The sequence below is a fragment of the Phodopus roborovskii genome, unplaced genomic scaffold (assembly GCF_943737965.1).
Source record: "Phodopus roborovskii unplaced genomic scaffold, PHOROB, whole genome shotgun sequence".
NCBI classification, from domain to species: Eukaryota; Metazoa; Chordata; class Mammalia; order Rodentia; family Cricetidae; genus Phodopus; species Phodopus roborovskii.
The window spans coordinates 1,529,362-1,639,657 of NW_026126448.1; the positions used below are offsets into that span (position 1 = coordinate 1,529,362).

Sequence of the window (110,296 nt, forward strand, 5' to 3'; positions counted from 1 at the left end):
GAACAGCCCTGTTTGAAGTGACTAAGAAGATAGGCAGGCTGGAGAGTGGTGGCATTCACCTTTAATCCCAGTTCTGGGGAGGCAGAGGCAGGCGGATCTTTGAGTTTGAGGCCAGTCTGGTCTATAAAGTGAGTTCCAGGGCAGCTAGGGCTGTTATACAGAGAAACCCTGTCTCAAAAAAACAAAAAGACAAAAACAAAAAAAAAAAAACAACAAAAACAAACAAACAAGCCAGGTAGGTGGTGTGTGCTTGAGGCACGAAAGCAGGGCAGCTGTGAGTTCTAAGCTCGCTCTGGTTACACAAGATAAAATGAGGCAAAAACAAACAAGTAAAAAAAAAAAAAAAAAAAAAAAAAAAACAAGACATACAGTTTCTGCATGTATGCCTGCAAGCTAGAAGAGGGCATCAGATCACATTATGGATGGTTGTAAACCACTGAGTCATCTCTCTAGCCCTTGTTTTGATTTTTTTTTTTTTTTTTTTTTTTTTTTTTTTTTTTTTTTTGACTCAGGGTCTCACTATACAGCCCTGGCTTTCCTGGAACTATGTAGACAAGGCTAATAACCTTGAACTCACAGAGATCCACCTGCTTCTGCCTCCCAAGCACTAGATTAAAGGTGTGAACCACCAAGCATGCCTGGTTGGTTGTTTTAAACATGGATCTTTGATTCTTTAGAAACAATACAGAAGCAAACTCCCAAGGCAGTTTCCACTCATCCTCATGGTGGGTGAACTCTCCTGCCCAAGCTAACAAGCAGCAACAATCAGGGTCAATCCTCAGTTAAGATCAGTAGTTACTGTGTCCACCCCCATTACTTCTTGATATATGGGTAATTAAAAAAAAACACTTAATATCCATCTCTCTTTTTCTGATAGTAAGAATTGAACTCAGGGCCACTCGTTCTAGTACTGAACTGAGTTACACTCTCAACCCAAAAGATGAAAAAAAAAAAAAATCTGAGTATAAAGACCATAGCAAAACTTGATGCACAAACAGCAGATGTTTTGATTTGCTATACTTTGCTTTATTCCATTACAATCTTACAAAGTCTAATTCCATTTCCTTTCTGGGAGGGATGCTGGGAACTAGACCTGGGACCTTGTGGATGTACTTCCTTCAGCAGATCCAAATGTTGCTATTGCTGACCCAATGGCTTGCATCTGAGTACACCAATAAGTTAAACAAGGTCATTCAAGCTTAACCTAAACTGTGCCTGAAAGCACACCCCTAAGCCAATGACTCTGGAGGTACCAAGTACTTACATTATGTCTCCAATTACAAAGGGAAGACGTGATGGGTGGTGGCAGTACACATCTCTAACTTCAGGACTTGAGAGGCGGATCTTTGTGAGTTCAAGGCCAGCCTGGTCTATGAAGTGAGTTCCAGGGCAGGCTCCAAAGCTACACAGAGAAACCCTGTCTTGAAAAAAAAAAAAAAAAAAAAAAAAAAAAAAAAAAAAACAACAACAACAACAAAAGGGGAGGCCTGTAGAGACTAGCTGGACATACCACACATGTATTTACTCTGTTTCAGCTATCTAATGATGGCTTTCAGAAGCATCCCAGTGCCAAACACAATAGCACATGCCTGGAATCTTATTACTTACTCAGAATTGTAACTGTGTGGGATCAAAGCAGACTACAGCCTTGGGTCCACACTAAGTGAGATTCTATTTAAAAAATGAGAACACACCACCCACCAACAAACAAAATCCAAACAGAGGCAATAACACCTTGATACATTTGGGATGTGATCAATTTTGGGTTTTTTTTTTTTTTTTATTTGTTTGATTTTTTAGTTTTGCAATGTAGCCCTAATTGGCCTGGAAAATATAAACTGAAATGTTTTTGAATCTTTATGTATCAGATTATTCTGAAAACTTCTGTATTTTTTGACCATTTCTTGTTCTGCTTCTTGAGATAGGGTTCTGAATTTGCTGGTGATAATGGGAATACAAGTATGTACCACCACACCTGGCTTTATTTTACTAAAGATTTGTAAAAGCAGAAAGTTTAGTAGGAGTCTATAGAAACATGCACCTTGTCCTGACATTTGAAGCTGAAGTTCTCAAGTAGGCTTTCCCTGAAGTAGACTAGGTAGACCTGGCTGGTCAACACCACCAACTTGCAAGCTACTTCAGACTATTCATTGTCAAAATTTTAATTTTAGACATTAAAATTTCATCAAAATGCAAAAACTCCCTTGAAAGAATTTTCTTTTCTCTGAAATATGCTTAACTATGAAAAGTGAAACTTTTTGTGGGGGAGGCTGTTGAGACAAGCCAGCCTCAAACTTTCAACAATCCTGTCTCTCTACTGGTAGTTCATAGGTTTAGCAACCATTTCAGGTGAAAATGTATCTTATAGCTCTAAAACTCCCTTGAACCAATGAAGAATTAAACCACTTAAAAAAAAAAATCAAACCATTGTTTTATATGGCTTTTTGATAATTGTTTCCTTTCAGTTTGATTCAGCACTCATTCCTACAAAGGAAGCCCAAAACATTAAGGTCTGAAGACTGTGACAGTACTGTGTGGGAGTCAGACATGTTAAAAGCATACTAATAAATCAATCAGCTTTTTGGTATTTTTTATAGACAGGGACTCTCGTATAGCCCAGGCTGGCTTAGAACTAACAGTCCTTTTATCTTCATTTTCCACATACTAACTAGGATTACAAGTGTGTGCCCCATACCCAACTTAAACAAGCTCTTTTCTAAACTGAAATATTTCTGACTTATTAAAAAATAACAATTTAAAACTCTACTGAAAACATTTTAGATGAGTATGAACAAAATGTGGTCAGAAGAGATTTCAGATTAAACCTATTCACAAAAGGAGATTTAACTGTACTTGTTTGAGCTGGGTCTTGCTGTCTAACCCATGTTAGCCTTGAATGCCACCTGCTCATTAGTTTTGGATTAAGGACAAGTGAAACCAAGCCCCCCCCTTAAAATAAAAATTTTGTTCTGTTTTGTGAGAAAGGGTCTTCTTGTACTGCTCAAGCTGGTTTGCAACTCTGTGGCCCAAGCTCACCTCCAACTTGTAATTCCTTCTGTATCACCCTTGTGATTGATTACTAGATTATAGGTCTGAACTATTCCCAGCCTAAAATGAAAATTTAAATGGAAATTAAGTTTGTTGGTAACTTGGTATCTCCCAGGTTCATGGGACAACAAATGATTCTTCATTATGTCAATGATCTTAAAGGAAAGGCAACTGAGCCAGGCATTGGTGGCACACGCCTTTAATCCCAGCAGTTGGGAGGCAGAGGCAGGTGGATCTCTGTGAGTTCCAGGCCAGCCTGGTCTACAGAGCGAGTTCTAGGACAGGCTCCAAACAATACAGAGAAATGCTGGGGGGGGGGGGGTGCGCAACTGTCTTTTAAAGAAGTCCATCAAGAACATCTCCATTTACCTGCTCAGCTACACATTTAACCATTTCGTACCAGCTTATTCTTCTCTTGCATGACTGGGGGTGAGATGTGGACATCTTTTTCTAACATGAACACAAAATAAAGATACACTAAATGTCACTCTCATGGCACCGCCTCAGTCTCCATATTTTATCAGGAGAAAAAAAAAGTAACATTTTTGTGTATGTTACTGACTATTGAATGAATACATGCTAAGAACATACTCTACCACTGAGTTACACCCAACTCAAGGTTAACTTTCATAGCAAATTTTCTATTGTTAGTTGTATTTTAACTACACAAATTAACTCTGTAAATAGTCTGTACTCCACTGAAAAAGAATGACTTTGGGAAAGAAGGGGTAAAAATAGCCAGTTTAACCAACAACATTTAAAAAGCTGCACTCTTTTACATTATGACAGTGTCTCAGAGACACTTTGACACAGAATGCTGGGGTGTTACACTGAGGTAACTGGGGGAATATTTATGGAGTAACCTGAAGACAGTTCGTGCTTCCAGCCTTCAGCATGGAGAACAGCTCCTGCTCCCGGTCTTAGTAGAGGGGCACAAGGAGAATTGTCCTTTTCTCAGAGCTATACCACATAAGCAATGTTAATCCCTGTTCACCTCTGTTCTTCTTTCATAGCTTTTCTTTCTTTTGTATTTCTTTGACTGCCATCCAGGCGCCAAACAGCAAAGAGACACAACAGATTTCCACTCATACAAAGAAGAGCATCTTGTGAAGGATACACAGAGAATGAAGGCATTTTTACATAAGCAGTATGAAACTCGCAACTGAAGCAGTGCTGACATCACATGGCAGTCCTGCTCACACTGCAAATTATCTGGAAGGGACTCTAGAGAAGTCTGGTGTAAGGGTTCGTGCAATTTATCATAAAACTGTAGAATCTCAAGCACAGGTTAAGTTCAAACACTGAAAGATTTCTTAAAAGACAATAATGAAGGAAGACCTTTCTTGCCTCATAAGTTAAAAAAAAAAAAAAAAATCACAAGACAGACTGTTCACATGGGCAGTACTGTACATTACCAATCCCAAATTATCACAAGACTCTCATCACACTCACACTCACTCACACACACCCCAACACCAGAGCACACTACTCCAACCACAAAAAAGTTTCCTGTTGTTCAGTATCCAACTACCTATGGCTATCAGTTTAGTCGGGCCTGGGGCTGCTTTTTACAGGGAGGGGGCCTCCCATGGCGCACAATGTGTCTTTCTAAACTGTCCAGAATGGCTATAGCAATCTGCTGGACGTAGGGGTCTGTCTGCTCGTGCTCTTTGATGTTGTACAAATGCTGCAGTCCTCCTTCTTCAATCAGCATGCTGCAATACCTTGAAGCTGAAAGAAAATAAGAGAACATTTCTCTTAAGGTGTTTATACGTTTTGAAGTTATTCCACAAACAACAAATTCTTCAGAGCTTAAAACAAAACAAAATGCATCAAAGGCCAGGCATGGCAGAACATGAAACAAATCTACATAGTAAAGACCCTGCCTAAAAATTCAAAAACAAAAAGCCCCTCACAAATCAGGGATCCTCTATCAATCTCTACTTTATTCCCTAGAATTTAGGAATCTTAAAACAAAAAAATATTCTTATTTTATGTGTATGGGTGTTTTGTCTACATGTAAGTCATGTCCCACATGCATGCCAGGGCCCAGAGAAGGCCAGAAAAAAGGTATCAAATCCCCTGAAACTAGAGTTACAGATAATTGAGTCACTATGTGGGTGCTGGGAATCTCAAACTCAGGTTCTCTGGAAAAGCAACTAGAGCTCTTAATTGCTGAGCTGGTATGATGGCACACACCTTTAGCTCCATCACTACAACAGACGCAGGAAGATCTACATGAGTTCAAGGCCAGCCTGGCATACACAGCGAGTTCCAGGACAACCAGGGCTACACAGAGAAACCGTGCTTGTCTTAAAAAACTAAAAAATGGCTTTCTGGAGGCTGAGGAGATGATTCAATAGTTAAGAGCACTTACATGGTGGCTCACAACTGTCTATAACTCCAGTTCCAGGGAATCTGATAGCAAGTAAGTGGTGTATGGACATACATGCAGGCAAAATACCCATACCCATAAAATAAAATTTAAGTAATAACTAAAAAAAAAAAGGCTTTGTGGAACTGGGTTATGTCAGTGGGCTTTTTTTAAAAAATGACTTATTTATTAATTAATTATTAACATAGCATTCTGCCTCCACATATGCCTGTACACCAGAAGAGGGCACCAGATCTCATTATAGATGGCTACAAGACACCATGTGATTTCTGGGAGTTGAATTTAGGACCTCTGAAAGAGCAGCCAGTGCTCTTAACCTATGAGTCGTCTCTCCAGCCCTAGCAGTGGCTTTTTTAATCCCAGCAATTGGGAAGTAAGTGAACCTCTGAGTCGGAGGCCAGTCTACATAGCAAGTTCTAGGCTAGAAAAGCCAGAATTACATAGTGAGACCCTGTCTCAAATAAACAAGCTCAGGGTTGAAGAGAAGGCTCAGTTCTAACAGGCACTTGTTATTCTTATAGAGGGCCCAGGCTTAGCTCCTAGCACCCACATGGTGGCTTACAACCATCCCTAACTCCAGTTCTAGGAGATATGATGCCCTCTCAGGTCTTGACAGGCACCAAGCAAGTGGATCTCTAAGCTGGGAGAGACCCAGTCTGATCTATACATTTCTAGAACTGCTTGGAAACACAGAGAAACTCTGCCTCAAAAAAACAAAACAAACAAACAAACAAAAAAAAAAAAAACAACTCTTAACAAAACCCCCATTTCCTCCAGGGTTGAGGTTACATTTAGTGAAGCGTTTTGTCTAGCATGTTCTAGGCATGGTGGTGCATAACCATCTCACCACTCAAAGTTGAGGGCTGCTGAGAGTCTACGACCAGTCTGAGCTACACAGTGAGTTCTATGCCAGCCAACAACCCTTTACCCCTGCCCTACCAAATGACTTTCTGTAAAGGAGATTTCACTTGAACCACGGTTCTAATTTTGGTACATACGATTCTTGCTGCAGACATGTTGCATGGCCCAAACTGCCCACAGCTGGACTCCCGGTGTTGTAAAACAGCCAAGTAGAGGGAAAAATGGATTAAAGGACCTAAAGATTCAAAATACAAGAATCAAAGTCACATTTTATACAGAGCATAATTTCTAAGCAGCGAGTCTTAATCTTTAAGAAAATACATGCCATTTCTAGACTGATCTAAAAGAACAATACCTGTTCTTTGTCATGGCTATTTCAGAAAGTACTGCACTGAGACACCACGGTGTACATAAAGGATTTAACATACTGTACATTAAGGTGTGAATCTTTCAAAAGCTTTTTATTCTTTTTTTTTCCATTGTTGGTCTTCCCCCTTAGATATCTATCTGAAAAAGTATGCTTTATAATTTAAAATTAGTTACAAGACAGCTGCGGTGGCTCACACCTTTTTGGGAGGCAGTTAGATGGATCTCTGTGAGTTTGAGGCCAGCCTGATTTCAACATTGAGTTCCAGAATAGCCAGGGTAATATAGAGAGGCCTGACTTTAAAAAAAAAAGGGGAGGGGGTGGTTGTAGGGGATCACCAAGGAGATAGAACAACTATAAATATATACTCAGAAAAGAAGCTACTACAGAAAACAACATAGCCTGAGTTACATAAGACCATGTTGTGTCAAAAAAATTTTTGAAAGATCTTAAAGAATAACCTAATGGTGTTTCAAACCCAAAAGCAGTGCATGACAAGAAACAATAAATAGGGATGGAAGTTATGAACATGGAGACTAAAAATAATGTGTAGAATCAAATAAGGAGTTGCTTCTTAGAAAAAATAAAATTGACAGTACACTTAGCCAAACTAACCAGAAGAAAGAAAAGACCTAAATTAATACAATTAGAGATTTTAAAGGTGTTAGAACAGACTACAATGAAGTTCAGAGAATTATTAGAGAACATTTAAATAAAATTATATTCCAGAAAATTGGAAAAATGGATAAAATTCTAAATGACCTACCAAAATTAAATGAAAAGGACATATACAACTTAAAACAGATCTGTAACAAGCAAAATGATTGAAAGTCTAGAGGGTTGAAGGAAGCCAGGATTGATGGTGAACCTTTAATACTCAAGAGGCAGGCAGATGTCAGTGAGCTAAAGGTCTGCACAGTGACTTCTGGGTCAGCCAGGGCTATGTGGTGAGGCTTGTCTCAAAAAATAAACACAGAAACCAACCAAACAAAACAAACAAAGCCAAAAGTGAATTAAATTCTTACAAAGAAAATTTAAGAACACATTTAGAAGTTTATGTATCATGACCAAGCTGGTTTTCATTCCAGAGATTCAGGATAGCTCAACATATGCACATCAATAAATATTATACAGCACATAAACAGACTTGAGGACAGAAATAACGAACATCTCAATCACTAAAGGCCTTTTACAAAGTTCAGCTTTCATGATAAAAATCTGAGGAAATAAGCCTGATAAAACAGGCCTACATAGGCTCATACTATACACCAAAGACACAGATGGATGGTTGGATGGATGGATGGGTGGGTGGGTGGGTGGATGGATAGATGGACGAATGGATAGATCATTTCCTTATTCAAAACCAGAACTGGGATAAGAGTGTCCACTTTCTCCACTGTTACTTAATTGAGGACTTGTGTTTTAGCTAGAGAAAAGAAATAAGACAAAAGGATGAAATAAATGAGGCATAAATGGGAAAGGAGAGTGTCAAATTATTATTATTATTATTTTGTTTGTTTTTCAAGACAAGGTTTCTCTGTATAATAAACATCCTTGGCTATCCTGGAACTTGCTCTGAAGACCAGGCTGGCCTCAAACTCATAGAGATCTTGGGAGTCAGTTCTCTCCTTCCACTGTGGTAGAGAGGATCTATCTCAGATTGTCAGGTAAGCTCTTACCCATTGAATCATCTCGCCTCTTGAGTACTAGCATTATAGAGATGAACCACCACATTGGGCCTTAAGATACATACTTTAAAGACCTTGATTTGTGAAGTAGGAAATGGAGACAGTCAATGATATCTTGCAGAACACCATAAAGAAGGTACAGAATTTGCTTTTTTGTTTGTATTGGTCTAAACAAAATGGGTTTAAAAACTGTTGAAGAGGGGCCGGAGAGATGGCCCCACAGTTAAGAGCACTGGCTGATCTTCCAGAGGACCCAGGCTAGATTCCCACATACCGGCTCACAACACCTGCCAACTCAAAACTTCAGAGGACAGATCCAATGGCCTCTAAGGGCACTGCATGCACATGGTACACAGACATATAATCAGACAAAGCAACCACTATACATAGAAAAAATTAAAACAAAATCTGAAAAACAAGACAACATGTATGAAGAAGCCAATAAAAATAAGTCATAATAAATTTATGCAGCAATGGGAATATTTCAGACAATAAGTTGCCTATCTTCCCACCTAATTAGTCATAGGCAGATTTAGCCTTCCAGAATGCCATTTTTGTTGTTTTGTTTCATTGGCTGCCCTCAAGCTTGCTGTGTAGCCTAGGACAACCTTCAACTTCACATCTTCCCATCTCCACTGCCCTGACATTAGCACTACTTCAGACTCAGACTGCCATACTTGGTTTATGTAGTGATAGGGATCACAAACCCAGGGTTTTATGAATGACCGACAGCACTTTGCCAAGCATATAACCCCAGGCTTCTTTGTCATCTTTAAACAGAGAACAAATTCCAGAAATACCTTCAATCAATATGGATAAAGGAAGGAATGTTGAGTGAACAGTAGAAAACAAATCAAAATACTTCTTAAAACCAAACTCCCTTGAGGCAGGTCTTGTCCTATAGCCCAGGTTGACCAGGAACTTGGCAATCCTGCCTCAGCCTCTTCAGTGCTAGGATCATACATTCCCATGCACACCATGAGCAGCTACTTTACTCAAAACCAGTACTATATGAGAGATACTTCAAGTAAAGATTACCAAAAAAATAACCAGATTACTTCATAATCATGCTAATTACCTGTATGCTACCATCTCACACTCTGGAGTAGGCCATTTCAAAATAGCTGAATGCTAGAAGACACAAGACACAGGATATGTTACAGTATTGATTTTTAACAATATTACCTTATAATGAAGCTTTCATACTATTACAAATATAAACATATCATTCCAGAAAATACCAAATGACCCTACCAAATCATCAAGAAGAGAATTCCTCTGGCTACGGCTCAAGGTCCATGCCTGTTCACCTCTGGATATTAAGTGGGCGATAATCCCAGCTGCAAAGTAACTGACTTCTACTTCCACACTGTGCAGGAGACTGCTGATATGGTCTATGAAATCCTTCCACATTAATTCAGAGTGTAGCTCTTGTACTTCAGCTATATTGTTCTGGAAGAAAAGGAAGGTATAAAAGTCTTATGCAAAGGAAACAGCTAAGAGAACTGTTTCAGACACTAGACAAGCACTAATGGTGATCAACAAAAGTATACAAGAAGGCATTTTGCAGAATGCAATAAAGGAAAGGGGAATTGTGGCAGTTAGTAGTAAATATCCCCCTAGTCTTGAATACATGAATACTTGGTCCCAAACTGATGATGCTGTTGGGAGGTTTAGGAAGAGTGGCCTTGTTGTATTAGTTTGTCAATGGGGGTGTACTTTAAGGTTTCAAAGCCTTGTACCATTCCCAGTGTGCCCCTTCTCATCATGCTTGGAATTCAAGATGTGAGCTGTCAGTTTCTATTCCTGCTGCCATCCTGACACTGGCTGCCATCATGGATTCTTTCTTTAAAAAACTTTTTTGACTATGAGTTCAAGGCTGGCCTAGGATACAGAGCTAGCTTCCAGTACAGCCCCAAGCTACACTGAGAAACCCTGTTTTGAAAAACAAACAAAACAAAACTTTTTTTTTTTTTTTTTTTTTTGAGGTTTTAAGCCAGGAGAAGGCATCATATCCCCTAGGGCTAAACTTTTGGATGTTTGTGATTTTCCACGTGGGTCTCCACCCAGGACTTGACCTCTGGTCTTCTGGAAAAGCAACCAATACATTTTTTTTTTCATTGTTTTTTTCAAGACAGGATCTCACTATGTAACCCTGTCTGTCCTAAAACTTGCTCTGCAGAACAGGCTGTCCTAGAACTCACAGTGATCTACCTGCCTCTGTCTCCCCAGTGCTGGGAGTAAAGGTGTACAACCCCCTACACACACACACACAATTCTTTTTTGTTTTTCAAGACAGGGTTTTTCTCTGCATAACTCTGGCTGTGCTGCAACTCTCTCTATAGACCAGGCTGGCCTCAAACACAAAAGAGATCCACCTGCCTCTTCCTCTTGAGTATTGATGTTAAAGAATTGTATCACTACACTAGGCTTGTTTTGTTTTTTTAATTTAAAAATTATATTTATCTATTTTCTATTGTCACTATATATACAAAAACAATACAACACCATCTTTCTATATTTTTGTTTGTTTGTTTATTTTTAAGGCAGAGTCTCACTACTATGTAGGAACTTACAGAGATTCACCTGCACTACCACACCCAACTTCCTTCCTTTCTTCTTTTTGAAACAAGGTATATAATGTAACCCTGGCTATGCAGAAGATGCTTTGAACTTCTGATTCTGCTGTCCTCACCCTTTATCTCCCAAGTGTGAGATTACAGGTGTATGTAATCTCATTTTTACACTTTATACTCATGTTTATATTTTCTTTTTGGGGGGGTTGGTTTCGAGACAGGGTTTCTCTGTGGTTTTGAAAGCTGTTCTGGAACCAGCTCTTGTAGACCAGGCTGGTCTCCTACTCAGAGATCCACCTGCCTCTACCTCCCGAGTGCTGGAATCAAAGGCGTGCACCCAGCTATATTTTCTTTAAATATCCAAAGTTATATGATGCAGAGGATGGAAACCAATTCTCATGCATGCTAGGCAAGTACTCTAACAATGAACCTATATCCCCATTTATTTTATTTACCTATTTATTTTGTGTGTGTACATATCTCACATGTAGAAGTCAGAGGACAATTTGCAGATGAATTTTCTTTCATCATATGGTTTCTAGGATCAAGCTCCTATCATCAGGCTCTGCATCAAGTATCCTTACCAACTGAGCAGCCTTGAGGACTTAAGTGGCAACTTCTAATGTGCACATTCAAACAGAAAAATAATTATGCCTTGGAATTAATCAGAAACAGTGTATAACTTACCAAAAGTCCTAGAACTTTTTGTTGAATGGATGACTCAGTTGGGAAAGACTGTATAAAAAAACAGAACAATAACTATCTAAAGAAACAAATATAATAAATAAATGCTTAAAGAAATCAACCACATCCAAACTGTTAAGTAAATTTCCATTCTAACCTCTAGAACTCTCATGAAGAGTTCCAACCCTTGATTTTCGATGAAGTGTCTGCATGTTGTTGGGGATTCATCTGTGAGGTTCCAAAGTGCACTCAAAGTAAATTTCAATGTAGTGTCCACTGAATTTTGATTAGTCTTCTGCTTCACTATTTGAAGAAGTTGCTAAGGAAGAAAAAAAGAATGAAGTTTTCATTATTGAATTGTTATCATAATTTAAGATTTGCCAATAAGCACATTTGCCAATAAGCTTAAAGCATCCCTATAAAGGATTTTAAAAAAATGTAAACTATATGTATTTATTTATTTAGTGTGTTGGGGGGGGGGCATCCATGCCATAGTATGTGTGTAGAGGTCTGAGAACAACTCATAGGAGTTGTGTTTTTTTCCTCCCTGTGAGTCCTGGGGATTGAACTCATGTTCATGGTTGGCAGGAAGCATCTTACTTACTGTGACACCTTGCTAGCCCTAGTTTATTTTTGTATTGTTTCTTAAGACACTCTTGCTATGCAACCCAGGGCCAGTCATCTTGACAAAAGCTATAGTCACTTTGGAAGAAAGACTCTCAAATGAAAAAATACCTCTATAAAATTGTAGGCAATTCTGTAGCCTATTTTCTTGATTAGTGATTGCTGTGGAAGGGCTCAGCCCATTGTGGTGTCCTTTCTGAATAGGTAGTCCTAGAGATGTATAAGAAAGCAGACTGAGCAAGCATTCTTCATGGCTTCTACATCAGTCTCTGCCTTTCCTAGATGATGAACTCTAAGCTGTAAGATGAAATAAACTCTTTCTTCTACAAGTCGATTTTGGTCATGGTATTGTATCACAGCACCAGAAACTTTATGACTATAGCCAAAGCTAGCTTTTAAGTCAAGATCATCCTGCCTCAGCCAACAATTCCTTACTCTGAGCCTTCATTTTTCCTTCTCAACTTTCATTTCTGTTTACAGAAAAATAGTATACAGTAAGGAACAGAAAACTGGATCATAAGAGTACTTGTTTATGTTCTCTCTCCTCTCTCTGTTCCTGTCTGAACATGTAGCCTCAAACTCACTATATACCAAGGATGACTTTGAACTTCTGTTCTCCAGCTTCTACCCCGCAAGTGCCACAATTGCATGCACATACTAAAACACAGGGTTTATATGGTACTGAGAATGCGAGCGTTCTCTTCACTCATGGAGCTATACATCCCTAGACCTCTGCTTGCTTGCTTGCTTTCCTTCCTTCTTTCATGTGTGTATATCTTCTTCTTTTTTTTAACTTTATTTTGATTTTGTGTCGTGTGTGTGTGTGTGTGTGTGTGTGTGTGTGTGTGTGTGTGTGTGTGTGTGTGTGTGGTGTGCCGATGAAATGTATGAAACACTGAGCTTCTGTGGTCAGAAGAGAACTTGCAGGAGTTGATTCTCTTCTCTCACCATTAGGTCCCAGGGATTGAACTCAAATCATCAGACTTGGTGGTGGTTGCCTTTACTGCTGAACCATTTCACTCACCTTGAACCAACTATCTTAATTAGTCATAGCATACCATTATAACAAAACCTGGGAAGAGGGGGTGAAGGAGACAAGACTAGTATTTATTAACTTAGAGTAAATAATACCTATAATACCTACAGTATCATTTTCCAAGGGGGTAAACTGAATATAAGAAATATTAAATAACTTGGTCATAATCAATTTGATAAAAGAATTAGAAGGCCACTGGGTGGTGGTGATGCACACCAATGATCCCAGCACTCGGGAGGCAGAGGCAGGTAGATTTCTGTGACTTCAAGGCCAGCCTGGTCTACAGATAAAGAGTTCCAGAACAGGTTCCAGTGCCACACAGAGAAACCCTGGCCCCCCATACCCAAAAATAAATAAATAATAAAAAAGCAAGAATTAGAGATCCTAATTCTAACAAATTTCAAGTTTTCTTTAAGGAAAAGAGGAACGGGCTGGACATGGTAGCTCACACCTGTAACACGGGAGACTGTGGCAGGAGGACTGTCACAATATCAAGTCCTTCCTGGGCTACACATACAATGATAAGGGAATTGAAGTTTACTCTGGGTATTAAGATGACAATAGCTTTGACATGTCTTCTTCTTTTTTTTTTTTTTTTTTTTTTTTGTTTTGTTTTGTTTTTGTTTTTCGAGACAGGGTTTCTCTGTGGCTTTCAAGGCTGTCCTGGAACTAGCTCTTATAGACCAGGCTGTTCTCCAACTCACAGAGATCCACCTGCCTCTGCCTCCCAAGTGCTGGGATTAAAGGTGTGCACCACCAATGCCCGGCATGAAACTATTGAATAAATTCATTTAGAAAAAGTGAATTAATTTAAAAAAAAAATAGAGAAAGGCTGGGACAGGGATGGCCTGTACTAGGAAGATGACTTAGCATTGTGAAGCCCTGATTTAGATCCCCAGGAACACATACACCTACACCCATACATATTCACGGAAGATATATCACACTACTTTTCAGGAAAAGAAAAGAGTAACTAACATCAAGGGCTGGAGAGAAGGCTCAGAAATTAAGAGCACTGATTAATTTTCAAGAGGACCTGGTTTAATTACCAGCACCCACATGGCAGCTCACAACTGTTTGTAACTCCAGTCCCATGAGATCCAATTCACTCTTCTGGACTCCATGAGCACAGGTCACCTCTACAAGGTGCATAGACATATATCGAAGCAAAGTACCCATACTCATAAAGTAAATACATTTTTAAAAATTAAAAGCAAAACCAAACAAACAAAAAACCAAAACACTATGCAGTATCCTAAAAAGAGGGAAAGTAAACTTACCCGGACAATGAAGAGCTCAGCACCAAGCTGTGCAGTTTGTTCTGTAGAAAGCTGGAAGCAGATATAAGATAAAGTAAATGTTCAAGTACTAATAGGTGTGAATTTACTGTAATTCACCATAACAGCCTCCAAAGCCAGACTGAAATAGCTCATTAGCCTCCAATTCTGCAATATTCAACACAATTAAATAAGCAGGGTAGCAAAGAGGTGTACTAACTTTTCTGGCACACAAACAGGAGTGACAGTTATAACTGTAATGAGAAAAAACTGCCTTTAGGAAATCATTCAGCAAAAATCAGGTACCTTGGCAGCCAGGATGGAAATGATAGCAACTGCCATTCTCTGCATGTTTTGATCTTCGTGATTACAAAGCCACTGCATGACAAGCTTGGCTGCTTCAAACCTGAAAACACAAGAGAGTTTCCTCAATCTTGGGAGATCCAGACACGATTTCAGGGAGCCAGGTGAAGGCTGATCCTACCTACAATTTAGTGTGTGGAAAGGGAAGGGAAGCTTTCTCTTAATGAACAGGAATAACAAATTATCATTAGTATTTTCAAAATGTTGCCTTTTTGGTTTCCTTCCCATGCTGGCAACTGGACTCATGGCCTTGTCTAGGCAAAAGCTCTACCATAGAGATATATCCCCAAACCTTTACCTTATTTTATTTATTTATAGTGTCTATTATTTTTATTTTCCCTACTGGTAGTATGTGTATGTTTATCTATGATGTGCATGAGTGTGCAGGCATGCTATGATATATATGTGGCCATCAGAGGACAAATTTTGAGAATCAGTTCTCTCCTTTCACTGTGGGTTCTAGAGTTGGAACTCAGGTGGTCAGGCTTTTATGAAAAGTGCTTTTTACCAGCTAAGCCATCTTGCCAGCCCTTAATTATGTCTTTATGAGATAGGATCTCATGTAGCTCAGGCTGTCCTCAAACTCTCTATGAAGCCAAGGATAACCTTGAACCACTGATCTTCCTGCCTCCACCTTCCATGTGCTGGGATCACTGGCATGTGCCACCATACCTGGCTCTTTGTTTTTATTTTGAGACATTCTCAGTAATTTGCCAGGCAAGCTTTGAACTTCTAATTCTCCTACTGGAATTATGATAGCAATGGCAGAGAAAAAGGAGCAAGGGGCTGAGCAGAAAGCTCGCTGGTAAAGTGCTTGCTGCACAAATATGAGGACCTGAGTTGAATCCCCAGCGACCATGTAAAAGAGCTAGGCATGGCAACGCATACCTGTAATCTTAACTCTGGGGAGGCAGAGACAGGAGGATCCCTGGGACTTGATGGCCAGCCCGTCTAGCCCACTCCGTGAACTCCAGGTTCAGTGAGAGACCCTGTCTCAAAAAAATAAGGTAAGGAGCAATTGAGGAAGACACCCAATGTCAACCTCTGGTTTTCACACTGATGCCTGTGCACATTATACACACACATACCAACAACACACACCCACAAAAATATACACAAAGACACAATAGTATAAAAACATAGTCAAAAGTGGCATTTTATCTTCTACAATGAAAACACTTCAGCATTTCAACATCATGGCTTTATGCATATTCCCTGTTAAAAACTTTTAAAAATTATTTCTATGTGAGTGTGTGAACACATGCATGTTCTCACACAGCATGCATATGGAGGTTAGAGAACAACCTGAGGGAGTCAAGTTGTCCCTCCTTCTACCAATGTGGGTCTTGGGGATTGAATTCATGTTGTCAAGCTATTACTTGCCTGTTAAATGGAACATCTTGAAGAATCCGGTCACTGCAGAGTGAGAGCAGGCAATTCTTCTGTAACTAAAGGATAAAAAGGAGAGAGAGAGAAAAGAACAAAACAAAACTAAAAAGAACATCTTCTCTTATCTTTTAGCCAAAGACAGTCTTTTAAAGAATATTTTTAAAATTATGTTTAGATGTGTGTGAGGAGAGTGTAAGCATGCTGAGTGCTGGAGACTGAACCCAGGGATCATGAGTGCAAGGCAAACACTCCAACTAAGCTCCAGCTAATTATACAACCAGCTCCAGTTACTGTTTTCAAATCCTGAAAGACACAAAATTTTTGTTCTTGGTTTGAGACAGATCTCTCAATTATGTGACTCTGGCTGTCTAGGAACTTGCTATGTAAACTAGACTGGCCTGGAATTACCAAAGATCAACCTGTGTCTGCCTCCCAAATGCTAAGATTAAAGGCTTGTACCACCACACCTGGTCATAAGTATGTATGTTCTTTAAACTAATTCTTTATAAATGCTATCAAGAATAAATTATTTCAGGAAAACTTTATAGTTTTAAGCAAGGGAATTCAATTCAGTTTTCTATCGGTATATTAAATTATGTTCTTTGAAAACCATTTAACTTTAAAAACATTTATTTTTATTTTGTGAGTGTTTTGCCTGTGTATATTTGTGCCCAGCATGGATGCCTAATGTCTGCAGAGGTTGCGAGTCTCCATGTTGATACTGGTATTAATATTCAGGCCTGTCCTTGGGGCTCGGACAGGATACGCCCTCAGCTGCAGCCACTGAAGAGCACTGCCTGTGCACAACAATCATTTCATTTCCTTTTAAAAGGACCCTGCCCACCTCCCACCCTTCTCCCTCTTTCTTTCTCTCCCTCTGTCTGTTCATCTCTCTCTCCCTCTCTCCTGCTGCTCTTGTCTCTGGGGACTAGTCTCTCTACTTTCCTTTCCCCTTTATAATCCCTTCCCTAATAAAAATAAAAAAATAAAAAAAAAAAACAACCAACCAACCAAACAAACAAACAAAAAACCCTCTGCTTGATTGAACCTTGTTTCATGGAGTCTTTCTCTTGCCTGCTGCTTTTCTTAAATTACAACAACTGGGAACCAAACCTGGGTCCTCTCTAAGAGCATGTCTTGGCCACTAAGTCAATTCTCTTATATGCAGCCCAGGCTAGCCTCTGACTTACTATGTAGCTAAGGATGACTTTGAACTTTTAGTCTTCCTGCTTTTACCTCTGAAGTGCTGGGATTACAGGCAAACAAATGTAAGCCCTACTCCCTGGGAAGGAACTCTGGGCTTTGTATATTCAAGGCAAGCATTCTCTCAACTGAGCTATATTCTTAGGCTCTGGTATTTACACCTCTTAGGATGCTTTCCTAGATTTCAACGGTCCTAACTGCCTCTCTTAAGCTCCCAGCAGTACAGTACTACTTAGCTGAACTGTCTGGGAGAATAAAAAGTAGACTTCAGAGCTTTTAGTGTAAGGCAATATTTCAAAGAGCAGGTTATATTAGAGCCATTATCTTGAAAAATGGTTAGGAAAAGCAGTGGAACTATTATGAAAATAGGTAGGCCACTCTAAGGGCAAGCAGCAGCTTGTGAACAGAGTGCAGGAAGGACAAGCATTAAAGATTGGGAACATGGCACTGGCATGGATTTTCCCAGTTAAGCAGACCAAATATGAAAATCCAAAATCTGAAATAAGCAACTAAGGCCAGATGGTGGTAGTGCATGTCTTTATCCCAGAACTCAGGAGGCAGAGGCAGGTGGATGTCTGTGAATTCAAGGCCAGCCTGATCTACAAAGCTAGTCCCAGGACAGCTAGAACTACACGGAGAAACCCTATCTCAAAAAGAAAAGGAAAGAAAAGAACAGAACAGAAAAGCTCTCTGAGCATTCATTGTAAAGGTATCAAAGGCCTCGGATTTTCAATTTTGACATTAGGGCTCTTAGGCTGACTTTTTTCTTAGTGCTTGCTATGCTGTGCTACATTGTAAGTTTTTCTGCCTCAATTACAGACCTCATCATAGGGAATAAAGAGATACTAAACTCAACTGAACTAATGGCTTAAGTTGATAACAGAGAAGCGTCACCGCATCCATCTGATCAATGGCTTATTCCCTCTGCAAAATATCATAAGCAAACAGAGAAGATGACAATTGTTACATTCTTTAAGTTTTGACCAGCTGGAATTTTGAATTTTATGGCTCTAGCCTCAAATATGCAAGTATTCAAGAACTTTCAATACTGCCATTCACCAAATTTGGCTATCACTGGCCTAGTCCTACACTGTCCTTCCTACATTCTGGTTACAAGAACTTGCCCTTATTGGAATGGCTTATACATTCCCATTTAGGTCCCATTGCTTTTCTTATCCATTTTCAAGATGTGGCTCCATCACCTGCTCTTTGAAGTCTTCCTGCCCCTTATCCATACACTATGTACCTGACAGCACTACTCATTTCCCTCACGTTCCTATGACATTTAGTTCAAACAGCTGAAGAAAATGTTCATAATAGCATCCAGTAGCTGCAATTTTTCCTTCTGTGAGGGGTTTCTTTATTTTGAAAGGTGTCTTACTAGGTTGAGCAGGATGGCCTGTAACTCCTGGGCTCAAGAGATCCTGTAACACAAAAAATAAAAGACCCAGAGACTGATATTGGGGTTCAAGCTGATGATCAGAAAAGGAAGACAGATAGCCACTATCTCTTGCCTCTAGCTCAGGCTGAAAGGCAATCCTGGCTCCACCAACCTCAGACTAAAATCCCAGACTGCTATGCTCTCTTCAAAGAGGCTGGATAATCATGAGACTCAATGTCTTTCTATCCTCAGTGTGGCCTGAGAACGAATGCCAGCTCTGAGACCCTGTTCCTGTCTTAAATAACTTTCACGAGTCCTGGGATCCCAAGTGTTGAGATCATCTTTGTGTGAGCTGTTTCTCTTTAGGACTGGATCAATTTCATGTAGCTCCAACTAACAGAGATCTTTGTACCACTTAATCCTAAATCCTAGGATTAAAGGTGTGTGCCTGTCTTCTATAGCTTGTGGCTGACTCTGCTCTCTGAATCCTCAGGCAAGCTTTAATAAATCATAAATAATATATCACCACAAGATCCTCCTTCCTCAATCTTTCCAGTAGCTGAGTCTATAGGTACACAGGAGCATGTCTATCTAAATATTATGTCTTCTTTTTTTCAGATTATTTTTTGTTTGTTTATTTATTCTTTTTCAAGTCAAGGTTTCTCAGTAGCTTTGGAGCCTGTCCTGGTACTCTGTAGACCAGGCTGGCCTCAAACTCACCAGAGATCCACCTATCTCTGCCTCCTGAGTGCTGAGATTAATGGCATCCGCCACCACCGCCCAGCTAAATGTATTTATATACTATCTATGTGTGTGTACACGTGGACCATGTATATGCAATGCCTGCAGACACTGGAAAAGGACATCAGATTCCCTCTGAAGCTGGAGTTACAGGTGATTGTTGGCTGCTCTGTGGGTGTTGGGAATTCATCTAGGTCCTCTGAAAGAGCAGCAAGTGCTCTGAACCACTGAGCCATCTTCCCAGCGCCATAAACTAAGTAACATTTAAATGTTCTATTTATTTATCTGTGGTATGTGTGGTTTTGATGTGCATGAGCATGTGGGGACCAGAGGTCTACACTGGTAATCTTCCACTATTATTCTTCACCTTATCTTTGAGACAAAGTCTCTTTCTGTGATGGTTAATCTTAATTTAAGGATGGGCCTCTGAGCATCTCTGAGGGGTTATCTTGATTAGATTAATTGAGGTGAGAAGACTCACCCACTGTGGATGGCACTATTCCCTAAACTAGGACCCTGGACTGGACAAAACCACCACCATTTGACTACTGATGCAATGTCTCCAGCCAATCCTCCTGCTCCTGTTGCTGTAGTATTCCCACAACAATGGACTGAAACTATTTTTTAGCACTCTGTTGTATGACTAACCCCAGATTAATTAATTAATTAATTAATTAATTAATTAATATATATATATATATTTGGTACTTCTGATTTTTGTCATTTTACATCGTATTTATACAGATTCTTTTTTTAACTATATGACAGGTTTATTAAGATACAATTCACATAGTATACAATTCATGTTACTGTGGTTTTTTTAGTCAGTTATACTCCTATCACCACAGTTTTAGTACAATTCCTTTTCTTTTCTTTTTTTCTTTTTTTTTTTTTTTTTTTCTTTTTTTTTTTTGTAAGACAAGTGTCCTGTTCCTCTTGCTCCCATATACTGAGTTCTGAATTACAGCAAGGCACCACCATACCCAGTTTTGTTTAGTTCTTGGGATTAAGCCCAGGGATCTGTGTATGCTAGGCAAACATCCTACAAACTAAGCCACATCTCTCCCTTAGTTTTTGGCATATTTTCCTATCTCTAAAAGAAATCCAGCTGAGGATGCAGCTTAGTGACAGAGTATTTGACTAATATTGGCAAGGCCCTGGGTTTGACTCTTAGCACTGAAAAAACAAAACAAAACAAAACAAAACAAAAAAAAAAAAAACAAAAACCCATATCTATTATCTATTACAATCATTTTCCATTTTCCCACCCTTACTTCTTAATCTTTTATTATGAATTTTTTTTCTCAGTTTTCCTTTGCTAATTACACCAATAGGGTCTTGGTTCTGTTTTGTTTTCTCTATGTAGCCCTGGCTGCTCTGGAACTTGCTGTGTAGACCAGGCTATCCTCAGACTTAGGGAGATCACCAACTTCTGTCTCCCAAATGGTAGGATTAATGCACCATCATGCCTGGAACACCAATAAATTTTAATTCTGGGCATGGTGATGCACGCCTAATCTCAGGACTTTGGCAATGGATTTAGGGGGGATCAGGAGTTCAAGAACAGCTTGGGCTACAAAAGCTCCTGCTTTGAAAGAACAAAACAACAAACAAGAAGGCTTGGTTTATTAAATTGAACTGTAAGGAAATAGGAGAAGAAGAATCTAAGAATACTGGAATGGGAATTCACAGGTGCTCACCTGCTGGTGATTAGGAAAATGTTCCATGGCCTTGAGCAGCAAATGGGTCACATCAGCGAGGAGCCGGACAGGCATGCCTAAAGCAAGGTCCTGCTTAGTTAAGTTAAACACACAGGCACTTGCAGCCAGTTGTACAGGCAAATTCATAGGATGGTTTCTCATCCCAGTAACCACAAGCTGAAACAAAACAAAACATTTAGTCCTCTTAATTCACCTCGTAAATACAAATCCTCTTCATATAATAAGGTTACACTATTGTTATAGAATAACTTCAAAGACATGTTTGTATGCAAAGCACCTAAGCCGTTATTATTCTCAATTCCAAAATTTCCCTTCCTTGACAGCGATGCCAGTTAGAATGCAATAAAATCCATCCATCCTCTCTCTGGACTAGATAACTATTCTTCACTTGTCTTCTTTCCCTTCTACAGTTCTCCCCATTCTTCAATTCAGCTGAAAACTTAGATTTGTTTAAAATGTATTATGTACATATGTGTGTATGTGCCTACAGAAACCAGAAGAGGGTGCCAGATCCCTCAGAACTGAAGTTACAGACCATTATTAGCTGCTGTGTGTGGGACATAAAACCCAGAGTTTCTCTGAACAGCAGCAAATGCTCTCAATTAACCACTGAGGCCTCTCTCCAGCCCTGGAAAACCAATCTTTCAATCACACTAAGAAAACTGAAGTAACTTGAAAAGAACTTCAGATTCTGACTAACCCATGTATTCTCATTACCAGAATAACAAAATATAAATGTCACCTTGCCAAACTACAAGTGATCTTTAGCAATCCTCTAAATCCCCTCCATAGCTATGCCAGATCTTTTCCTTGTTTCAGGAAAGGATTACTTCTATATCATTTTTAAAATCCTAGATTGGGAAGATGAGCATATTTTAAAAGCTATTCATTTATAAATAATGAGAAAGGGCACTGTACTTGCCTATAATTCCAGTATTGGGAGGCTGAGGCAGGAAGATTGAAGATATGAGGCCAAACTGGGTGACACAGCAAGATCCTGTCTGAAAAACAAAACTCTACTTATGTAAGTGGGCTTAGTCTTTAATCTCTAAATAAATTAATGAATATGTCAAATCAGGGCTAGAGATCTAGTCCTTTGTGCTCAGTTTTATAGAAACTAAAACTGGAGCTGGGCAACAGTGGTGCACACCTTTAATCCAAGCACTCAGGAAGCCGAGGAAGGCAGATTACTGAGTTTGAAGGTAGCCTGATCTACACAATGAGTTCCAGAACAGCCATGGCTACACAGAGAAACCCTACCTGGGAGCATGGGGGAGATGGTTGGTACAAAACTGGAAGGGGAAAAAAGACCAAGTACCAGCATCTACTGGTTTACATGAGTGACAGGCATTAGGGACAATAATAAAATGTTATAATTCCTACCCAAGCCCATTCAAAAATTTAAGATACCTAGGGTATCAAATCAATTATAGCTCTGCCACTGACTTATTGTTCCTTAATCCCACAGGCCCTCAGTTTCACAATCTATAAAATGGTAGATAAAATCCACCTCTTCAGATTGTACCCACTAAATGAAATATGAAATAAAGTCTTACATTCCTTAAATTTCAAAACTGATTGTGCATAAGAATAATCTGGGGCTAAAATATAGATTCTTGAGGCCCATGTAGCCTTATCAAATCTAAATTTCTTGTGTTCCTACTGCTGGTTATTATTTATGTCTGTGCTAGAGGTCAAACACAAGTTCTCTATCACTAAGCTATACGTTGGATGTAGCAAATATGCTCTTCTAACTACCCTCCATCTCTTTCTTGAGACAAGGTCTCAATTACATAGCCCTGGCCAGCCTAGAACTTGCTCTACAGACCAACTGGCAATGAATCAGAGATCTGCTCACATCTGCCTCAAAAGTGCCAGAGTTATGGCACACACACACACACACACACCTGACTTTAAATCTGTATTAAGACAAGGTATCCTTATTTTTCTTTTTAGTCTTTAAATTTATTTTACTTTCATTTATGTTTAGCCTGTGTGCATGAATGTGCACCACATGCATGCCTGTTGGATTACCTAGAACTAGAGTGATGAATGGCTGTAAGCCACCATATGGGTGCTAGGAATCAAACCTGGGTCTGAGCAACAAGTACTTTTAAGTGCTGAGCCATCTCCCCAGCCCCAAAGCTCTCATGAAGCCTAGGTTGTTCTCAAACCTGCTATGTAGCTCACTTAGGATTGAACTTAAAACCCTTCTACCTCAGCCTCTTGAATGCTAGAGGCTTAATACAACCATATCCAACTGAATATACACATGCCCATGCATGCCTCTGTGTGTGTGAATACTGAGGAATAAGCATTAGGGCCATGCATTTTAGGCAAATGCTCTACCAGTGAGCTATATCCCCCATTCCTTACTTTGTACATCTTTATTTTGAAACAAAGTCTTGCTATGCAGGTCAAATATGAACTTGTAGCCTTCCTGCATCTGCCTCCAGAGCAGCTGGGAATTACAGGCCAAATGTGTGTGTGTGTGTGTGTGTGTGTGTGTGTGTGTGTGTGTGTGTGTCTGTCTGTCTGATTGTCTGTCTGTCTGTCTGTCTATCTTAGGACAGAATCTCTAATCCCAGCATTTAGGAGGCAAAGGACAACCTAGTCTACAAAAGATGGGGATGTAGCTTAGTTGGATGGGGATGTAGCTTAGTTGTGGAACACTTGTCTAATATATGAAAAGCCTTGGATTTAATCCCAGTACAACAGAAAAATGAAAAAGAAATCTTCCTCATCTTTCAAAAACATCTTAATTGGTTAACACCATGGGTCTGTTACAAAAGTACAGGATATTTATAAACAGGATGGAAAAATACTTGGGTATGCATATCCATGTACCTGGAAGTCAGAGGAAGACTTTTAGCAGTCAGTTCTCTCCTTCTACCACGTGGGTTCTGGGGACTGAACTCACATCCTCAGGCTTGGCAGCAAGCTCCTTTAAGTGCTGGGCCATCTCACTGCTCCCCCCAACACTCCTTTTTTTGTGTCATACTAAGGGCCCTATATCCAGGACCACACATGTATGAGACAAGACTCTTAACAGTGGGTTACATACCCATATCTACATTAATAGAACCTTTTGTTTGTTTGAGACAAGGTCTCACTATGTAGACCAGATTGGCCTCAAATTTGAAAAGATCCATCAGCTTCTGCCTCCTGAGTGTTGGGATTAAAGGTATGTGTCACTGTACCTAGTTTAATGAACATTTTTTTTCCTTAGATAGGGTCTCACATAGCAGAGGTTTTCCTCCAACTCACTATGTTCAAGGATGCCCTTGAACTTGATTCTCCTTGTCCCTGTCTCCCAAGTACTAGGACTACAGGCATGTCCCACCATGCCCAGTTTATACAGTGTTAAGATGTTAAAACTTTGGTCGCATGCATCTTAGACAAGACTCTACCAACTGAGCGACATCCCTAGGCCCTACCTTATGGAAATCTTAGTTTGTTTGTTTGTTTTTCAAGACAGGGTTTCTCTGTATTGCTTTGGAGCCTGTTCTGGAACTACCTCTTGTAGACCAGGCTGGACTAGAACTAACAAAGATCCACTTCTCTGCCTCCCAAGTTCTGATATTAAAGGTGTGCGCCACCAACACCTGGCTGGAATCTTTGTTTGGGAGATGACTGTTGTATGTGTGTGAGTGGTATTACACTCATATTTGTGTAGAAACATGGAGACCAGAGAAGGACATTTTGTCATGCTGTGTAACATTCCACCTTGTTAGTTTGAGATAGGGTTTCTGGTGGCCAGCAAGCTCTTTTAATTCTGTTGCCTCCATCTGCCCCTAGCACAGGGGTTACAAGCCTACAAAGCCACACTGGCTTTTTAAAACATGCTATGCTAGGATTTGAACTTGGTTCTTCATGCTTGCCCACTAAATATTCTTTCCCAATGAGCTTTCTAGCCCTACCTTACAGAATCCCAATATTGTATTTCAAAAATGCTTCTGAGTGGGAAATAATACAAGGCTGATATACAATGACGTATACTGAGTCTATTCCTATACTTCCATTTTCATGCAATAAAACGTCACAGGGTTATTGGTCTGAAGTAACTAAACAGCACTGGAAAGCATTTATATTACTTAAAGAAACTACTATAAACTTCAGGAATGATATGGAATTAACTTATTTATATAATAACTGAAACTGGGATCATCGATCCCATTAAAAATAAAAAAGAAATAAAATACAAGTCAAAAATAAATACAAAAACCTACTAGAAAATTTTTATCACCAGTTTCTTGTTCTTACCTTTAAGATTTCTGGCTTTGTTTTTTCCATCACATGAGTCAGGCTAAAAAGATGAAACAAGGCTTCCCGAACAAAAAATGCTCTTTCACTGTACCGCCTTAGTGCTTCTGCAATTTGAGTTTCATTGGCTTCTCCAGACACCTTCGAACAGCCAGAAGATGAAGTGCTTAGAATTCTTTTCACCCTCTACCTTTCTCCATCTTAACATCAGCTGTAAAGATGGCATTCAGCATAACTAAGGTTTGAACACATGGGAACGATGACTTTCTAAGCCCCCACAGCCATCATCTCTAGAGATACATACTAGACTAAGAACCCTGTGATATTTTCTACACAGCACCTAGAATAAATCTCAAGACTTTCCATACTTCATCAAGCCTTGCTGTCTTACTGAGGCTTTTAAGCTGCCTCTTAGGGTAAAGTCTTTCCCTTAAGTCATAATGCTGTCAGGATCACTGGCCTTTCTCCATGATCTTTCAAAAAGCTAAGCTCTAGCTCAAAAGGTCATCAGATACAATGTCCACTCTAAAATTTTCTCTTTGCTTAACTAATGTGCACTTACCTTTCCTAAAGTCAATCCCATCTTTAGAAAAAGCCTTCCTGACACACCAATCTAAGTCAGGTTTTCCCCAAATTTCTTTTTCTTAGTTATCATACTCCTCCCACTTTACTGACCCATTTACCACTACGTGTTTATCAACAGTGACTAGCATAATGCATGACTCAGAAGGAACTTATTATGTATTCATCAAATAAACCTGTTGATTTCCCCAGACTGATCAAGCTTCATAAGAAGAATTACTCAAAACTGATTCTAACTTAACTTACACAGGTTAATATACTTAGGTTAATCTGTGGTTCAGGGAGTACTGTGAAACCAAACACAGTTAATAAGAAGTGACACTATAAAGTAATCAAACTAGCAAGGGAAAAAATGATTGCCAGACATGGTGGTGCATGCTTTTGATCCTGGCAAACTTGGGAGGCAGAGGCAGGTGGATCTCTGTGAGGAGTTCTAGGCTAGCCTGATCTACAAAGCAAGTTCCAGGACAGACTCCACCCTATCTTAAAAAACAAAAAACAAACAAACAAAAAAGATTAAGTTACAGGGCTAGTGAGATGGCTCAGTGGTGCAGGTGCTTGCAATGCAAGCCTGGTGACCTGAGCTGGATCCCTGAAACCCAAGCACACACACATGTATCATGCATGTACAGACACATATAATGACTATTACATCATACTGATCTCCAATGAATAATGAGATCTAGGTACTGTACAATCCCAGTGAATTAATAATCTGATACTGAACATGTTACAGGAAGACTAACATGCACAGCCCAGTCAAAGAGTACAAGGGTCTTACCAAAGAGATCAAACCTTAATTTAACTAAACTCCAAACCCAGCTAGTAATTTTCAGAAAATATAGGAATGGTGGTTCAAAACTGAATCACAATTTAGGAGGTTGAGGCAGGAGAATTATTAAGTTCAAGGCCAGCCTGAAATACAAGGTAAGTACCGGGTCAGTCAGCATGAGATACAGAAAGACCCTATCCCAACTCCTAATCCTACAAAAAAGATAGAAAGAAACATGGACCATGAACATGTGTAGCCAAATTTCTAAATTCTACTCTGAAGAAAACTCTAAAAGTAAAAAAAACTGTTTTTTGTTTCCAGTAAACCAGTTTCGTTTTTGACAGTCTCACTATGTACTACCCTTGGCTGGCCAAGAACTCTGTGTAGACAGGCTGGCTGTGAACACAGTTATCCACGTGTCTCTGCCTTCCGAGTGTTGGGATTAAAGGCATGCACCACCAAGCTGGACCAGTAGACACATTTAAAGGAAAAGAAAGGAAGAAAGGGCCTATGAGATAATGGGTAAAGGCGCCTGCCATCAAGCATGAAAACCTGAATTTAGTTCCTGGGACCCACACAGAAGAACCTCCTGCTAGTTGTCCTATGACCACCACACATATACTATGACACATATACATAAATGTAATTGTTTTTGGGAGGGGGGTTGATTTTGTTTTATTTTTTGAGACAGGGTTTCTCTGTGGTTTTGGAGGCTGTCCTAGAACCAGCTCTTGTAGACTAGACTGGTCTTGAACTCACAGAGATTCCCCCTGCTTCTGCCTCCAGAGTGTGGAGATTAAAGGCGTGGGCCATCACTGCCTGGCTAAAATGTAATCATTTTTTAACTTTAAAAAAAGAGAGGAAGGAAGAAAAGAGAGGGTTGCTGGATGTGGTATATGCCTTTAATCCTACTAATTAAGTGACAGAGGCAGAAGAATATCTTGAGTTCAAGGTCAACCTGATCTACACAGTGATACCTTGACTCAAAAACAATAAAAGGAGTGCAGGAAAATGACCATAAGATTACATGCCTTTAAGTCCAGAATGTGGGAGGTAAGTGGATCTCTGTGAGTCTAAGACCAGGCATGGTACATAGTGAAATCCTGTCTCAACCTGGGTTTGACTCCCAGCACCATACATACAGTTTAAAAATCTAAAAATTAAAAATGAAAAGGAAGAGGAGGAGGAACCTATAAACTACAAGATGCTGTGAAGACACTCCAGGGATGGAATGCTGCCTCAGCGGTTAAAAGAGCATATTGTGCTGGGTGTGGTGGCACACACCTTTGATTACAGCACTCAGGAGGCAAAGGCAGGCCTCTGTGAGTTCAAGGACAGCCTGGTCTACAAAATGAGTTCCAGGACAGCTAGGACTGTTACACAGAGAAACAATGATGTTCTAATGACCCTTTGTTTTGAGTCAGGTCCTTGCCACATAGCCTAGGCTGGCCTCAAACCCTCCTGTCTCAGTCTCTTATGCTACCTATGATTCATACACATGAAACAGCATGCCTCACTTAGTTTTAAGACTATTTTAAAATTTACTTATGTTTATGATTTTGTCTGCATGTATGTCTGTTTACTACATGTGTCTCTAATGCCTGTGAATGCTTGATGACACCAGATCCTCTGGGACTAGTTACAGATGATTGTGGGTGTGCTGGGGGTTGAACCAAGGCCAGGTCCTCTGGAAGTACAGCCAGTGCTTTTAAATGCTGAGTCATCTATCTCTCCAGCCCAAATATTTTAAAACATTAGTATTGTATCATTACTATTAATATTATTGGAGACAGGGCCTCACTAAATAGTCCCAGTTGGCCTGGAATTCTGTATGTATACCAGGCTGGCCTCAAATTCAGAAATCTGTCTGCCTCTGCATCCAGAGTAAGATTAGAGGTAAACACTCTACCAAATCAACTCCATCCCCAGACCCCACTAGACTTTTTGAGACAGGATCTTTCCTTGCAGCCCTTGATGCCTGGAACACATAGAAATCCACCTTCCTCTGCCTCCATGAGTGTTTGGATTAAAAGCTTTCACTACACTTGGCCCCACTGGACTTTCATTTGGTACTATTATCCTAATACAAGCCTTTCTACTATACAATGATTTCCCATGCCTTGTTTCATATATTAGACATTTATCCTAATGAAGTGTTGTGGAACTAAAAAGTTGACCAGTCAAATAAAATACATTTTTAAGAGCTAACCTTCAAGTGTCCTTTGCCTGTGAGGAATTCAGAATAACCAGCATCTGTGGCCAGCAAACCCACGAACTGCATGCTGGGTCGCTGCTGTATAAAGGCTTCAACAGCTTTATCTGTCACATGTTTTCTCCCTGAAACATCCAGGGAGACAAGACTGGGCAAGATGTCCTTTTGCTCTAGTAACCGTAGGGCTATGTCTGATGTAAACTGTTTATCATCTGAGATATCAAGATGGTTTAGATGTTTCAGTTCCCGAACAACATCCAGGATCTGGGTAGTAGTCATTTTTAAACATTTCAAATGGTGCATGGTGAGAGACTTCAGTCGGTCTTTGCAGGCCAGCAGAGCAGTGATATCTGTGATTGAGGTGTTAGAAATATCCAGGCTCTCCAGTCTAGGCAATGAAGCAACTTCAGCCAGATCTTCATTGTAAAAGAGCACATTAGTGATGCTCAGAGCTCGAAGACCAGAAAGCCGGCTGAAACACCGCTCATAAGGATCCTCGAGGGACAGAGTTAATGAATTTAGTACCAAGCACTGAAGATTTTGCTGGATCCACTTATTACTGCCAAGGCCACTTATGATATCTGTGATAGTGATGTCAGCATTCACACCTGTGGCATCAAGTTCTACTAACTTATGGTGGCAGAAGGCTTTCCGGAAAGCAACAGCAGAAATCTTTGCTTTGCGAATGCAAGCTCGCTTTAGGCGCATCTGGTTACCCCTGAATATCCCCACAGTTGCATCATTCAGCAAACCTAGGGAAAAATAAACAGTATTTTAACTTCAACAACAACAACAAAAAAAAAAAAAACCCAAAAACCACAATTTAACTTCAAAAACCAAAACATTTGTTTCTCTTCACCCTAGGAGGCACACAGGCACTTGTACTTTCCAGCACTTTCTTACAATTAGATAGGACCACAAGCTAGATATAGTCAAGGAGCTGCAGGCTTAAGCACCTGAGAGTCAACTGTGAGTCCCCACACTCTCTTCTCCTTCTGTGACAAAGGAGAAGGCTTCAAGTTCTGGAGATGTAGTGTTATGGGGGCTGGGTCTCTATCAATCTGGATACTAAAGTGACCAAGGGAGAGAATTTTCAATGGACTCTGCAGAGTTTACATATGAGTGAGGTTTAAATTTTACACTACTATATTCTTATCAATATATTTCTTACATTTATAAAAATAAACACAATATATTTAGTAGACATAATGGCTAGAATTCATTATTAAACCTTTTGCCAGAGCTGGGTATGATGGCACACACCTTTAATCACAGCACTCAGGAGGTAGGGGCAGGCAGATCTCTGTGACTTTGAGGCTAGCCTTATCTACACAGTCAGCACTACACAGAGAGACCTTGTCTCAAAACAAACAAAAAAGCCCACTAGCCAGATTTGAAACCTTTTTATTTTGGGTTATTTATTTATTTATTTATTTATTTATTTATTTATAGACAGGTTTCTCTGTTTAACAGCCCTGTCTGTCCTAGAACTTGTTTTGTAGACCAGGCTCGCCTCAAACTCAAAGAGATCTACCTGTCTCTACCTCCCCAGCGCTGGGATTAATGGCGTTCTCCACCACTGCTGGGCCCTACATTTATTTATTTACTTATCTATTCCTTATTTATTTCTTATCTATTGCGTGTATGTACCACCATACCCTGCTCGGCTCAGTTTTTAGATTTTTAAAAATTGCATTTATTTATTCATGTGTATGCAAATGTCTGCTCATGGCATGTAATGAGTGTGGAGGTTAGAGGACAACTTTGTGGAGTTAGTTCTTTATTTTCACAAGAATCCCTAGAACAGAACTCAGATCTAAGACTTGGTGGTAATGCTATCCAGTAAGCCATAATACCAGCTTCTGGTATATTTTTGTTGTGGTAGAATATTATTTTAAGGTGTGTGACTTTTGTTTATGCTGGATTTGTTTATCTCTGTGAAGCTGTGTTGCGGTGCCTGTCTAAAATACCTGATGGTCTAATAAAGAGTTGACTGGCCAATATAGAGGCAGGAGCAAGGACAGGCAGGGCTGGCTGGCAGGCAGAAAAGTATAGAGGAGCAACGAGAAGAAGAGGGAGCAACAGGAGAACAAGGAGAACATCAGGGGCCAGCCACCCACAGAGTAAGAAGAAAGAAAAGGTATACAGGAAGAGAGAAAGATAAAAGCCCAGAGGGAAAAGGTAGAGGGGTTAATTAACTAAGAAAAGCTGAAGCCAGGTGTTGGTGCATGCCTTTTAACCCCAGGTAGATCTCTGTGAGTTCGAGGCCAGCCTGGTCTACAGAGATAGTTCCAGGACAGGCTCTAAAGCAATACAGAGAAAGCCTGTCTCGAAAAAACAAAAGAAAGAAAGAAAAAAGAAAAGAGGAAAGAAAGAAAGAAAGAAAGAAAGAAAGAAAGAAAGAAAGAAAGAAGAAAAGCTGGCTAGAAACAAGCCAAGCTAACACTGGGCATACATAACTAAGAGTAGGCCTCCATGTGTGATTACTTGGGAGCTGGATCGTAGGGGCCCCAAAAAAGTACAAGAATAAAACATAGCACAATATTTTGTTGTTGTTTTTGAAACAAAGTCTTACCCTGTGTCTCTGAATAGCCTCAAACTTGTAGCCAGTGCTTGAAACCTTATTGAAAAGACACACACTTGTGATCCCAGCACTGGAGAGACTGAGGCAAGAAGATCATTGTGGGTTCACTACTTAGTTAAACCTTTAAGCACACACACCACAAAACTTAAAAGTAAAAAAGGGTTGGGTTTTTTTGCCTTAAGAAAGAGGGAAAAAACACACAAGCAAACCAAGAAATTATAGGCCAAATGCAAAGTAGAAGTCTCCTAGAAATGACCAATCATGCTAGGCAATGGTACATGCCTTTAATTCCAGCATGAAGGTGGGGGGGGGGGGGTCTCGGAGTTTGAGGCCAGCCTGATCTATAGAACTACTTCTAGGACAGCCAGAGCTACAGAGAAACCCTGCCTTGGGAAAAAAAAATACAAAAACAAAACAAAAAGACACCTTGGAGCCATATCTCAAAAATATTACATACCAGCTGGGTGCTAGTGGTGCGTGCCTTTAATCCCAACACTCAGGAGACAGAGGCAGGTGGATTTTGTAAATTAGAGGCCAGCCTAGTCTACAAGAGCTAGCTCCAGGATAGCTAGGGCTATACAGAGAAACTCTGTCACAAAAAATAAATAAAATAAAAATAAAAAAATACATACCAAACAATACCTACTAAGAAAGAAGTGCCATACCTATAATATGTACTCTAAGAACAGTCTGTGGCTGCAAGCATTTGGGGCAAGATAAATACTATGAGATTAAAAGAACTTTCATGGTCACATCAGCTAGTCCATACTAATGATGCTGCTGTTCAAGCTGCCACACAGCCATTATCAAATCAGAACTAAGGCATTTTTCTCTGAGAGCTGTTGCTAAGTGATGAAACACTTATCCATCATGTTCAACGCTTAATCATTGTTAGACATTTAAAAATCTTCATGACAGTTGTCACACTGAACAAAAACTGAGTCAATCAAGCACAGGGACCAAGTCTGGACACCTAGAGTTGCAATAATACAACCCTTTCTCAACAATGCATCTTGCAACCCACTGGCAACCTGGGAATCCTACACACATCTGCACTGGGCTGCACATAAGCCTGCTTTAACAATGAAAACAAGTTACTCTTCTTAGCAATCCCCTTAATAACCAGCTCCACCTTCCACTAAACTCATAAAGTAAAGGCCCAAACAGTAACCAAGGCCCTTCAGTACTCTCCCAATCAGGTGGTCCTCTGTCTCTCTTGGTAGTGACTTTCGTTTTGCTATAATGAATCTTACTTTTTGTGTGTATATCTTTTCCAAGTTATGTGGACAAGCTACCACAAACTAGAAAAAAAAAAATACACTAAGGCAAGAGATTAAGAGCACTTGCTCTTGCAGAGGACCTGAGTTCAATACCCAGGACACACATGGTGGTTCACAACTATCTCTAAGGCCAGTTTCTAGGAAGCCCACATTCTCCTCTGGCCTCTGAAGGTTACAGGCACACAAGTTATGTACAGTAACAGCAAAGCTGGGGGATGGGGGAACAGTAGCAGCGCTTGCCTTTAACCCCAGCACTTGGGAGGCAGAGGCAGGCAAATCTCTGAGTTCAAGATTAGCCTGGTCTACAGAGTAAGTTCCAGAACAGCCAGGCCTATATAGAGAAATCCTGTCTCCAAAACCCCAAAAACAAATTTAAAAATCCCAGCAACAGAAAAGAAATAAAGCACACTTTTTTTTTTTTTTTTTTTTTTTTTTGAGATAGGTTTTCATGTAGTGCAGACTGAACTCAAACTCACTCTGTAGGTAAGGATGACCTTGAATTCCTGATTCTCTTGCCCCAGCCTCCCAAAGGCTGGTATTACAGGCATGTGCCAACACACCTAGCTTTTGTTTATGTATTTATTCTGGAGTGTATGTGCACCACACACTGTCACATGGGGAGTACAGAAGACAACTGGTGCCAGTCTCACCATGCTGCTCTGTAGAGCTGAATTCAACTTTGGTTGGCAGCAGGTCCCTTTACCCACTAAGCTATCTCATGGGCCATCACACATGGCTTTTTTTGTTTTGTTTTTGAGACAGAGTTTCTCTGTGTGGCTTTGTAGACCAGGCTGTCCACAAACTCACAGAGATCAGCCTGTCTCTGCCTCCCAAGTGCTGGAAACTAAAGGTGTGTGCCACCACTGCCCAGCTCACACGTAGTTTTTTAAAACAAACTTTTAACGCCAGGCATTGGTGGCGCAAGCCTTTAGTCCCAGCATTAGGAAGGCAGAGGCAGATGGACTCTCTGAGTTTGAGGCCAGCCTGGTCTACAGAGCTAGTTCCAGGACAGGCTCCAAAGCAATATCGAGAAACCCTGTCTCTTACTTTAAATATATATATACTACTTATTCTAGTTCCTGTGTTGCAACTTAGGCAATCCAGTGAAAGCAAATATAGACATTTCCTTTTCTAAATTATACCCAATAATTTAATTATAGCTCCATTTCCCTTGTTCTTTGGAAAGCATAATCTGCATTCACACCTAACAACATTTTTCTTTCTTTTTTTTTTTTTTACAGTTAATATGGGTAGGGGTGGGAAAGTATGGGCTAAGGCCAGAAGAGGTTTTCAAGTGCCCTCTTCTACTATTCTTAAATCTTCTTTCTATGAGACTGGGTCTCTTATTGAACCTGGACCTAATGATTCATTCCTCCTTTCCTTTCCTTTCCTTTTTTTCCCCTCCCTTTCTTTCCAGTCAGGCAACAGTGATCTTTTTGTCTTTATCCTTTACCAATCTTGAGTTCAAGGCCAGCCTGGTCTATAGAGTAAGTTCCAGGACAGCCAAGACTACACAGAGAAACCCTGTCTTGAAAAACAAAAACAAAAACAAAAAAACAAAAAACAAAAAACAAACAAACAAAAAAAAAAAACAGAAAAGAGTCAAAAGCAGAAACCAGTTTTTTCTCTAATAGTATGATTCTCCCACTGTCAAGAGAAGATGTAAGGTACTTCTATACCTGCTGACTTCTATGTAGAAATACTGTAGTTTGAGAAGTTCCTTGTGACCTAAGAATCCCTTGTTAGGTCTTGGAGAGATGGCTTGGTGATTAAGAGCATTTGCTATTCCCATAGAGGGCCAGTGTTCAGATTCCAGTGTCCACATAATGGTTCACAACCAAGGCTAACTCCAATTCCAAGGGGTCTGACACTATCTTCTGATCTCCACTGGCACCAGAAATGAATGTACATGGTACATATACATACATGCAGGCAAAACACTCATCCACATAAAATAAATAAACTTAAATTATATATATGTGTGCGTGTGTTTTAAGTTGCTTCTTAAATCAAAAAAGAAAAATAATGGTTTGCCTAGATTGGAAAGGGGAAAAAGAAATCATTAAATCTGAGGCAAAAACAGGTAAAAATAACTGAATTCCTTTTCCTAGAATCTGGTTCATCTGACTTTTTCTACTATTTCTAAGAAAATAATTAAATGAGCCATGGTAGTAATTTAAAATCCAATGCCAATTAAGAACACACAATTTGTCTCTTCCATTTTTCATCATTTACCATGAAATGCCATGGTCTGAAGCAGTCGATCAGCTACCTCCTGTGGAAATACGCCAGGTTCCTGCAGACACAGTGTTCCATCTTGTCTTGCTGAACAGAACTTCTCAAGGTTAGTGGTCAGGAAACTCAAGCAGATGTCAAGTAAGGAATAGGGAGATGCTTCCTCCTTGGAACACAGGAAGGAACATAAAAGGAACACACACAAAAATAAACAAATTAGTTTCTAAAAAAAGCAGAGAATAAAACACTTATTTACTCATTCAATAAGTATTTACTACCTATGCGACAGACAATGAATACTGTGACAGCAATAGATACCATGTAAGGCAGTGGGATACAATCTCTAACGTGCATTTCAGAAGCAAGAGAACACAAGTCCTGAACCCAATCTCCACACAGTCCCTTAAGTACTACAAGGGGGAATACACTGGGTATGTGTAAACACACAGCAGGTTCTAACCAGTCAGAGGCAGACAGGAGAGGCCTCAAGGAAGAGCAGATCAGTCTTCTTAAGTCATCACTGTGATACCCTAATCAGGTCTTTATAGGCTCTCACACTAAAGACAGCATTCTTTTTTCTTTTGAGACAGGGTCTCCCTGTGTACCCACCTCTGGCTGGATTGGAACTCATTATGTAGACCAGGATGGCCTGGAAATCACAGAGGTCCACCTGCTTCTTCTACCTCTGGAGTACTAAGGCTAAAGATGAGCACAGCCACAAAGACAACATTCTTTAACTGTTGACTTTCATATCTGAATCCTTCTGTGTTGGCTAGTCTTATATCCACTTGACAAACAAATCATAGTTATCTGAATGGACAGAACCTCAATAAAAGTGGGAAAGATTTATTTTAGCTCACAGTTCCAGATTTCAGTACATTTACACATATACATGTCTACATGGGTACATCATAGAAGGTCAATCAAGATGTCAGGAACTTAAAACAACTGCTCACATTACAACTACAATCAACAGCAGAGATGAGTCATACACATTTGGTGCTCAATTACTCTTCTTCATCCTTACACAGCTTAGGACACAAAGCCAGACAACTGTGCCACCCACTTTTAGGCTGAGTGTTCCCATATCTATGAAGGCAAGACAGTCCCCCAAAGACAAGCCCACAGGCCAACCTGAAATGACAATCTGTCATTGAAATTCTTGCCTGGTGATTTTAGATTGTGTCAAGCTGACAAATAAATTAACACATCTTCCTGTTCCATCAAATAAGGTCTGTTTGTTTGTTTTTTCTAGACAGAGTTTCAATTTTTGTAGACTAGGCTGGTCTTGAACTCATATAGATTTGCCTGCGTCTATACCTGTGTAGGCAGGTATATGGGTATATGGGTAAATGGGAGCACATGCAAAGTGCACACACAGAGGTCAGGACATCTGTCTTAGTCACTGTCTTACTGCTGTGAAGAGATGACCAAAGCAACTCTTCTAAAAGAAAGCATTTAATTGGGTCTTGCTTACAGTTTCAGAGGTTTAGTTCATTATCATCATTATGGTAAGAAGTATGGCGGCACACAGGAAGACATGGTGCTGGAGAAGGAGCTGAGAATTCTATACCCTGATACATAGGCAGACACACACACACAGTGCCTGGCATGGGCTTTTGAAACCTCAAATGACACACTTCCTCCAATGACCCTTCTAATTCTTCTAAGAGTTGGTTCTCTCTTTCTACACATGGGTCCCAAGGACTGAACACAGATCAGGCTTTGTTCCTTTATACGCTAAGCTATTTTGACAGTCTTTGTTTTGTTTGAGATAAGGTTTCACTCTGAAGTTCAAGTTGTCCTTAATTCATAACATCTGCCTCAGCCTCCAAGAAATAACAATCCTGATGTTGAGGTACCCTGCCTGGCTTAATTTTGTTATTATTGTTTGTAGTGCTGGGGATCAAACCCAGGGCTTTTTTATGCTAAGTAAACTATCACTAAGCTACAGCAGCTGTTTATTTTCTAAAGATTGGGTAAGAAATCAGGTAACTTAAAAACAACTTTACCATAGAAATTATTGATTTATTATTTTTATTTTAGTGACTGGGGTGGGGGTGGGGGGGTGGGGAGTGCTTAAAACTGACCTAGAGGCCAGTGAGCCTGAGTTTGATCTCTGGAAAGCATGTGGTAGAGAGCTGACCCCTGACACATTGCTCTGTGACCTCCACAATCCCACTGCATGCAGCACTCCTCATTCCTTCCAACTAAAGAAATAAACGGAAAACATCATTTAAAAATTATTTATTATTACAATTTGTTTTTGTTTTTTTGAAACACGGTTTCTCTGTTTAACAGCTCTGGCTGTTCTAGAACCAGCTTTGTAGACCAGGCTGGCCTCTAACCTACAGAGGTCTGCCTCCCTCTACCTCCCAAGTACTAGGAATAAAGGCGTGCACCACCATACCTAGTTTATAATCTTGATAATTTCATTTTTTTTAAATCTGTATTTGTGTTTTGTCTACATGTATGTATATGCATGACATGTATACCTTATGTCCACTGAGGTCAGAAGAGGGCGCTGGATCCCCTAGAAGTTATGGGCCATCATGTGGGTACTAGGAACTGATCCTGGGTCCTATGTAGCAGCAGTCAGTGCTCTTAACCACTGAGCCATTTCTCAGCCCCATCTTTCATTTTAAGGATTTATTTTTATTGATACGTATGTATCTATGTGAACATGTCCCATATCCGTGGATGCCTGAGGAAGCCAGAAGGTATTAGAGCTGAAATGAAATTAAAGGTGATTGTCAGCTGCCTGATGTGAGTACTGGGGATGGAACTCAGATCATCTAGAAGAACAGCAAACACTCTTATCTCCTCTGAGCCATCTCTCCAGCCTACATTTAACTTAAAAAAAAAAAAAAAAAAAGACTAGCCTGGAACTCTATGCAGCTCAAGTTGGTGTCAAACTTTCAATCTTCCTGCTTCAGCTTCCTAAGCCCTAGGATTATAGGTGCATATCATTACACTTGGCTGTGAAATTCCTTTTGTATTAACACTGTAGGACTGAGTAATATCTTGGACTTGTGACTCTAGTTGTCTGGATTAAAATGACATTTACAAAACTATGAAAAACGTATTAGGTAAAGGACTTAGTCTTCCTGTACTTCAGTCCATGATCTAAAAAAAAATGCAGATAACAGTACTTACCTTATGGGACTGTTGTCAGAAATAACTATACTCTAAATGCAGAACTCTGGAAGTAGTGCCCAGCATGCACTAACTGCTGAGTCAGTGCTTATTATAGAATGTAAGTTCTACCAGGGGAAAAAAATGTTTTGTTCACTGATAGTCACAAGCCTAAAATAAAACCAACTACATCATAGCAACAAACATGCATTAAAAGTGAGTCGTGAAGCACAAATTTACTGTTGGGTGTACTTTACTCCTAGAGAATGAGACGACATACCCAGAGATATTAAGTCACAAGGTTAGAACTGAAATTAAAGAATGGAACTAAAAGGCAGACAAGCATCACCAAAGCACACACATTCCCATTTTGACTTCCTACCACCATACTTCATGAGAGAGCACCTCTTGACTTATGGATTTTTGTTTCTTTTGCAGTGCCAAGATTGTACAAGTATAGTGTCACTGAGCTACAGCCCCCCCCCACCATTATTTTTCTACCAATAATTCCACCAGGTCAGACTTCTAGAAATAAGCCACCTGATACCAAATATAATCAAATCCTCCACTCTACCCTTTCTGACATCTTACAAATGAGGAAGTCAATAAAGTATTCTCAAGGACACAGGTGATAACATCCTCAGAACACAGATATTAGGGCTCTGCAATTAACAGCACTGGCTGCTCTTCCAAGGGATCTGGGTTTGATTCCCAGCATCCACATGGCAGCTCACACATTTTTTTTTTTCCTTAAGGTTTATTTATTGTGTTTACAATGCTCTGCTTACATGTCTGCTTCAACACCAGAAGAGGGCACCAGACCCGATTACAGATGGCTGTAAGCCACCATGTGGTTGCTGGGAATTGAACTCAGGACCTTTGGAAGAGTAACCAGTGCTCTTAACCTCTGAGCCATCTCTCCAGCCCTAGCTCACACATTTGTAACTACAGTTCTGGGAATCCAACACCCTCACACAGACATGCATACAGGCCAAACACCAACCCACAATTTTAAAAATACAGATATTATGAAGTGCTGGACATACAGGTTTGTATTTGTGTTTTGTGCTGGGGCTCATACACAAGATCTTTTGCTTGTTTGTTTGTTTTTGAGATACAGTCTCATACCCCCAGGCTGGAGGTGAATTTAAAGAGGCCCCCTGCCTCTCTGCGTGCTAGGATTAAAAGTGTGTGACTTCTTAACTGGCTCAAACCCAGAGTCTTGTCTCATCCATGCTTCTCAAATGCTCTACTGCTAAGCTATATCCTCAGCTGTTTTCTAAAAGAAATTACTAATTACTCTTTGGAAACTCCTAGATTATGACTTAAAAACAGATAAAGCAATTTTTCTGCACGCACCACTTCAAAACCTAGCCAATATGGCAAGTCGCTAAGTGCTAAAGGGCAAGGAGGTAGAGTTCTACCTAAAAAGATCAAGGTCTCAAATGGTAATCAATTCCCTCCCTGCTTCCTTCTTAGGTCATGTAATAAAGCTATTCTAAGAAACAAAAATTTAGGCCAGTAATCACTGAGCATTTATGGATCATACTGAGTGGTAACACAGAGATGCCTAAGTATTATTTCCTTCTTAGCCACAAACTGGAGTTCTGAAGTACAATATAGTTCACAGACACAGGTTTAATAATGTAAGAGCAGTCATGGTTCATAGTTTCCTGGCTTTGCTACTTACTAGCTATGTGGTCCAAGGAAAAGCAATTAAAGTCTCAGTTACCTTATCTGAAAAACTGAAGCTAGACTTCTATCTTATAAGATAGGAGTATGGAACAGAAGGGATTTATGTAAAAACCAGCTCTAAAATATTAAAGTAAGCTATGCATGATAGCACACACCTGTAATCCTAGCAATGACAAGGTCAGACAGAAGGACTGGGCAACACAGCAGGTTTAAAGCCATCTAAAGCTACATAGTGAGTGTAATTCTATAAAAAAAAAAAAAACCCAAAGGCTGTCTGTGTAGCACCATGGTAGGGCATATCCCTAGCATACAGTAGGCCCTGGATTCAATTCCAAGCACCGAAAATAAAATGCTGCAGTATTTGAGCTGAAGCTAGAGCTCAGTGGTAAAGCATTTGCCTAACATGCACAAACCCTGGGTTTGATCCCCAGCACTGCAAAAATCCAGCCAACTAACCTAGACCATTAAGTTATTAGTAAATACGAACCCCAGTGAAATAAGAATCTTTGATATGAAAAGTTGGTTAATACATTTTTAAAGATTTACTGATTATGTATATAGTGCTCTGCCTGCCTGCATGCCTGCAGGCAAGAAAAGGACACCAGATCTTATTATGGATGGTTGTGAGCCACCCTGTGGTTGCTGGGAATTGAACTCAGGACTTTTGGAAGAGTAGCCACTGCTCTTAACCACTGAGCCATCTCTCCATCCCCCCAGTTAATACATTCTTCGAAGCTAAGAAATTTTGAAAATTTAAAATTTTTACAGTAATTACCTTTAATTTGCTAAAATCTTACTACCCTTTCTTTAAGAAACAGGAGAGCCAGGTTTAGTAGTACATACCTATAATCTCAGCATTTGGAAGGTAGAGACAGAATGAGCAGTTCAAGGCCAGCATGGGCTACATGAGACTCTAACTCATAAACCAATTAAAAAAAAAAAAAAAAAGCAAAACACTGGTGGGGGGCTTCCTGGCTGTCCTGGAATTTACTCAGTAGACCAGGCTGGCCTCAAACTCACAGAGATCCCCTGCCTCTGCCTCCTGAGTGATGGGATTAAAGGCATGCGCCACCACCCTTTATTCATTAAGCTAAAAAGTTATTTAAAAGCAACCCAAAATGTAATAAACTTAGGAAATGCTAATGGTCTAATATGTGACTTTTGCAAGGAAGTTGTTTAATGAATAAAGGATTTTAATAAATTTATCTTTCATTGTTATTTTGTGGTCCTAGAGAATCTAACCCTGTGCCTTGTACATGCTGGGCATCACGTGCTCTAAGACTGAACTACACTTCAAACCCATTGGGTTTTAGGGGGTGTTTTTTGTTTTGTTTTGTTTTTGAGATGGGGCTCCCTATGTAGTTCAGGCTGGTCTCAAACTCAAGATCCTCTTGTATCTCCCCTATCTTGGGATTACAGGTGTATGTAATAGGGATTACAGGTGTATGTATTGTTTTTAATAATCTCAACAATCCCTAATGGCAGTTTACATGAAACTGAGAATCAGTAAGCAAAATTCCAACACTATCATCAATATGCCCTTCTCTGAACTCCACAGTGAGGTCACTACAGGAAATGCACTTCAAAGTGGCATGCCAGATCCTTGCAGTTTGTCTCCTTACACTTCTTCCTCCAATTTAAACCACACTACACTACTGGCCTGGTGGTATAGTTCAGTGAGTAAAGGCATTTGCTGAAAATGTACAACCTCAGTTCAATCCCCAGGTCCCAATGGTGGAAAGGACTGCAGTAAGTTGTTATTTGATCTCAAATGCACACTCTAAACACTAATAACTAAATAACATAATAATGATTTTAAAATAAATAATTTCAAGGAAATTGCTACTATTACAACATGTTGAGAATAAGAGTTTATACACCTACTAACTGTACTGAACAAAAACTGTCCCCATTTCAGAACATGTTTCATAATTCATTTAAGATGGGCCATCCTCCATCTCAAATATGACACTACCTCACATAAAGTCTTTCCACCTGGGTACAGTGGCCTGTACCTCTAGTCCTAGCACTTGGGAGGGTGAGGCAGAGGATCACCTGAATCTACTAGTTCAAGTCCAACCTGGACAATATAGCAAGAGCCCATATCAAAAAAGTAGCAAACCACAAGCTTTTTACGATACTAAGGATTTTTGGGTTTTTTGTTTTGTTTTGTTTTGGTTTGGTTTTAGTTTTCCAAAACAGGGTTTCTCTGTAGCTTTGGAGGCTGTACTTGCTCAGCAGACCAGGCTAGCCTCAAAATCAGAGATCCACCTGCCTCTGCCTCCCGAGTGCTGGGGTTAAAGGCATGTGCCACCACCCGGCTGATACTAAGGGTTTTTAATATGACTCAAAGTCTCTCACTCTGATCACAGGTTTGTTTTGTCTAATCTACCACACCTCCAATGCTAAAGTCACAGGTTCCAGAACACACCCTGCCTAGCCTTCATGCTACCTTTAGTGACTAATAATCAGCAATAACAGAATTATAAAAATATAGCAATTGAGATATATCCTATGAAAGAGCTGCATAACAGGAATGGATGTGACTAGGGATTTCTGTGGTTGTTTTGTCTGTTGTCTTCTGTGTAGGCAGGACAAGCAGGGTTTCCCTAAATTTCTTAGACTGAAGTTCAGTGCACATGTGCTGCCTTCTAACTCTACTAGCCTGTCCACAACAGAACTCTTATAATTTAATTCCTCAAGTCTCCACTTCAAAAAAGGATCCTTGCCAAAGCTACACTGCCTGTCATATTCCATAATGCCACCATGTCTTCCTTAGCACATTTTAAGAATGCCAAAACCTTTCACATTCACAAAGATATAAAATCCACACCAGTTTCACAATCTGTGATAGTCCCAATGCAAACAGAGTCAAATGGCAGAAACTCTATTAGAAATGAAAGGTCAGGGCTGTATCTTAGGTCTGAAGTATCAGCATTACAAGAGTTCTTATAAGAAACACAACTCTCAGGCTCAACTCCAAACTTAATGAATCAAACTCTGGAGGTTAGGAAGCCCAGCAAATCCTTTCTGATTCACAGTAAACTGACATCCTCTGCCTTAAATATCTCAAGTATCAAAAATTACCGTAACACAATCAGGCACCTTTAATCCCAGCACTCGGGGAGGCAGAGGCAAATGGATCTCTCTGAGTTCCAGGCCAGCCTGGTTTAGAGCTAGTTCCAGGACAGCCAGGGCTGTTACACAGAGAAACCCTGTCACAAAAAAAAAAAAAAAAAAAAAAAAAAAAAAAAGTACCATAACAAACATTTGAAAAATATGTACTACAAAGCTTTATAATAATCATTCATTTACTAAATATATATTAAATGTACTGTGTAAGAAAAACAAAATAACTAGCACCTACTAGTAATTTCCAGCTCACCCAGGCCAGTATTTTTCCTCTTTACCCCTCCCATACACTCTTACTGTGCATACATATTTTAACAAGCAAGAACAACACAAGTTAGCTGAATATGAAGTTTAAAACACAATAATGCCCAATTATCTGCTGAATGGGTTTCCCCCATATTCATATGCCTATTTTAGCCTAAAGAGTGATTAGATGAGCTAGGGAAAATCCTCTGAATGAGACAGTGCCCTTATATAAAAGCCCCCAGGGAGCAGCCTTGCTTATCCACCACAAACAGATAAAGGAGAAACATGTATCTATGAACCAGGGCAAAAGCTCCCACTAGACACTGGGCATGGTGGTGCATGCCAGCACTCAGTAAGCTGTGATAGAAAGACACCCTCCAGCCAGCCAGTACTATATGTAGCAAGACTGTCTGGAAAAAGATGCCAGAGGGTGGTGGCATATGTCTTATCCTAGCACTTGGAGGTAGGCGGCTCTCTAAGTTCGAGGCTAGCTTTATCTACAGAGCTACTTCCAGGACAGCTATGGCTACACAGCTTTGTCTTGAAAAAATAAAATAAATTTAAAAAGTTAAAAAGGTGATTGGGGGAGGGGAGCTACAACTCAGGATATAGCTCAGATGGCAGAGTCCTTACCTGGCTGGCATGCACAAAGGTCTGGGTTCAAGACACAGCTCAACCTAAACCACATATTGTGGTACACACAATCTCAGCACTAGGGAGGCTGAGGCAGGTGGATCAGGAATTCAAGATCATCCTCTACATAGCGAATTTTAAACCAGCCTCACTGAGGCTGTAGAGGAATAGTAAAAGAAGGGGCTGGGGAGATGACAGTCATGTAAATGTTTTCCTTGAAAGCATGAGGCCCAGAATTCAGATCCACAGCACCCACATAAAAGCTGTGAATGGCAATGTATGCCTATAACCCTGGTGCTCACTGGCCTACCAGCCCAGCTAAATACACAAACTTCATGTTCAATAAGGGATCCTGTCTCAAAAAATTAAATAAATAAAGGGATTTGGGAGATAGCTCACAGTTAAGATCACTTGTTGCTCTTTCAAAGAACCAGGGTTCAATTCATGCTTACAACCATGTATAATTCCACTTCCAGGGGATCTGACACTCTCTTCTGACCTCCACAAGCATCAGGCACAGAAGTAGCACATGGAACACACGAGCAAAACACTCATTCACATTAAAAATCTAAAAGAAATTTTAATTAAAAAAAAACCACTCTGGCCTCCACACACATACACATGCATACATGCAAATACATGTACTTGAGCACTTACACACACATGTACATGCACTATATACATGTTAACACACAGAGAGAAAAGAAAAAGAAAGGGCCTTGCAGACAATGAACCTGTTGGTGCCTGCCCCTGGATATCCTGTGCTCTAAAACCCTTAAAAATTTGTTATTTGTAAGTTTGCCAGTTAATGATATTTTGTGATAGCAACCTAAATGGACTAAGACAGTACCTCTCTCACCTCATTTCCTCCTACATATCCTATTTCTTCCATCTTTCCAGGCAGTAAATAACTAATCTTTCACTACAAATCTTTTTCCTTTTTCTTTTCTTTTTTTCAGAGACATTCACCACCACACCTAGCTTTCATAACACATCCTAAATTTCATTCACCCTTCTACTCATATTTATAATGAAACTTTCTTCTTCTTTCCCAAATATTGCATATAAATTCTATTCCTCTTTTAGGCCTAGCTCAAATGACTCTTTTGATTATCAGTGGGAAGGCCCACATTTCCAAATGTCTAGCAATCTAGTATCTTCTCCAGCAAGATGGCTCTTTAGTTTGTCACTATACTAATCCCACTCTTTTCCTTTTTTTGCACCAAAAGCAAGATGTTTTGTTCAGCTCACCCTGAACAGTCTGCTAGGTGCCTCAAATTTCAGTGTCTACCTGATCTGGGCACTGGAAATAAAGGAATTAAGTAAGGCACAGTTGTTTCCAGAATCTACATTCCATGAGAAGGAACAGATTAGCACACAATGACAGTAATAAAAGTGAAGGAGGGAGTCACCAGAGAATGGGAATATCTGAATAGCAGAGTCAAATGAGTTAGTCAGTGTTTGTATGTTTAAATGACCAGACCATAATCACTTTCCTAAAAATCAGATGGAGGAAAACAGAAACTAGGAAACTATGATTAGCCTGAATTCTTCTGACTAAAATGTATTATTCCTTTGACTAAAATGTAGAACAAATTTAGCTTATTGTATATGATGGAATGATGTTTTCAATATATAAACTGCAAAATACAGGTAACTCAGCTCACTTAAAAAATGGCCTATAGTCACAGCCATTTTGAAGCACAAGGAAATTTTGCAAAGAAAGGGTTCCTCCAAGAAAGGGCAGAAAGGGCGAAACAAATGCACCCTTTAGAATGAAGGAATTCAGGAACCTGTCACAATATAACTGCCAAGCTTATTTTCAGACCTCAAATGCCCTTGGTCTCCGCCTCCCAACAAAAACAAATCATTTGTTCTGAGCAATAACTGCAAAGCTTGCAAATTAAAAAAAAAAAAAGGCTTTTAATTTTCCATGAAAACACACTCAAAAAATTTCAAAACCTTTTTAGATATTTCTGTCAAAAGGCCAGATGATCACCTAAGGCCACAATATGTACTATGTGTAACACACTATTACTCAGGTTTTCAACTGACACTAGATAGTAAAGCTTCCAGACTATTCTTCCATACCTCCAATCTCATCTCCCCGCTTCCGCCCTCCAAAACAGAAAAAGGAAAGGCAGGCTACGAATCTGTTCGTGCCCGCCCAACAGCTCCCGGGAAGCAATCACCTTCAAATTGTTCCTGCTTAGCCCCCTGAAGCCTGAAGAAGGAAATAGGGACAGATGTGCAAGCTGGCGACAAGGACATCCGACTAGGGGTAGAGGAAATGCGGATGGTCGAGGACCAAGGGGAAGAGGGGGCGGCGGAGATAAAATGGTGAAGAGGGAAAGGGGGGGGCGAGGAGGGAAAGTAAGCAAAATGCGGGAAAGAAAAACAGGGAAGGAAAGGGGAGGCTAACGATCACAGAGGAGAAAGGGACAATGGTTGAGGAGAAAAGGGAAGGGTTAAGGACGGGGGCTGAGGGGTGAAGAACGCGAAGGAGGCTGTCATTGGGGAGGGGACACAAAAGGGTGTCACCGGAGAGGGAGATTAAAGGATGCCCCCTAAAAGGATTCGCTCCTGCTGGATGGGTACCGCCGGGTTCAGAGGAGGAGGAGGCCGAGGGTGCGGGAAGAAGGGTGAGGACGCTAGGCTGCCCGGGGGTTGGGGTGGGGGACAGGCAGGCCGCCCTAGCTCACCATAGCTGCGTGGGCCTGGTCCTCCGGCATGCAGCCTCGGTCCTGAGAGTGGCGGCGGGCCGAGCCCGAGCCCGCCCCTAAGATCTGCCGGCGCGGGGGCTCCAGGAGGCTCGGGTCCGGCAGCGGCTCCGGGCAGGGCCCAGGCCTCGGCCTCGCTCTCCTGAACTACAGCACCACAGCCGCAGCCGCAGCCGCAGCCTGACCGAAACACAGACTCCGCCTCGCTCGCCGTGCCCGCCGCGCCCCGCCCCGCCCCCACGAGGTCCCGGCCCTCTCCCGTGCCCACTGCGCCCTGCCCCCTAGAAGTCCCGCCCCTCTCCCCCGCCCCCGCCGTGCCTGCCGCGCCCCGCCCCACAAGGTCCCGCCCTCTCGCTCCGCCCCCTGAGACTCCGCCCTGTCCTAGCGTAGACTCTCCCTTCTTATAGCGAGATTCCTTAAAGGCGCCAACCCCTCTCGAGCATGTCTAGCCTTTCTGACTGGGAGAGAGTTAAACCTTACCACCTCCGGGAGACAGCAGTGTTTGCCCGTCACTCACCCTCATTTTTTAAAAAGTTTATTTAATGTGTATTGATGTGAGGGTGTCAGATCCCCTGGAACTGGAGTCACAGACAGTTGTGAGCTGCCTTGTAGATGCTGGGAATTGTACCAGGGTCCTCTGAAAGAGCAACCAGTGCTCTTAACCTCTGAACATCTCACCCTAATTTTTTAAATTTAATTTCTGATTCCCAGTCATTAATTATGTTGTCATCACTCTTGATGATTTCAGCATTATGTTACATGATTTTGTTTTGTTTTGTTTTGTTTTTTGAGATAGGATCTCTCTATAGATCCTGGCTGTCCAGAAACTCATTATGCAAACCAGTCTGGCCTGGAACTCACCTCTGCCTCCTGAATGCTGGGATTAAAAGCATACACCACCACACCCCAGCTCAATTATTTAAAAATTTTTATATTTATTTACTTTGTATGTATTTGATCGTGTATGGGGTGTGAGTACCTGTGGAGGTCAGAAGACTTGCAGTTCAGCCAGACGGTTCTCCTCAGAAATTAAACTCAGATGATCATTCGTGGAGGCAAGGGCCATTTAACCTCTACATCATCTGACTAGTCCTAAGCAATTTATTATTTTTACATTTTATTTTATGAGTATGGATGTTTTACCTGCATGTATGTCCCATGTACCACTTGTGTGTTTGCTGCCCATGAGGTCAGGAAAGGGAACCAGATTCCCTGGAACTAGAGTTACATAGCAGTGAGCTGCCATGTGGGAGCAGGGAATTGGACCAGTGTTCTCTGGAAGAGCAGCCAGTGCTCTTAGTTGCTGAACTCTCTCCAGCTGAAGATGTTTGATTTTTGCAGTGCTCTGGCCTTTCTGGCTCCCCTCCTCTAAGATCGCCCTTGCTCCTGCCTCCCATTGCCACATGTCTTACTGCCAGTAATTGTGACCTTTTGAAATGTCCATTTATTTATTTATTTATTTATTTATTGTGATGCTGAGGATGAGCCTGGGGCCTCTAATATACTAGGCAAGTGCTCTGCCTGACACTGAGCCACATCCACTGGCCTCGCAATCTCAATTTTGACTATCTACCTTACCCTTCTTAATCTCCTGTCTTTTTAGCTCACTCTCTGATGCTCCAACTTTCAACTCATTCAAGACCAAAAGGCCACTGGTCCACTTCCTTTAATTATTTCCTAGAACTATTTTCAGCATCTCATTTCAAAAATCCACTTAGAGTCTGTTGCCCATGATGAGAATCATTCCCAGTATTCACTGTCTTCATCCCTCTCTCTTTCCTTATCCAAAAAGCTCCAGGGGCTGGAAGATGACTCAGCACTGGCTGCTCTTCCAGGGAACCCAGGTTCAATTCCCAGCACCCACATGGCAGCTCACTACTGTGATTCCAGTTCCAGAGGATCTAACATCCTCACATCAACACACATTAAATAATTTTTTCAAAACATGAGGTGAGTGATGGGCAAGCATGCAAAACAATAAATGTAAAATAAAAATAAATAAAATTAAAAACAAAGATACTAAGCATAAATTCTCTGTGTGTGCGTGCGTGCGTGCAGACCACTCTCAGTCTTACCCACTTTCAAGTACATAGTTCAGGTAGCATTAAGTGCTGCTGTAACCATCACCAACCTTGCAGGCTCCAGACCTGCCACTTGCTTGCTTGCTTTCACTTTATGGCACTGGGAATTAACCCCAGGGCTTTGCGCACACTGTGCAAGTGCTCTCCTCTTGGGCAATATCCTCAGCTGCTCAGAACTCTTCTGCTCTTGCAAAACTGAATGTCCATGCCCATTAAATAGTAACTCCCCATTGTCTCTCACCACCCTTTGGCAGGCACTGGGCTACTTTTTTGTTGGTTGTTGCAGTACTGAATATTAACTTGATGGCCTCACACATGCTATGCAAACTCTCTACCACTGAGCCACACCCCAAAGGTAACTGAGTCTTAGTTTTTAATCTCTGTGATTTTGCTTCCTCTAGGTCAGGGGTGTGTATGTGTTTGTGTCCAGAGATTGAACCTATGACCTCCAGCATGTCAGGCATGCTAGGCAAGTGCTCTACCACTGAGCTATATGTCCACCCAGATGATGATGATGGCCTATTGCCTGAGAATTTATAATTAACAATAAGTCTCTGGGATTATTTGGGAGCTAGCTGGTGGGGCAGAAAATTCTGCCTACAAGACTTTGATCCCAACACTCAGGAGACAGGAGGCAGAAGCAGATGAATCTCTGATTTCAAGGCCAGCCTGGTCTACAAAGCAAGTACCAGGATACTCAGGTCTACACAGAAATGCCTATCTCAAAAAAAAAAAAAAAAAGTTGGGGTATGGTGAGAGGGTGGTAGCTCAGGCTTAGCATGAAGATCAGGAGTTCAAGGTCATTCTCGGGTACAAGTCAAGTTCAAGGTTAGCCTGCTACTTGAGACCATGTCAAAAAAGAAATAAACGAAGAAAAAGAAAGTTAGTGTAGTCTGCTCCAACCCTGGGGAATCAGAACAACAAAAGTGGTTTGGGGAGGCTAGAACTGTCAAGGATAGAGGGAGAAGTTTGGTCCAGGTATAACATTTTTTTTTTTATTCCATTAAGGTAATTAGTCCTACAAAAGTTAGTATTCCCTCAACCTCCCTATTCTCTTTGTGCTGATTAGCCAATCTCCTCAGAGTATGAAATCAAACTCACACTAATGGGATAAGACACCATTAGATTTAGAGATAAAAACAAATGCCAACTCTGGGTTCTGGTCACATCCTTTCTTACAAAAGAAATTGCCTTGCTTGTGACAGCTCCCTACTCTTAGTAGGCCCCAAGAATTTAGCACAACTGAGTCCATGGTGGAAATACCATTCAGGCTCTAAAACACAGCATGTAGAGAGCCTCACCTGCCAAAACTAAAAAAAGGCCTAATCTCCCAAAGCCAACAATTCTGGAAAGGTCCCCTAAATGTATTAGCCTTGATTTTTGGTTTCTGTAGTCCCACTTCTGGCTAATTCTTCTTGTGAACTAAAGTATGTCAACCCATTACATAGTATTTGTGCTTAAAAGCTCACCCTAAGAAAGGCTAGGGTATACACTGGGAGTCCCCATCAGCTAATTAAGACCTTCTATTGGTTTAAACCCAAGTCTGAGCAGTCTCCTCTGGTAGATACCCCATAACATTTGTGGAGGTCATATCAAGATCCCAGAGACCAAATCTTGAGACAGGAGTCTCAAAGCCCCTTGGAGTGCAGGTGATATGGAGACTCCTAGGGTGTGTGCAACCTGAGATGTTCCAGGTCCCTAGGGCTCCCCTTTGATCAGTCCTTACCTAACACTGAAGTGGGGTCTGACACCTCTACCCCAAAAGGAAACAAATTAGGTAGTCACCTGGTCTGTCTGTCACCTTCAGAGATGAGTCTAGTTAAGACATCTTCTGTTTGAACACATAGGAGAGGTAGGACATAGCTGCTATTCTAGTGTCCAGGGTCCATATGAGACATCACTGGATTTCTCTGTCTGTTCAGGTGTATGACTGTGTGATGGCCACCCCTAGTTGGTTTTTTTTTTTTTTTTTTAACCATTTCTCTCTCTCTCTCTCTCTCTCTCTCTCTCTCTCTCTCTCTCTCTCTCCCTCTGCCTCTCTCTCTTTTTATCTCTCTGTCTCTCTCTCTCTCTCTCTCTCTGTGTGTGTGTGTGTGTGTCTTTCTATGTGTTACTGTCAATTTTGTTTTCCTATATTGACCATTGGCTTTCTCTGGTATGAGACCCTCCCCTGTCCTATCTTAACACCTGGGGACCCGAATCCTTTCCAGGATAGGCTCCAAAGCAATACAGAGAAGTCCTGTCTCGAAAAACAAAACAAAACTCCTCAGGCTGGGCAGAGGGATCAGGATCAGACGACACAGCATAGACAGACCAGATTTTCCCTTCTGTCCAACACTGACCAAGGAGACTTTCAACAACGTTCACTGGATCTTTTGGACAAACTGAAAGCCTTTGTCACCTTCTCTGACTTTCAGTTAGACTTACAGATACCCAGCAAAATTTTGGTGTCTCACCCTCTGTGGGAAGAAACCAACCCCCGGGACTGGCCCAACACCAAGTTCCTATAATTGTTCAACTAACCAGTTTAGCTACCTCTGCCCAATTTAACAATACCCAATGACTCTGGAAACAAAAGGGAAAATTGCAGCCCATATTGTCTGGTTCCCTGCCAGTCACCCTGGAATATGCCTCTCCTGCCTGTGAAGAAACCTGGGACCTGTAATACTCATGAGTCTGATTCTTCTAGAGAAACAGATATACACTGTCTTGGACCTGAACTATGGATTTTCAGCCTCCCAATCTCAGACTTGAGTTAACCCATCTTTGCTTTTAAATGGACAAACCCAGAGAGAGATCACAGCAGACAACATACCTGGACCAGGTTGCCCCAGGATTTAAAAACATTAAATGCAAACTCCTTGCCCTTCTGTCAGAGGTTTCCTGGGAAAAGAGTCGCTGAGAAACTGCTGCAAGAATTACAGATCTTGAACTACAAAATGTCAGATAAGAAAGCCCACCTTTGTAGAAGGTGACCTATATTGGCTACCAGCTGAGGGGAAGCAAACGGAGTCTGTCTCTGAGCAGGATTGCTGTCATTCTTCAGATCCCAGCTCCAAAATCTAAGAGACAGATTCAAGAGTTCTTTGGTGCAGCTGGATATTGCTGCCTCTGGACACCAGAGTTTGCAGAAATAGCAAGGCCTCTATACACCAGCACAAAGGGGGCACTAAGCCTTGACTCTGGACTGAAACTAAACAGAAGACATTGGAGATTTTAAAAACAGCTCTGAGTTCAGCCCCAGCCTAGGACTTCCAGATGTCTCAAAACCTTTTCATCTGTTTGTCCATGAAACAAAAGGCAAAAGGGATTTTAACCCAAAGTTTGGGGCTATGGAAATGCCCTGTGACATACTTGTCCAAACACTTGGACCCTGTAGCTATAGGATGGCCCACTTGTCCAAGGGCTGTGGTGGCTACTGCTAGTTTAAGGAAGGAAAGCAAAACAAGCTAACTCTGGGTCAAGTTCTTACACTCACAGCACCCCACAACACTGTCGAGGCCCTTCTCTGAAGAGCCTCAGAACGTTGGCTGTCTAATGATTGTGTGACCCAGGACCAGGCCCTACACCTGGCCCACCAAATAGTCCTGTTTAAGAAACCCACTGCCATTAATTCAGCTACCCTCTTGCCTAGTGATGTGGGTGCTCATCCATGACAGGCAGATGAGCGATGAAAGCAGGTATGTTGGAGCTGCAGTAGTTACTTTAACCAAAATGATTTGAGCCCAAGCCAGGTACCTCATCTCAGAGAACAGAACTGATTGATCTGACCCAGGCTTCTAGATGCAGAAAAGGAAAGTCCACCATATACATGGACCATCAGTTAATTATTCTTTTTCCTACCAGGTATGTCCATGATATGATCTGTAGGGGGAAGGGGGCTTTCTCATAACTGGAAAAAGAGGACATTAAAAAAATCTTGGCCCTCCTAGAGGCTATTTGTCTCCTTGTACAAATTGCTGTCTTCCATTGCTGGGCTGCTGACCTGGATACCCGATGACAAACAGCCCTAAGATCAGTGGGGCCTATTGATATTCTGATGACATAACAGGACCTGGTGCTGCCTGACACTCCATGACAAAGAGATAATAAACAGCTCAAACACCATGGGGAAGATCATTCTCCTGGAACTAACTTTCACCAGCCTACTCATCTGGGATCCACAAAACTTTCTGAGTTGCTTAGACCAAGGTATATTACATCTAGATTGCACAGACTAGCATGGGATGTCTTAGCCAGACGCCATGTTTGTGTGCAAGTAAATATAAAACAGAAACCTAACACCCTGGTGAACTCTGGAAAAACTGACTTCACCAAGGTCCTGTCTGCTTTGGGAAGATAAAAGTGCACGCCAGTTTTTATAGATACCTTTTCCAGATGGGTAGAAGCATTCCCCACCCAGACTGAAACTGCTCAAATAATAGTTAAAAAGTTCGTCCAGGAATTTGTTCCCTGATTTGACCTGCCCCTAGCAATGGGGTCTGGCAAAGGCCTGGCTTTATGGCCCAAACCTCTCAATTAGTAGCTAAATCTTTAGACATAGATTAAAAGCTTCATTGTACATACAGACCTCAGCATTCTGGGCAGCCGGGAAGAATAAACAGGTCATTAAAAGAAACTCTAACAAACCCTCCTTAGAGTCCAGCAAAGGGTGAAAAGACCCCCTTCCTTTGCTTTGCTTTGGCCTTCTGCACCCCATATAAGGAGGGATTTGCCCTCCCCTTGAGATCAGGTTTGGAAGACCTCCCCCACTGCTTCCCAGGCTCAGAGACCAGCGGTTGGCAAAATTCTCTAGCCATTCCTTTTTCCAGGCCCTCCTACTCTCCATAAAGGTTATTTGTTAAACTATCTCAGAGACCCAGATGACCTCTGGGTCCACTACCAGTTTCCTTCACCTTGTTCAAGTCCAGTGATACCATCTGGGCCGAGTGAATGGCAAAAGGGTGATGGGAAATGTCCTCCTGTATATGTTTCTCTTATTGGTTGATGAATAAAACACTGATTGGCCAGTAGCCAGGCAGGAAGACAGGTGTGGCTACCAGATGAGGAGGATGCTGGGGAGAGAGAAAGAAGTGCCTTGAGAGGATACCATATATTGTGGTTTAATAAGGATCAGGATAAACAAATAGGCCGAATAGATGTTTATTCAGGGAGAAATAACTTACAACCTAGACAGATGAACACCAGCAAGTTCCACCGGATGCTCTCCTCTCCGCATCCCGTCAGCAAGAGCCTTGCCTCTTCTCAGACCTAGTTCCACCGGTCACTTCCACCCCTGGCTCCAGCCCCCAATGGGCGTGGTCAGTGCCACAGAAGGAGACAAAGTGAATATCCCACTACAACCATGTAGCTCCCAAAGGAGTAACAGGTCCAGGCATTCTCCAGTAAGCCAAGACCACATGGAAATATTTAGATAAACAGAAATGGGTTAATAATTAAGACACAGCTAGCCAATAAGAAGCCCTAGCCACAGGCCAACAGTTTTATAGTTAATATAGTGTCTGTGTGTTTATTTGGGGCTACAGCAGCTGTGGGACTTGGCAGGAAAGAAAACTCCAGTTACAAAAGGGGTGCTGGAACTAACCTGGAAAGGACCCTGCAAGGTAATTCTCTCCACTCTTACTGCACTGAAGATAGCTGGTATTACACCATGGATCCATCACACCCAGGTCAAAAAGCAGAAGCCATAGATGCTGCTACCAAATGGACTGTCTCTGGACTATGAACCAATGAAATTAAGGTTTCATTGGGCCCTGGGCCCTTACACTCCCTGCCCCCCCACCTCCTCCTGAGTTTTGTGTTTGCACTATGGGTATAAATACAAGGTCATGCATGGTCAAACACCCACTGTCCTCTGACCTGGCCTGGAAACTGAGGAAGACAGATACAGGGAGAGTATTAGTTAGTATGACTGCAGAGGAGCAACCCATATTCCATCTTGACCTTTTCTTACTGATGCCCACGTTAAGTGTCTGGTTGTATGAAGAAAAGGAAAGATAGGGGAACTTATCTTTTAAGACAGGAATGCAAACCAGGCATGGTGGCATACACATTTAATCCTAGCCCTTGGGAGGCAGGGACAAGCAGATCTCTGTGAATTCAAGGCCAACCTGGTCTACAAAGTGAGTTCCAGGACAGTCCAGGCTATTGCAGAGAAACCCTGTCTCAAGTAAAACAAAACAAAACAAGACAAAAAAAAAGAGAAAGGAATACAGAGTTTACAGTTCTATTCATGCTCTACAGTTGGGCCCTTAGTTGCCAGATACAAGGGAATTTCCATTGCAAAAATTTGGGGTTGTAAAACTGAGGCTTCCTGAAAAATTCTTTTTAAAAAATTCTGACCTTTGGAAAACAGGAAGAACCTGGGGAGTCAGATTCTCTGACATGGGAAGGGTCCCTTGGGATAGAGTTAATCATTCCTAGACAGAAACTGGTCAGGATTATTGGTTATGCTTTGACACCCAGCCTCTGTACTACATAAAGACAGAAACAGACTGTCAGCCCATTGACTGACAAAACATTAGAGGACTTACAAGGGGCTTAAACTTGTCTAATAGCCAAACTTGTTTCGCTTTTATTGTTTGTTTGTTTGCTTTTCGGGACAGAGTTTCTCTGTGTATCTTTGGAGCCTCTCTCTCCTGGAACTCTCGCTCTGTAGACCAGGCTAGCATCAACTCACAGAGAACCACTGCCCTCTGCCCTCTGCCCCCTGCCCCCTGCCCCCTGCCCTCTGCCCCTGCCCCTGCCCCTGCCTCTTGAGTGCTGGGATCAAAGGCCTGTGCCACCACCACCCAGCTAATAGCCAAAACTTTTAACCTAGACACTTTCCCTTATTCTGATGCCTACTGTTCTGCCTTATGGGTCAATTCATACAGATAAGAACAATATTACTGAGCCTCTGAGACTACTTGGTGGGCGTGTACTAATGGTTTGACTAAATGTGTCTCTCTTGATGCTTTCCAAACTAAGTAGACAGGTTGATTAGGACATAGAAGTATTAAAAGTTTCCATTTCTAAATTAAAACAACAGTACAACAGTTAGATTACCTTGAAAAAATTATCCTACAAAATTGGAGAGGCTTAGCCTTCTCATGAGATTAAAAAAACAAAACAAAACCAAAAAAACAAAAAGTATGAAAAAACTATGTATGACTTTGGGGGAAACTTGTTGTTTCTATGCTATTTGATCAGAAATAATTAGAAAAAGAAATCATACAATGGTTGGGGAAATAATTGGTACCAGTTGGTCAACTCTCAGAGCTGGGTGGGCTTTTAACTCTCATTCTGATTAGATTAACAGCAGGTCCCTGCATCTTAAACTATATGATCAATTATGTTCAGTAAAATTAATGGTTTATAGGACCAGCTATACCTCTTTAGAGCAGGATGAGTCCACAATTTGACTTATTCCCTGAGACCAATGGGGAATATAACAGGGCCCCAGACCTTAGCAGGTACTGAGACCTTAGCACAAATGACTCCATGATGGAAGTGCCATTCAGGCTGTAAAACTCAACACACAGATAGCACCACCTGCCAAAACTAAAACAAAAGCCTAATCCATCAAAGCCAACAGTCCTGGGAAGGTCTCTAAATGTATTAACCTTGCTTTTTGGCTCCTTTAGTCCCACTTCTGGTTAACTGTTCTGTCAACTGAGAACATTTTTTTTTTTTTTTTTTTTGTGCTTAAAAGCTCACCCTGAGAAAGGCTTGGGGCTACACTGAACACCCAGTGTTGTCCCCACAGCTAATAAAGACTTTTCTATTGGCTTAAACCCATGTCTGGTAGTCATACCATACCATTGCTGGGTTACTTTCAGCACGATGGAGATTATTCTTTTCCCAACATAGGAGTCAGGGATTTGTTTGACCCCTGGGATCTTCCCAACCTGTTTAGCAAGTTTGCTGAATGCTCCAGGCAGGGGGACTGGAAAAGGGTCACAAAGCCTTGCCTTCCAGGAGCTAACAGTGCTGCCTCCTAGTTTCTCTACCAGGATGCTTCTGACCTTGACATCCCCCAAGCAGCTTGATTATAATTCATGCTCATTCCCTATCAGCTTCCTCTTGATGGCATCCTTGGTCCTGTGGAGATCCTTTTGTTCTTAAGGGAATAAATGACAATGGGCCCAGAAGATGGACACCAGACCACTCTTCTTCCTCTCCTTGGTCCATTAGGTGGCATCATAGAGTGCATGGATGAAGTTCTTGTCTGACAAAGATGAGTAGGGGTAGTCCATACTTGGCCCACATCACCTGCCAGGGTGCCAGGGGCTCCCTGCCTCTTCCTGGATGATGCTTTTGGCTTCACTCAGGCAGAAGCTTTCTTCTGCTTCTTTACTTCCTCTGATAACATGTACACTTTCATGACATTGGAGGCTTCAATGACACCATCAGAGACAGCCATTCCAGAGACAGAGGCCCTGTTTCTAGAAGCTAAAAGGGAGCCACAGAACACTAGAGCACTTTAGCTGCTAGAGGGATTCAACTGACTATTAAGCTCTATTACAGAGCAAAACAAGCTCTAAATAGTGCATATCACATGCTCATCTCAGTAGTGGTAAATACTCTCATAACTGTTCGCATGTGCATGAACTGTCCCTGGGAGAAGACCAGATAGCAGGCAAGAGTGAGATCCTCATAATGTATATACTCCTGGCATCTGTCCTAGTTTGCTTCTATTGCTAGGATTAAATATTGACTGAAACCAACTTGCAGGAAGCAAGTTTATTTGGCTTACAAGTTTCCAAACTTCATCGAGGGAAGCCAAGACAGGAACCTGGAAACTGGAACTAAAGCCATGGAGGACCACTGCTTGTTCTTCATGTCTTGCTAAACCTGTTTCTTATACAACCCAGGACCACCTGACCAGGGGATGGCACAATGGGCTGGGTTCTTGCACGTCAATCATTACTCAAGAAAATAACACTAGGCAATGGTGGTGCACACTTATTTTACTGTGCATTTTGGGCCCTCCCCAAAATGCATCTGATTTTAATTATAGGCATAAGGTGGTAAATAAAAAATTCTTCAAACAAGTTCATTAGGAGGACAGTTTGCCTTATTGCATTTGCACCCAAAACTAATTCAGCCAGACCCATGCACTTAATTCCAGAAGCAAGCAGATCAGGGCTTCACAGAGAAACCCTGTCAAAGACAAAAATACCCAACAGACATTCCTACAGGCCACTCTGATGGAGGTTTTCTTCTCTACTGAAGTTCCCTCTTCCCAGATGACTTGGCCCTAGCTCGTGTCAAAGTCCCAAAAAAATTTTTGTTGTTGTTGTTTTTTTTTTTTTTTTTTTTTTTTTTTTTTGAGACAGGGTTTCTCTGTGTAGCTTTGGAGCCTATCCTGGCACTGGCTCTGTAGACCAGGCAGACTTGAACTCACAGAGATTCTCCTGCCTCTGCCTCCTGAGTGCTGGGATTAAAGGTTTACACCACCACCACCTAGTTTCAAAGTGAAAAAATTAACCAGCACAGTATAGTTATATTATTGTTGTTGTTATTGTTTGAGACAGAATCTCATGTAGCCCAGATGGTCCTCAAACTCAACTTATTATGTTCCCAAGGGTGACCTTGAACCCCTATCCTCTTGAATCCATCTCTGGAGTGCTAGGATTACAGGCATGTGACACCAAGTCAGGTATTTTTAATTTAATTTATTTGTGTGTGTGTGTGAGAGAGAGAGAGAGGAAGAGAGAGAGAGAGAGCGCGCTTATGTGTGAGAGTACTTGCAGAAGCCACAAAAGAGAGCGCCTGATCCCCAGAGCTGGAATTGTGAGCCACATGACGTAGGTGCTGAAAATGGAACTTGGGTCCTCTAGGAGAGTAACAAGTGCTCTCAACTGCTGAGCCATTCACTCTAGCTCCCAATAATTGGCATGTTTAGCTATGAGAATGTATTTTCTATTCTAAAAGTAAATAAATTAAATTTTAAAGCAAAAATCTAGGCTAGGAATGTGGTCCAATGGTAGAGAAACTGAGTAGCATGCATCAAGACCTAGATTTAAGCCCCAGTTATCAGAGAAAAAAGCAGCCACAGTTTTTAAAAAAAAAAAAAAATAAAACCCAAAACTCCATTAAGCCCCACATAGCAGTGTGTGCCTGTAAGTTCAGCATTTAGGAGGTAGAAGCACGAGAATCAGAAGTTCAAGGCCATTCTCACGAATGGCATGAGTTGGAAGACCTGATTGAGCAGGTGTACTGACTCCTGCCTGGAAAGGACTAGGTCCCAGATTCAGAACATCCCCAAAGCTGAAAAGAGAACGACAGTCTTTTGATTTTCTGGAGAAATAATTTATACTCCCTGAATATCATCGGTGAGACTTATTATAATTATGTAAGATCAGTGGCTACAAGCTCTGAAGTAACAAAAGGACACAGTAGTTTTGAGAGCACTGGACACTGGGTTAACACTAACATCTGTTTCTAAGAAATAGGAGAAAAAACAATACTGAAGAATTAGTGACCAGTTATTATTGGATTCAAGCTAAAAATATGCTTCGAATCCTTCCTTCATCACAATGAGCACAAATTCCCAAAAATATCAGAAAGTTTATTTTAGTTGTTCTGGGGCAATTTCGTTAAGTTGTTATAGAAAAGTACTTGCTCACATGAGTTGGCCAGAGGAGGTTGATTGTGATCACCAACCTTTCGATGCGTAGCCACTAATCTAGTTCTGATTAACCCAGCAACAGTATGTAGGTGGCTCACACTTGTATTCACAATACTTTCTAGGCTGAGACAAGAGAATTGCTGAGTTCAAGAACAGTCTGGGTTACGTAGGACCAGGCCAGCCAAGGCTACATAACAAGAACAGATGTGGTGGCTCACACCTTTAATCCCAGCACTTGGTTCCAGGAGAGCCAGGATGACATAAGCAAAACTTTGGGAACTACTGGAACATAGATATACCCAGGCCAGGTAGGCAGTAGAGGTCAGAGGTTTCCATGTCATTTTTTCAGATGCACTGTTTTTTCCTAGTCTTTGAAGGACAAGGAAGAATTAAATAAATTTTGAGATGGAAGAAGTATAGAGACTCACTATGTGAAGGCATTAGAGCATGAAACCAGATGATGTGCTTAGAGTCTACAGTGTGCCCAGACGTGGAAGACAGAGCCGGAAAGGCAGGCTGGGGCAGATTATTCTGGAGAGCAAGGGTTTATCTCATCTTCAGTGCTGTGTGACGCTTGGTTAGAACACCCCACTGACACTGGTGCTTTTCTGACAGTCAGCACTTGTCGACATTCAGAAGTCCATATTAACTCATTATTAGCATTCCATCATGCTTAAACAGCTGACATCATCCATTCCCGGGTACAGGCGGGAGGCTTCAGGAAGGGACTTTGGGGACCAAAGTTTAAAATCCTATGAGCCTAGTTAGTTGTGCTTGTTTGTGTTTATTTTGACTAAAGATTTATTTTCTTTGGTTTTAATTATGTATATATACATGTGTGGAGGAGTATATACATGTGAGTGCAGAGAGGGGTGTGGAGTCCCATGGAGCTAGAGTTACAGATAGTTGTGAATGGTCCAACATGGGCGTAGGGAAGCTAACTTAAGACTTCTGCTCAAACAGCACCCAGTCTCTCTAGGTTCTGTGAGAGCCAAAGCTACAAAAATATTTTATTTACTATGCCTAAAGGATTCATGAAACAAAAATTGCCTCTGATCTGCAAACCCCTTGCCCAAGGACAGATAGTTCCTGAAATACTGGAAGCTATTGTTTATGGGGAGATAGCAAGCCACATGTTTTCACTCCCCTAAAAATGTTTGTTTGACCCAATGGATGTACTTGATCACAGTGGGCGGGAAATACATCAGGATGTATGCTTATCCCTGATCGGACCTGATGGGAAATACTTTAAGCCCCTGAAAACCATGACTTGAGGCCATTTCCTGGGAACCCAGGTACAGACCTGACCAGAGCCCATGCACCTGACCTTTATTTTATTAAAGCTTGCTTCAAGGCCGGGCAGTGGTGGCACAAGTTTTTAATTCCAGCACTTGGGAAGCAGAGGCAGGCAAATCTCTGAGTTCAAGGCCAGCCTGGTCTACAAAATGGCTTTAAACTGTGGTAGTGGTCTTATTCTTGACCAGTGAGATTAACAGTTTGTTAGGATCTGACACAGATAGGATCTGACTGTGTAGCCCACACTGGTCTGAAACTCAAGGTGATCCAGCTTCAGCCTCCTGACTCTTAGAATTTATGAATCACCATTCCTAACTAAAATTATGGGATATAAATTTGAATGTCATCCATGCACAGGGGCCATTCTAACCTCTGTATTGTAGTCAGATTTTTCTATGGGCCACCAGCCAGCTCCCAAATAACAGTACAGAGACTTCTTATTAGTTATGAAAGTTTGGCCCACCTTAGGCTTGCCCCATAGCTCTTATAACTTAATTTAACCCACTTAAATTAATCTACATTTTGCCTTCCTTTCATTCAGTATGTCCGACTCCCTCCAGTTTCTGTTGGCATCTCTCTGCACTTCTCTCTCTGTACCTAGAAATCCCACCTGTACCCCCTGCCTAGCTATTGGCCATTCAGCTTTTTATTACACCAATCACAGCAATGTATTTTCACAGTGTACAAATATCCCACAACATTTTCCCCTTTTGTCTAAATAAAAAGGAAAGGTTCTAACTCTAACATAGTAAAACTATATACAATAAGAACAATTATCAGGTAAGAATTATATTTACAATGTCCAGTCTATGTATTTGGCAAATTCAGAGAAAATATTCCATTTATCCTATCTTGGTGAGTCAAAAGTTTTGTACCTAATTTACTTTCTACCCTAACTTGTATTAACAAACAAAAATTATCTTTTCAGACCTCAAAACATTTTTTGTTTGTTTTGAGACAGGGTTTCTCTGTAGGTTTGGAGATTGTCCTGGAACTGTCTTTGAAAACCAGGCTGGCCTCGGACTCACAGAGATCTGAAGGACTTGCCTGCCTTGTCTTGGTAAAGTTCGGCAGTTGCCTTTTTTTTTTTTTTTTTTTTTTTTTTTTTTTTTTTTTTTGCGTGTGCCCTGCTCATCCAATAGTGTCAATAGTAGAGGCAAGGGTAGTTTTTTGCCCAGTGGCTAACTTTGTCACAATAAAAGCAAACTCCATATGGAGGTTCTTTGATGCCCATCATCCTTTTTTTTGAAACAAATTGGTGATGTTCAGAACAGATCTGTCTCATTGTTATGAAAAGCCTTATGTTATTAAAACATTTTAAATGCCATATTCTTTATGTCTCTGAAGGGTTTGAAGACCACCTATCTATTTAAAATGTATCTCTGCTTAACCTTGAAAACATACCTAATGTAACTATAAGTTTAATTATTATAGATGACTAACTACTAACCTATATTTCTTAACTATTCTTTACATTTTTAAATGAGTTTCATAGGAATAAAACCTTAAACAAGGATAGAAACATATATACAGTATAACAAAAATAACCTTAAATTTGATCAATAAACAAAAATGTCTTAAGCAAGAGTAGAAACATATACAGTATAACAAAAATAACCTTAAGTTTGTATCAATATAGAAAAATATATGCCAATGTAAAATATTTGAAATTAATAGTTGCTTTTTAGTTTAAAGTGGATTCAATAATCTACCCTTTTATCCTATCCTTTCCACATACCTTTGAAAGATTTTAGTTTGCAGAGAAAGGATGTAGGAAAGGGGCAGAAGAATAATTCTTGCAAGCAGAATATAGAAAATCATAAAGAATGGACATTGACATGGGAGGAAACATCAGGTATTAGGAGAACAAGAAAGGTTACTATGGTGATGGGGCTAGTGGTTATATGCTAGACTGATCTTGTTAAATGGGGCTAGTTACAGCCAAAAGAAAGCCAGAGTATGAAAAAAGTTTCTCACAGGTCTTGACCCACAACAAGGCAATGGGTCCCCAACCCTGGAACAAATGATTCCAGATGAACAGCCCTGTCTGGGTCACTCCTGGCCAACAGAGTCTGGGGACTTTCCAAGTCATTCTATGGTTTATCCTTTGAATAAGAACAGGTCATACCCCGGTGATCTCTCAAACATGAGATCATACTTTGTAATCAATCACCTTGTGCCCCATGCATGTATGCTGATTTGCGGCTTGTCTCTATAAAAAGGAGCCTGAACCCTTTGGGGTGTTTGCAGCTTTCCCCGAGAGTGCTGACACCCGAGTGCACTCGTTCAATAAACACCTCTTGCTTGTTGCATCTCCTGGTTTTGGCGTTTGTGTCGCAGGACTCTCCCACCAGCCCATCAGGACCCTGGAATTAGGGTCTAACACCTTCACCTTTTTTTTTCTTTCAAAAAGATATTCTTGAATCCAACTTCCCTTGCTTAGTTTCCTTTCTTACTGTGACCAGTAACAATTTGCAACCAACCCCCCTAAACAATGACAAACATTCATAACCCATAGAATGACCAACAACCACCCACCCCATCTCTTGGGAATGTGGGTGTCATGTTCTTAAAATTACTTCCTGTTGTCTAGGAGTGATGGCTAACAGCTTTGAAGTTGTTCTAAATACAGAATTTTAATAAAATCGCAATAGAGACATTGGGTCTCTGGGCTACTTGTCTTTATTGGTGTTTGGTCCTTTTTTTTTTTTTTTTAATCTTAAATTATCATTTACTAGGCTAGATGGCTACAGTGCAAACAGCTATTCTTCCAAAACTTGTACCTGGTAATCTTCCAAAATTGCTTATAAGTAAAGTCCTTAAATTGTAGCAATAAACAAAACACAAGATACAATTAAACAATACTTCAGTTTATCAAAAACACATAAGAAATTTCAACTCTGAGTTACAAAAATGAACGTTCGGCTAAGTTATAAACATGTTTTCCAGGTAATTATTTGCATAACTGTAGTAATGCTCAGTGGCTATAAGAACTGGTTCTTTAATAACATTGAAAACATAAAAATACTTAGCCCTGTATTCACCTGTAGAATTCCCAGGAATTGCTATAATTTTTTTCCCTAGCGAGGGTTTCTCTATAGCTTTATAGCCTGTCCTGGAACTTGCTCTATAGACTGGCCTCAAACTCAGTGCTAGGATTAAAGGCGTGTGCTACCACCACTACCTGGCTATATTACATATAATTTTAAAGGTCACATCCAAAGGAGAAAACAAACCACCTACGAACTGGCATTTATTGCGGTAAATAAGGATCAGGATAAACAAATAGGCCGAATAGATGTTTATTCAGGGAGAAATAACTTACAACCTAGACAGATGAACACCAGGAAATTCAACCCGATCCTCTCCTGTCCGAGTCACGCCAGAAAGAGCGCTCCTTTCCTGGCCCCCTCCGACCTCCTTCCACAGGTCACTTCCGCCCATGGCTCCATCCCCCAATGGGCGTGGTCAGTGCCACAGAAGGAGACAAAGTGAATATCCCACTACAATTCCCCTTTTAGTCTAAAGAAAAGATTTAGGCTTAATACAAAACTATATACAAAACAGTGAATAACAAGTGTGCTCTAAGAAAAGGAAAATCGAGAACAAAATGACCTACATATCTAGTCCTAGGGTGAGGGCATAATGGAGTTTACAATAGAGTTGTCCTAAGCTGGAAAACGTAAGTCTAGTACCTAATATATCTAACTAGGAAGAGAGAATAATAGTTGTGATAGTTTAATCTTCAACCTCATCAAGACCTGAGAAGGAAATTAACAATACTAGAGTAGACAGGAAATGCGGATGGACAACTTCCAAAAGGTGCAGCAAGGACAGAAACAGCAAGCCACCTGAACAGTCACCCTAGGTCTCACAGCGACGTTGGTACACCCAGATTTGGCTAAGGCCAAGAGAACTTGACAGACCACAACAACAGCAGGGAAATAGAATGGCTGTCTTACCCTGACTTGGCAAGGTCAAGCAGTCTTCTATATTTGTCTCCTGCAAGCACATAGGACTGTATGTCCAAATCAGTGGTCAAGGTGGGGGCAATTCTATGCCCAACAGGCCATTAGCTGAGGCGAGATTGAACTCCAGCAGGAGCAACAACAGTGTCCAACATATTTTCGGGAAAGTGCACGGTGCTGTCAGGAGCAACAGTGTCTCATGTCAATGGAGTACTAATATTAAAACATTTAAATGCCATGTTCTGCATGTCTATGAAGTGATTGAAGATTAAGCATCTATATCTGACTAATCTCATAGGTACAGGAAATGTGAGTGAAGATAATCTGTAATACTCGGGAACTTAGCTAAAAAGACTGATTAAAACTTTCCTGAGTAAAGCAGGAACAAATACTTAAACAATATAACTATTTACATATTCCTACATGTAAATCCCTAAAATAGAGGTAGAGTATAAGTGTCAAGACAAGAGGTAGAACTATAAAGGGCAGCAAGATAAATATCCCAAATTGTATCAATATACAAAATGTCTTGAATACAGGAAAAGTATACATACATAGAATATGGTAAAAAATAATGTGCATAAAATATTATAAGTGGAAACATTTAACACAATATAACAAAATATAAACTTAATTTTACATAGCTTACCACATAAGAATACACAACAATGTAAGCTGTAAAATACTATCTCATTCTTACTCAAATTTTCAAGAAAATAGGCTAATCTACCTATATCCCATCTAAACCATACCTTTACCAACCATTCCCTATTCCTGTCTAAAAGATAAACTCGAGTGTAAGCATCACCCAATCTCAAATAACTAAAACCAACCCAAAGACGATGACTATTATCCCAAAATTCCAAGGGTAGGGAAAGGGGGCGTAGTCATATTAAGATTATTTTATTTCTTGGCTTGTGAACGCCCTTAATTTGTTGATGTAGCAAACAAATTTCAACTCTGCTATATGCAAATGACAGAAGGAATCTGCTCAGCAATTAACTTTAGAGTTCAATTTCATACAGGCAACATGCTATGTGAAAAAATTACTAGCTGAACTACAGGTATTAAATACTGAAAAATTAACAGTTTATTATAATTTATTTTATTTAACAATCTAGGAAGTTGGCAGCCATCAGTAGTTCCAGTGCAATCTCAGGCACAATTGGGAATTCAGGAATCTCTGTGGAGCTGTTAGTGTAGCGGACCTTGTAGGTGAAATACATGCATACTTTGGAAAGCACGTGCGAAGGGATCTCTCTAAAATTGACCTCATTGGTTTCATTCTCAGCAAACTTCCCTGGTCCACTCAACATGGCTTTTATTGTTCCTGATATTAAAGCATGTTCTCTTTTTACAATAAACTCATGGCCATCAGAGGATATTAACTTGACATACATGGCATCAGGCCCCTCACAGCCTCCATAGGTTTTCTCCTCTCCATCGATTATGTTCTTTCAAAATCCTACTTGATCCCACAGGAACTTTAGTAGTTTCCAGCTGCCCCGCAGCGGCCCACCGCCACAGCCCCTACTCATGGCCGCCCCCCACCCCCAGCTGCCTACCCCCTTGGGCTTCCGGGGCACGGGACCGGTCCTTTTTCTTTCTAGAAACACACAAACTTTCCTTTTCTCAAGACAAAGTTTCTCTGTGTAGCTTTGGAGCCTATCCTGGAGCTTGCTCTGTAGACCAGGATGGCCTTGAACTCATAGAGATCTGCCTGCCTCTGCCTCCAGAGTACTGGGATTAAAGGCATGTGCCACCACTGCCTGGCAACATACAAACTTTTAAAAGTAACATTTATCAGCATTAATACAAGTATAGAATTGTGGTACGTACATGTCAGGTAAAGATGATTTTTTGTTCTGTGTTTGAGCAGGTAAAAGGCATCTGCCAACTTTCTAAGTCCATTTAGACTATACATCCAAACCTCCAAGCATGCCATATGAAAGGACTCTGCAGCCAACAAGATTTATCATGTCTCATTGGCCTCAGAGATCTCTCCATGTCAAGGGATCAGCTTTTATATCACCTGTCTTGTAATTTTTCTTGGCTTTTTCCTTCATGTCTGCAGCCAAGATCCTCACGTCTCCCCCAGCCAAATCTGATTTGAATTAACTTTGAAGGAATCCATAGCTTTTCATGTCCTGTGGAAACAAAAGCACAATCTCTCCCCCAATGCAACATATTTTTCACCCTGAACTTCCATTCTGAAGCCAAGACATCCCTAAAGTATGTAAACTGGTTTAATCCAGCACTCTCTTCCATAATCCAATGTCTCTCAGAAGCAGTCATTCTCTGTTCGTTAGCATTCAAAAAATTCAAAATGAAGGAAGCACCATATAAAGTTCAAACTCCTTGGGTTATAATAGTTTTCATCCTTATGTGATATATCCTCACTGTCTTTATAAAGATTTTATCATTTTTAAATTGTTTTTTTCCTATGACTGTCTATACCCATTATTTTTTCTTTTTTATCATCTAAGTACATTTTTAAGCATACTCTACCTAGTCAGAGGTTTTTTTCCATCTGGATCTGACTTTCTAGGCATCTGCTGCTTTCTCCAACCACAAGACAAACCTTAAAAGGTCTTGCCAGCCACCTCAGGTCTCAGGTCCGTGACAGCCTAGCCTCATGGCAACACCTGCAGGAGCCATTTTTACCACCTCAGCTCTGGGAATTTGGTGAGTCTGAGTGGCAGCAGGCTTTTTTACCTAGTAGGACAGCTGCTCAAGTGCTCTGCTGCAAAGCCAGGGCCTCTTAAAATGCTGCACCTCTGTATGCTAAGGGCAGTGGGCTCTGTGTATGCGCCCCACATTGGGTACCTGTTGTAGTTGTATTTTTCTTTAGGTGGCCAGCCAGCTTCCAAATAATGCCCCAGAGACGTCTTAATTATGAAAGCTCGGCCTCAGTTTAGGCTTGTCCCACTAGCTCTTATAAGTTAAATTAATCCATTTATAGTAATCTGTATTGTGCCTTGTGTCTTTTTACCTTTCTTTCATTCTGTGTGTCTGACTCCCTCCATGTCTTGTTGGTGTCTCTCTACACCCCAACTATTTCCTGGTTCCTCTCTCTGTGCCCACAAGTCTTGCCTATACCTCCTTCCTAGCTATTGGCCCTTCAGCTTTTTATTACACTGATCGCAGCAATACATTTTCACACAGTGTACAAATATCCCATAACATTGTCACTCCAATTATAGTGTATGAGCTGCTAAAGCAAACACCTTGTAAGCTTTTTTAGAAGGTATTAAATCTCAGCTGAGACCTGAGATAATTTACCACAAAACCCAATTATTTGCAACAGCTGAGTCATTTGAAGTTCTCCAAGTCCACAGGCACACTGTGAGTGTGGCTGCAGTCCCCAGCTGAACCCATCAGCATGCATGGTGAACAGAACCTGTTGTGCTCAGGCACATGGAGCATCCTGAGCGAGATGAAAAGAAATGAATACCAGGTCCCAACTCACAGGCATTTTGGATCTAAAAGTACAAAGTTATGCATTACACCCAAAAAAACACCATTTTGGAAATCATTGGCCACAAGGAATGCATTGACTGTGTACCAAAGTCCTAGTTATGTGTGGGGACTTAGCGGTCAAATAAATCACATTGGGTTTCTATCCTTAGGAGTTTATAGTCTGGTAAAATAGGCACTGAAATGAAAAATAGGAAATAACTGCAGATATCTAAGAAAAGGAAACCTCAGCTCTGTACCCACAGCCCTAGACCAACCAGTCAAATTTCGAAAAGAGAACTAGCCTGGGAGTGAGGTCAAGGGTGTGAATCATAGCCTGAGCCGAGGCTTGGGGCATGGAGGAAGGGCAGTTTGGGAAGAAAGCCTGAGTTCCAGGGAGAGAATGAGGTATAGCAGAGGAAGTTTCCAGTGGTGTGTCCCTGGGGGTCTGATGGGAGGGCTAAGGCTTTGCCCTTTCAGGGGACCTAAGTTCAGTTACCAGTTTCCACATCAGGTGGCTCATAACCACCTGTAACTCTAGATCCAAGTGATCTGACCTCCCCTCTGCAATTACATGCACATGCCCACATGCAAACACACACACACACACACACACACACACAATTAGACGCTAACAAAAGTATCCTTAGGAATTAAGGTTAGTATATGTCCTAACCTTGGGGTAGCATAGAAAGTAAGAGTCCCATCACATAGTCACTTATACCTACAATCCCATAACTCAGGAGGCAACGGCAACAGCTCTCTATGAGCTCAAGGACAGCCTGGTCAACATAGCAAGTTCCAGACCACAGCTATACAGTGAGACCTGACCCTTACTCAAACGAACAAATAGGCAAAACACACAAACAAACAAAACCCCAAGAATTAGAATCAACTGTCTAGTGCTATTTTTCCTGTACTTCAGTATCTCCTCCTCTCCTATCCCTCTCAACAAAACAAAAACAAGATAGAGCCTCTGCCTGCCTATAATGCACAATCCTCCAGAATCAACCTCCTGAGTCCTGGGATTATAGGTGTACATCACCTTGCCTGAAATTTCTCAAATCTTTCTATTCTCTATAGTTAAGGTGCTTATTCATTGACTTAATTTACCAACGCACCAACCATGTTTCAGGTGTATCATAACACGTGATGTGTTGAAAAGATACCTTTCCACAAATATACCAATGAGGGACAGAAGGCTTTTCTGGAGCATGTAGTTTATGTTTGAGCCATCAGCTTTAAAAACAGCTTAGCAAAGGCTGGAAACGGCAGTGTTGATCTCTGCGTTTGGATCCTGCATTCTCCAATATTTGCCAAGCCCTGCTCTGCCCTAAGTTCTGCAGTAAGTTCTATTGATGTAGAAGTAAATCCAAGGCTGCCCCCAAGATCCCCGAGCTTAATGTAATGCAGAGTGTTTTCTGTTTTCAGGCTCCTTTCCCATTAAAAACAATTGTTATTTGCTTAGTATGTGATATGTGTCAGTGTCACACTAAATTTCACATCATCTACATTAACTATCTTAAATCAGTCTCAAACATTGCTAAGATTTATCTATACAAGAGCAGGGAATTTTTTTTTTGTTTGTTCACTGATGTACATTTAAAACCTGGAAGAATGTTTGCTACAAGGAATGATTTTTTTGTATATTTATTTATCTATTTGTTTGTTGGTTATTTAGTTGAGACAGAGTCTCACTTTGTAGCTCTGGCTGGCCTGGAACTCACTATGTAGATCAAGCTGGTATTCAAAAAGTTAGACCACTGGGGTCAGGGGTCAGACAGTTCAAATTCTAGAAGGGTCTCAGTTCTGCCTTTTCCTGTTTGGGGAAGACTCAAGCAACCTATCTTCAGTTTACACATCTGTGAGATGGAAGTAGAGTCTGTCTCCCTAAAAAAGTTGTTTATTCATTCTTTATGGGTAGGACAGAAAGATAAGTAAAATTATGTATATAAGTGGTTTTTTTTTTTTTTTTTTTGGTCTGTATGTGAACCATGTGTATGCAATGCCCCAAGAGGCCAGAAGAGGGCACCAGAATCACAGGAACAGGAGTTACAGACTGCAGTGAGCTGCCATATGGATATATAAACCCAATTTGCTCAGGAGATCTTGTCCCTTTCCCCTTCTCCAGGGGACCATGTATGTCTCTCTTAGGGTTCTCCTTGTTTCCTAGCTTTTCTTGCAGTGTGAACCTTCTGTAAAGCATTTTTTTAAAGTAGTGACTAATATGAGAGGATGCAGCCAATTGTGCATGGGGTCATCCCTGGCCTGTTAGGTGAGAAAGCAGGTAGAGAAAGCCATCATGAGCAAGCCAGAAACATCATCCCTCCATTGCCTCTGCATCAGCCTCTAGACTGTCATCCTATTTGAGTTCCTGCCCTGACTTAAGTCAGTGATAGACTGTGGATGTGGAAGCATAACCAACTAAACCCTTTCCTCCTCAACTTGTTTTTGGTCATGGTGTATAATCATAGCAACAGAAACCCTAACTGGGACATTAGCAGAAAATGGATATCAATGCTTCTCCTGAAACAGCATGTAAGAATAAATATGGGGACCTGGAGATTTTGTTTAGTGGTTAAGAGCTCTGGCTAATCTTCCAGAGGGCCCTGGTTTGATTCCCAGCACCCACATGGTGTTCTACAACAGCCTGCATGCAACTCCATATCTAGGGAATCTGAAACTCTCTTCTGACCAAGCATACATGTTGTACTTGCAAATAAAACACCCACACACATTAAAGAAAAAAGAAAGAAAATGACTAAATATGTCTAGAGATGGCATTTCAAAAAGGATTTATCTACTCTTTTTATTTCTTGTATGCTGGTACATGTTTGCGTGAATGTATGCACACCAGTGGCAGTGCCCTGAGAGGTCAGAAGAGGGCACTAAGTCCCAAGGATCTAGAGTTACAGGTGTCCAATGTAGGTGTTGGGATATGATCTTAGTGCCTCATGATTCAGTCCTTAACCACTGAACCATCTCTCCAACCCAATGGCATGTTTCTAATAAGTGCTCTTACTATTTTGTCTGCTTATAAAAGTCACACTACTTTTTTTTTTTTTTTTTTTTTTTTTAGATAGGACCTCAAATATCCAAGGATGACCATGAGCCTCTGGTTCTCCTGCTTGAATCACCAGTACTAGCTGTACATCAGTCACGCTTAGAGAAAAGGGTTATTAGCTAAAAACAAGAGACCAACCTGTGATAAACACAGATCAATGTATTCATCAAGCAACGAGACATTTACAAAGTGAACATGAATATTTGTAAGAATACAGAGGATTGCTGGGTGGTGGTGGCACATGCCTATAATCCCAGCACTTGAAAGGCAGAGGCAGGCCGATCTGTGTGAGTTGGAGACCAGCCTGATCTACAGAGTAAGTGCCAGGAGAGGCTTCAAAGCTACACAAAGAAACCCTGTCTCAAAAACAAAAACAAAAAACCAAAACAAAGACCATGATTGTGTGACTTTGTACTTGTCCTGGTAGTGCCTCTATTTTTAATCAACCCTCTACTGCCCTCTACTGCTCAGATGGTCTCATTCCACTTCAGTTTAACACCATGAATAAGACTAAGTGAAAAGCAGTTCTTGTGGACAGTCCTTGACTTTAAATACCCATACCATCCTCACTGAACCCTGCTCTATTCTTATTTTACTTTCTCATAGTGTTGGGATCCAGCCTAGGGCCTTGAACATGCCAGTAAACCCCCTATCACTGAGTTATACCACAACCCGTTCCTCTACTTTTGACCCTCTCACCATCATAAGAGATATAGAAATCAGTCTGGGGGAGGGTGGGAACACCAGCTTTCATGTCATTCCAGGCCTAGCAAGAAACATTTCTGCAACAGTAATTTCCTGAACCAGGCACATGCACATCACATGGCATGCACAGATCTTTTAGTTGCATTGACACGAGGGAATACATTTGTGTTTACAGAATTGGAGTGAGGCCCAAACTCACAATTTAATAAATATGGAACTGAAAATCTTACTTTTTTCCTGGATTTGTTTGTTTGTTGTTATTCCTGGTTTTTTGTTTTGTTTTGTTTTGTTTTTTTGAGACAGAGTCTCACTACACAGCTCAGGTTGGCTTCAACTTAGTATATAGTCAAGGATGATCCTAAAGAAAAATAAAAACGGGATGACTTTGAACTTCTGATTCTCCAGCCTTTACACCTAGCTTTTGGACAAGGATAGAGTCTTTAAAAAAATGGTCTACATTTATATGCTTGTGGGGGAGGGGAGTTTGTGCCACACCATCTCATTGGCTCTTCTCTTTTCTCCTGTTGCACTGGGAATTGAACCTAGGCCCTTGAACATGATGAACAAGAGCTATACCGCTGAGCTCCATCCTCAGGGTGGGATAGTGATTCTCAGCTAAGATCTGTGTGCCCTCCAAAGCTAATCCTTTCATAACAAAATATACAGAACATATCAAATAATATGAAACACCAAGGAAGAAGCTTCTAGATCTATTTTGGGTTGGTGTGGCAATTGTTTCTGTCAAACTTTATTGAGAGGATGGGATGAGATTTCACAGAGCCTTGAAGGTCATGCTAAGAAGGGAGTCTCAAAATCAAAGGACAGGCTTTCCCAGGAGGGCATGTTTTCTGAGGGTTCCCTCTAGTGGCCAGGGATAAAAAAAATAATAATAATATGGTGAGCTGGATGTGGTAGCTTATATCTGTAAGGCTTGAGGCAGGAGGATTGTCTCAAGTTAAAAGGTAGTCTTGAGCTACACAGTGAGATTCTATGCCAAGAAAAAACAACAAAAGAAACCATAAGTAAAAGTGGAATATTGCAGCCAGGCAATGGTGGGTGGTGCACGCCTTTAATCCCAGCACTCTGCAGGCAGAGGCAGGCAGATCTCTGTGAGTTCAAGGCTAGCCTGGTATACATGTGAATTCCAGGACAGCTAGCTACACAGAGAAGCCTTATCTTGAAAAACCCTGAATTGTGGGGCGGTGGAGGCTCATGCCTTTAGTCCTAGCACTCAGGAGGCAGCAGTAGGTGGATTTCTGTGAGTTCAAGACCAGCCTGGTCTATAAGAGCTAGTTCCAGGCAGCCTAGCCTCCAAAACCACAGAGAAACCCTGTTTTGAAAACAAACAAACAGAAAACAGATTAACCCCCCCATCTTGACATGCCTCTCTTTTTATATGGCACTGGGGATTGAACCCAGGATTCCTACACATTAGGTAAGCCCTCTATCGCCGAGCAATATCTTCATTCTTTCTCTTAAGAGTGTTGTGCACCAAGTCTTTTGCTGTATGGCTCTGGACCAGTTACTTAACCTCTCTGAACCCGTTCCAGGTCTGCAGATGGGGAAGTTATACGTACATTTTCACTGCAGGTAATTTAACTGGTGTAAAGCTCTTAGACCCGGATTCAATATTCCTCTTTCGGCACTAGCTATCATCCCATCCCTACCGCTGTTATGTCCTAATCATCACTCGCAGCCACATTCTTATCCCAGATCATTAATGTTAGTGATATGGAGGGGGTCTAGAAAGGATATAGAGATAAATGCATTCCGTGGCACTAACAGAGATTTATTTTGTGTCAGTTGTTCCAGCCATATGTGGGACACACAAGATACTCAAAATGTTTGCTGCCTGAATAAACAAATGCTTTCCCGATTAATTTCAAGTTCTTTATTTTGCGGTGCTAAGAGCCCTTGGCGGTGAGCTCAGAAGGCAGGACCGGAGATCCCAGCTGTCTCGGCTTTAGAACTGGAACAGCAGGGAGAAAAATCACGAAGGAACAAAATCGCATTAGATAGGCAGAAGTAGCCATCCACAAAGACTAAGAAAAGAAGGAGGGGGCCACCGCAAAGGCTTCTGGGAAGAGGCGGACAATCCTAGGAGCGCGGAGCGCTGACGTCACGCAAGGCGCCGCAAGCCCCGCCCCTGAGCCGGCTCACGTGGCCGAGAGGCGGGACCCGCGCTCGGTTTGTGAGAGTCAGAGCCATGGCGGGCTTGGTTGACTTCCAGGATGAGGAACAGGTGAAGTCTTTCCTGGAGAACATGAAGGTGGAATGCCACTACCAGTGCTACCGCGAGAAGGACCCGGACGGTGAGCGCCCCCCGCGCAGCCGGGGACGCAGAGGAGGGGCGCGAGCGTTTGGCTAGGGCGCGGTCACGTGGCGGGCCGAGGACACCTGAGGACGCGGTCAGGGACACTCGCGGGCTGTGGGCGGGGACTTGGGGGTTGTACCGGGGCGGGGCTTCTGCGGAGGGGCGGAGCCCTCAGGCCAGACCTGGCCAGAGTGGTCGGCTTTAGGGTGTGAGGACCCTCGGCTTACTTGTCTTTGAGAGAATCGGATAACATGCAAAGGAAATAAGTGAAATCTGGTTTCATAAGTGAAATTACAGGTTTGGTGTCACCTGTAGTTCTAGCATTCGGGAGGCCGAGGTAGGAGGATTACTTAGAGCTCAGGAGTTAAGGACCAGCCTGGATACAAAAAAGGAGTGGAGAGGGAGACTAGTGATGATGGTTGAGCGGTTACGAGCGCATACTCTTTTGCCCTCGTGGGGCTGTTCACAAGCGTCTGTAACTATAGTTTCAGGAGATCTATGCCTCTGGCCTCCGCACCACTTGCATTTATACATACATATACATTATTTATTTATGTATTTTGGGTTTTCGAGACAGGGTTTCTCAGTATTGCTTTGGAGCCTGTCCTGGCACTATCTCTGTAGACCAGGCTGGCCTGGTTTTCTCTGTGGCCCTGAAACTCCCACTGTAGATCTCAGATATCTACTTTCCTCTGCCCACCCAGTGCTGGGCCATCACTGCCTGGCACAAAATTAAATCTTTGTTTTGTTTCTCTGTGGCTTTGGCGGCTGTCCTGGAATAGCTCTTGTAGACTAGGCTGGTCTTGAACTCACAGAGATCCGCCTGCCTCTGCCTCCTGAGTGCTGAGCTAAAATTAAATCTTAAAAGAAAAAGGTGAAATAGGATAAGAGAACTGAGTGAAGGGCAGTACACCGTGGAATGGCATTTGAATAAGGCTTTAAAGGAGGAGACAAACCACTGTAGGTCTTCATAGGCAGAGGTAACAACAGCTAACGGAGAGGGCCGAAGCAGAAATGGCCCCTTGTGTGCAGTGAGATGGTCGAGTGTATGGATGATTGAGAGAAGCAGCCAGTGCCTTTGAGTTGTTTCCTAGTGTTTTATTTATTTAAGGGAAAAGAAAGAAAATGGCACTGGCCCTCCCTTCCAGTAGCTTGTAGTCTAGTTTCCAGGAAATGGCTAATATTTCTGGAAACTAGTCCACTACAGAGTGACTGTGTGGATGAGGAGGCCAGGATTATTCTTTGGTAGCTAGTCCATGTCCCAATTGAAGAGAAATTTCAGAGGACTTGGCCCTCTGGGGTCCCTGAGGAGCAGGATGGCTGGGCATGGTCTACAGGGGTGAGTTTTGTAGTCAATGGAGGAGAGATGGGAAAACACTGCTCTCCTTTGGAAGGTCGAAGTCAGGATCTGTCAGAATTAAGTCAAATAATTTTTGTTTGGCAGTCTTGAGCTGAAACCCGGGCTTCTGAATTTTCTTGCTGAGTGCAACTTTACCACCATTGCGCTCTATCTCTAGTTCCAGAATTAAGTCTGTACAGGGAACCTGGGCTCTGCAGAGTGTCTGGCCTTTTAAGTACGGAATTCAGACCTGATTCTGTAAACATGTTTGAGGAGTTCATGGTAGTTGATGTTTGTAATATACTGAGCAGTGTGAGTGGACAGCCATGTGAAAAACTGGCTGAGGACAGGGGGTATAGGTCAGTTGGTAGTGTTTACCTTGTGTACTACATGGGTATGGCAGCACATGCCTGGCCAGTAATCCTAGCACGCTAGGAGGGTCAGGGACAGCCTCAGCTACATAATGAGTTCTGGTTCAGCCTAGGTTATCTAAGAATTACTATTACTATTATATATGTATTATTACTGTTTTCAGTGTCGAATGTCCTCTTACCAGTTAGCTCCTTCTGTAGTCATCCAGACAGGTGCAAACATATGCACCCATGTAATGTTTTTACAAAGGCAAAGTAAATCTTCTCACTTGCCTTCTTTGTAGGAGATATCTCAGTTGGTAGCTTGCTTGTATTGTGGGGATAAGAATTGGACAGAGGGCCTCCCACACTCTTGGTGAGTACCACCGAGGTGCACAAGGCTCCAGCCCCCACTTCCTTCTTATGAGCTCTTCTGTAGTCTGTAGTTTGTAGTGTGCCCAGTGTGGATGGAGAGAGGCTCAGGTTCAGTCCCCAGCACTGATGTTTTATAGGGTCTTCCCTTCCTGCATATACATCCTGCCATATCTGTGAAAGATTAATTTCTTCTTCTACCTGTTTTATCTACAGGCTCTTTCTCCAGGACTTTCTGGCCCCTTTCCATCTCCTTGTCTTTCTTGATGTCTAGGGATGGAACCACCCAGGACCTTGTACTCTGCTTTGCCATGGAGCAACGCCTGCAGATCCTCATTGTCTTTAAGTAGCTAGTGCTTTCCTCATAGTCAGATCTCAGCTGTCCTAGTCCTTAGTGGCCCAAACTATTCACCGTTCTCCTAAGATGCACAACAAACTTTCTCCATCCTGGCTTATTTCAATTATAACACTTATTGTTTGAAAACATCGAGTTTCCTTATTATAGTTTGTCCTTACATAGCCTGAGCTGCATTCCTTGACTAGGTTGTAGAGGACCTTGAATTCCTTATCTTGGCTCCACCTTGTGAGTGCTGGGATTATAGACATGAATTTGCATGCCTGGCTTAGAGTATAAGTTTTAAGAAGCAAAGGACAATATTCCCAGCAGTTGTGTATCTGGTATATTCTTTCATACACAAGATAGTGCATATGTGTTTATCTATCTGTTGACTTAAAGTGAATGAGAAATGGTCTTTGATGTAGCTGAGAATGCTAAGAGGCTGGCTACCACTGAGACCCCAGAGAGGGCTGATGAGGATCAGAAGGAGGAGCATTGTTGGTGTCGGTCTTCCTGATCCATACATTGCTGGCCATGGGGAGACATGGTTCCTTGTAGGAGGGGCTGGACTGGATCTGACTGTGCTTGTTTCCCTGAACAGCTGAACAGCAGTTGCTGGCATGAGCATCTCTTCCCTCTCCTAGGTTGCTATCGGCTGGTGGACTATCTGGAGGGAATCCAGAAGAATTTTGAGGAAGCCGCCAAGGTGCTAAAGTTCAACTGTGAGGACAATGGGCACAGTGACAGCTGCTACAAGCTGGGGGCCTATTATGTGACTGGAAAAGGTAAGATGCGCATCTTCACAGGCCTCAGAGGCGGAGCACAGGCAGGGTCAGCAGAGGTAGTAGAAGAGCAAGGATCATTAAGTGAAACAGCCCTGTTTGCACCTTGTGGGACCTTGAGCTAGTTTATTTTTTTCTTTTTCTTAAAATTACATTTATTTATTTTGGTGTGGGACAGGTGTGTACCATGTCCTACTTGTGGATATCAGAGGACAAGTAGCAGAAGTTGGTTCTTTAATTCTACCGTGTGGGTTCTGGGAATTGAACCCAGGTCATCAGACTTGGCAGCAGCAAGTCATTTCTCTGGCTCATGATTAAAATAAGTTTTGAGACAGGGTCTCTCTATGTATCCCTGTGTGTCCTGGAACTCACTCTAGGCCAGGCTGGTCTCAAACTCACAGAGATCTGCCTGCCTCTATCTACCCCCTGAGTGCTGGGTTTAGAGGTTCAAACTTTTTAGCATAGGGTTTTACTGTAGTTTGGTTGGCTGTTCTAGTTATCGAAAGGAGGGAATTCCAACTGAGAAAATGCCTCCATAAGATCAGACTATAGGCCACCCTGTAGCACATTTTCTTAATTAGTGATTGATGGGGGAGGACCCAGCCCATTGTGGATGGGGCCACTCCTGGACAGGTCATGGTCCTGGGTTCTATAAGGCTATGGTCTACAAAACAAGTTTCAGGACTGGCCTGGTTCCACGGCTGCGCTAGCCCCAATAACACACAGAGACGCTGTGTTAGATTTAAAGCTGTTGGCCAGTTCCTAACATGTTTTTATTGGCTAGATTGGCTAGTTCTGTCTTAAATATTAACCCATTCCTATCAATCTAAGTATTTCCACGTGGTCTTATCTTACTGGAGAGAGGGCCTGGCATTCTACTCTCTACTGTCTCCGTCCTCCATGTTGAATCTCCTCCTATCTCTCCCTGAATCCTCCTTCTCTCCTAGTCCCACCTATCTTGCTTTCCTATTGGCCAACAGTGCTTTCTTTATTCATTAATCAATAAGAGAAACATATTTACAGAATTACATCTCCCATCACAGGACAGCCAGGACTGTTATACAGAGAAACTCTGCCATAAATAAGTAAGTAAATAAATAAATAAATAAATAGGAAAAGAAAAACAGAAAGCAGGCCAAGAAAGCTAGGGATGGATGATGGATGCAGAAGAATAAGCCAAATAAACCCTTTTCTCCTCAATTTGCCAATTTGCTTTTGGTCATGGTGTTTAATCACAGCAGTAGAAACCCTAACTAAGACACTGGCCTAGAATTCAATTTGTAGTCTAAGCTGGCCTGGAATTTTCAGGAACCTCCTGCCTCTGCTTCCTGAATGAGAAATTTCAGATTAGGTGCTGCTGGAAAGACCAGCCTTCAGTAGCTTGGGAATTGAAGGGGAGACATAGAGTCTGTGGGACTAATCACTTGATTGACCTTTGTATCTGTGGTGCCGGCGAGTGGGGCAAAATTTAATTCTCTGGGGCCAGTGGAAAGAGGAAAACACACCCACACACACCTCCAACATGCCAGGATCTCACCTAGGGTGCTGATGAATGGCAAGCCTTCAGCAGGACATAGAAACTGAAGAGGGGATATAGTGCAGGCAAAGTACTGGACAAACAGAACACATGAGGACTTTTCTGAGGGTCAAAGATTAGTTCTTTATTTTATTGTTCTTTCTGTCGCTTGTTCTACTGTATTCTTTTTCTGTTCTGTTCTTTTATCCTATTTCCCTTTTGTGTCTCTTTATTTTTTCCTTTACAGCTTATATACCACAAAAATCTTTCAAGCAATATAAAAATTACAATATGGTTGCATTCTATTTTTAAGTGAATGATTATGATGTGAATACAAGTTAAAAAATTGTATTTCCCATTTCCCTTATATGGTTAGACATTTTACGTATTATAGGTGAAAAACAAATTATCTCAAGAACCCATATACATTCATGTCCAAGCATATTATAGATTAACAAAGTGTAAACAAGTAAGGTACTTTTCTCGTAAGTTCTTTTACCAGCAGGCTTCATTTTGCCGTTACAAAGGAAGGATCAAAACAAGTTGGTAGTTATACATGCCTTTAATCCTGGCACTCCAGAGGCAGAGGCACGTGGATCTCTGTGATTTGAGGCTAGCCTGGTCTACAGAGCTATTTCCAGGACAGCCAGGACTATTACACAGAGACACCCTGTCTGGAAAAAGAGAAAAAAAAAAAAAAAAGGATCAATAATCATTTTATCATTATCTCAAAAGGTAATCTTATAAAAAAAAGACTTAAAAGAATCACAGATCTATCCGAGGCTAGAGTCACGCTCAGGTATTGGTTGTTGCCTTAGTGTGCTAGAGTCCTCAAAGAGTAACTGCTGACCTTATTCACTGGCTGTACACTGTCTGGCACAGTCAGTCACCAGGTTAGTGACATGCATCAGATTCGAAGTTAGGTTGGCTTTTATCCAGCTGTTAGAGGATGGCGTTTAAGGAACCTCTTTAAAAGGGGACAGTGCCATCCAGGTTACTTTGGAAAAGTTGGTATGAGGCATTACCACTTAAGAGGATCCAGAGCTTCTGCCCAACTGTCAACCTGGATAAGTTGTGAACACTGATCAGTGAGCAGACATGGGTCAATGCTGCCAAGAACAAGACTGGAGCTGCTCCCATCATTGATGTTGTGTGATTGGGCTACTACCAAGTCCTGGGGAAGGGGAAGCTCCCTAAGCAGCCTGTCATCGTGAAAGCCAAATTTTTCAGCAGAGGAGCTGAAGAGAAGATAAAGGGTGTTTGAGGTGCCTGTGTCCTGTGGCTTGAACCACCCGGGGAGGTTAATTAAATGCTAACATTCCAAAAAAAAAAAAAAAATCACAAATCTAAACTTTTATATATGAAAACCAGCCGTTTCTACTTTAAGTCCTCAGGGTACATACCCACTCACCACTCATCAACATTTTTGTTTTTATTAAATTAAAGCAGGAAGTTGAGAGCAGACATGGTTACAATGAATTAATCATTGTCTTTGATCACCAGCCTAGCATAGCAAAAAAGGTAGGTCAGACAGTGATAGCCAGGCTGCTATTGTTTTGTTCTCTGACCTCAAGTACTTTAAGTATGCCTTTAACTTTAAATTGTTCCCCAAGGTTTTCTACCTCAAAGCCATTAACAAAAACATCTTAACCCAACTTTACTAACAATCTACATGTCTAAATTCTCTCTAATGATGGTGGTTGAGTCATTAATCTGCTCCAGCAGCCATGCTTGGAAAAGTCAATCACTAATATTGTTAAGTACCAGTGACACTGAACAGTGAGGGCTAGAAACCCGCTGAGAATTTTCACACAGCCCATAGATTATGAGGATATGGTGATTATTCTTTCTGTTACATGTTCACTCTATTCTTTCTCAGTTCTGTTCTTCTACCCTGATGTTTCCCTTCATTTTTATTTATTTTTATTTTATGACCATGAAGGTAATAAGCAGAGTTATGCTCTTTATGACAGCATGAGGTCCTCAGGGTGTGTAGTTCTGCCTCTAGGGCTCACTCAGATGTGGCTCTGCTTTCTACCCAGCAGTGTTCCATGAGTTCCAATGCTGCCTGTTGGTTCCCTCGTATAGCTCCATACAATTAGGCCTTAGCTAGCCACTTGTAACTTCATGTTCCCGTTTTATCACCTGCAGACTGGGGGAAAATAGAGCCTGGACTTAATGTAGTTGGGTTACAGATTGAGATCTTGCCTCAGAATCCAAAAGAAAAAGTAAATGAAAGAAGTAGTTCTTACTCCATAGTATAAGTATGAAATACCACTTGAATAGATTATAGACCACCAAGAATACAAGGCCAATAAAGAGTCCTTTATTTGCTAGTGGCTTAGAATAGGCTCACACCAGAAAGAACTCTCCACCTGAATTGAAGCAGGGTGGGTTTCTAAAGTCCAAATCACAATTACATCACATCAGAGGCATGGCAGGGTAGAGGGGGATGTCTGCATGTGGGGTCAGTTTGTTAAAACAGTTTGTTTTCTGTGGTAAAACAATGAACCTCCGGAAGCTGCATGAGAGCGTTCTGCTGGGCAGGATGTAGTGCTGGGGTGTGCAGTTAGATAAACTAGGACAAAATGGAGTTACTTCAGGCAGTTCAGGTAAAGATACTAGTATGTGGGCTGTAAGATGGCTCAGATGTTAGGGGCACTTGTTCCTACAGAGGACCCAGGTTCTCAACCATTTGTAACTCCAGTTCCAGGGGATTCTGACCTCAGACACTATACACACATGGTGCACATACATTTACACAGGCAAAATACTTGAAATAAATACAATTTAAAGATAAAAGTAAAGCTGTCAGGATATGCTGAGCACAGAATAAAAACTGAGTAATTATGCCCTTTTATTTTTTCTCATGCCCTAATTGCCATTATATTCTAAGCAATGCTAAGTATTGCCAGATAACAAGTTTCCCTCTTTGCTTTAGTAAGTTGGGAATAGGGGTTAGTTTAGCTGGATGCTTTGGTCAAAACCCTGACAAGAGAAGTAGTTCTGCAGTTGTTGGAAGGTTTGATTGAAGTTGCCATTTAGATGTTGACTTACTCATGGGCCTGATGGCAAAGGCCTTGGTGCCTGTCAGCTATTGTCAGGGACATTTGATCCCAGTGACTGAACTCTCCATGTCTCCCTGCTGTGCTTTCTTCAGGGTAAGTAACCCAACCCCAACGGAGAATCCAAAAAGGATTGGAGTTGTGGCTTACTGTGGTTCACACTGGCTACTCTCCTAAGAGACCCGAGTTGGATTCCCAGCACTTACATGGCAGTTACACTATCTGTAGCCCTAATTCCAGGGGGTGTGATGCTCTCTTCTGGCCTCTCTGGGTACCAGGCGTGCATGTAATGCACATATATACATGCAGGCACTCACCTGTACTCATAGGTTAAAAAAAAGTTCAAACTATCTTCTGACATTCATGCATTCCCTTAACTGTAAGTCAGAATAAAAAAGCAGATCACATACTTCCAACAGATAAAGTCTCAGGATATACATTACCATTCCAAAACATAGGGTAGGGAGGAGAGTGAGGAAATATTGGACCAAACAAGACCAAAAACCTGCTGGGCAAACTCCAAACTCTGCCTCTCCATGTCTGATGTTAAAACGCTCTTCAGATCTCCAACTCCTTTCAACCTTGACTGCAACACACTTCTCTCTCTCGGGCTGGTTCCACTCCCCATTAGCAGCTTTCCTCAGCAGGCATCCCACGGTTCTGGCATCTCCAACATCTTGGGGTCTTCAATGCAATACAAGCTTCAATTTCACAGCTTCACACAATGGCCTCTCTAGACCTTCATTTAAGGACACTCCTGGTACCTGCTTGGCCTCAGAAGCTTTCTTTCAATGCAGAGGCAAATTCCATAGCCCCTTTCTTCTTATCCTTACTCTAAAGCCAGTGCCATGTGGCCAAAGTTGTCAAGTTCTGCTGCTTGCTGGAGCTGGAAATGGAAATGGCTCCCTCATTCAGTTACATCTTCACCAACTTTCTGGTTTTGATGATTTCCTAAACTTGACTGTCCTGAACTTAGATGTGTAGACCAGACTGGCCTCAAACTCAGAGATCTGCCAGCTTCTGTCTTCCCAGTGCTGGGATTAAAGGCATGTCCCACCACACCCAGCTCTAAGCTCTCTTTAGTTCCTTTTCACAAGTTGGACATTAGCTGGGTGGGATCTTGCTCTGAGGTCACCATTCCCTTTATTCCATTCTTAATCTGTGTATCTCCTTGAACACAGGGCTCAGCTCCATTCCACTTTGGTGCTCCTTGTCTCCTCAAATACTTTCCTACTCAGCTTGCCCCTCTTCATTATAAATTTCTATAAGAGTGCTAGTAATAACTACACCACACAGACAGTACTAGGCTGTTTCAAGATATCCTCTGCCAAGGGAATTAATCCTAATCTCTTCATTTGTGCCTCAGGCAGACTCTTGGGACAAGGTCAAAAAGCAGTCACATTCTTCACCAGTATATCACAAGAACAGTCTCTAGGCTACATACTAATATTTTCCTCAGATAACTCTTAGCACCACTATCTTCCTTGCTCCTACTAGTGTGGCCCATTAAGCAGCACTTATTGGATTCCACTGCTTTCCAACCCCAAATTCAGAGTCCACATTATTCCAAATAGAAACAAGGTCCGGCCTATCATAGCAATACCCCTGATTGGTCCCTGATACCAATTTCTGTCTTAGTTAGGATGCCTATTTCTGTGAAAAGACATCATGACCATGGCAACTCTTATAAAGGAAAACATTTAATTAGGTGGCTTACAGTTCAGAGTTCAGTCCATTATCACTGTTGGGACATGGCTGCATGAATGATGCTGGAGAGGTAACTAATAAGAGTTCTACATCAGGAGATGTAACAACAGGAAGTGGTCTCACTAGGTGTGGCTTGAGCATATATGAGGCCTCAAAGGCTACCTCCACAATGACACACTTTCTTTAACAAGGCCACACCTAATAGTGCCACTCCTTTTGAGGGGCATTTTTGTTCCAAGCCACCACACTAAATAGATAAGAAAAGATTGAATGCTACATTTTTTGAAACAACTTTATTATATAGCTTAGGTGATCTCAAACTTTGGATTCCTCTGCCTCTACTTACTCAGTGCTATAGCATCATAGGCATATACCACCCAGCTCCCATGTTATTTCTCCCTTGTTGGCATTGTTTTGTTTGTAATAGGGTCTCTCCATTAGGTAGTTCTGGCTGTCCTGCAACTCACAGGCATCCACCTGCCTGCCTCCCAAATGCTGGGATTAAAGGCGTGCACCACACACACCTTAGCTTTAGCTTTTTTCCTTTGGTCTGCCCAAAACTTTGTAGGATTGGAATCCTTAGGTACTCCAGATCCTTGTTCACAGAGAATTGGCATAAACACCCGCACATCCTTCCTTTACTTCAAATCATTTCTACTTGTGCTACCTAATCAGTATAAACACTAATGTAAATAGTTGTACCATGTACTGTTCTGGGAATGATGGGGAAGTCCATACATTTTTAGCATAGACATGTTTCTTCCCTGAATATTTTCAGTCCATGGTTGGTTAAATTTGCAGCTGCTGTCTGGTTTTAATGCTATAATAGTGTTCATAACTAATGGAATCTGCATATGCAGAACTCATAAATATGTAGGGCCAACTGTATATTTAGATTAAGAAGCATTCAGTTGCTTATTTTGGAAATGCTCTGTACTCGCTGTAGCCTCATGTGGTAGTCCCTGGTGCTCTTGAGTTGACGTGTCTCTTCCTGTCTTGGTTTCCCTGTAAGCTAGCACATGAACCAAAGAGTCCATGGCTACCACACTGGCTGCCTTCCTCCCTGTTACTTTAGCTCACAGGACTTAATTCAGGGCTTGTTTCCTAACCTTGGCCAGAAACAGGTTCAGCCCTGGCTGGTGGGTCACGGGAGGTACTGGAGATTGAACCCAAGCCTTCTGACATTGTTAGGCAAGAGCTCTACCACTGAGCTGTCTGCCCAGCCCTCAGGTTTACTTTTTCTTTGTTTTCTGTTTGTAGGTGGCCTGACTCAGGACCTAAAGGCTGCATCTGCCTGCTTTCTGATGGCTTGTGAGAAACCAGGAAAGAAGTCTGTGGAATCCTGTCACAATGTTGGACTCCTGGCACACGATGGACAGGTCAATGAGGATGGCCAGCCTGACCTGGCAAAGGCCAGGGACTACTACACCAGGGCCTGTGACGGTAGCTACGCAGCCAGCTGCTTCAACCTCAGTGCCATGTTTCTACAGGGTGCCCCTGGCTTTCCCAAGGACATGGGTCTAGCATGTAAATACTCAATGAAGGCCTGTGACCTGGGCCACGTCTGGGCCTGCGCCAATGCCAGCCGCATGTACAAACTGGGGGATGGTGTTGATAAGGATGAGGCCAAGGCCGAAATGCTGAAAAATAGAGCCCAGCAGCTGCACAAAGAACAGCAGAAAAACGTCCAACCTTTAACATTTGGGTAGCGTGTGGCCCACCTTCCCTTCCAAGCAACAGACAGCTTGACACTGGTACCTCTTCTGTGAGACCAGATGAGACCTTGGAGGTCAGTCAGTGCCATCTGCTCCCAGTGTCACTTGCTGGGAGTGGCTGGAAGTATGTGTTTTAGTAAACAGTCATTTGTGAGTATTCCATGAAGACATCCACATTATGGGGGACTTAATTTCTAAACTGGACCTCTGAAAAATAGGAGCAGCAAACTGTAGAGCCATAGTCTTTTGGGTTTGGGGAGACAAAGAGAAGTTGGGAAATTTAGCAGCCACAGGCCTCAAAGAATCAGAAGACTTGAAAATTAGAAAGTATCCTAATTTGCATAACAGAGGTCCTGAGGAGGTAAGAACAGCGCAGTCACGACAGCCGCCTTCTGCCTTACATAACCATGGTGTGGGCTCCTTGCCTTTCCAGGCAGACCTTTCGACAGATTGATAAGGATCAGGAGCTATGTGCTACATGAAGGTTGAAGGTAGCTATAGTATGCTTTGCATTTGCCAAAGAAGACAAAAGCTAAGCATCCCCTCCTCTAGACAAGACATTTGTAGTTAAAAATTAACCTCCTCAGCTACCTCTGCTTCTCATGGGAAGATCGATGAGTCCTGAAGCAGCTCCAGCTAGGAGTTAGTGACAGGATAGCACAAAGTTGTCCTCTGAACAGAGCCTTTTCTTTGTGTGCGTCGTGGTGGTGGTGGTGGTGGTGGTGGTGGTGGGAGTTTTGAGATGATTTCTCTGTATAATAGCCCTGACTGTCCTGGGACTCACTCGGTAGACCAAGCTGGCCTCGAACTCACAGAGATTCACCTGCCTCTGCCTCCTGAGTGCTGGGATTAAAGACCTGCACTACCACAAGGACCTTTTGAACAGGCCCTTGTGCTGCCTGTGCTGGTCTTGAACTCTCAGCCCTGCCTCAGCCTCTGGTGCAGACATGTACCACTATCCCAGGCAGGACTGAACATCTTAAACTGTCTGGATGAGTGGACTGTTTTTAATCTGTTATGCTCTTGTCCTCCAGACCCTGGCAGGATGGAATGTGTTCATCATGTTGGCTGTACATTTTTCTTTTTTGCCTTTGTGTGTGTGTGCCTTTTTAATATTTTTTCCTTCTATTGTCTCTGCTGCCACCAGGGGGCGAGCTTATCCTTTTCCTCTAATAGCTGGACCATTGTATCTGTCACTACCCAGGTCCCTTTTCTGGCTAAGGCAAGCTTGCCTTTGAGCATTGTAAGCGCAGTCAGCTGCCCTCTCCAGTTGATACAGGGAGGTCCTTTCCTGAGTGTGGAAAGAGCTTTTTAGAGAATAGCAGGGTTTTTTTTTTTTGTTTTGTTTTGTTTTGTTTTGTTTTTTAGAATGTCTTGAATAGCGTTTGGTGTGATTGGCTGCAGTAGGCCAACAAACATAGGAAAAGATGCTAATCATGGGGGAAAAAATATGGACTCTGCTGTCCTGTGACCGCATGGTGAAAGGAGGCAACTGATTCTTACAAGTTCTCTGATCTCCATGCAGTAATACACACACAGTAAAAATAAATAAATAAATGTAATAAAAGTAATAAGAAATATAAAACAGTAGACAATTGACTTGATTAAACAATAGCAAAGCCGTGTGCAGTGGCATGCTTTGGAGGCAGAGGTAGCCTGATGTACATAGTATGTTCTAGGTAACCAGGAGTACATAGTGAGAGCCTGTCTCAAAAACAAAAACAAAAACAAACAAACAAGCCTACCAGAAATGGCAAATGCGTGTATGAGATGTCCTCTGCAGCAGGGGAGGAGGGCTCCAGACTGCACCAAGCACACTGTTGTGACTGTAGAAGCTGAAACAACAAATGCAAGTAGGATTGTGGAGTGGCAGGGGCTTGCATCACTCATGGAAACAGTGATGGGAAGACAGCTGATTAGCATTAAACAAAAATCAACATACAGTGTCTTTGGTAATCTTGCCCCTTTATGTTTCCCCAGGGGAATTAGAAGTATGCTCATATAAAAACCTGCATGTGAGCTTTCATAGCAGCCTTATTTATAATTGCCATAACTTGGAAGCAGCAAAGGCATCCTTCAGTACATGAGAGGGTGAATGATACAATGGAATAACTAGTACTAAAAAGGAATGAGTTGGTCACAAAAGATATAGAAGGCTATTACTGAATGAAAGGCCAGGTGTGAAAGGGTTACATTCTTGATTCCAATTGTATGATACTGGTGTCCTCAAAAAAGGGATAGCAGTAAGTTAGCACCTGGCAGTGAGGCTCAGTGGGGGAGGGCTGAGTTCCTGGGTTATACAGGTTCCAAAGCTGAGGTGACAGTGGCGGGCTGCAGGGATGTCTCAGCGTGTAAGAGCACTCACTGCTCTTACAGGGGACCTGGGTTTGGTTCCCTCACGTGGTGGCTCAGAACCTTTTAAGGCTATTCTCTGTATGGTACTTTGGGGGGGGGGGGGTCAAGACAGGGTTCTCTATGTAGCTTTAGAACCTATCCTGGCACTTGCTCTGTAGACTAGGCTGGCCTCAAACTCACAGAGATCTGCCTGCCTCTGCCTCCCAAGCTCTGGGATTAAAGGTGTGCACCACCACCACACCCCAGCTGTATGGTACGCTTGATGGTGGCTACAGATCATGAGCCATTTGTTCGGACTGGTAAAATATGAACTAAGAGTGAACCCTAATGTAAGTGAAGACTTTGGGGATGATGTGTTTGAATAGGTTCATCGGTTACAATGTGCCTTCTGCTGAAGGTGTCAGGATGTCTCCATGATTCTTCGTATGTAGGAAATTGCTGTATTGTCTCAACTTTGTTGTGAACCAAAAGATAAAAGAAAAGCTGTTCAAAATAGAATCACACTGAGATACTACCTCACACCCAGTAGGACCACTATTATTCAAAGAAATGTCAAGTATAGAGAAATCAGAACCTTTATGCACTGTTGGTGGGAATATGAAAGTTTAGAAACAAATCACATTTTTGTTTTAATGAAATTTCTTGAAAAGATTTGTGGCTATCAGCATAGCAGAGAAAATGCCTGGACTTTGGCTTTTATGAATGTGTACAGTTCTGGGTTAGAGGCGGAGCACCTGACAATGAGAAATGCATATCTGTCTGCAGGAACTGAAAGCTGGGTCTCCTGGGACTTCTCTATCGCCTGTGTTCATACTAGCGTCAGCCAAAGGTCAGTGAGTGAGGAAAACAGGATGCTGTCTGTACACAGGGGAACTGAAGCATTATTGTGCTTAGCTTGCATGTGTGTCTATGTGTGTCCGGTCCCCCAGAACTGGAATTACAGGTAGTTGTGAACCATCACGTGTGTGCTAGGAATTGAACCAGGGTCCTCTAGGCGAGCAATCAGTGCTCTTAACCACTGAACCATCTCTCCAGCCCCCAAATTCGCTCTTTTTAAAATTAAGAATTGGGACTGAGAGATGGTTGAGAGCTCTTGCAGAGGACCTGGGTTAGGTTCCCATAATGCCTTACAACCATCCCTAACTGCAGTTCCAAGAAATCCAGTGCCCTCTTCTGACCTCTGAAGGAACCAGACACACATGGTGTATGCACACATGGTGCATACATGTAGATAAAACATACATGTAAAAAATAAATTTTTAAAAAATTAGGAATTTGAGCCTGGTGGTGGTAGTGCACTTGGGAGGCAGAGGCAAGTGGATGAGGCCAGCCTGGTCTACAGAGTGAGTTACAAGACAGCCAGAGCTACACAAACCCTATCTCAAAAAACAAAAAATTTATTAAAACAAAATGTGATTTTGAAGGGTTAGTTTACTTGGCTGTTGGTTGCTCACTCTTTTGTATGGAGTAGTTCCTGCCCAGGACCTGAGGCACCTATGACATTAGGTCACATCCTGAGATGGAGCTGGGAACAATAGAGAAGGTTAGCTGTCAAAATGTTACATTTCCAGCCAGATGTGGTGTAGACTTATAATCCCTGCACTGGGGAGATTCAGGCAAGATGATTGAATTCCAAGCCAGCCTGGGCTGCATAATGAGGCCCTGTCTCAAGAGGGAAAAAAAACCAGCGTGGGACACATAGATGGTGTGGGGCCCAAGCTAAGGAACGTGAGGCCAAGGGAGGGCAGGAAAGAGGTTGAGGCAACTGGATAAGCAAAATTTAGAGTACAGTCAAGCATGAATTTAAAGAGAAACATAAATTTTAGCTCTGGCAATCCCAAGGACAGTGGGAGTCATTCATACTGATTTGACGCTTGTGTGAAGGGGTTGGAACAAGAAACAGCTGTTTGCTGGTTTTATAAATATATGCTACTTTTTTTTTTTTTTTTTTTGAAATTTTTTGTAAAAACAGCATGACAGAGAAAGTGCCTTTGTGTCTTGCAGGTGTGTGCCTTTCTGGATTAGTGAGACAGACTAAACAATTCAGGGCACCTGACAAGGAACAATAAAAAATAATTGTTTTAGGGGCTAAGACACAACTCAGTGGTGCTTGATACCCAAACCTGACAATTGGAGTTCAGTTCCCAGAACCCCCATAAACATGATGAAGGAAATCTACCTCCTGTCCCTCTGTGTGTGTGTGTGTGTGTGTGTGTCTGTAGTATGCAGGCACCCACACACACTCAAAAGATAAAAATCTAAATACATGCTTAGAGAGCTTTGGCTTCCAGGCTTCTTGTGCAGCATAGATCTTCCACTTTGAAATCCACTTCATGTTTTATGCTGGTTGTGGGGACCCAGGCTGCAGTTTTTGGTCCAAAGGGCACATACTGGCTTCTACTCTTTGTTCTGCATTTTATTGACTCTTGGACCTTGTACAAGTTGCCCAACCTTCTGTGTTCAGGTAGAGATAAGAAAGTCCTCTAATGGGTCCTTGGAAGGATTAAATGATTGCCTTTATCAGAATGATGGACTTTAAAAAACAGACTCTAGTTAGATCATCGTTTGTTGCCACACAGCATTGTTAGCTTCTCTGGGAGTCTAGCTTTTAAAACAGGCTGCCATCATTTTACTATCGGGAACAAGGGAGGAGGCTTTGGTGGGGGTTGATAGCATAGAGCAGCTGCAAGAGGTGGGCCTGGGGTAGGGGACTTGGGGCCCCACCATCCTCTCCTTTCTCTGCTGCCTGAACACAGTCCCTGAGAACTGCACCTGCTGGGGGCCCAGAGTGGAAACTATTCCCAGCTGTTGCCCCTCCCCAGGCCCGAGGAGTGCAGATTGTATTACAGTTTATGTATCAGGCCTTCCTACTGTTTTAATGGGAAAGATGATCCTTTGCCCAACATATGTCTCCCCACCCCCATGCCAATTCCTGCCACTGTATTTAGCTCTATCTTGTTCCTTTCTTGGGATTCTGCACCAGGGAACAGCCTTGTAGTCCATGCTCTACCACCCAGCATCAAAAGATGGTCTGTGCACACGTTAACCGTGAGGGTGGGAGTGTTCATCAGCTACTGATAAACAGTACCTAATGTGTACATCACACTGTATATCTTGAGTATATACATTTTCATTTGTCGGTTTATTATGAATGAAATGAGAAACAAAACAAAAAACCCAGGTTGTCTATGTTGGATTCTTTCCTGGAACCCCTTTTCTCTCTTTCGTCTCCTAGGCTGGAAGGCTGCACCTCCCTCTGGGCTGCAGTAATACAGTCGTCCCTGCCCCAGTCTGCTCCCTCACGCAGCTTCCATCCATCACAGCATTGGTGATGCTTGCTGAGCTCTCTGTATTTATGGTGTCTGCTGCTCATGAGTCTGAGCTCTTGGGGACCAGGACCTCTGGTTGGTTCTATTTCTACCCTGAGACCTGAGGGAGGCTGGGCACATCCCAGGCCTTCAGTGGCTACTTGCTAAGGTGACAGCTTCCTCTACCAAGATGAAGCAGACCTATGCTCCTTCATAAATTAGGCTCTGTATGGTTCACAGGGCTGTAAAATGAGCACCCCCCCCCAACCCCAGTCTGCTGACATGGTTTAAGCATACAATAGATAAGATCCCCTCTGAGCTTAACAACAACAACAACAAAAATTCTATTTTTGAATTTTGAAATAATGAAGGGACAGGACCCAGAATTGCCACCCTGGCATCTTAAAGCATGTGTTTGGTCATTTAATGCCAGCAGACTAATATTAATATCCTCATGGCCAAAGAATCCTAAGTAGGCCACATATTCTTGGAATACTAAGAATAATTGGGGGAGGACTAGATGCAAGTGATGGACATGAGTTTTGAAAGATAATATAAAGCTAATTGCTTTTCTAGTTCTAATTCTGTCATGGATTTTTTCCCCCCCTCTGGTAGATAAATACATAAAATATATTCGCTCCCTAAAGTGTACAATTTAATGTGAATCTCAACAAAGCCATTCTAAATAAGTCTTCACTGTATAGAAATTTACTGAGTTATATAGATTTTGGACCTGGTTTATTTTTTTTAAGCTATTTTAGTTTTTTAAGAGTTTCTCTGTGTAGCCCTGGCTGTCCTAGAAATCACTCTGTAGATCGGGCTCAGTTCAAACTCACAGAGATCCTCCTGCCTCTGCTTCCTTTCCTGAGTGCTGGGATTAAAGGTGTGTGCCACCACCTTCCTGTGATGTATGATATTTTTATTTGTAAGTTTTTAAAAACTAATTTTTGGAAATTATTGTTTTGTATTTGTTTTTTGAGACAGTCTCCCTATATATACAGTCCTAGCTGTCCTAGAACACTATGTAGATAGGACAAACTCGAACTCACATAGGCTCTCCTGCTTCTGCCTCCCAAGTACTGGAATTAAAGACATGTATCATACACCTGGATAAAATTATTTTTTAAAAAATAGTTGGGGACTGGAGAGATGGCTCAGTGGTTAAGAGCACTAGCTGCTCTTCCAGAGGACCCCAGTTCAACTCCTAGCAACCACATGATGCCCTCTTCTGGTGTGCAGGCATACACACAGACAGAACACTCATACCCCTCCTCCCCCCAAAGAAAATAAATAAAAATACATTGAACAGAGACCCACAGAGACAGATGATCTGAACAAAGGGGACCCCCGACTGATAGCTAGGAAACCAGCATTGCACCAACTCAGACTCCCTGAACAAGTCCTGGGCAGTCTATGGGACCTCTGACAGTGAAACCAGGATGTATTTCTGGTGCACAAAAGGACTTTGGCAATACAGAGCCAGTGGAGGGATACTCCCTTAGTTTAGAGACAAGAGGGCAGGTCTAGACTCTACTCCAAATGACTTGACAGATTTTGATGATCCCTTTTGGAAGGCCTCACCCTCCCTGTGGAGTGGGTAGGGAATGGGATGGGAGGACCGGCCCGTCCATGGGAGGGAGGGAGAGGGAACTGCAATCACCATTTAAGAATATTAAAATATATTTAAATGAAAAAATAGAAGTAAGGCTGGAGAGATGGCTCAGCCATTAAAGGTTAGGCTCACAACCAAAAATATAAAAAATAAATAAATAAAAGTTAAAAAAAATAAGTGCATTGATGATTAAGCCGGGCATAGTGGCAGACACCATTAATCCCAGCACTCAGGAGGCAGAGACCAACAGTTATCTGTGTGTTCTAGGACAGCCTGGTCTACATAGTGAGTTCCAGGACAGTCAGGGCTTAAAGAAGAAAGTAATAATTGATGGTCTTTGTTTATCATAACTACTTGTTAAGATAGTTCAAGAACTCTGTCCTCTTTCAATTCCTGAGGTTTTTTTTTTTTTTTTTTTTTTTTTTTTTTAATCTCTAGCAGTAGGCACCCTACTTTCCCATCTCCTGGAGCATCTGCTTCAACCAAAGAGATTCTGGGTCTACCTTGACTTAGTGAATGAAAACCTGGAGTTCAAACAAACAAACCCCAAAAGAGTCATGCACACTCTGGCAAGGCAGCTGTGCTGGTGACTGAAGGAGAGTCTCCTTAGCTAGACGCTGTGCCCTCTCTGCATCCTGGCTCCATAGGCTTCATATTTGTGCTGGTTGTTTTGTTTTTGAGGCACAATTTCCTGTATCCCAGGCTGGCCTCGAATTCACTGTGCGGCCAAGATGGCCTTGAATTCTTGATCTTCCTGCCTCCACCTCCAAGTGCTGGGTTTACAGACATGCACCACTATATCCAGTTTATGCAATGGTGGGGATTGAACCCAAGGCCTTCTGTATGCTAAGCAAGTACTCTACCAGCTGAGCTACATTAGTAGCCCCTCAGCTGTACCTTTTTACACACAGTTACAATTACAGCATTTTGCTTTCCTGTTCCTTAGCATGAGCCTGAACATGAGTCTAAAAACTCAGCCCAAATGTTGGCCCCCTGGAAGCCCTCCTGGATCCCCAAGATATGTGTGTCTCCTTTCCTTTTCACAGGGTTTGGAACAGTCAAGTGTCTGGAGAACGGATTACACCTGACTCATTTCTACTGTCAGTAAAGACAAATGCCATACATATATACTGAAGGGAAGGGGCAGGAAGTAAACTCTGGAGACTGCTCCTGCCTTCCAGTTAGTTCCTTGAGCACTGAAACTGCAGCGATTTTCAGAAATGATTGGTCAAGGAATGGATGTTAGTAACCCAACACTCAGGCAGGAGAACTGCTGTAGATTGAGGCCAACCTGACCTACATAGTTTAGGGCCAGCCTGCTATACACAAAAAGGAAAAAAGGAACGAACCCTGTCAGAAGGAAGTGCATGTCCGCTCTAAGCTGTTTTCCCTCATCTCCGGAGTAGAGACAGTATCCACTTTCAAGGCTAATGTCAAGGTTAAAGGATTAAATGAGGTGCCTAGCTCAACGCCTGGCACTTCCTAGTTTCTCCTGGCACTTCCTAGTTTCTCCTGGAAGTGGAACTGGTCTTGTTTCAGACCCATCCAGAGAGCAGATGTGAGCACAGAAACCGAGTCGAAGCAAGACCATTCTACTTGGCAGGATGGGAAGCCTAAGAGAACTACTGTGAACTTCCAGCTGGTGCTGGAAGGCCAGGGCTGACGAGGAGGAAATGATTTTAGGTAGAGCTTAGCAGGAATCAGTTTGGAACAATCTGAAACACAGAAGTCAGATGAGGCATTCGTGCCTGCATTAGTCAGGGTGGCCTTGTTGCAGTGAGATACCTGAGGCAGCTAACTTCATAAGAGGAGGTTGATTTAGCTCACAGTTCTGGAAGTTCAAACATTGAAGTGTCATAGAAGAGACTCTTCGGATAAGGGCAGCTTCTCAGCTGTGTCACCTCAGGGCAGAGAGCAAAATGGTAGGAATGTGTGTAGGAACAAACAGGATACCGATGGGAAGGGCCAGGCTTGCTGCCTTTGTAATGACCTCTTTCAAAAGAAAAAATGCTTACTGACTTACTTACTCCTGTGTCTCTCTGTGCATGATGTGGATGTGAGCGCCTCGGTGCTCATGTGGATGCCAGGGGCTACTTTGTGGAGCCGGTCGGTCCTTTCAACCTTCACATGGGTTCCCAGAACAGAACTCAGGTTGTCAGGCTTCTGCCGCAAATGCTGAGCTGGTCATATTTCTTTTTTCACTATTTTGTGGGTTTTTATTTTTGTTTTGAGATAGGGTCTTGCCAAATAGCCAAAGCTATTTATTAGTTGTAGTTCTTTTTTGTTTTTTGAGACAGGGTTTCTCTGTGTAGCTCTAGCTGTCCTGGAACTCACCCTGTAGACCAGGCTGGCCTCAAACTTACAGAGATCTGATGACTTCTGCCTCCTGAGCTCTGAGACTGAACGCATGCGCCACCACCCCCACCCTGGCTTACATTTCTATTGCTATGATAAAACACCTTTTATAAGGCAACTTAAGAAAGAAAGCATATAATTGGGCCAAGGTTTCAGGGCTAGAATTCATGATGGCGGAACAAAGGAATGGCGGCATGGACAGCTGAGAGCTCATGTCTCTCCAGCAGGATGCAGACAGCACAGTGAAAACAATGGGAAGTTTTACATCCCAAATCAGTGTCAAGTGGTGGTGGTGCACTCAGGAGGCGGAAGCTGGTGGATCTCTGTGGGTTGGAGGCCAGCCTGGTCTACAGAGTGAGTTCCAGGGTGACTAGGGCTGTTACATAGAGAAACCCTGTCTTGAAAAAACAAAAGAAAACAAAAAAATCCCAAATCAGTCGCTAGTGACACACCTCCTCTAACAGGGCCACACCTCCTAATCCTTCCCAAACAGCCTAGGACCAAGGTTTCAGATAGATACGAGCCAATTGTAACGATTTTATTTAAACAACCACAGCAGGCATCACAGCTTGCTATATTGCCAAGGCTAGCTTGAAATTAGTGAAATTCCTGTAAGGCTAGCCTTGAATTAGTGAAATTCCCGTGGCACTAGGATTACACACCACCAGCTATGTAACAACATTTTAAGAACTATGAAGTAGGCCAGCTGGTGGCAGCCCATGCCTTTAATCCCAGCAGATCTCTGAGTTGAGCCTACCCTGACCTACAGAGTGAGTTCTAGGACAGTCAGGGCTACACAGAGAAACCGTGTGTGTGTGTGTGTGTGTGTGTGTGTGTGTGTGTGTGTGTGTGTGTGTGTGTGTGTGTGTAGGGGAGGGCGGGGCAGAAAGAAAGAACTGCCAAGTGTGAGTGAGGCTGGAAGGGTGACTCACAGGTAAAGCACTTGCTATACAAACATGAGAACTAGAGGTCAGATCCTCAGAACCCAGGTAAAGCCAGGTACGTGTGGTGTCCCTGCCACAGTCCCGTAGCTTGTGTGGTGGAGACAGGGGATCCAGAACTGGCAGACTAGCTAGACTGGCCCACATCAGCAAACCCTGGGTACAAGTGAGAGACCATGCACCCGTACATAAAGTAAAGAGTGATCGAGGACACTTGCTGTCTAACTCTGGGTGCCACTTGCACACACATGTAAACATGAAGGCACATACATACATACACCCCACACACACGCACATATATACACATGTAAAAAAGAAAAGAACTAAGCAGTTTCACAAGATGTACCTCATTCTCCACCCCCCATTGACCTACAGTTCTCCCTCCAGGCCCCTCCTCTCAAAGGTTTCCCTACCTACCTCCCAACAGCATTCTGGGGCCTAAGCTTTTAATATATGAAGGGACGTGATTAAATCACAGCACACAGACACTATAGCATTTGTCATTGAGGAGCTCATGGTCTCAATCGTGACCATTGTTTGAACATAAACTATTCTAGTCCTCTTCACAGCCTTCCAAGGAAACTTTCATTCTCAATATTTTTCAGACAGAGAAACTGAGGCTCAGACACAGGAACACAGATGACAGACCCTGTGAGTGTGGCAGCTGCCATTAGGATTTAGTCCTGCCTGCATCCTTTCAGTCAGATGTTGGAAACCGAACAGCACACACATCATCTCTGAGTATGGAATGGATTCTAGGGAGTGTGAGTTAAAGGCTAAGGTTAGCTGCAGCAGGGATGTGGCATCTCTGCAGCACACTGTGCTCCACCGGCCTCTCAGCCTGGCCACATTGAGGGCCCAGAACACACCGAGGTCAGATCCTGCTCACCTGATCAGCAAGCTGCCTGGCCAGGGTTCCCTGAGGGAACCTGAAACCAGCTGGACTCCTTCACTCCAGGAATAGCAGCTCCCTGGCCCCTGATGGCCTGATCAGGTTCCCTGAGCCCCGGGCGGGCTCCAGACTTCAGGGGCAGCAAGCTGTGATCCCTACCCCTAGGTTTCTTTGTGTTGCTGCTCTGGCTGTCCTGGAGCGCACTCACTCTGTAGACCAGGCTGGCCTGGAACTCCAAGACCCTTTTGCTTCTGCCTCCTGAGCAAGCTGTGATTGTATAGCTACTGTAGCGTAGATAAGAATAGTGACATTAGCCAGGCTATGGTGGAGCACACTGGAGAGGCAGAGACAGGCAGATCTCTGTGAGTTCGAGGCCAGCCTGGTCTGCTGAGCGAGTTCCAAGACAGCCTCAGAAATCAAGCAACAACAAAAATGAATAGTGACATCAGTAGCCTTCTGCACACAGGGAACTCCTGGAAAAGAGTTCCTGTGAGGAAGGCTGGGCAACATGGAACCCACTGTACAGATGAGGACGTTGGGGCTCAGATATAGTTTGTCCAAAGTCACAGTGAGTATGTGGCAGGCAGGAGTATGAGCCCTAGGCTGTCCCTGCCAGTGACCTTGATTCTGTGGGAAGGAAAGAGTGTTCCTAGGTCCTCAGAAGGGTCCTGGGCATGGCAGACAAATGGCCAAGTTTCCCAGCTGGTGCCCCAGTGGAATGTGGCGCAGGAGTCTATACTATAGACAGCAGGTTGTAGCTGGGTGAGGTGTCACTTGTAATCCCAGCACTCAGGGTGCAGTGGCAGGAGGATTGTTGCAGATTCAAGGCCTACAGAGTGAGTTCCAGGCCAGCTGGGGCTTCAAACTCAAGAGCCAGTTTCAAAACAACAGAAAGACAGAGACCAGATTAATGAGCAGGTTGAGGGCCAGCAATGCAGCTGTGTGTGTGTGTAGGCATTAGGTGAGAGGCCAGAGCCCAGATGCTCTTTCGTTTTCTCGGAGCCTAATATTTCTTTGTTTTGCAATTTCTAGACTCAGCCTCTAGTGGGAATATGGTGGGATGGGCTGCAAGTGGGATGAGATGAACAAAAGATAAGAGATTCCCTCAGGGCCTGTACACTTAAACAAAGGGTGGAGTTTGGCTTAATGCTCTTGGTTACTGTTTAGTTTGGGCTAGACTCATGGTTCTCACCCTGTGGGTCAAGACCCCTTTGGGGTGAATGACACTTTCAGGGGTCTCTTAGTACCATCAGAAAATGCAGATATGTACATTATGATTCATATCAGTAGCAAAATTATAGTTATGAAGTAGCGTTGAAAACAACTTTACAGTTGGGGGGAGGTCACCAAATATGAGGAACTGTACCTAAGGGTCTCTTAGGAAGGTTGAGACCACTGCTCTAGAGGGTCTTTATTTAGCCTTCAGAGCTTCATAAAAGACATGGCACATGCCCTACTATGGTTGGCAGTAGCTGCAGTATTCCTTTGTCCCAGAGCAAGTTTACCAGGCACCCGACCCGTGACACATCCTGCTTGATAGACACAAGAGAACTAGTTAAAAGGCTGAATCTTTCCCCTTCTCCTGTCACCGGGCAACCAGAGACAACCTAATTGTAGACTTATACTGCAGGCTACTCACCAACACATGAGGTGAGAGCCCTCCCCATTCTCTTAGAAACCTAGAAAGGGGCCCCTACTTAGTCACATGGGCCTGCAAATTCTTCAGAGCCCCATGTTGTCTTTCCGTGGAATTAAGAACTTTCCCAATTGGTCTCTTACCCAAGAAGATACTCCAGCTCGGAGGTCTGAGACCTCTCTGTCACTATCTTTTACTTTTTTTTCTTTGTTTTTTCTTCGTTTTTTTTCCCCCCTTGGTTTCCCCAGACATGGTTTCTCTGTATAGCTTTGGAGCCTGTCCTGTAACTCGCTCTGTAGACCAGGCTGGCCTTGAACTTACAGTGATCCCCCTGCCTCTGCTTCCTGAGTGCTGGGATTAAGGATATGTGCCACCACTGCTCAGCTGTCTTGAAAGTCTTAGGACGATTTTGGTTATGAGGCCCAACATGGTGGTTGATCTTGGTTGTACACTTGACACATCTCAGTTGAAGAACTGCCTCTATCAGGCTGGCCTATGGGCCTTCTATAGAGGACGCTCTTGTTGTTCATTGATGGAGGAGGAGGGCTCAGCCTACTGTAGGTGGTACCATCCATAGGCAGGTGGGGGCCTGGGTTGTCTAAGAAAGGTGGCCAAACAAGCTGCAGGAAGCAATCCAGCAAGCAGAGCTCCTTTGCCTTTGTGTGTCAGCTCCTGCCCGGAGCTCCTGCCCTGACTTCACTCAGCGATGGTCAGTGATGTGGAGGTGTAAGCCATACAAACCCTTTTCTCCCCCAGGTTTCTTTGGTCATGCTGTTTATTACAGCAGCAGAAACCACACCAGGATACTTACATTTTTATTTTATACTGGACCCTGAAAATGCTGTAGTTTATTTATGTGGCTCCTGGACTCTAGGGTGGAAGGCAGTTGCTCCGGACCTGCAGTGGCTCTGGGATTTGTCAGAGGCTGATCCCATCATTTAGGCTAATGGCTGAGTCACCAACAGACAGGAAGGAAGCTAGCTGAAGCCCCATCAGGCAGGTCTGGCTGTTACTTTACAAATCTCCTCAAGACTGTACAGATGCAAGGGAGGAGCCTGGTTAGAGAGATTCTGGGGATCAAACTGGAAACCACAGAGGCCAGGCAGATTTAGGGCACTTAAGCTCAGTGTCAGAAGGAATTCCTGATAGCCAAAGTGTAATCTAATCATACATGCAAAATACAGTCCAATAAAGCTGTGGTATGGGCAGCTGATGAGACAGTGTTTCTTGTGTATAAATAACTGTTTTTTTTTTTTTTAATGGAAACACAGGAAATAGCAGATTAGTGAAGAATGATCTCCACAGGACATTCAATCCTATCTCCATCCATTATTGACTGTGTGACTTGGGGCAAGTTACTTGGCCTCTCTGAGCTTCCATTTTATCACCTTGAAAGTGAGGATAAAAATAGCACTCCAAGGAGTGATAATATGAACAAAGGAGTCAAGACCTGGATGGGGAAACCCCCAGAATCAGCTGACCCGAGCTAGTGAGAGATCACTGACTCAGATCTGACAAAAGGGGAACCTGCATAAGACAGAGCTAGACTCCCTTAATATAGGTGACAATGGTGAGGCTGGGACAGTATATGAGGCCACTGGCAGTGGGTCCAAGATCTAACACTAATGCACAGACTGACTTAGTGGAGCCCAGTCTATATGGAGAGATACCTTGCCCAGCCTAGACACAGGGATGGGGGGGCGGGGTGGAGAGGTGTCCTCCCTCAATGAGATGATGGGACAGACTTGGAAGACTTCCTAGGGAGGCCTTACCCTCTCTGAGCAATAGATGGGAGGTGGGGAGGGTAAAGGGAGTAGGAGGAGAGGTGGGAAGGGGAAGTGGGATTGGAATGTAAAAAAAATAATAATAAAGAAGAAATATCCCCTCGCCTGGGTTAGTGCGAGGATTGTTTACATATATAAAACATGCTGAGTAGAACCTGACATAAATGTAGTACCATGTAGAGGCATTAGTCATTTAGCTAATCATTATTTAGTCATTTTATCTAATCCTCAGAACTCTACAGTGTAGGCATGTTGCAGCATTCACATTTAAAAGGCTTGTAAACTAAGTCTTGTTAATTACAACACTGTTAAGTGGTGGAACAGAAGGTTGTGCCCCTAAGAGTTAGGTCAGACTTTATGGCCATTATCCGGAGTTTCAAGCGAAGTCAGTGACTGACTATTGTTTTCTCAGTTCCTGGGGAATAAGTATCAGGTATACTCACTCCACTCTGAGCCTTCTGAATTGATCTCCTTGCTCCCCCTCCCCTGCAGGCTAGGTCTCTCTCTCTCTGAACTCACCTCTGTATGCTAATCGCAGCCCCTCACATCTGCACAGCATTCCACAGTGTCCTGTTTTCACTTTCAGTGGTTCATTGCTTTGTGGCCAACTTTCTGGCACACAGCCCAGTGTACCAGTCTTCCAGACAGATCCCAACCAGTCAGGGCCGCCTGCCCCCAGGGACCGTCAGGCCACATGGGAGGGGGCTGTGCAGTCTAAACACCGGGAACTTGGGGTTGTTGCTGTCTGAGTGGTGAAAGAGGCAAGGCCACACAGCCCCCTCTTCCACTTAACACAAAGCACGTGAGAGTCTGGCTGCCCATCATGCTCCAGGAGCCTCGGCGGTCCATTATAAATACAGAGGGCTAGGCTTTACAGCCTGTCTCTGCCACAGGGTCTGCTGCCAAATTCCCAACAGGGAGGGCCTCTATGCAGAATTATCACAGACAATACAGGAGGTCGGCTGAGGCTGTAGTTCAGTTGGAAGCATGGTTGTTAAGTACAAAGGACACCATCCTCAGCACTACACATAGTGGCATATGTCCATCATCCAAGCACTGAGGAGGTGGAGGCCAGAGGAGCAGGAGCACAAGGCCAGCCTGGGCTACATAAAACCATTTCAAAAACGTAGAAAAACAAAAACCCTAAAGACACAAACCAACCACCTCTATTTAATACACTTGGCACTTACTCTTTATTAGCTGCTGCTGGGGGACCAAACCCAGGAAGTGACCATTCAGCCACAGCCACAGCTCACAACATTGATTCTTTTTAATCCCTAACAATTTTGTGAGATAGGTACAGTTTTTATTTAGCTTATAGAAATTCAATTATAGTTGCTCTCAAAGGACTAGAGCTGGGCAGTGGTGGCACATGCCTTTAATCCCAGCACGGAAGGCAGAGACAGGCGGATCTCTGTGAGTTCAAGGTCAGCCTGGTCTACAGTGTGAGTTCCAGGACAACCAAGACTGTTACATAGGGAAAATCTGTCTCTAAAAATAAGCAAGCAAACAAACAAAAGACGAGAGAGAGACAGAAACAGAAAAATAGATTTTATACTACACATATGGTAGCTGGTGTTTAGTGGGTCAACGGAGAGCTAAGTTGACTGCCCAGTGGCTAATACCTGAGAAGTTCCTCCATGTATGTGCATTGTGCACACTGAACAAGGCTCTATAGTGTTTTCCATCAGTTCTGACTCCAGTGGAGTTATAGTCCACAAAACAAAAAAAGAAACTTTGGCAAGTGTGTGCACTCACATGCTGGAGGGATGGCTCGTCAGTTAAGCGCACTGACTCCTCTTCCAGAGGACCCCGGATCGATTCCCCACACTTGTCTGTAACTCCAATTCCAGGGTATTTGAAGCCCTTTTCTGGCTCCCTCCATGGGCATCGGATGTGCAAGCCATGTACAGATACATATATGCAAGCAAAAAAAAAAATGCCTGTATTCATAAAAGTATAAGAAAACACATTTAACATGCCAGTGGAGGTCAAAGGACAACTTGCGGGATTTAGTTTTCTCCTTCCATCTTGTGAGTCCTAGAGATGAAGCTCAGGTGTGCAGGCTTGGCAGCAAGCACCTGATAAGCCATCTCACTGGCCCATACACAAGCTCTAACTGAATTGTAACTCAAAAGTGAGACCAGCCCTCTCAGCTTGCGTACAGTGTGGGCTGCTCTAAGACCAAGAGAGTTCCAGGCAAAAAGAGGAGACATGAGTCACCCTGCCACAGAGGGGAGGCATCTGAGTCTATGGGAAGGACTGGGCTGAGGCCTGTCCTTTGTTATCCCTTATGAGGCTTTCAGAAGGGACTCTTATCCATCTACCGTACCAAGACTGGTCATTTGTTTTTATCCTATGAACGCCTTGACCTAAGTGATGTTTCCCTTTTTTCTTGCTGCTAGAGTCTTTGGAGCTAAATACATAACACAAACAGCTGTGTAGGCGGCAATGGTCTGTGCTGGTATCACTCCAGGCTCAACTTTGTTCCTACCTTGTTTTTACCCAGTCTCCTCTTGACCTGTCTTACACATTCATTTTAAATGTCCTCTAGATCAAGGCAGGGTAAAATTAAGTAGCTCTTCACTTAGAGGCTGTGAACTCTGCCAAGAATCATTGAATATATGAAATAATATATAAAATTTACTTGTATATTTCCCCAGGGAGAAGGGACCATACATTTTCTCAGTTTGAACATTTTCTTCAAGGAGGTTTACATTCCCCAAAATATTAAAGTTATTGATATAAGGCATGAAGAGAAGAATAAACACTTGTAGCGGAAGAAGGTTTAGTTGTAGTGCTGGGCTGGGGCGGGGTGGAAGGTCCCTGAAGTGGAATGGCAAAGTGAGAACTTGTGGAAACACATGCAGCTCTCATGTGCAGCTCTGGAACATTGGCATGTCAGAGTGTTAGCATGTTCTCAAAGATTCAGAGTGAGTCCTCAACGTGCCCTAGCTCAGTGCCCTGTAAGGGCTCCTTAAAGAACAAACTGGTACAACTCAGGCTCTTGCTCAGTTGGTAGAGTGCTTGTCTTGCATGCACAGAGCCCTGGGTTCCATCCCCAGCACCCATAAAGCTGTTGTGTGGGCACATGATTGTAATCCCGGCACTTGGGAGATGGAGGCAGGAAGACCACAAGGCCTGTCTACATAGTAAATTTAAGACTGTCCTGGGATATATGTGACTCAAAAGAGGAGGAGGAGCAGGAGGAGGAGGAAGGGTTGGAGGCAGCACAACTTACTGCTAGAACCATTCGCTAATGGCACCTGCGTGGTTACCTCCCACTTTCTGTCTCTTCCACTCTCCTTGGAAATGTTTCAGGCGTCGGTTCAGGGTTTGTCTTCGTTGTGGACTTTGTCTACTTCTGTGAGTTCAGTACCTTCACAGAGTGTATCCTAACCCTGTGACAGATCTTGGGTTACCTCATTGAGTGCCAGCAGGGGCACATGGAACATTCAGGATTGGGGACAGCTTCTATGCAACTCAGGACCACTCAGGACCCTTGCATTTAGTAATAAGCAGGGCAGTTAGCCACAGTTCTTTGAGGATTATGAGTAATTCATGACCAGAGAAATCTGGTCTGAAGTCAACCCCTAGGGCTGGTAGGATGGAGCCGGAGGCCCCTCAGCCTGGATTTCAGGGGCAGCAGGGAGGGGAGGGGCTGAGATAAGGGCTGGCTTCCTGGGCACTTCTTCTCTTTGCCTTTCCTCCCCCTTTTCCAGGCGGTTACTGTCCAAGCCCAGGAGTTAACGTATTGGAACAGAGGAGACAGACATGCAGGTCCTAACAGCCAGTGTGGCCAGAGTCACAGCAAGGAAACTGGGGCTTCTGGGAGACCAGAGGAGGGTCCCACCCAGTGAGAGAATCACCGGCATTTTGGAGGGGCAGTGTCTGAGTTGACTCTGGGCCAGTTGGGGACAGCGCAAAAGTATGTGGAAGTTTCCAGGTGCGGATGTGTGGGCCTCAGGTCAAGGTGCTGTCACAGACTGTCCAGTTCTTGGGCTACTCGAGTTTGCATGTTTGGTCTACTCAGTCTAATTACCTTCAGGTTTCTTTCCCCAGTGATTCCAATAACCCCACAGGTTTAAGTCTGTGGCAATCAATTCCAGCCAGGGGAGGACAATTGACTCTTAATGTGTGCAGACATCACCTGATCTGGAGAGAACAGAGTTTTCCGGAGGTGCAAGCCTGATCCCTCCCAGCCATTCTGCTGGCCTGTCCTCTCATGTGAACTCACACCTCAGCCAGCTCCTGTACCAACATCTGGGTAGGTGATTTACTCCCTGTTGCCCATCTTAGTCACCTGACTTTAAAATGAACTCCATGATGGTGAGGTGAACGCTTCTAAACTGAGAGGCAAGAGAATTTCATTCAAACCTGAGCCCTTGTGTGTGGACTTCGAGAGTGGTGCCGTGTAATGAAGCACACTTCTCACCTCCCGCAGGGACTCAGCTTTCTTGCCAGTGCCAAGGATGATGGTGCAGACACAGCCCAGGCCTCTTCCTGCCTTGATGTCATGTCCATGTGGGCTCCCGCATGTATGGTTCCCAGCCTGCAGCTCTGAGAGGCTATACACTAGAGTGGACTCTGGAAACACGAGCTCTGGGTAGGACTCTGGCTCTGACGTGCCCTGTGAACTCGCCACGGCCACAAAACTCTCTGAGCCCTAAAATGAAATTCTGTGAGGCTCCAATGAGCAAAAAACAGCATGGTGGTGACGATGAAGATAAGAGCTGGTGATGGCAGTGACTGCGGAATCTCCTTGAATCAAACACAACTGTGATTGTGTCCAAGGAGAGAAGCCATCTTCAGAGTCCCAGGGGAAACCTCCGCCAAGCAAATACTCCTTGCAAGAGCTATTACCAAGGGGGAGAAAATCACCTCATTCATTTCATAGCTCACGGGGCTCCTCTATTTCTGTGAGTCTGAATGACAGCAAATAAGTCTTTCAGGGCCTCTGTCTTTTCATCTGTAAAATAGACTATCATCTGATTTAAGATCATTGACTGCTAGGGTAGAGGCTTTGGGTCATCCCACATCCAAATTCTTTTCCTGTTTGGAGGAATCAGTGATTCTATCCTCTGACCCTGTGTGGGACTGTCTGGATTCGGAATCTGGTGGGATTTAAGTAGAAGGGTGAGGACAGTCAGAGAGGGTACTTGAGGAGGTTGCAGTGGCCCAGAGTCCAACAAAGCAGTGGTGACCAGCTGTGGCTCAGGCATGGGGCTGACGATAGACACCTTTGTGGGAGGCTGTGTTTAGATACCTTCCTTCTTTCACTGCTCCCTTTTTATCTTGTTGTCCAGGCATTTTATGTAGCTCAGGCTGGCCTCAAACTCCATGTGTAGCCAAAGATGACCTTGAACTCCTGACCCTCTTGCCTCTACCTCTCAAGTGCTAAATGTTACGAGCAGTTTTTCTGCCAGCCTGGTCCCAGAGCTATGTTAGTCCCAAATAACACACAGAGACGCTATGTTAGCTATAAAGCTGTTGGCCAGTTACTAGTGTTTCTTATTGGCTAGCTCTATCTCAAATATTAAACCCATTTCTATTAATCATTAATCTAAGTGTTTCCACATGATCTTATCTTACCAGAGAGAGGGTCCGGACCGCTTCCTCTCAAGTCCCTACATCTTGACTCTCCTCCCATACCCCCCTTGTCTCCTCATACCACCTATCTTGCTTTCCTATTGGCCAACAGGGCTTTATTCATTAACCAATAAGAGAAACATATTTACAGAATGACATCTCCCATCAGCTAAATATCTATATAATTTCTTAGACATCACTTTCTATCACAATACATTATTGTTTGACACTGTATAGTTGAGCTGTTTTAAAACAACCTTGAGTCTAGGGGGCAGAAATGCCTCCTATATTAATCAGCGTTTTCTAAGGGAACAGTACCAGTAGGATGAATTTGAATATAAGAAATATAACAAGTTGTCTCATACCTGAGAGGTTAGTTGTTGCTCAATCCAGGAGGCTGCGTTCCTCAACAGTCTTGAACTGGCTCTGAAAGCCTGGAAGATTCCTGGAGAGCTGCTGGTCCCTAGTTCATGAAGCAGACCTGGAAACACTGATTTTAATGTTAGCAAATGAATCAGCCGCCACCACGGCAGGGTAAACCAACCCAGAGACAAAAGGGAAGGCCAGTGAAATGAAGCAAAAGGTGAATAAGCTTCCCTTTGTCACACCCCTTATATCCAAGATGCCACATTTGGGGTTGGTCTTCCCCTTGGCAATTAAGGCAATCAGGACAGTTCTTCAGGTGAGGCCCCCTACTCAAGTAGTTCTAATGTGTGGCAAGTTGACATTAGAACCAAGCATTACACTTTCACACCTCCATGAGGCGCTGACTCAGTGAAACTCAGTAAACAGTGTGGACTAGGACCCATGTTTCTGCGTAGCTCCTGGCTGGTACTCTGGTGGTGTTGACACATGTGTGTAAACTCCCAGTAACATGTGCTGCTGTGTTTCCTTTTGTGCAGTGGTCCTATCAGAACGCATGGATACCTGTTGTGGAACACAGTCTTCCAAGAGTCATAGGAAGCCATGACTGATTGGTGTTCTTTCATAGGAGGAGGAGGTGGGGAGGGTTGTTAGAGCCACCCCTGAGATGCTAGCTGCTCCCTCCTGCACACACTCAACTCCAACTGTTTGTAATTCTGTTCCAGCTGCATGTGATCTAATATATAGAGTGTGGAAGATTAACTGAAGGAGGGGATGCCATGCCAGGGTGAGACATTTAGGTGATTGTGTCTGGGTCTCCCAGGCCCCCAAAAGCAAGCCCAATAAAGTCATTAATTCACTAAGCTGGGCCATTCATTTGGTTACCTATCTGAGATGAGTCAACTTTGTTTACATCTCCCCAGGAGGAGTTCACACAACACAGGTTTAGTCAAACACTGGGGTGAGTCAGCTGCTTTTGCCTGTGAGGCTATCAGCCAGAGAACACTATGTACCAGACAGAACCTGCAGAGACAGGAATGCCTGCAGCCACCAATCTTGCCTGGAGTGTAGCTTACAGGAAAAGGTGCTTGGGACATTCAAGATATGTAGGGGTGAGGAGGGGACAGGTAGGTTCCTGGCTCCCACCCCAAAGGAGGAAATTGTATTTCTAGAAACCTTGACAAAGTGACTTAATGGAAATTAATGGAAGAAAAATATGCCATGAATATGGATAGTGTAGAAAATGATGCCCCAAAGGAGGCTGGCTGGGAGAAGGGGGACAAGCTGAGGACAGGGACTGGGCTGTAGCTCCATGGGTGAGCCCAGGTGGTGGATAACAGAGAAACCAGCTAGTTCCCTGTGGCCTAGGACCATCCTTCTGGCCTTCTGCACTTGGATGGAATCAGAAAGTCAGAACGGTGAGGTTCTGAGAAGAGGCCAGCCAGACCCGTGCACTTTTAGTATCACCTGTGTTAGCAATAGACCATTTCAGCATCCACCTGATGGGGGAGGCAGGGGCTGAGGAAGAAAAACTTGGACATCTTTCTCTGATGTTTTTTGTTTTTATTTTATGTGTATGCATGTGTACCAGGTGTATGCAGAAGTCCAAGGAGGCCAGAAGTACCTTCAGATCCTCTAGCACTGGAGTTACAGGTGAGCCACCATGTGCGTTCTGGAAACTGAGCCCAAGTGGTCTGCATGGACTGTAAGCACTCAGCATCTGAGCTCTCTCCAGCCCTGATATTCATTTAATAACAATAAATGGCTTATGACAAGCACATCAAAATTTCTATAGTCCTGCCAGGTGTTGGTGGCACATGCCTTTAATCCTAGTACTCAGGAGGCAGAGACAGGCAGATCTCTGAGTTCAAGGCTAGCCTGGTCTACAGAGCAAGTACCAGGACAGGCTCCAAGGCTACACAGAGAAACCCTGTCTCGAAAAACAAAACAACAAAAAAAAAAAAAAAAAAAAAAAAAACCCTAAATTTCCATAGTTCTTTCACATCTGTATTGTTATCATATAAGAATGATACTTTCAAATTAAGTGTCATTTGATAGGATTGGCCTTGTAGGACAGCCTATTTTCCACATGTCAAGGTTTTGACCTTCTTGGTTTTTTGGAGTTTAACTACTTGGTACCTTGTGTCTAAATTCTGTGTGTTGTGTAAATTTGGCATGGTCACACATGGTTTTTCTTAATGCACTCTGGAACATTGTGAGGCTCAAACATATGATTATCATTGTTGCCTGAGCATAATCAGGGCTGGTACATTCTGAGATGGCTTTTTGGCAGGTCTTTATCATCCAGCACTATTTTCAGTTCACAAAGGACTTGAAACAGCGAATCCAGGAATAGATTTAAAGCACTAATGTAAGGATTGAACTTCACTTGTCTTTTTAGTCAGAACAAGTTGTGATTTTTCTTATAAGACAAAAATTGAACCACCAAAGATAGGGAAGGGAAAAAGAGAGAGGGGGAGGGAAGAAAGGAGGGGGAGAGAGAGAGGGGAGAGAGAGAGAGAGAGAGAGAGAGAGAGAGAGAGAGAGAGAGAGAGAGAGAGAGAGAGAGAGAGAGAGAAATAAGCCTAAGAGGCCCAATGAGCTATCCATGGAAGGCGGGAGTGTGCATGGCCGAGGGCATCCGATCTTGATACTGGCGGCAGGCGGAGTCAGGAGCAAATCGCTTAATGTCTGGGTCTCAGCTTTCACTGATACCGAATGTGGATAATAATTCCTGCCTGGAGAAAGTTCTGGATATTATCAACCCTACAGGGGATCTGCAGCCAAACGAGATGGCAGGGGGGGAGGGGCGCGGAAAGGCAGGAAACTGCGAGGGGCTTGCGGTCTCCATGGAAACGCGCCGGGAGAGAGGTGGGGTGAAGGAACCCGGAGTGAGGCCGGAAAGATGGTTTCACAAAGGGACCTCCTCAGCAGCTAAGAGAAAGGCACTTGAAGATGGAGCCCTCGCTGCACCACGCGGTGATCTTGCCCTGAACTTGAGAAGGACGAAATCCTACCTCTCTCCGTGCTATAATGTCACCGGCTATTTAATTTACCAGTGCGTCCCAATTGGTTGAGAGGTGTCTGGAGGACAGGAATTAAAATGGTTTTAATTCGTTCCCAGAATTAAAGGCAAAAGATTAGAATGTGTGTTGGCTATTGGGCTAGGAACGGTCCCATCTTTGCTTTTAGTCTTTTAAAAAATTAATTTTATGTGTATGAGTGTTTGCTTACATGTATGTACCCCTCATGTGTGTCTGATTCCCTGGGGACCTGTCATTACAGACGGTTGTGAACCACCATTTGGGTGCTGGCAGCTGATTCCAGGTCCTCTGGAAGAGTAGCCAGTGATCTTAACCACTGAGCCATCTAGCCTCAACCTCCATCCTGGATGTCAAAGCCAGATATGATGGTTCACACCTGTAATCCTAACACTTGGTATGCACAAACAGGAGGGTGTTCATTTTGAGGCATGCCTGGGTTAGTCAGAAAGACCCCTGTCTCACAAACAAAGACACTTTGCTCTATATAAGAGTTTCAAATGCCATGTTCCACCAAGGCCAAATTCAACAAGACTTCCTTCACAAAGGATTCCAGAATATTTCTTATCTGTGGTATTATAATCTGCACCCTAATGGCCCTTACCCTACACACTACATTTAGGGGTTTCACATTCTACATCCTAGTGAGTCCCTATGGGGTCAGGCTCCATTTCAAGTAGGCCCACAGCATGAGCTCAGTCAACACTCCAAGGGGACCATCCCCTGGGGTGGTTTGTGAGGTGTGGCAAGGTATGCTGTGAGCCACAGGCTGCCTGTGCCCCACATGAGCTGTGGCCCTCCAGGTCAGCTGCCTACGGCTTGATTTCTGTTGCCCCGGAGGTCATAGCAGACAGTGTAGTGTGGCCTCCTCCAAGATGAGGAGCTATCTGGGCCT

At 42.6% G+C, this 110,296-nt stretch overlaps 2 protein-coding genes and 1 non-coding gene across 3 annotated transcripts; 2 read left to right on the forward strand and 1 right to left on the reverse strand.

Annotated features, from left to right (window-relative positions):
* Positions 1-3,670: 3,670 nt before the first annotated feature.
* On the reverse strand, positions 3,671-47,070 carry Zyg11b (zyg-11 family member B, cell cycle regulator). The gene is made up of 14 exons (XM_051188411.1): positions 46,826-47,070; positions 35,283-35,448; positions 29,181-29,935; positions 25,618-25,758; positions 21,334-21,510; positions 16,303-16,367; positions 14,863-14,962; positions 14,560-14,610; positions 11,777-11,938; positions 11,623-11,670; positions 9,614-9,811; positions 9,438-9,490; positions 6,442-6,539; positions 3,671-4,779 (listed from the first exon to the last, which is right to left on the reverse strand). Exons 1-14 carry the CDS (start codon positions 46,853-46,855, stop codon positions 4,589-4,591), a joined length of 2,235 nt encoding a protein of 744 aa, XP_051044368.1. The 5' UTR covers positions 46,856-47,070; the 3' UTR covers positions 3,671-4,588.
* A 27,117-nt stretch (positions 47,071-74,187) lies between these two features.
* Positions 74,188-85,682, forward strand: LOC127225137 (cytochrome c oxidase assembly factor 7). Its single transcript, XM_051188424.1, has 3 exons — positions 74,188-74,340; positions 77,385-77,525; positions 85,071-85,682. The coding sequence occupies exons 1-3, from the start codon at positions 74,235-74,237 to the stop codon at positions 85,517-85,519; spliced, it is 696 nt and encodes a 231-aa protein (XP_051044381.1). The 5' UTR covers positions 74,188-74,234; the 3' UTR covers positions 85,520-85,682.
* On the forward strand, positions 79,815-79,944 carry LOC127225530 (small nucleolar RNA SNORA3/SNORA45 family). The gene has a single exon (XR_007834814.1). It is a non-coding gene; the product is annotated as a small nucleolar RNA SNORA3/SNORA45 family (small nucleolar RNA).
* Positions 85,683-110,296: the final 24,614 nt, after the last annotated feature.

What these genes read in the sequence shown, in the direction of transcription:
- Zyg11b (XM_051188411.1), bottom strand. Translation starts at nt 46,855, where the DNA reads ATGCCGGAGGACCAGGCCCACGCAGCTATG. An exon ending in CAGGCAAAGGACACTTGAAG is followed by an intron (nt 25,759 to 29,180) that starts GTTAGCTCTTAA and finishes GGCTGTTCGAAG; the next exon opens with GTGTCTGGAGAAGCCAATGA. An exon ending in TGTGAGATGGTAGCATACAG is followed by an intron (nt 6,540 to 9,437) that starts GTAATTAGCATG and finishes TTGAATCTTTAG; the next exon opens with GTCCTTTAATCCATTTTTCC.
- LOC127225137 (XM_051188424.1), top strand. Translation starts at nt 74,235, where the DNA reads ATGGCGGGCTTGGTTGACTTCCAGGATGAGGAACAGGTGAAGTCTTTC. An exon ending in CCGCGAGAAGGACCCGGACG is followed by an intron (nt 74,341 to 77,384) that starts GTGAGCGCCCCC and finishes TCCCTCTCCTAG; the next exon opens with GTTGCTATCGGCTGGTGGAC. An exon ending in CTATTATGTGACTGGAAAAG is followed by an intron (nt 77,526 to 85,070) that starts GTAAGATGCGCA and finishes TTCTGTTTGTAG; the next exon opens with GTGGCCTGACTCAGGACCTA.